This window comes from Chelmon rostratus, chromosome 11, assembly GCF_017976325.1.
Source record: "Chelmon rostratus isolate fCheRos1 chromosome 11, fCheRos1.pri, whole genome shotgun sequence".
Taxonomy (NCBI): Eukaryota; Metazoa; Chordata; class Actinopteri; order Chaetodontiformes; family Chaetodontidae; genus Chelmon; species Chelmon rostratus.
This window is the reverse complement of record NC_055668.1, coordinates 27,000,490-27,131,707: the sequence shown is the minus strand read 5'-3', so window position 1 is coordinate 27,131,707 and position 131,218 is coordinate 27,000,490. Positions and strand designations below refer to the sequence as shown.

Below are 131,218 nucleotides of genomic sequence, written 5' to 3'. Positions count from 1 at the left end.
CTGATGAATGATTTATCACCATAAATAAAGTAATTAATTACATCTGATGAACAACAAACTGACGCTGAATCAGCTTGAAGCTCCGTTAAATTCTAGATTCTGCAACGTCCCAACTTCACGTCATCATGTCGGGTACTTTTACACACAAATCACTGGAAAGTAATCAGCTACAATGAGTATTACTTCTGTTGAGTAGCAAGTATTCAGATCCTCTGTTCGAGTAAGTGTACTAATACCAGACTTTGAAAGACTCCACTACAAGCCAAAGTCCTCCCTTTGTGTAAGAAGTGAGCACCTAGTTAGCTCAGTTAGCCGTGCAGCTAGCGGCCCTGTTAGCGGCCTGCAGTCTGGCCCTCGGAGCAGCAGAGGTTTGTTTTAGGATGAGTTTACCTGGTGAATTCAGATCGTCTTGGTTCAGTTAAAGAGAGAAACTTGAATTCAGAAGGTGTTCGGTCGTATTGTTCAGGCTGTGACAGTGATAACTGCTCCACCTGTCTATGAACACGACTGCCGTGTTTAGGTCTGTACGAGCTTCAGACATTGTTGGAACGAGGAAGATTATTGTGATTCAACTGATCCAGTACAATCAGAACGACGGGTACGCTCCATGTCAGAAAGAAACAAACCACCAATTCTAGATGTGAGGAAACTCACTCATGAAGTCTCATATGATCAGCTGATCGCTAACACAACACAGAGGATCAAACCCAGACAAATATTTAGTCCAAAACACTGTCATAATCTACAGAAGGCTGTTTTATGAGGCGTGCTAACCTTCCGTGCTTTCTCTGTAATAACTCCTGTAAACGTCCACACAGGTAGGTGGTACGTCGGTTTAAAAATGGCCGCTGCACTCTGAGCTTTTGATTGACACTTCACTCGACCAATTATGGTCTTCCATGTCAGGTCCAAAGCCAACAATAGCCAATCGTGTTGAAAGGATGTGCCCATCTTTGTTATAACTGCGACCAGTTGTGCAGATGACTGGCGCTTCATATGGCCAATTAAAAACTTCCAACAAGCAGCTTCAGTGGTCGTTTACAGACAAATCAATGGATTCAGTGCAAACAGGGACAGAAATGATCACTAAAAGATATACATATGGCCTAAATATGATTACAGAGACCTCCACAAAGTCTCTGCTACGATATGAAGGGAAAGAGGGAGAGAACAAGAGGAAGAAGAGACTCAATGTCTCTGATGAAGGAGGACTTGTTCTGCTGCTGTTCAACAGTCAGTGTGGTTATTAGACGTAAACCTTCCATCAGTGTGTGTGGAGGAGAAACAGCAGCACTCTGATGGGATCTGCTGCAGCAGCAGGATCAGCCTATCACAGAGCAGGAAGCAGCGTCCCGACAGCTGTGCTGATGTTTGTGCTGCTGATGCATAAAGTTGGTGATTTGCAGGTGGGATCAGCTGCAGGTGTTGATTAACGTATATTTTTGTTGGTCGGGCAGGTGGGTGGGCTCCTGATGGGTCTGCTGACTGCAGTAAAATAATAAATCTAAGTGACTTCTTAACTCAGGAGCTCAAGGGCCCGTCATAGAAACCAGAACTGGGCTTTCACTGGACTCACTGGGCTGTGCTCAGAACCAGATTTGTAGTGTGAACACATACAAGGCATCTGACACCGGTTTGAGCTGCTGTCAGCTCAACACTGAACACAACATGCAACATACACACATACACACAACATACACACACACACAACATACACACACACACAACATACACACATACACAACACACACATACACAACATACACACATACACAACACACACATACACAACATACACAACACACAACATACACACACAACACACACATACACAACATACACAACATACACAACATACACAACATACATGCAACATACACACATTTGTGTGTGTATGTTGTGTGTGTGTGTATGTTCTGTATGTGTGTGTGTGCTGTGTGTGTGTGTTATGTGTGTGTGTGTGTTATGTGTGTGTGTGTGTGTTATGTGTGTGTGTTATGTGTGTGTGTTATGTGTGTGTTATGTGTGTGTGTTATGTGTGTGTGTGTGTGTGTGTTATGTTTGTGTGTTATGTGTGTGTGTGTGTGTGTGTGTGTGTGTGGGCTGTATATGATTAAATCTGCCTCTATAGGATCCATTAGTGTGCTGCAGTGGGAGCTTTTGTTTTCTGTCTCTTATAAGAGCTTATTGAGGAGAAAGCGTCAACATCTGGACTGATGCTAAACTCACGCGCACACGTGCATTAACACTGTGTCGCTGCGGTTCGCTGGTCAGGTCAGACTCAGCGAGGACGGTTCTGCACGTCAGCAAAGAGGGAGAACGTAAATGTTCTCGTTCTCAGCTCGAGGACAGAAAACGATGCTGGAACTCACTGAGACAAACTCATGTCTCTATTGTGTCCTCATCAGAGTCTAAATGGACACGAGACAAACACATGTGTGGTCGACCTGGAGCAGGCGCACGGTCTCGATGGATGATTGGTTGAACAGGAGATCTAGAAGTTCTGCATCCATCACAGATGTTGAGTGTTTGAACTCCTGATGCTGGTTCACATTAGAACAACTTGTCCCGACTGGACTCGAACACACTCGCTGCCCTCGAGTCAGCTGGGAACTTCGCGTTCAACAGTTATCTTGTTAGCCTGTTAGCTTATTAGCCTTGTTAGCCAGTCGTCCTGTTAGCCTGTCCTGCTGCTGCAGTTTGGTTAACAGACAACTTTTACTGTCTGTTAGTGCTGAAAATGATTTGTGTTGATTTAAATCCTTAAGTCGTCTCGTGATGCAACACTCACGTAAAAAATTATCTGCGTGTATCAATGACGCAATTATCGCAGCAATTAATAAAATCCTGCTTGATTGTATGAGGCATCGCCATTATGTGACCCACGATGACTTCCATTGATACACATCAGGGTACATACACACAAACTCAGAATATTCAACATGATTGGAGGTCCAGACCACCATGAGTGTCCCGAGTGTCCACATAGAGACAACAGAGCGGAGACAGTAACCTGCGGGGGCTTTTATTCCCAGTCCCTCTTCATCGCGAGCGTTCACTTGGAGGAAACCTGCCGCTCGTGTTCTTCGTGTCGTCTGTGAATAAACTGTGGGACGATTTAGAGGATAAAAACATGATTTCCTGCGTCCTCGTCCTCTCCGCAGTTTTTCATTTGGACGCGGCTGCATTATAACAGGCCAATCCAATTTTCATTCACTAGCATGGCTCCTTCCTAGATGAGGGCTGAGGGGGATAAGTGAGTAAAACCACTTTGTTTCATTATATAATGCTGGAGCAGAGCTCACTGCAGCAGCAAATATAATAATATTAATGGGATAATTTAATGCAATTTTCTTTATTTGATGCACTCTGACTCTGACGGCTAATCTGAAGCCATTGTTTAAAATAGATTGAAAAATGAAAGAAGTCCAAACAGCTAATCCTCGACTGAGGTCAGCCAGACTCATACTGACAAGTACATTTACGCAACTACTGGACCCGAGTACAAATACCCGAGTATTTTCTTTTCATGTGTTTCCTGCAGAGCTTCAAAAACTCACTGAATTCATTCATGATGTCATCCAGTCAGGTGATTATCAAATCTTTTTTCAATAAGGAGCCTCGGTCTTCACCTTCTTCTCCTGCTCTCCTGACAGTCAACTCTTCTTCACCTCCGTTTCTGCTGATCGTGGAAAGAGTTTCTGTCTCGTGTCTCTTTGACTCGGACTCGTCTCAGTCTGACTGACGAGCTGAAAGGTAGCTCACCTGTAGACCCTCAGCAGACACACTGTCGGGACGACAGGCCCACAGCCTCCTCAGCGTTCACACACATTCACTCAGCTCTGAGATCTACGTGGATCCGAGCGGAAACCTTTAGGGGTGGGGGGTCGGTGGTGGTGGTGGTGGGGGGGGGTCAGTTCTGTGTTCAGTCCACTGAATGGAATTCTTATTCTATGGTTCAATCAATGTGGTTCATAAGAACACGAGCATATAGGGGTTGTCACTAATTATGCAATTAGCAGTTCTGATTATTAATGTTTGAAATGTGAGGACAGTCGCTATTGTGTCATACAGGTAGACGGACATACCCAGTGACCAATCAGAGAGCTCGACTGAGCAGCTAAATTGTGACAAACTGTACAAAGGCTGGCTGCCGGTGCGTTGTGCGACACTATGCTACGACGCGCTAAAAACGCGACTGGTTCTGAGTACAGGTAAGTAGCTGCAGGCAGGTAGCTAACCAGCTAACACAGTGATGTAGCATCAGGTCAGACATACTGGAGCACACTTTGTATTTCTCTGACATTATCTGGTTAAAGTTTGTGCTTTGTTGTTTCACACAGTTAAATGTCCTGTTGCTTCACATTAAATGAGAGAAAAGCTCTGAAAGGTGGATGTTAACGAGACATTTTTCAGACCTGCTGATTGGCCCATCAGGAGCTTCACTTTGTTTCAGCCAGCTGAAACTGAAGAAGAAAATAACTGTGACTGTGAGTTTCTTTGGAGAGAGTCTGAATTCTAACACTGACTGTGATGATAACCCTCCTTCAGTCCTGAAAGTGTCCTGCAGGCTCGTCCCCTCAGATCGGAGCTTTCTGGGTCTAATGGCTTGTTTTCTGGACTAACCAGCAGAGTTAAGCCCTCAGAACAAGAACACGCTGAATAATCACGAAAATAATGGAGAGAAAACACTTTAATCTGCCTCTTAATGTACCCACAGTTGTCTAATCCAGATCTTATTTGTTCTCTGCGCTGCGTTTCCTGCAGGATGAGATGGTGTTTAATCGACTTTGAGAGAATTAGTTATTTCTTATTACCGTCGTGGTTTTTACGGGACTTTCCTGGAAAATCCCATTCGACACACATTTTAATTTCATTTCTGTGGCTCAATCATGTTGAGGGCAATGTAAATAATCCAATAACATTAATCATCATTTCTTTTCCTTTTTTTCTTTGCCCCCCCCACAAAAAAATAGACCAGCGGCGGGCGGATTGGACGGCCGGGACGCCGTCCTTCACTCTGCTTTATTGGTTTTTAGAAGCTCTGATGGTTTTATAAAATGTCATCATGACCCCAATTACTTATCAGGAGGAGAATATTTCTTCTGTTGATCTGAGAAACATCAACGCTTCAGCTTCAGCTTCAGCTTCAGCTTCAGCTTCTGCTTCACATGATCCGAGAAAGTTTTACCATCCAGAATCAGGACGGAGCTTCTTCTTTCTATATCTTCTTCTTTTCTCTTTATTCTCTCATCAGATTCTTGACATTGTCCTTTTTATTCGTCCTTACTTTAATTAAATCTTCATATCTGTTGTTTATTCAGGTCTGTTATTGATCATGTGGCCTCAGCAGATTTTCAGATGTTTTATTTTGAAGATATTTTCTACAGCGTTGATGATCAAACAGTAAAAGCTGTTAATCTTCTTAAAAATCATGAATAACAAAAGAAAAAGAATAAAAAAATGAATAGAATGAATCAGCCTCTCCTAAATAAAACTGTTAATCTCTCAGTCAGAAAAATGTTTTAAACCTGAAAATGAACTGCTGGTTATTAGAATATATTATGGAAAATAATAAAATTGCAATGATATGATAAAATCAATTATAATTAAGATTATGAGGCACAAAGTCAAAATTGCATTACAAAATTAAAAAATCCACTGACTAAATCAAGATCATAAACTGGATCTTGATCCTGGTTTAGAATATTTCTATTTTAATTAAATTTAATTGTAAAAATAAAAAAAACACTTTTACACCCCCCCTTCATCTCCTTCAAACATCATGTGTAACATTAAATATGAAGAAGTAAGCAGAGAGCAAGAAGTTTAAAATGTTTGTGACAGTAAATCACTTTCTCTTTCTCAAAGAGTATTTTATGATTCTTATCATCTTCTTTTTCATTCTGGGCAGAGGTGAGCTGCAGCTCCGAACATTAAAAACACGTCTGATCGCTTGTTAAACGCCTTCAAAGACACTGAAAGTGTTTTCATGTGGACTCTCTGAGCTCCATCGTGACACACATGAGCAGAAACCATCCGTGACAGTATGAACAGTGTGTCCTCGCTGCAGCTGCTGCAGATTGCACATGATAATCAGAGATGATAAGAAATAAATAAGATGCAGCCTAATAAGGCTCAGAAATAAGGCAGCTCAGTCCAGATGTCCCCGCAGTGTCTCCTAATCCACACTGAGGCTGCGTCTTATAAGATGAAAGTGGAATCTTCTATCAATTATTATCCTAACATACTGAATTATATCCTCAGAAATCCTTCAATTTATTCCCTAATAATCCTCCTGATGGGATCACATGACCCAGATAGAGCCGATACATCATCACAGTCACATGACCTGGACCTTCCTGCTGAGCTCAGGCCGGTCTGACACTCACTCAGCATTTACGCAGAGGACAACATAAACTTGAGCCGTCTCTCTGCCTGTGACCAATCAGGAGCTGAACCTGCAACAAGCCTATCCCAGCAAAGTGTAGCTTCATTCGCAGCTAACTAAGAGCTTCCTTCACATTCACGCTACTTTTATTTCTTCTTTAGTCATTTTAACGAGGCGTGGCGTCGTCAGCGGCCCTGCGAGCGTCTCTGCGCCTGCTGGAGTTTATAAAGGATCATGGTCAGAGTCCTCTTTGCTCCTTTATTGTTTTTTCTTTCTTGTGCAAATAAAGAAACTGAAGCTACACTGAATACACGTGCTACACCACTGAACTGCTTCTTCTTCCTGTCATTATTATTATTCTCATCAAGGAGACTCAGAACCAAAGGGCTGTAATTGTGGGAAAAGTTTATCTACATATTCTGGATTTTCTATAAAAATATTCTTGTGATTTATTGTTTTTGTGTCTTTGTGTGTCGATTAACAACTTAGTTGGATTAGTGTCTCAAACTGACGTAATTGTCTCTAAATGTCATTTGTATGTAAATCTGCAGGACGATTAGGATCCACTCAGCTCCGCTTTTGTTCTGTTGACCATCAGTGTGATGAAAATAAAAAGGCAGCAGAAAGATTACAGAACCATTAACGTCCCCGCTGCGACCCATTAACTGATAAAAAGCTATTAGAGGCTTATAGATTAAATCACATATATGGAGCAGAGTGATGATGAAGGCTCAGCAAGAAGAGGAGGAGGAGGAGGAGGAGGAGGAGGGTGGTGTAGTGTAAAGGTCACAGGTTTGATCCCCACAGAGAAGACTGAGTTTTAAAGAGTCATTTCAACCAGCAGACGAGCTGGAGAGAAGCAGTATCAATACATCTGATCGCTTTCTGATCGCTTTCCTCCACAGGTGTGTGTGTGTGTGTGTGTGTGTGTGTGTGTGTGTGTGTGTGTGTGTGTGTGTGTGTGTGGAGGAGCTGTGCAGTCCAGTGCTGTTAAGTGGAGCTGAAACTTGTTAAACATGAAAAGTCAAAGTTTAGTTAAACTGTTCACAGGGAGTCAGGAGGAGCAGGAGGTGGAGGAGGAGGAGGAGGAGGAGGAGGAGGAGGAGCAGGAGGAGGAGGAGCAGGAGGAGGAGGAGGTGGCTGCACTGGCTAGGATGATGGATTTTTAGTGGTTTCTAGGGTGTTTGAAGTAGTTGCTATGGTGTAATCTGGTTGCTAGTGTGTTGCTAGGCAGTGGTCCCTGAGACTTGCCAGGACAGGCGGTTGCTATGGTGATTCGGGGTGGTTGTAGGCAGAACTGAATCCTTGGAAGAAGAGTGGAGATGAGTTTGTCTTTTCTAATTTTTCTCAGCAGCTTAAGCAGCGGTGGAATGTAACTAAGTACATTTACTCAAGTACTGTACAATTTTGAAGTACTTAATGGAGTATTTCCGTTTTCTGCTACTTTCTACTTGTGCTCCACTACATTTGTCTGACGGCTTTGGTTACGTTGCAGATTTAGATTGAAAATACTAAATATAATCAACGAGTAGAAAATGGATTCAGATAAAACTTTATTGATCCAGGAGGAAATGAACAAAAGTCTATAAAGTCCTTAAAATGAGCTGCACATCACGCTGCAGCGTTAGCATGATGAACAGCAGCGAACAGGAATCCAGCAGTGTTATTATATCTGATCTGAAAAGGGCCATTCTGCAGTTCAGAGTACTTCTATTTTTGGTACTTTGAGTATATTTTAATACTTTAACACTAAAACTGTGGGCATTACTACATTTACTTCAGTGAAAGAGGTCAGAGACACTGAGGGATTGTTGTCGTGCAACAGTTTGTTCTTCTTCCAGCCTGTTAATCAATGATGACAGAGAAAGGCCTCCACACACACGCACCCGCACACATTAACCATATGGTGCGTTCACAGCCGCCTCTGCGGTGAATGAAGCCGTCTCCTCCCACTCGATTCCCCACAGACCCTCATCGCACACACCGGTGCGTCTGATTGGCTGCTGCAGGTTAATGAGGTAATGAATGGTGGCGGCTTCACACCAGCTGCTGCTGACAGACACACATAGAGGAGGGAAAATTTATTGTTCTTAATTTAATTAATGAGTCTTCAGTCCTGTCAGCGCCCCCTACATGCTGCAGCGCTCATCACACACTAAGCTTTGACTGCAGTTTGACTGTGAAGTAAAACTTTAATATTTGTCCTGACGGCGGCACCAGAGGAAACATGTTGTCATTTAGGTTCATCCCCTGGAGAGCAGGAATGAGATCAGCCACCCAACACATTAAGTTTGAACGCTCCCTTCATTCTGTCTTTTATATTTCATTTTCCAATTAAACCAATCAAGAAAAATAAAAACAGAAAATCATCAGCATCATTGTGAATATCCACATCAACCTTTTCTGGAAGCTTGAGACATTTTTGTCATCGTTATCCTGATCCACCTGTGAAGTAATAGCAATTAATGGTTAATGAAATTACTTGACCCAGTTATTGTATAATAATAATAATTCCAGGAATTTAGTTTAAATTTGATTAATTTAATTTTTTAGTGTTTTGTTTTTCTTAATTTTATAAGTATTAATTTTATAAATCTACACATACATATAATGCTACATACATACATACATAAATACATACAGTATAGATGAGTGAGAGAACCAAGGCATCCAGGGCATCATAATATAGAACATAAATGATTTTAATGAGCTTTACATATTAAATTGAATAAGACATGGAATACAAATGACAGTAAGAATAAAAAAACTAAAGGACTATTTTAAATGTGCTTGAAACATGAGACAGAAGCAGACTGAATATATGTCTGTATTTTTTATTGTCGCTAGACTTAGCACACAGTGTAGCCTAATTTCCAAATTCACCAATAAATCATTCAAACTTCACCAGAGACGGACAAAACCTGGACAGCCAGACTGGAAATGTCCTTATTTTATTTTTTTTAAAACTTAAAATAGTTTTTTGGTTTCACAGTGAATCATATGATTAGTCCAAATTGTATGTAGCGTTGTCTTTAATTATTTTCAGCGTTTAAATTTTATTTATTTATTTTCAGTTAAATAATTGTTTTATTGTGTTCTCGTGTTTTCAGCCACGTTACTACTTCCGCTTTGTGTGACGTCATCACACAGCGACGTGTTGCTGGCAGCAGAGAGTTAAACATTGGAGAAGAATGAAGGGAAAAGTGAGTAAACTGTTGTTTTAACGGAGTAGCTGCTGGCGGGTTCTTCTGGGTACGTAAACACACATTTTTCCGGACGGGACGTTGTTAGGATACTGCTAATTTTTCAACTTCATGTTATTGACGGGTACCTGCAGCTTGTTTTTCGGGTTTTTCGGGTTCGAGCTGGCTAACTGTTAGCATAAGCAGATATGTTACAAACAGCCAGTGTAATGCTTTTCCTTCTTTAACGATATCTAATGACAGTTTTAAACAACACGAGTGCCTTAATGTCCTGTTGAAGTAAAGTTAGCTGCTGTTCACTAAACAGTGCAACTAACATGATTCGGCGCTAAACTCCATTCAAATATCTGCCAATTTAAGGTGAGGGTGTTGACTATTGACGTATTTTCTAGAAATAATTCAGGTGATTATTTAAATGTCCTGTTGCTGTAGCTATTCACTGTAGCATCTAACGTGATTCCGCACCAAACTTCTTCCAATAGTTTTTAATTTATGTTCTACAAATCCAAAACATTTTAGGAAAAGAAAATGTTTTTATTTTCAGATAATGAAAATAAAAAGGGCCCGGCAGATCTTCTTTTAATCCACTGTTGTCACTTATAGACCCTCTCATCAAAAGATTGCACTTATGGAATTATGGCTAATCTGTTTTGCTGCTAAACAGTTCCTGTATTTCAGGTTTGCTAGCTGTAACTAGTCTTTTGAAATCTTCTTCATAGAAACAACCAAAATTATTCTTCCTTAACAACATTTAAATCACATTTGAATCACATTTTGTGAATATATTAATTGTACTGTATGTTGCTGTATGTTAGTGGCAGCGCCTTATAAATTGGAGCATCTGAAATGAATCCAGATCAAACTGCATACAGATCAGTTATCTAGTTTTTGCATATAGGCAAACCCATCCCTCAAACATTTTTTACAGATCCAGAGGTGCCGCTGATAGAATGGCATTAATTACGTACATTATATCTATGTTTGTTTCTCAGAAAGTGTATTCAGCAGACCAAAGGCCTTAAACGATGTGAAGTATTGTTAAGAAAACCTGTCTGGACAGTCACCTGTTAACTCCTCATTTCACTAATTCAGTTGTTATTCGTTTCCAGTCTAATTTGCTTTAAGATGTCGTTGGCATTCTTAAATGTGATGAATGAAACTCACCCTGTGTTGCCTGGAAATGAAACAGTAGGCTGTGACTCATTGTGAAATATGATGCATCGTGTTTTCTGACGTGTGCTTCCCCAGTTTACAGGATTCACAGCTGCTGCCACACTGATGAAGTCTGACCGAAGGCTGCAGCATGTGGACAGAAGAGTCCAGTTTGTTGTAGATATTGAAGCGTTTTCTCTGATTTTTCCACGATGCAGCTCTCGTAGCTCCACACAGAATGAGTCGTGATGAAGAGACCAAAGCTGGCCGGAGTTTTCCTCTTCGTGAGCTGCCTGCTCGCCTACCTGATGTTTGTGAAGCGTCACTACACCGCCACAAAGCCCGAAACCTACAGAATACCTCCCTACCACCTACCCGGCTCGAACAGACCTGGAGACAATAAGTTCGCCTCAGTCGCTGCTGCACATAACTTTGAGTATGGCATCATGTTTGATGCTGGGAGCACTGGGACCAGAATCCACATCTTCAAGTTCCAGATAGAGAACAAAGGTACAGTCGAGATGGAAGATGTGAATATGATCCCACACCAATCTCCATTTAAATATCCTGCAATTTAGTGTGTGTGTGTGTGTGTGTGTGTGTGTGTGTGTGTGTGTGTGTGTGTGTGTGTGTGTGTGTTATTGTGCCACCAGATAAAGTTTGGGGTTTTTTTTAGAGCTGTCAGTCTAGTTTGAACCAACAACCTTCTGATTGGTGCATGACTCGCTCCGCCTCCTGCCACTGCTAACAAAGCTAACATGACTTCTGTAAGGCTAACATTGCTTTTTAATGCTAGTGCTGCTTGTGTTAAGCGTCTGTGTTTTTAACTCATGTGCCAGTTGGTGTTTTTGGGACACTTTCTGTCTGTTTCTACCTGTAGAGCTAGCTTGTGTAGCCTGTGTTAGCTTCATAGCTGCTGCTAGCTGCTGTTTCTCACTGGAATGTGTACCCTGTTCGCTATAGCCAGAGCTCAGAGACGTCTGTCGAAGGTGGTCTGTGTTACAGAAAGTTTTATTTACAGGGAACTTGACTGGTTGCCAGAAAGCGTCTTTATATTTCCGAATATTGAAATTTCGGTCATGACAGGTAGCGCGTTGGTAGCCGAATTGTTCAGCATACGGTCTCAACAATTGGCAGTTTGATTCCAGCCCACGACCTCTGTTGCGTGTCATCTCTCTCTCTTCCTATTTCCTGTCCACCTCTTCAATCTCTGCCTCTCCAAAAACACAGATAACATGATGATAAAGTTATTATAACATAATGTTGATGAGTTTTCTACCTGTAGAAGGGACACCGCCTGTCCAGAGTGGCGTCCTGTCTATGGGACAAATAAAAGGCTCATATTTCAGATACTGAAGGCCGGAGCAGATATTTGGACCAGAGGCTGATATTTATTCCAGACATGAAGTTAAACCTCTCTAATCGATGCTAAATGGATTCGTATGGATCCTTTCAGATTACACGGTAAAGGTTTATGCAGCAGATTTCACTGAATTGCTTTTAGTGTATTTAAAATCCACACACGTTGGCCCCGAACATTAATTACCAGATGTGAGTCCCGGCAGACAAGAGGAGCTTTCAGGCCGTAAGTCGTGTTCTGCTGCTGCCAGAGTCAAAATGAACACAAACTCATTAGTGCGTTTTAGAGCTTTTTGGTTTATTAGGCTTAGAGAAAGTTTCCTGCAGAGCTCGGCCAAATGCCTTCGTTATCGCATTTAACCGCTAAGCTAAATCACACAGGCTGAGTGCTGTTTTGGCTCCTTTGTTAGCATCCGAGCTAACCGGACTAATGGCAGCACCTGTTAGTTATACAGGCTGGGATTGTCATTAAGAGCTTAATGACAGCTTAAACGTAGGCACAGGTCAGTCAGTTAGAAAGATAAAGTCAAATTAAATTAAATGTAGTTGTAAAACACTGAATCGTCAGGACTTATTGCCTTTCTTTTATCTTTTCAGACAGACACGGAGGCCTTTGTTGTCTTTTTACACGCTATTAAAGCTGAAGATGTAATAAATGTTTCATCTGTTCGTCATGTTTCCTGCAGAAGTTCCCACACTGACCCACGAGACATTCAAAGCCATCAAACCTGGACTGTCTGCGTACGCGGATGATCCGGAGAAGGTACGGCTGCTTTTACTACGACATTTAATCTACGGCTGAATAAATCCAGCTGTTATTTATGATCCCAGCAGGAGACTGAACGTCCTCTCGTTCCAGTTCTCCAGTGCAGTGGTTTCTGATTGAGGCTTTTTGCTGATGTTGTAAATCTTACATTAGCAGCCATGAGAATTCAGAGTTCGCTGCAAGTTTGGTCATTTATTTTTTCATTTTTCAATCAAAAATGGCAAAATGTGATGTGAACTTAAAGACAGTGAGCGTTTCCTTGTTTCCTTTCTCTTCAATAATAGTAAAAAGTTAACGGAGAGACAGTTTTACTGCAGGAGGTGAGTTAGAGTCACTGCGTTATAACTCCGTTAAATGTGGACACACAGACAGGAAACACATTGACATCTAGTGTGACATCACTTCCTGTGGAGATCATTATTACTGATGATCCGCTGAGAAACCAGAGGAAAAGATTCTGCTCATGACTGCAGAACTTCAGTATCACAGTGATCCAGTCTGTATGTCCACGGGTCCACTGCTAGCAGATCCTGTTAGCAGATCCTGCTGCTAACAGGATCTGCTAACAGGATCTGCTAACAGCTGATTCAGCAGACCATTTGACTGACAGTCTGTCAGGAGACTGCCTGTGACTGGCAGGTCTTCAGCTCACTTATCGAGCTCTTACGAGGTCTTCTGCTGCCGTCATGTTGGTGTTAGCATATTAGCATCTGTGGGGTTAGCCTTACTCTGTGTGTCCGCTCCTTTCCGCCTCCTCCTGTGTGTCCAGTGTACGGCAGGAATCGTGGAGCTTCTGGAGCTGGCGAAGTCCAGCGTCCCCCCCTCCATGTGGAACGTCACCCCCATGGTCCTGAAGGCCACAGCCGGCCTCCGCCTGCTGGATGGAGCGAAGGCCAAGCTCCTGCTGGACAGGGTGAGACACACTGACGGCATCCCAGGTACTGATGCTCTGTGTCACACAGGTCCTCCAGGGACGGAGGGCGGTCCTAGACCTGGTCCATCAGCACGGTGGGGTGTCCTTCATGGGACGGTTGTGTTGTCATGGTGCTGTTTTATTATGTTCTTTTTTTACTTTCAGTAATTAATAAATATCTGTAATAAAAACTGACAAATATCAGGACCAACAAGCTCACGAGAATCTGAATTAAATAAAAAGGAATAAATCCAGATTCATTAAATCACTTTCATTCATCAAGGCAACACTTTTTATTAAAGATTGAATCAGATGTCTCAATAATCAATAATCTGCCCGTGTGCTGACTTCCCGTAGCATGTAGCTAATATCCTCACAGGAAGCTAATGCCGTGTCCTCTTCATCACCGCCACCATGGTCATCGTCATCGTGTAGATCAGAGCAGAAGTCTATTAAAGCTCTTAAGTAATCAGTAATAACAGGACGAGAGCAGCGAGCCAAAATGTGATTTAATCTGAAGCTTTGCTCTTATTATCAAACTGTTCCTGGTTCAGCCAAACAGAGCTGATTACACACGAGGCATTACTTCAAATATCATGTTCAAATATTATTACAGCATTAAACTCAGTGGAATAAACTCTCTCCATTGTCACCTGGTGCATGTGGTTTTTATTATAGGTACGTATTATACTATTATATACACACATATATTATACATTACATACATATTATATATTATACTGTACTGCTGTACTGTGTCATATTTTATGTTCTGTTATACTGCTGTACTATATATTATGTTACACTGAGTCACTACATTTAGCTTGTGTTTGTCAGTTCTGTACTTAAGAGCAGCTTTGAGGTACTTGTACTCAAGTATTTCCTTTTTCTGCTGGTTGATCATCTCCGCTGTGTATTAATGATCCCTTTCTGAACTGGAGATATTTCACGTACTTAACATACATTTAAAATTAAGTTTCGATAGCGACGCCTTAGTTTGAGAACAACATGTTGTTCCAGTTGTTCCAGTTTGTTTTCCAGAGCGACTTCCTGTATGACGTCGTCTCACTGGAACCTGTCAATGTGACTCGTCATGTCTCTATAATTTTCTACGTCAGCTGTTTTTTCTTTTCTCACTATTTTCACAATGTTTCCAAACCAAACGATCGATCGATGAAGGAGAAAGTGATCAGCAGATTGATCCAGACTGAAGTGTGTGTGAACTTTAACACTGTGCTTTCCTTTGGGTGCAGGTGAGGGCGCTGTTTCTGGACTCTCCGTTTCTGTCCAGAGACGACAGCGTGTCCATCATGGACGGCACTGATGAAGGTAAGATGTGTCCCGGATGTTTTTATAGCCGCAGACAGAGACTCTGAATACGAGCTGCTGAGCGTAGAGCAGCATGTAGCTGCTAAAGAGCTAAAGGTAGTTCCCCCAGGAGCTGGAGGAGACCAAACACAGAGCTAAAAGAGAGAGAATACTGGACCGACGTTCATCAGGTGACACGAACACGACTCCCCATCAGTCATCGTGTTGTTCTGGAGCTGCTGGATGTGGAAACAAACGACGTCTCGTCTCTTTGCGTCGCTGCGTCTCCTCATCACGTCGTCTGTTTAGTCTGTGAAGCAGCTCAGATGTTTCTCCTCCTTGTTTTTCACTGAGCAGAAAAAAACAGATTTCCCCGATGAAACACGCAGATTAAACAATCGGGAGGATTAGAAACACGAGGAAACACGAGGAAACACGAGGAAACACGAGGAAACACGAAGAAACACGAGGAAACACGAGGCCGAGCTCTGACGTAGCAGCGTTCATGGATGTACCTCTGTGCTCCATCAGCGCCGCTGCTCCTCCCACGAAGACAGCGAAGAAGAGACGCGTCAATCTCACACACACTCATCACATCACTCAGTGTGTGTGTGTGTGTGTGTGTGTGTGTGTGTGTGTGTGTGTGTGTGTGTGTGTGTGTGTGGCGCTCCACTGGATTTCTAACACATGACAACATGAAGCATCGTTGTGTTCGTAAATGTTGGAAACGTAAAACCATAATTGAGAATAACGTTTTACGAGCCGCCCGCCCTCCCTGTGACCCCCCCAAAGGAGATAATATAGATATAGATAATATAGATATAGATAACATAGATATAGATAATATAGATCAGGCATCTCAAACTGACTCCATAAAGGGCCGCGTGGTTGCAAGTTTTCATTCCAACCAAGGAGGAGCACACCTGGCTAGAATCAATTAATCAGCTGATCTCAGTCTTCAGCTGATAACTAATGATCCCTTGATGTTGATTGGTTGGCCTGATGTGCTCCTCCTGGGTTGGAATGAAAACCTGCAGCCACACGGCCCTTTATGGAACCGGTTTGAGATGCCTGATATAGATAATATAGATATAGATAACATCGATCATATAGATATAGATAATATAGATATAGATAACATCGATAATATAGATATAGATAATATAGATGAAGGATGGAAGCATCCAGAGGTTTAGTCAGCACTAATATTAAAGGTAATTGTCTGTCAGTTGGGGTGGGTTTATTTATCTGTAGTGAGAAACTGAAAACTGAAAACATGTCTCACTTTGTGAGTTTGAAGCTAATTTATTGACTGAATATAAAAACAGGTGATCAGAGGCGTCTCTGCCCTCAGCAGGACTGTCAGGAGTCTGTGATCGCAGACAGGAAGACGTTTCACGTTTCTTTATGTTGCTTCATCCTGAAGTCCTGGAAGTCTCTGATCTCGTCCCTGCTGGATCCAGATGTGAACCCCTCAGCTCCATGATGTCCAGATGTTTGAGAACATCATCCAGCCCTCCTCCTCCCCCCCCCCCCCCCCCCCCACCCCCCCCCACCCCCGGCTGCAGGGCACAGTTTTGGCCCTGCTGTGAACTCTCTTCCTCTGTGTTTGGATCTATGGCGAGGAATCGCATGTCGCCGCAGCGTTTTAAACGCTCGCTCTGTATGGACACGACGCTCGCGCACATATAATCCAATCCTTTTAAAGTAGTTCATACAAGCAATTATGGCCATGTGGGATGATGTCCAACTTAATCTTGAAGGGGGAGGGAGGGAGGCCGATTATCTCCCCCCGTCAGTTTATTTCTGAGGCTGAAATGTTTTCTCCTTCCCTCTGAGTGGGATCAGCTCGTTACTCCGCTCGTCCATAAATGTCTTTTGGTGATTACTGAATTAACTTCTTACATTGGTCCACTTTTCCCGCCGTCAGCGAGCCGCTAATGGACAAATTCCTCCTCGCGGCCCTTTCAGGAGTCCAACCGGCGGATATTTTGCCATCCTTGGCCCGGATGCTCATCCCTCTCTGAGATTACCCTCCGAGCGTCCCGAATGGAGGCGACTTATTGTTAATGCAGATCTCTGAGTGGTTAGTGGGGGGGCGGCAGGGTGCTAAGTGCCGGTGTTTAGCTCTCCGACCTAAAGCGCAGTCGCTCTCCGCGCTTGTTTGTTTTGTTTGAAAATTGCTTCTTAGCGTCTCTGCGTAAGAGTTTTATCGTAAAGCTCCTATGATACAGTTTCTATCAGGGCCTTTAATCACCCACTTCTGCATGTGGACGGGGTCAGAGGTCGCTGGTAAAAGGCTCTAATGCACGCAGCTGAGTGCAAATATTCTGCCACGGACACTAATGTCGTCTTTGAGCTGACCTGAATGAGCCGTCCTCAGCGGCTCTCGGCTCATCTCACTTCATGTCTTTATTTGTGATCGTGTTTAAGTTGCGGCGTTAGCGTGACTTTGTCCTCATGTCCGGAGCCTCCACGCAGAGCGTCCCGTCAGAGCAGATCCATCGGCCCGCTCGCTCTGACCAGCGCACAGGAAGCAGACGCTGTCATGAAAAGAAAAAAATCAGTAACAAGAACATGGTTTGTGTCTCGCAGCTCATCACGCCGTGATGTGAAGACCAGCGTGAGCTTCATCGCGTCAAAATCACACAACCGAGGCGTCTGTACAACACAGAAAAACATCGCCATAGAAACCTTGCATACATATATATGACTATTAATCCAGCGTTTGACATTAAAGCCAACTTTTCACTTTCTTCCTCAACAAATAGACTTTTTATCTGAAGCTGTCAGTGGAGAAAAACCAGCACATGTTAAAACATGTTAAAAACATGTAAAAATCATGCTGTATTCAGTGGACACCACAGAAATGGCTTCAGATCTAAATCTCAAAGTTCCCGGTTTCCCTTTGAAGAAGCGCCTTCTTTGAGTCACATGACCTGACAGGAAGTGTGTTCACAGTAAACGTCTCTTCATCAGGAGCTGGTGTTTAACAGATGAAGAGACGGAGAGTGTGTGTGTGTTTACGACTAAATAGCTGATGTGAGTCGTTGATTCATCTGTGTTTTTTCCATTCAGGGATTTCTGCCTGGATCACCGTCAACTTCCTCACTGGTACGAATTCAACACACACACACACACACACACACACACACACACCAAGTGCAATACATGTCATCACATTAGTATGACAATGTGGTGTGTGTGTGTGTGTGTGTGTGTGTGTGTGTGTGTGTGTGAAACCAGATTAATGTGGACAAGAAATCGTGATTACCTGTTATTGGATTATATTGCAGCTCTCTCTCTGGTTTTCTTAATCTCCCTGTTTTTCCTCTGGTTCCTTCTCTCTCTCTCTCTCTCTCTTCTGTCTCTCTCTCTCTGTCTCTCTCTCTCTGTCTCTCTTTCTCTCTCTATCCCTCTCTCTTCTGTCTCTCTCTCCAGGTGGTCTTCACAGTGCTGACTCGTCCACAGTGGGCATGTTGGATTTGGGGGGGGGGGTCGACTCAGATCACCTTCAGTCCTCAAGATGAGGTGAGGACGAGCAACATAGACAATACTGACATTGAGATTGGTAGAGTGAGGAAGGCTCTCTCTCTCTCTCTCTGTCTCTCTCTCTCTCTCTGTCTCTCTCTCTCTGTCTGTCTCTCCCTCTCTCTCTCTGTCTCTCTCTCCCTCCCTCTCTCTCTCTTTCTCTCTCCCTCTCTCTCTCTCTCTCTCTCTCTGTCTCTCTCTCCCTCCCTCTCTCTCTCTTTCTCTCTCCCTCTCTCTCTCTCTCTCTGTCTCTCTCTCCCTCCCTCTCTCTCCCTCCCTCTCTCTCTCTTTCTCCCTCTCTCTCTCTCTCTCCTCAGTCATAATGAAGGCGACTCTGTCAAACTACCAGGATGGGTCCATCTTAGAGGCTTTAATCTGTAAATGCCACGCTAATCCCAAATAAACACCTCACATTGGGAGGGGAGGAGAGGGGAGGAGAAGAGAGGGGAGGGGAGGAGAGGGGAGGAGAAGAGAGGGGAGGAGAGGAGAGGAGAGGAGAGGAGGAGAGGAGAGGAGAGGAGAGGAGGAGAGGAGAGGAGAGGAGAGGAGAGGAGAGGGGGAGGACAGAGATGATGGTGGGGTGTTATTTCCTATGTAGGTCAGGCTGTGTACATGACGGAATTGAAGAGCAGTTCACCATGTGATCACTCCACTAGATCTCCAATCTGACTTCCTCCTCCTCCTCCTTCTTCTTCCTCCTCTTCTTCTTCTGCTCAGATTTCTTCTTCTTTTTTGCTGGTGAGTGATGCAGTGCCTCTTTAGCCTATAATAATGTGGGGGGGGGGGTAACAAGGGAGTAGGAGGTCGTTGTTGTTGTTGTTGTTGTTGTTGTTGTTGTTGTTGTTCCTCTTCTTCCTCTTCTCCTCCTCCTCCTCTGAGATCTTTGTGCAGATCTTCTTGTTGACTCGAGCTTTGCTGACTCACCTGAATCACCACGTTAGATTTGCTTTGTCACTGTGTATAAACCCAGCTACATCAGTTAGCCTCCAAGGCTAACTCTGAGTCACAACTCTGATGATTTTGTATTTTTCTGTGCAGAAAACCATACAGACCTCACCCATCGACTACATCAGGTCCTTCCAGATGTTCAACAACACACACACTGTCTACACGCACAGGTACACACACACACACACACACACACACTCTCTCTCTCTCTGCACTGACTGCTGAACAGCAACATTTACAGAATAATTTGACCCCAGAAACGGGAGACGTTTTACCAACTGAGATAAGTTCTAAAGACTAGATCTGATCAATTGATGAAGAATGAACATGAACACGTGACATGATGTGTGTGATGTTACATGATGTGTGTGTGATGTCACATGATGTGTGTGTGATGTTACATGATGTGTGTGAGGTGACATGATGTGTGTGAGGTGACATGATGTGTGTGTGTGATGTTACATGATGTGTGTGATGTTACATGAAGTGTGTGTGATGTTACATGATGTGTGTGTGATGTCACATGATGTGTGTGTGATGTCACATGATGTATGTGTGGTGTCACATGATGTGTGTTATGTCACATGATATGTGCGTGATGTCACATGATGTGTGTGTGATGTCACATGATGTGTGTGTGATGTCACATGATGTGTGTGTGATGTCACATGATGTGTGTGATGTCACATGATGTGTGTGATGTCACGTGTGTTTGATGTCACATGATGTGTGTGTGGTGATGTGTGTGTGTGATGTCACATGATGTGTGTGCGTGTGATGTCACATGATGTGTGTGCATGTGATGTCACATGATGTGTGTGTGTGATGTCACATGATGTGTGTGATGTCACATGATGCGTGTGTGTGATGTCACATGATGTGTGTGTGATGTCACATGATGTGTGTGTGTGATGTCACATGATGTGTGTGTGTGATGTCACATGATGTGTGTGTGTGATGTCACATGATGTGTGTGTGATGTCACATGTGTGTTTGATGTCACATGATGTGTGTGATGTCACATGATGTGTGTGTGATGTCACATGATGTGTGTTTGATGTCACATGTGTGTGTGTGATGTCACATGATGTGTGTGTGATGTCACGTGTGTGTGATGTCACATGATGTGTGTGATGTCACGTGTGTGTGATGTCACATGATGTGTGTGTGATGTCACATGTGTGTGTGATGTCACATGATGTGTGTGTGATGTCACATGATGTGTGTGTGATGTCACATGTGTGTGTGATGTCACATGATGTGTGTGATGTCACATGATGTGTGTGTGTGATGTCACATGATGTGTGTGTGATGTCACATGATGTGTGTGATGTCACATGTGTGTGTGATGTCACATGATGTGTGTGATGTGGCTGCAGCTCATCAATCATCTCTCTGCAGTTATTTGGGTCTGGGTCTGATGTCGGCTCGTCTCGCCATTTTAGGAGGCGTGGACGCTCCGCCCCGTACGTACCTCTGTTCTTGTTCTGTCTTCTTCTTCCCATCCCCTCTGATAAATAAGCCATTATCTAATCTTTTAATAACACACTGCAAGATTAATTCCTTTCCTGCCAGCTGCTGCTGAGATTTAGCTGCTGTTAGAAGCTGCAGCAGAGAGTCTGTCTGCCTGTCTGTCTGTCTGCCTGTCTGTCTGTCTGTCTCTCTGCCTCTCTGCCTCTCTGCCTCTCTGCCTGTCTGTCTGTCTGTCTGCCTGCCTGCCCGTCTGCCTGTCTGCCTGTCTGCCTGCCTGTCTGTCTGTCTGTCTGCCTGCCTGCCTGTCTGCCTGTCTGCCTGCCTGTCTGTCTGTCTGTCTGTCTGCCTGCCTGCCTGCCTGCCTGTCTGTCTGTCTCTCACATTTATCTGATTAAATATACAGTATAAGTATAAGTTTACATTTACTTGTACTTCATTGTTTCCATTTCATGTAACTTTCTGCTTCTTCTCCACTTCATCATCAATGTTTGTCTTTTTACTCCACTTTAAGTATCTAGTTTAAAGAACTTTTGAAATACTGTCAGTACTGACAATACTACTGTAGTTTCACTGCATGAAGCTTAGAATACTGTATCAGTAGTATAAGTAATTGTGTCATCACATGTTTTATTTCTGTCTGTTTGGAGTAAAATGTCACATTTGTGCTTATGCATTGTGTGTGTGTGTGTGTGTGTGTGTGTGTGTGTGTGTGTGTGTGTGTGTGTGAGAGTGTGCGTGTGTGTGTGTGTGCGCGCAGTAGGGGGCAGCACTGAGCTGGTCAGCCCCTGTCTTGCTCCAGAGTACTCGGGCAGGTGGGGGCACGGTGACACCGTCTACACTGTGAAGGGTCAGAAGGCAGGTGAGGGCCCTGCAGTGATTTGATTGGTCACGTTTGTCTTGTTGTTCTTTGGTTACCCATCATGCAGTGGGACTGTGTAGGAACCTGCGCCTGTGTGTTTGTTTCAGGGGAGCCTGTTTATGAGGCATGTCTGACCAAAGTGGAGAAGGTTCTGTACAGGAAGGTGACGAAGGTGTCCGAAGGAGCGGACATGGACTTCTACGCCTTCTCCTACTACTACGACCGAGCCGTCGACCTCGGAGTCATCGGTAGGAAGCTAACGCTAAAGATAATACGCTGCTCCTCAACTGCAGGCTGCTCTGTCCTGCAGCATCTGATGTTCCTCAAACTCTCCTGTCCAATCATCAGAGCCAAAGACAAACAGCTGTTTTATAAAACATCCTGTGGATTCACTGCCACCCACCCAGCCAGTCACAGAGCCCGTCCTGCATTGTTTTTAACACTGACAGCGAGCTGAAGCCAAAGATTATGATGTTGTGCATTAGTGTTGGGTGAATTCAGTAACCATGGCAACGTGTTAAAGATCTGATGCCCACCTCTGACTGTCTTCCAACAGCAGCTGAGGCTCATGGGTATTCAGTATTCAGAGACAGAAACGTAAATCAGGGTTTGTTTTTTAACGAACCTGAACTGAGATCAGCTGGCAGCCTGTTTCACCGCTGAGTCAGCACAGGTTTCATGAACCAAACGCTGAGTCAGTCAACTGTTGCCATCACATCATCATGTCACTCATTCTGATCTGGGATCTGTTGTCTGTGTTCAGAGGAGGAGAAGGGAGGAACCATCCGTGTGTCTGATTACATCGATGCAGCTAAAAGAGGTGAGAGGGCGCCATCATGCTGTGAGCACCTGAACTGCACTCAGCTGAGCTCACACACTTTGTGACAGGACGACTTTTTATCCAATCATAGTGTGACGATGTGATCTCATATTAATGACAGAGTGATAATCATGAGTAATAATTCCTGGTGAGCTGTAATCACATTTCATTTTAAATGTATTTATTTTACACATATGAAGGTTAACTTTATTATTGATTCATTTATTTAGAAAACAGTTTGATTCAGTTCAGCAGTACTGTCAGCTTCATGCAGTAAAAGTACAGCAGTACTGTCAGCTTCATGCAGTAAAAGTACAACAGTACTGTCAGCTTCATGCAGTAAAAGTACATCAGTACTGTCAGCTCCATGCAGTAATAGTACATCAGTAATGTCAGCTTTATGCAGTAAAAGTACAGCAGTACTGTCAGCTTCATGCAGTAATAGTACATCAGTACTGTCAGCTCCATGCAGTAATAGTACATCAGTACTGTCAGCTTCATGCAGTAATAGTACATCAGTACTGTCAGCTCCATGCAGTAATAGTACATCAGTAATGTCAGCTTTATGCAGTAAAAGTACAGCAGTACTGTCAGCTTCATGCAGTAATAGTACATCAGTACTGTCAGCTCCATGCAGTAATAGTACATCAGTACTGTCAGCTTCATGCAGTAATAGTACATCAGTACTGTCAGCTCCATGCAGTAATAGTACATCAGTAATCAAAGCTTTATGCAGTAAAAGTACAGCAGTACTGTCAGATCCATGCAGTAATAGTACATCAGTACTGTCAGCTTTATGCAGTAATAGTACAGCAGTACTGTCAGCTCCATGCAGTAATAGTACTGCAGTATTGTTGAAGGAAGGAGCTGAACACGGAGGACTTCCTGTTCATCACTTCCTGCTTGTCGATGTAATCATGTGATCTGATGTGTTGTTGCAGTTTGCAGCGGTCTGTCCCTCAGTCCTCCGCAGAGTCCGTTCCTCTGTCTGGACCTGGTCTACATCTCAGTCCTGCTACAGGAGCTTGGATTCCCCCCGCACAGACAGTTCAAGGTGAGGAACGCTAGAGTCTGGACCAGAGTCTGGACCAGAGTCTGGACCAGAGTCTGGACCAGGATCTGACCTGTCCTCTTTGTGTGTTGCAGCTGGCGAGGACAATCAACCGGGTGGAAACCAGTTGGGCTCTTGGAGCAACTTTTCATTACATTGAGTCCCTGAAGAGACACTGAAGCTTTTATTGTGAAAAGCTTTTACAACACAAAGATCCTGAATGTTCTGAGGAGATCCTGGACCTCCTGAAGACCCCCAGACTCATGGTGACCTCATACAGTACCCAGACCTCAACCTCCAGATCTCTGGAGCCGGAACCCTGCTGGTGAAAAGCAGCTTCTCATCTGCAGCTCCTATTGGCTGGTCCCAGGTGATGTCACTCAGGTCCCAATCCAAACCTGACGTGCTTGAATTAAGTTACCCCCCCCCCCCCCCCCCAGTGTAGAGGCGCCATTAAACTTTAAAATGTTCAGAAAAACAAACCTTTTAAAATTTACACGTCACCAACAGCTGCACCGTGATGGAAGGAGTACATTTACTCCATTTCTGTACTTCAGTTCAAATCCAAGGTACTTTTTACTCCACTACGTTTATCTGATGGCTTTAGTTACCAGTTACTTTTCAGATTCCTTCCTGTCCAGTGAAATTGCTGTGCATTAAACTAGCCATTCGTATATGAAGTAGTTCATAGGTTCGAAGTGGACGTCACCTCAGTCCAGAGACCAGCCAATAGCAGAGCAGTATGACTCACCGGCTGCAGACTGTGGTTTAAACTGCAGCCAATCGCAGGCCCTTCTGCCATCTGTGTGTTACGGTTTTCTAAATCCTCGTCGCTACAGGAAACAGCAACTTTTGATCTATGCTGAAAGTAGTTGCAGTGACCTGGTCGCTAATGGTACGATAAACAAGCTAACAGCTGTTTTCTTTTCGAGGGTTTTAGTCATTTTAACGCCGGACTCGCCTCCACACCTGCAAACTTTCCACCAAAACAAGTTTCAAAGGGACACTGTTGCTGCACTCTTAGCCCCACCCAGCACGAGTGTGACTGGTTTGAAGAAATACCCTCGTGCAGCGCTGCTAATAAACAGACACGTCAGTACCTGCTCTTCACCAGCAGGTGTCAGGCTTCACACACACCTGAACAGAGTGAGGGACGTCTGACGTACACTCCCGCCCGCTTCTCAGACTCTTCAGGGGCTTCGGCTGCACTTTGCTTCATGTTTAAGCTTTGAAGGACGAGTTGTGTCAAGTTTTTTGACAGAAACTCAGTTTCCTGTTTTTCTGAACAAGGTGACCTCGTGGAAACACTCCGAGCTGGAAACACTCAGAGGGAACTGACAGCTGCGACGTTCACACGTTAATCAGCAGCTGTGAAAACCTTCACTTTTAATCTTTAAATCCTCATTTATATGTTCGATTTCTTCTTCTATATCTTGTTTTATTGTAAAGGTTCTGGGTTTTTAACAGTTTGTTCTTGTATTGAATGTGTTGATAATTTGTACTGATGGTGAATGTTTGAAATGATGTTAAAGCCAAAAACAGTTTTTACTGATTTTTGTTGCCAAAATCCTCAAAAACAGAAAGAAAAATTCATTTTCATTTGAATCGCTGGGAAAAGTTCATTTGGTGTCTCTCAGTTCGACTTCGGTCGTTCGTTTACACCCCTGACCGAAAGCAGCAGACTGGAGACCTTCACAGGTCCAGATTCCTCCGGTTCACCTCGTCAGACGAACCTTCGTGGAGGTCGTGGTCTCAAGTCAAAGAAAGTGGTTTGATGTCAGTCGGTGTGTCGACAGACCAGCTCATTCAGGTTCTCCTGTTTACTGTCATGAAAGAAAACGTTCTCAGTTTGAGGAAGAATCTTTAAGGACCGAACTGTCCGGAGACTCTTTCTGTCTTTTCTGACGGCAGAATGTTTCAACACTTTGAGAATCGAATCGACAGTTTGACTCTCGCTCTGATGAAACCGCCGAGGTTCAGGCTGAAGAACCGTCAAACACATCAGATTTTACAGTTGATCAGACTGAAACCTCGTATCATGTTGTGTTTAAACTTTACATCATGTGACATCACAGGTCAACACTCAGCGGGTTTGAATCTGACCAGTCTGCTCCTCTGTCCCAGTTAAACCAGTACACAAAGACACTGGATTCATGTCTCTGACCTCACGATGTTAAACTTGATGTTTCCATCGACAGCGAGTCTGATTGTTTTCTACTCTGAAGGATCTCCGTTTCTACTCTTCTGGTTGTTATGTGTGTGTGTCGGGTACAAAATCTGCAATAAACAGACCTGAATGTGTTTCTGAACTCCTGCAGGTGTCGAACCGCTAAATAAAGACTCTGTAGCTGGTCTGAGGTCTGCAGTCGGTTCATTGAGTCTCTAAAGATCCTCAGAGTGAAGGTGGAGCTTTCAGACATCTCAAGTATGCAAGTAGAAAACAACTGGAACCATAAAATAACCCAGTAGAAGTGATTCCACAGTGTACGAATACTCTGATACAAGTACTGCATGTTGAGTTTTATTTAGTAGAAGTACAAAAGTATCGGCATCAGAATGTACCATGCAGTTAAAAGATTGAGCTCATTTTAATGACTTTATGTACTGCTGCGTACTTTAATCGACACTAACACATCATAACTTATTTGTCTGTTATATTTATTTATATATTTTATAGTAATGGGGAAAAATCAGCTAGAATTCGTTATAAGCTGAGTCATAAGTTATTAGCTGAAGCTAGCCGTGGCTAGCTCCCCAGCTAGCTTTCAGTTGCTGTAGCAGTAATTGTGACTGTAGCGTCTGATGCCCACAGTGGTGTTTCTCTAAATTTAAAAGTTGTTCACATTAATTCGACATTTTTCCATCATCAGAATTTTCTACATATTAAAACACGTTGAGAAGTCGGAGTCAGGTCGCAGCTACATTTTTAACCAGATTTGTAGTTACTGTGTTCTGCCTTCGTGGGGCAGTAAAGAGTCATTCTCCCCACTGGTGAAGAAAGTTGGTTTTAGCAGTTACTGAAGCTTGTGCTAATATTTCATCAATCGTGAACCCGAATGAAGGTTCATTATTGTTTCCTACAGCGGCCATCTTGATTCTGGACCGACTCACGTAACTTCAGGTTCTTACACTCGTGGAGTTTTCAGCGCCACCAACAGGTCAGGACTTCATGACAGGATACCTCCAAAGCTAATGACCAGTGTTTACATGCTAACGTTGTATGCTAACATGCTAAGGTTAGCATTTTGTACAGTTGCTCCTCCCAAAGTTTCTCCCGTTTTTTTTTACCAGGATAACTTTTTTTTTTTAACTTTTCCAAATGAAGGTTTGACAGAGTGAAAACATACAGAAACAAACTGAGCTCGTTATTTATATTCAGTTGTTTACATTCAGACGCTAACAGACAGTTTGGACATAAAGCTTTTATTCATGTAAACTTTCCCCAATGAAACAAGATTGTAAAACAGGTAAACAGACACCTGACAGATCGCTGTGACATCACAGCCGCCCGCAGGAAGAGGCTGAAGATTCCCCGAAAACATTTTACATCAGCAGCAGCAGAGACGCTTTAACAGGTCTGAAGAGGCAGGAAGTGAGCCAGCCAGGGAGGAACAGGAAGAGGCGGAGTCTAGTGTGAAGAGGTGGAGTCTCAGATGAAGGGGTGGAGTTTCCGGTGAAGAGGCGGAGTCTCAGAGGAAGGCCTCACACCACTCCTTCAGACACAGGGCGCAGGATTCGGCCTGATGGGACTTCGCTCCGCAGGCGTCTTTGAGCCACTCAGCGAACATCTCAGTGTCTTTCTTCAGCAGCAGGAACTGACCCAGAACCACGTAGGCCTGAAACACACGAAACACATGAAACACATGACACAAATACACACTGGACACACAGTGGATGTTTGACTGTTTTCTTTTTTAAAACAGCTGATTTAAACAATCTGAAAATCTGCAACTGATAATAAAAATAACTAGTAGAAGTCTGGATTCAGATCATATTTGATGAAACCAGATTTGTTGACACAGAGGACAGAGTGGATGACGAGCAGCAAAGGGCCACAGACTGGAATGGAACTGAGCCGCTGGGCCCGCCAGGTGAGCTACCTGGATGCCAGGTAGAATCCAGTAAACAGCAACAATGAGCTGCGCAGTGAGGTCTGTGGCTGGAGTCAAACAGTGACTGCAGCCTGTAGGGGGCGCTGCAGCGGCTCAAGCACTAAAGTGAAGTTAAAGTGTGTTTTCTCACCTTGTCGAAGCCCTGCTGCTGCAGCGCCCTCCCCAGAACCTCTCCGATCCCCGACAGAGCCGTCACCGGTTTGTCTCCCATCGGCTCGCCGACAAAGTGCCGGTGCTTCTGCGTCGTGGTCGACATCCTGCCGGAACACCTGAACCAGAACCAGAGTCACGACAGATCAGTTTTTCTAATGTGACAGTTTGATGCTTTTCTCTGTTTCTGTGAAAAGGTTGAGTTCATTTAAACGACAGCAACACATCATATTCTATAAGAAGTACTTGTAGATCACTTCATGCTTCAGTTCACCTGGAGATACGAGCTTTTCACCGGACAGGAAGTAATCTTAAAGTAACTGTAACTAAAGCTGTCAGACAAATGTAATGGAGTAAAAAGTACAATAATTGATCTGAGATGTCGTGGAGAAGTATGAAGTAGCATAAAATGCAAATACTCATGTTAAGTTCCCAGAGTTTATGCTAAACTACAGTACTTGAGTAAAAATACTTTGTTGCTGTTCAGATGTGACATCGATTAATGATGTCTGAGCAGTTTTCGACTGAATGGGGCTTTTATTTTGTAGTAAAATGGTCCTCCAGGTTTCTGATTTATTTGGTTAAAATAAAGAAACTGAAACAAACAAAGTGAAGCTCCGAGCAGCTGCTGGACTCCCAGTCAAACCAGCAGAACCAGTCAACCAGTAGAACCAGTCAAACCAGTAGAACCAATAGAACCAGCTGCTCGGCAGGGGACATCACTGTCAGATTCTGCTGGTCTAGAGGCAAATCGGTTCACAGAGGGTTTTTACCTGCTGGTCCACACCTGTTGAAGGTGGACTGGGTTCACGTGCGGGAGGATCAGGCTGGTTCAGGCAGACAGAGAGAAGACACGTTTTCAACTTCAACACAACTGTCTGAAACAGAACTGAAGCCGCAGGTTTGACCGCACAAAGAACACATTAAACAACACACGAAAGTCACCTGCAGCAACAGGAAGCGGCCTATAGCGGCTCGACTCACCTGAGCTCGAGAAACACCTTCTGGACGAGCCCGCAAGAAAAAGCTCCCTTCTGTTGGGTGGAAGCGTTTTATTCTGAAAGCCGGAAATGCGAGCCGAGTGGTTTACGCTCTGCCTGTGACGTCAGGACGCAGGCAGTCAAAGACAGTTTGTTGTGAAGATGAGTCACTCTCTCAAACATTAAACACCGTCTCTGTGCTGGATTCCAGCGGCAGTGTGTTCTTGCATTTCACCACACCTTTCTTGGGAACTTTCCCCGGAGACCGAGACCCTTCTGCTGGACTCAGGAGAGACTAATTATAGTTTCTGTTCTCTACTTCCAGCTGTCGAGAAAAGACTGATTTCTCCAGTGTGTACCCACAGGAAATTGTGCCTCCTGATTTCAGTGACTTGGCCGCGCTGCACTTTTCATTTCGAGATTGAAGCTTTTGAAGCAGACTGGACGAACAGGTTCACCTCTACTGTCTTTATGAGAGGGTGAGATTAACTGCACATCAATAACAGTACGTTTCTGTATTCACAGCTTAACGTTATCTATTTTTCACACTGTGACGCAAAGCCACACATTAAGGCATCATTCTGGTTGGAAGTGTAATATATTGGAGAGAAATATTTAATTCAATGTTGTTGTTGTGTTTGAGGAGGAACATTTGTCACTTCCGGCCGCCATCCTTGTTCCGAGCTGAAATACGATGCAGATAAATATCTTTGACTTACTGGACTAACTGTTGATCTGATCAGCTGGAGCTCAGAAGCTGCAGGATCATCCTCATCATCAGCCCCCCCCCGTTGCTTTTTGGCGGAAACAGATCGGTGTCCGGGGCTCGAAGTTGTGCTGGAGACCAAGCGGAGTTTTAACGGACCCCTCCACTTCAGGCTGGTGAAGGACCGGAACGTAGCAACTCTGGACTACTACTTCGCCCTGGCCCACACGGTCCGGGACCAGCTTGTGGCCCGCTGGATCCGCACCCAGCAGTACACTAACGAGAAAGACCCCAAGGTAGGAGCAGGCTGGTTTATGACAGGGACTCAACTACTGAACTCCATTGAGAAACGTGTCGTTTTTAAGTTTCAGTAATTATCCTGACACCTGTCGGTGAGACAGACGTGAGTTCGGCAAACATTGAACCTAAGAACGATTCTTAATCCACGAAGAAAGACAAGACTTTGTTCATGCAGTAGAAAGCTCCTGCAGCAAAGCCGACCAGTTATTAAACTGGTGATTTGATGCAAATACAGATATGTTTGGTTTATTATTCATATCACATCTCAAAAGTATCTAAACACTGTTTCCTCACTTCCTGCATGCACTTACTGATCATGAAGGCAACATTAAATCGTCATATTTTTGACTGGAGTTTGGTTTGTAGTTTGTCTGTCTTATTAGGACAGAGCTGTCTGTGTTCAGTCACCTCGCAGTTTAATATATGTTGAGGTTTAAATCAAGTTTAGTCTGACTTGACCTTCTCCATGCAGGATCAAGTATTTTGTATCGGAAGATGAGAGCGTGAACCAAACTTCATTCAAATATCTAACAGTTTAAATATTTCCGTGATTACAGATTAAAGCACATCATGTGGAACTTTGGATATTTGCTGCTTTATTGTTGTCCAGTGCAGCTGAGCAGCCACCATTATTTGATTTCTTGTAGAATCTGTTTGATTCTTTTTAAAGATCATTTCATGAATATTTATAGATCAGAGGAACATGCAAGAGTAAGTGTTTGTGGGTCGCCTGGCAGGTGCTCCTCCTCCTCCTCCTCCTCCTCCTCCTCATCATCATCTGTTGTCAGTGACTCTGATGTTCTGTTACCATGTGAATGTGCAGCTTTGGCGCCTCTCAGTGGTGGAGTGAGGAACAACCTGATGACTCTTAATGTGGTGATGCATTTAGGAGGAACTCCTCTCAGTGGTGCATTCAAAGACACGTTGATATTGTTTGTTCCTCCGTCTCCAGACTCTGTAGTTCAGAAACTTAACGATTCTGTCTTCATGGATCCATCTGATGATTATTTTCTGTTCAGTGAATTCTTTGATCCATAAAATGTCAGAAAAGGTGAAAAACGCCCGTCAGTTTCCCAAAGCTCCAGTAGAAAGATGTTCAGTTCATTATAATCAAAAATGTGAGTCAAAAAACGTATAAAGAATAACTATTACAGAACAGAAAGCGTCAGAAAGCTTCAAAATAATGGCCCATTATGACTTTATATCGTTTTAGTCAAGTTTTATTCAAAATGATGTTTTGGCTGCTTTTCTACCAGGATACAGGATACTCTCTTCACTGAAGTGTGACATCACTTCCTGTTTACCTGTGCTGTATCTGCTGCAGGTACAACGCCGCCAAGTTCTACGAGTGTCTGCAGAAACTGGCTGTGAATCAGATTCAGAGCGGGGGTGTGTGTGTTTACGTTCTGCGTGCCTGGTGGCACCATCGAGCTGTGTATTCACTACAGAAATAGCTGTTTAGCTTAGCACAAAGACTGGAAGCAGGCAGCGACCTCTAGTGGTGGCAGTAATGATAGAGGGAGCACAGGAGGAAGTCAGGTGACAGGTGGAGTCAGGAGGCTGCTGTTCATGTCAAACTCAAAGTTATTTTACGTTTCATGATGTTTTTAACTCAAACTTTCTGTTTCATCTCTGAGAGTCTCTGTGAGCTGAATAAGAAACGCGTCAGCTTGAGGTTTTGGATGCTACAGATCATGTGACCATCACAAGAAATATATTCCAACCACTTTGAATCATTTTTGTTTTTGAGAAATCAGTGTTTTAAGTTTGGTCAACAGTTCCATATCCTACATTACCCATGAGCCTCAGCTGCTCTTCACAGTGTTGGTGACACTCTCCACGGGAGTTCTTGTAGCTTTTTATCAAAGAAGCAGATGTTTTGTTAACCCGGGACACTTTCCTGAACAGTGTTTCCTGTTTCCTGACCAAGATGGTGATCCGCAACATCGCTGCCTCTGGAAAGTTCTCCAGCAACCGGACCATCTCCCTGTACGCTCAGAGTCAACCATCAGGCGTGAAGATCTCATCGTCCAATGAACCGCTGTTTGAGTCCTGATCCACCACAGAACACCCAAAAACTGGAACTTAGGTCAGTTCTTTGTCTCCCTCGGTCGTACCAGTCTGTCCTCTTTAACCGTCAGAAAGTTAGCCAGCAGCTACGTGCTAGCAATCAAAACAGCTACGGCTAACATGAAGGAAGTCTTCACAGTTTACTAAAAGCTCTGAGTTCAGCTTCATCAAGAAAATTAAGAAAAGAAAACGGAAAAACAACCTTGTGATGGTTTAAACACCTTTTAAGATTCTATCCGATCTTCACGTTCACATCTGATTTATACATCATTCTGTTTTTTGAACAACATTCAGGTGCTTTGTCAGTGCAGAAGTCTTTAAGCCCAGAGGATGCTAACATCCGAGCTAATTAACGAATTCTGCTTTCAGCATTTTGTGCACTTGACTTATTTGATGGCAGCTTAAGTATCTGACCAGTCAACAGACTCTTTGTACTTTTATATAATTTAAAGCCTAACCTGGACCTTTAATCACATTAGCCACAGCTAATGCTAACTGATGATCTGAACAGCTGCTAGCCTAGACTGCTAAAGCAGACTCCAATAATCTCATAGCTTTTATTGAAAATAAATTATTTCGCTTAGCAACAGATTGTCTTCAGCTACAAACATCATCTTAACCTCTGCGCAGGCGGATTCAGACGTTAGACGCCACAAAGCGTCGCTGTCGTGACAAATTATTTTTATACTTTCAAACAAACGAGAACAGTTAACCACGCAGTCAAACAGGTAACGTTTGTAGGACATTTTATGCTGTTACAGGCGACGGCTCAATTCCATTCACTTGGTAGAAGTCAATGGAAAACAGTGAAAGTGAAGAACTTTGACTTGTTGTACATTTACCGTTTATTTTATTCCCTTGACTTTCAGATGAAGACTTCTTTTTGTTGTGATTTGGGATTACTGTGCTCGTCTTTTTGATTTTGTTCTGCACTTTATAGCTTCATTCATGCAGCTGAAGGCGTAAATGCTGCGTTCATGTCATGTGGGATTAAAGGTGGCAGTTGAAAAATTCTCATTGTCCATAAAATTTGGGTTTAATTGACATTTAGCATCATAATCGGTGTAGCACACGTTTATCTTGCAAAGTGTCTGATAGACGTGGAAAACTTTTTGGAAAAGTCTGTTTCCTTTTCAGAATTATGACTTGGATGTTGACGTGAACGAAATTTACAAGTCGAAAACTGAAAGTGGTGGTAAATTCGACAGGACATGAACGTGACAAAAAGGCCTGAGTTTGATGTAACAGGTGAATTCTGGGTAACGTAGTCCGTTCAGAATCAATGTTTACGGAACATGAAAGTCAGCCTGGCTCGACTGAAACGCTTCATGAAGTTCTGTATCTACACTCGTGTCTGAAAAGAAGCTTTTGTTCCACTTGTTCGCCGATGATGTCATCTTTTATCTACATAACGCTTTAGACTCTTACTTGCTGTCTCAGACGCGGCGTTTGTGTTTGTAAAATGGGCAGTAAGACGGCAACACCACCAAAAACCAAAACCACAGCGACATAAAACAAGAAATATTTAATTCATAATTCAAGTCATAACAGGCCTTCAGATGGAGAAGACATTTTTTAAAACAAACTGGATCCCGAAACCCTCCGGGCAGAAGACGTGATCCACTGAGTAACCGCGGCAACAGAAACAAACACAAATCACACAGATCGTAAAGAATCGAAATATTAAAAAGTAAAAACAGATCGCTCGCTTCTGTCACATCCGTCTGTTCGTTCTCCAGTTTGGTTTGATCGTCGTCTTCCTCTTCGCTCTACTGTACCTACAAACACTTCGTCTGGGTGGCGGCGGTCTCCGTGGCGACGCAGTGACGCCAGTGTCAGTGTGGGAGGAATGCGGAAAGAAAAGGAATGATGTGTTTGTGTTCAGTTCATGCGAGAATGTTCATTCCAACCAGAGAGAGGGGTGTGTGTGTGTGTGTGTGTGCGTGTGTGTGTGTGTGTGTGTGTGAGTGTGTGTGTGTGTGTGTGTGTGCGTGTGTGTGTGTGTTCAGGCTGAATCATCCATCTGTTGGTGAGCTGAGCCAAAGAAATCACTGCAACAAAAATCACAACAAAGAGGAAAGTTAGTGTCATCTTCAGGAAACCAGACTGAAGGTCTCAGGTGGATTCATTCAGTCAGCAGGTGTGTGTGTGTGTGTGTGTGTGTGTGTGTGTGTGTGTGTGTGTGTGTGTGAGGGAGGAAATCTGCACCTTCAGTGTTTCCACTTTCTCCTGCTTTAAACTCATTTCTGCTGCACCACATTTATCTGATAATCCAATAATATAATCTAGATTATTCTGAAAGGGCCACTTCTTTCTGTCTTCTACGAGTTAATGAGTGTAAACGCAGCGATTGCTCGACGGTCGTTTCCTGTTCGGTAACGAGACGCAGTGAAAGTTACCTGATGAGACTTCAGTTCTGTACATCGGCAGCTCCAAACAATATAAACTTCTCACAAACAACACGAGCGTCAGGTGGGATCTGATGCTCAGCCATCAGTCCTGCACCGTCTTTGAATCTGCAGGATTTACATCGATCTTAACGGAGGGAAGCCCCTCGCCCACTTTCTGTTTTTTTACTTTATATCTGATTTATGTTGTTTTTTCCACCTGACAGGTCGCTCAGAGGACGACGCAACTCTGAGACAGCTCCTCTGAGCCGAGTGCTAGTTTCAATTTATCCCAAATGATGATGATGGTGGTGATGATGGTGGTGGTGATGATGGTGATGGTGATGATGATGGTGATGATGGTGGTGGTGATGATGGTGATGGTGATGGTGGTGATGATGGTGATGGTGATGGTGATGGTGATGATGGAGGTTTTGTTGCTGGTACCTGAGGATGTTTGGCAGCTCTGGGCTCCTGTAGATGAACTTGTGCTTGTAGGCCAGCGAGGAGGGGAAAGGAACAAACTGGACTTTGTGACCGCTGAGGCTCTTCGACTGGGAGGCCATGTGGTACAGCTGCAGGAGGAAGAGGAGGAGGAGGAGGAGGAGGAGGTTAGTCCTGATTTGTTTTTATCTCTGAACAGAGCAAACACACACTGATTCTTCCAGAAAAACGTCTTTATGTGTCCGTGTCTTTACCTTTTTGCCCAGGTGGAACGGAACCACGCTGTCGTCCTCAGCGTGGAGGATCAGCACGGGACAGCTGATGTGATTCACACTGAACACAGACAGGTTCACAGTTAATGCTGCATTCAGGGACTCATACGTATGAATGACTGCAGAGTCTTTATAAAGTAACAGCCTCAGACGCTGCCTCTGCACGTCTAAAAATAAATAATGATGATCAGAAAAGTTTCTGAAAAGGTTCCTGAAGACTTAAAAAAGTTCCAGTTTTAATATCTTTGTTGAGGTCAAAGGTCACTGCTGCTGCAAACAGGAAGCTGGAGGTCACGTACTTCTCATCACTGGCGAAGCGAATGTTGTTGGCCGTGATGGCGTCCAGGAAGAACCAATCAAAGCCCGGCAGGTATCTGTACACCTGAAATACACACACACTGAGAACCAAACACACACCTACACCTGCTGTTTGTGTGTGTGTGTGTGTGAGTGTGTGTGTGTTACCATGGAGAAGGGGTGGCTCTTGGCCTCCTCTCTGATGTTTGTGAAGGGAGACTCGAGGATCAGAGCGTCTGGAGGACTTCCTGAAAACACAATAATCAATATTAACGTCCACTGATGACAAGATTCATCACACCTGCTCTGTGTGTGTGTGTGTGTGTGTGTGTGTGTGTTACCTCTGTCACACAGCCGTCTGACCAGGTTGGTGGCAACTCTGAAAATCAAAATGATCAGATTTAATCATCATCATCATCATCATCATCATCATCATCTTCAATCATAACTTCACTGCTGCTGATCTGAGTGTGTGTATTTATTTGTGTGTGTGTGTGAGTGTGAGTGTGTTACCCTGTCCCCAGAGAGTGTCCCCAGATGTAAAGTGGCGTTTTGTTGTCCAGCCGCTGTTTCAGCCAATCGTAGATGAAGAGAGCGTCTGATGTCATCCCCCCCTCTGATGGAGAGCCGTCGGAGTCCCCCCAGCCTACACACACACACACACACACACACACACACACACACACAGAGTTGTACTGACAGTATTAAAGGTGACAGCTTTGCTGATTAAACTTGATTAATTTGTTGATTGCAATGATTGACTGATTGATTGATTGATTGATTGATTGACTGAGTCGTTCTCTCACCTCTGTAATCAAACGTGACCACATGGTAGCCTAATGAACTGAGGACCTGAAGGAAGACAGAGAAGAGTTCAGTCTTCTGCCCTCTGGTGGTAGCTACCATGAACTCCACCTTCACCAGCAGCAACAGTACCGGGACAAACATTTGAACGCATCACTAATTAGAATCCATTACCATCATATGTGAGTGTGAAAAGATCCACTCTGCAGAACGAGTACTTTTACTGTTGGTATGAGTACAAAATACAAGTTCAGTATTCACCTACACAAGTACTATATTTGTACAAATGTGAGGTACTTGTACAGTACTTGAGTAAATGTTCTTGGTTAGTACTTTGTGTTACCTTGTACAGCTGAACTCTGTGGTCTCCTCCTCTGCAGAGAGACAACATGTTTATCAAACAGGTCAAAGGTCAAACACATTCACACATGACACTGACAGAGCTGTGTGTGTGTGTGTGCGCGCGCGCGCATGTCACCTGGTCCCTGCGTTTCCATGGAGATAGAGGATGACAGAGTGGGAGGAGCGGATCATGGAGTTGTACCAGTCGCCTTGTTTCCCCTGAGCTTCCCTCCACATCTGAGCAGGAACTGTGTGCCTGAAACACACACACACACACACACACACACACACACAGCTGAGTCATGTGGGACACCCATGGTGCACCTGCTGCAGCCCACACAGGTGTCAGGTTCACAAGTCTCACTGACATTCGCTTGCTGTTTGAGGTACTTTGTACTTGATCATCTATTGATGATGTTTCAGTGTTTTCAGTCATAGTTTCCACTGTGTGTGTGTGTGTGTGTGTGTGTGTGTGTTACCAGACTCCAATCTTCAGTCCGGTCTCGGGCTCCAGGTAGAAGTTGTGTGTGTGGTTCAAGCCCTGGTCCAGAGGTCTCTTCAGGTCAATGAAGTAGGGCATCCTCACTGTGGGGGGAGGGGGTCACATGACAGGTCACATGACGACTGACTGACACACTTCTGTCACATCTCATCTCCTGTTACAGCAGCTGTCAATCACTGTGTCCCTGTCCAATCACACAGGCTTCAAGTTTCACTTGTCTTTATTAGTCCGTCTGACCTTTGACCCTGCTGACACACACACACACACACACACACACACACACACACACAGTAGGAAAAAGCAGGATTTTCCTGTCGGAGCTGGTCGAGGTTTCTCCATTGATCGATCGATCGATCGATTGATTGGTTTGTAAAATGTTTGTTTAGTCTTAGCAACAGTGCAAACCTCGATGCTAATGGTGTCAGAGCTTTAGATCAGGATGCAGATTTCAGGAGGAAAGTTTCGTTTGTGTGTTTGCTCAAACGCTCACCGAAGTTGAGGAAGACGAGTTTGGCCTGGATGGACGGACAGAGCTTGATGATGAAGGGGATGGAGACGTAGACGACCAGCAGCCACAACATGATCCTCTTCAGCTTCCCCACCAGACCCAACCTGAAGAGACACGAGATGCAGATCAGTGCCGGAGCCCGGCGAGGCCTCTGATCAATCATTCTGAGCGATCAATCGATCAGATTCTGGTTCATTTATGACGCAGAAATGATGATTTGATCCACACAAACATGAAGCTGTGACGCGCTGCAGCTTCAGCGCGCTCAGGTTTGATTGGTCACATTCTGGACGAGCTTCAGCCGTCTGTTTGGACAGAAGCCGTCTGAGCTCAGCGAGTGTGTGAGTGTAAGCTGAGCCGACGACCCCGCTGCCGCCGGATCCTCCATTATTCAACGCAGAGAGTCTGAAACCTGACGAGCAGCACAGAACAACACGGCTGCTGGTATCAGGACGCATGAAGGTGCAAAAAGTACTGTAGTACTGTCAGCTTCATGCAGTAAAAGTACTGTCTGTGCAGTAAAACGTCTCCTGTGACTGATCCAAGGTCAAGCCCCTCCAAAGGGTCACCAGATCAACCTGAGGGGTCGTCAGATGATTGACGGGAGAGAAAATCTGAACTTTAGAAGCTTCTTGTGTTTTTAAAGCTGAATCTCAGTTTGTAAAGTAACTGTAACTAAATCAAATGTAGCAAAGTAAAAAGTACTGTAGTTGAGAAGAAGCAGAAAGTACCATAACTTAGAAATACTCAAGTAAAATGTGGAGGCCAGTGTGGAGGATTAAGGAGGATCTAATTGCAGAAATGGAAAAATATCTTCTGTTTTTGTTGCTTTAAATGGAAAAGTTATTGTGAACCATCAGTTTTCAGCAGTTACTTGTTCATTTTCTGTTCATGTAGTTGGACTCACTACTCTACCTGAACAGACAAAGAGCCTGTACAACAGACAGGACACGTTAACATGTGGGACCTGCGGAGTCCCACCAGGATCAGTACTCGGCCCTCGTAAACTGAATCCATATGTGCACGAGTTCATAAAACGACGTCTGAATACATCAGTACTTCAATGAGTTGATGAACTCTGTAAAAACACCTGAAGGAAGTCACCTTGTGAGCACATGAACTCAGAGCTCAGTCCTCCGTGTACAGAATACCACTGTGACTGTTTACTCAGCGTATTCAGGTTGAGATCATCAGAAAATGCTGTTTACGTGACGGTTTGAGTCCCACTTTCCGTCAGTTTCTGCTGTAAACTGCAGATTTGTCTTCATTTATCTGAGCTCGGAGTAAAAGCTGACGGTGACGCAGTAAAACTGTCGGACTGATTTCTACGGTTGAGTCAACAAACAGTCACTTTCTCTGTCAGAACACTCGACACCAGCAAAACAAATCCATTAACATCTAAAGGGTTCCTGGTCTGGAGAGCTGATCTTGTGCTTTTTAGCAATAAGGAAGTCCTCTGGTCTCGCTGTTTTGTAATTTAACTTCCTGTCTAGACCAGAAGTGGGACTGTGTCACGTTGCATAGTGTGACGTCTGCTGCTTGTGATCAGCGTCGCCTACATTTGATCAAACATGTGATCAGTTTTATATTCTAACAACAGACAAACATCACAAATATCACAGTTATATTCAAAATGTTCAAAAGCTGCTGCTGACACTCTGAGAAGAGAACTTCTTAATCCGTCATTAGTGTTGATGCTGGTACAGGACGTGTAGAGGACAAGTAGAGGACGGGTACAGGACAGTACAGGCCTGTACAGGAATGGCAGCCTGTCTGAAAAGAGCAGCTGGTTTATGTTTATGTATCAGTGTGCATGTTGTTGTGTTAAATTACAGACTGGACGTTTACTTATGTTAATGTATTATTACTGTGAAATCCATGTGCATTTCTGCAAGGAAGGCCCTGTGAGTACTTTGTTTCTCTACAATTGCTTGAGGTCGTGCTGTTACCATGTCTGGTGACTTGCAACAAGGTGAGTGACAATCCCGAAGTCAGGTCCTGGTCCACTATGAACACTTGACAATTTTGAGCCGGTGGAACTCAGGCAGCAGTTTCAATGGGTCTAAATGAAGTGCTCTTAAGATTAGGAAAGGTGTCCCACAGGGGTCTATTCTTGATCCGTTTTTATTCACTATAATAATATTATCTCTGCTACTTTCAAGTCTAACGCACATTTTTACGCAGATGATACTACCTTTTATGCCACAGGTTTATCTCGTCATCTGGTCATCCTTAATATCATTTTTTTAAATACTTCAGAGCTCTCTTAGCAAAAAAAGCTTGTTTTACAATTTGGCGAAACAAAATGCATGCTATTCTAAGAGTCACTGTTGAGTATCCAGCCTACTGCCCTTAGCCGAACGGTTCAGAAATTGAAATCGTTGAATGTTTTAAACACTTTGGAATCTGCCTTCATTCAATCATAGCACTTAACATTAGCTAAATGGTAGCATCGGATTAGCGGTTAGCACTAGCATTAGCAATAGCTAAATGGTAGCATCGGTACTGTATTGTCGTCTTCTGTTCTTCTTAGCGGTTAGCATTAGCTAAATGGTAGCATCGGTACTGGCCACTACCTGGAGCATCTCTGGGTCAGTTGAACGTGGCAGTGCTGTTTGGATTGTGTTGGAGCAGTGTGAACTGGCACTAGGTGGGGTGACTCTGGGATGCCGGAGTTCACCGCCTAGCCTCCTGGAGGTGTAGTGGGACTAAGTAGGCGAAACAGTGTTGAAGGGAGGTTTCCACCTGATGACCCCCAGAGACGTGTTAGGAATCACTGCTCTTTGGCAGGTATAGAGGCAGATTAGAGCTCCAAGGTTCTTCACTGAGAATGAATCCTCTTTTTGAGCACAAGTATCTTGTGTTTAAATTAACTATAAGGCTCCACTACAAACGCTGGCTCACTGCCTCAGAGATATACCGTACCTCATGTGACATTAACTGACGGAGGAGGTCTGGTCCTGGTCCACCGGCAACACGACGCAGAGTTACACAAACTTTACACTTTAATAAACTTTGTGATTAAGCAGATCTGATCCTGACTGAACAGGAATTCAGTTTCCAGTTGAGAAACTTGGGAGGGAGATTAACTCCCCCACACACACACATTCAGTGCGTGTGTGTGTGTGTGCGTTACTATGGTCAGTCAGTGGTGTGTTCAGCTGCAGGAAGCTCAGCAGCAGCTGGCAGCGAGCCTGCAGTATTATTAGCTGATGTCACAGACTGTGCTGCAACCTCAAGGTCACACAGAGGTGAAGCCTCCGCAGAGAGGTGGAGGTGGTGGTGGTGGTGGGTGATAGTGATCGGACTGCAGGACACACTGAACCCCATCAGTCACATGGAAAGTAAAGGTGGAGACCAGAACTGACAGTCCCGCACAGAGGGGGTGCACAGGATACATGCATGTATTATATTAAACTGTATTTCTTTCTGTCCACCAGCTGCTCACCAAAACAACAAACAACAACATAAAAACCAGAGACCAGGTCACATGTCCCAGTCTTAAATCTCATCAGTCACTCAAGTTAAACACACTGATGACACCTGGGATGACGGACTCCTCAAACACATACGTACAGCGTACACAGGAAGTGTATAACTTCACTGACGCTCTGACAGGCTACCTGGAGTGGATCAGGCATGGTGGCCACTATGGGGGTCAACTGACTGTCCAGAACTCACTCCATGCACCTGGACTGATTACTGACAACTTTCTTTACTTTAACACCACGTGTGTCCAGGTGGAACCGTGACAACCTTTCAAGAACTTCTTTCAGTGGACAGTCCTTAAGGAGACAGGCTGTTGGACCATCTGGGCCTGTGGTCTGGTTCGGCTTCGGTTTAGAAAGACTTGCGGCAACATCGCCCTCACTGATACGTGTTGGAAGTCTGAACAGATGTTTGTATGTCTCAGACCCTTCAAGCCATCAGATCTACAGTAAATCTGTTGAGGTCATTAACAAATGTCTGACTGTAACAGACGATCACGTTTCTACCAATCGATCGATGTGTTTTGTGTGTTTTTAAGTCAGTTTCTGTCCCTGAACTGTGTCCTCCTTTCATCTGTTCTGATACCCGGGACTTATTGTTTGGGAACAGTTTCAGACACGATAGAGTCTGTGAGTCCGTCAGCGTCCTGGCAGGACTGACATGTCTCAGTGAGTCTCCTGGAAGAGACTGCAGACCACAGCGGTTCTTTATGGTTTCACTCTCTGCACCGCAGCCTTGTATCTGAGCTACTGTTAGATTTCCACGGTTATTCCCACAGCGGCGATCAACAGTCTGGTTCAGACGGGTGGGACAGTCCACGCTGCTGAAGGGTACTCAGGTGAGTCCATCGCTGCAGCGTCACCAGCGGTCAGAAGTACCACAGTGACGACCGAACTCCTGGTCCAGAAGAGAATAAATCATGAGTATACAGTCCTGCGTGGCCTCTGATTGGAGTATTTTGTAGTTTGTTGTAGTGTAGATCCTCCTAAAGGCTGCATGATGATGTCTGAGCCAAGTTTCTGTAAAACCAACAAGGTTCATGTCTGAATTCAGTTCTATTCAGCTCTCCGCCTGAGTTCTTCCAGTTTGTTGGGTCATGACGGCCATGGACATCCGTCCCCGGTGACGCCTCGCGGCTCGTCCGGACCTGCTTCTCCTCCTCTTCCAGTCACCTTTCAGGCTGCTGCGGACTGTTCAGGTTTCAGACCAGTCTGCAGGTAAGTTTACTGATGAGGACCCACCGAGACTCTGTGGGTGAGGGCGTCTCCTCGGCCCCCCCAGCAGCTGTTCCCAGACACCGACGGCATCGCGTCCGTATCCAGATGATCAAGAATCGATAATAATAACGAACCGCCCCCAACAGCTGACAGATGTAGAACATCTTCTACAACAGGTGGAACAGTGCCACCATCTAAAACGAGCCCACGACACCTGGACAGGTGCTGACGTAACCTGGTTACCCCCCCACAGAGTACAACATCAGGACCGAAAGGTGCTGAGTCACAGTCAGAGCTGAACCATTCAGGAAAACATATGAGTCATAAAAACAAGAACAAGACAAACTGATCTGGAAATACTCAGGCATGTTCCTGTTTCTGCTGGAGAGTAACTAAGTACATTTACTCAAGTACTCCACTACATTCATCTGACAGCTTTAGTTACCAGTTACTGTTACTCCTTCAGATTTTTATGCCACACACACACACACACACACACACACACACACACACACACACACACACACACACACACACACACACACACACACACACACACACACACACACACACACACGTCTTCTGTCGCTCCTGAACGGTAACGAAGTGACATCAGGAATCGAACCTGTGACCTGAACCACATCAGCAGTGAGGTCACTTCCTGTCTGGGCTCTGACGCCGAACACACACACAGACTCTGAAAACAACGTGTCACTTCCTGTCGGTTCCTCGTTCACATGACAGATATCTAAATCTGGACTCACGTCTGTTTAAAGGAGGTCGAGAGTTTCCAGCAGCAGACTCAGATCTGTCAATCAAACAGAATCTAAATACACAGAAAGTACCAGAAGTAAAAGTACTCAGAGGAACAGAAGTTATTAACTGGATGATAGTTACTGCTGCATTCAAGGTAAACATGAGCTCATTTTAGTGCTGAACATTTTATAACCACGTATAATTTATTACCTGCTTCTCCTCTGTGTCATCATTATTTATCATTATTATTAATAATAATTACTATAATTATAAAAAGAAGCAGGAAGTTCAGCATCAGTGGTATCAGCGAGGCGTCTGTTCACCCTGCTGCTCCACCCGGCCCCCACCACAAGGACTCTGCTGCTCTGACTGTCTGTGAAACGACCACAGACTGAAATCCTTTTCAGTGTCAGCTGTGATGTGACGGAGGCTGAAGACGCACTCTGAGTTAAACTTTCCTCCTTTGTTTCTTCTTCTTTGAGGTTTACGTGCGAACCATCGAATCGCTGCGTGTTCTGACGGTCTCTCTGGGTATTTGTACGTGTTATTTTATGTATACTCTCAGTATTTACACGTCTCATCTGCGTCTCACGGACAGAATCGGTGTATTGGACCTCAGACAGTATGAGTGGAGCTCAGATGTAGACATGTCTTCTTTCTGTCTCTGCGAGCGTGGACGTGTCGCTGTTGGACGTCCCTCTCAGCCGTCTGAGGACTGAGCAGCGTCCTCCGTCAGCAGGTTGATCTGGTTGTGCAGGTTGACCTTCTGTTGGTGTGTAATCTGCCACGCAACACTAATGAGGATTAAGACAGAAGAAGAGCGAAGCTGAGGGGACGCGCGGCAGCGGGACAGGCTGTCGGTCTGAAACTTAGCGTCCTGACGTCCATCACGTGTTTCACTGCGCTGAAACAACTGCTGACACACAAGTGAGTCAAAGCTGAAGCAGGAAGCGACGCTGCTGAGTCTGACGGATGAATCGGTTTAGTAAAGCGGATTAAACGGTTTGTTCACTTCCTGTCTGGTCGTCTGACCTCTGGTGCTGCCTTCATGGACTCCAGAGTCACCAGATATCAGCGTTAAAGTCTGTGAAGGACACGTCTGAACAGGAAGGAGGGACAGGACTGCCCAAATAAGAGCCAGGGAGCAAAGAAACAAAAGAAACTGGTTTTCTGTTGACGGTGTTTATCACATGACCTCTGTCTCAGAGCCAGACTACACTCGAACACACCGTACACACACATGTACTCTGTACTGCTGTCAGAGTATACAGTGAGTGTACAAAAATATCAACATACTAACCAGGAGTAATAAAACACAATGTGCAGTTATTTACAATTTGAATATGAGTGAAAGTGTTAAATGTGGAGGATTCAGCAGGATCAATGAGCAGAAAAGGACAAATAATCTTCATCAGTGTTTAATCACCTGACAGTAATCAGTGTTTCTGTTAGCTCAGAATGAGTCCGCCATGTTTCTACAGGAGCCCAGAGGGGACAACAAACACCGAGTCCACAGACACTTTCAGGTTTTTACTGTTGCTTCTCCTCCACGGTTGAAAAGGCAAGGCAAGGTGAGGCCCGGTCACTCGGCTGTAATCTGCAACTTCACCACTAGATGCCACTAAATCCTACACCTGCCCCTTTAAGTAAACTTTTACTGAAGTCAAAGTACTCGATGCAGAAAAATAGATGTTCAGATTGATTCCGCTCTCATGTCTGTATGCTAAATATGAAGCTAAAGCCAACAGCTAGTTAGCTTAGCTTAGCATGAAGACTGGAAACAGGGGGAAACAGCTAGCGTGGCTCTTTCGAAAGCTAACAAAATCCAGCTCTCAGCTCAGCCAAAGCTCACTGACTCAGAAATGCTCCAGTTTAAAGAGCTTTGAGTCGACCTTTTTCTCGGCTGACCAATAGATAAAATAGTTTAATGATATGTTGGCCGATAAAAACGTTTTTCCACGAATAGTCAGTTTTGATTTGAATGATTTGATTTGTTTTAAAGTGATCCACAGTGGTCAGGACACTTTATTCAAGTGTGCAGCTGAACCCGTCAGCGCTCTCTGGTGGACAAACTCTGCAACAGAAACTCTGTTTTTCATCATCTCAAAGACACTGATTCCCAAATATCTGTCATAAGCTTATATGTCATGTAACCTCAGGTCATGTCTAATTAAATTCCATCTGCAACACAAACACCTGCACAGGTAACATGCTGATGTCACTGTGTTGGTCTGAGGGTGATCAGCACGTTCCGGTCCGACCAGCACACCGGCCTCAGTGAAATCAGTCAGACGAGTCGGACTGATGTCGCCTTTAATGTGGGTCGATGCACATTGGTGAAATTTAAAGGTACAGGATGTGATTTCTGCCACCAGGGGTCTCTCAAACAGAACAATAAAAAAAAGCAGCACGGGATCATGGGAGCTGTTGTCCTCATTATAAACAACAGATAAGCATAGCAGATCATCACAGCAGAAAAGTTACAAACATATCTAACGATACATTTAGTCACGTTTTCACACTTCCTGTCTCAGACTCTGACGAATCATCTGCTGTTTCCTGTGACGCCACTGACAGGCGACCAGTGAAACGCAGCGTTAGCTTGAATAACATTACACATTTCTCTGGTTTGAACATTGATGCAAACTAAACATTTCTTACACAGGTTGATTTGTTTTTAGACATTTGAATGCAGAAATGTTCAATCATGATTCGGATTCAGAGACTCCTTCAACCTTCACAGGCGGAGCTGCAGGGAAAATACTTTGAAATTTTTGTCATTATAAAATTTTGTCTAATATTGTGGCAACGAATATTTGAGACATCTGAGAATGTCATTTTATTATTTCAATTATTTTAATAATGTCTTGAGATTTAAAATGTTCTAAATATTTGTACCTTTTAACACAGACTAGCATTTTTAGATTTGTTTAATCTTTTGCCAGAATTAGCTGTTTGCTAACCAAAAATATTTTTCAGACTTCATTCATTTTCAATTCGTAATTATTCAATTAATCAGTGTTTTCTAAAATATTTTTTGATCATATTCCAGCATCTTCTTTTTGAATTAACTTTATTTAGATATTAATTTTAATTAATTTGATTGTGCTGACACACCTGTCCCGGACCCGGTCTTACCTCCTGAACGGTTTCCCCATGCTCCCCTCCTCTCCCGGGCCCTGCCGGCCGCCCGCTGCAGGCCCCGCTGCTTCCCCGCCGGGACGCTGCTTCAGGTCCGGGTCGCTGTCCAGCAGAGTTCCGGTGGTCCCGCTGTCATGCTCCGCAGTCAGCGAGCTATTCCGCTTTCGCATCACTGGAAACGTTACAAAAACAAATATTAAACGGAGGAAAACCGACTGAATGACGAGCCGTTACAGCGGGCCTGTCAGCGGGGAGGAGGCCGTTAGCTGGCCGGGCGATGGAGCGCTGAGACCCGGTGAGGACGGAGTCGACTCCCCGCTGTGCCTCGAGCTCTCTGCCTGCACTGAGATCCGCAGAGAGCCGCTGATCAGCACCGAGCTCCCACAGCCAATCAGAGAACGGTAACACAACCACGTGGTCTCACTGTGCTGCGTCCAGGGCCCCAGGGGAGCGTCGGAGAAAAGACGACCAAAACAAAACCGGTTTATAGAAATTGGGAAAAACTGACCTAGTACATGGTGCCTTCATGTTCACCTCGTAAACGTAACTTCCAGACCCCCACCAATGAAAATCAAGTCTTTAGGCTGTTAACATGTTATTATGGTGTTTTTTAAATATACAAGACATATCACGAGTGAAATATGCAGTTAATATCACGACTGAGCATTTCCATCCTGGAAGTGCAGCGGACCAATGACAGCCTGACAAACAGATTCAGACAGCCAGCGTTTCATACATCACAAACAGGAAGAACCAATCACTTCACGCTGTTGGGCGGGGCTACGCTGAGACAAGGGGTATCAGAGGAGAAGCTGGGTGGAGCTACTTATTACTGTTTTACAAATTAAGCTTTGCAATTTTCAAAACGAAGGCAGAGACATGTTCCGAGTCTCCATGTTCTACAAGAGGATCTGAAACTGTGAGAGCCAGCCTGCAGCCTGTAGTCACCTTTCTACTTCCTGTCACATGACTTCTACTGAAGCTGAACGCCGTTTCATCTATTTATCCTGAGAACACATCGAGTACGAGCCGACACACTGCTCCGTTTATTCTCATTTCATTTCTGCTGACAGCGTCCAAACAAACCTGCCGTGTGTTAATGTTAGCCTACGTTAGCCTGAACGTTACAGGATGATTTATGTCATTTTCATGTGCTTAGATCTGACTTTCCACATGAGTTCCACCACAGACAGAGCAGAGGGAATCATTTATCATTACACTAAAGAACACACAACTCATCTAGCTAGCACAAAAATTAAACTGACAATTAATAGGACTGTAATAATCTTACTTTCTCTCCTGGTAACCTCAACTCAGAGTATCTCCTGATAACGAGTACTGGACCAACGCCAGCCTTCTGAGTATTCAGATCCTTTACTGTAGTACTAATACCACAGTGTGGAAATACTCCACTGCAGGTAAAAGTCCTGTATTCAACAACTTACTGAAGTCAAAGTATGCAAGTATCATCAGCAAAATGTACTCAGTCTGAACAGTAAAAGTACTCACGGTGCAGTAAAATTGGCAATATGTTTTTTTTTCGCTGTATGTAATGTACACAGCGTTTCTTTTTGTTGTATTTCTTTTCATTCTGCGGTGGTAAAGAGAATTTACCCGGCATAGGATCAATAAAGTTTTATCTTATCTTAAATGTTTCTGTCAGTGTTTTTCTTTTCTATCTGATGTTTGTGGTTTAATATTATTGCTGCATTAATGTGCATGCTGCATTTCATTCTTTATATTCTGCTGGGCTTAATCACAGAGATGCATCATATTCTATAAGATCATCATGTTTGTTATGTGGTACAGTACTTGAGTAAATGTACTTAAGTCGCTGCAGGAAACTGGGTGAATATCATTTACTGAGCTCGGAGAATTTGCATTATTTTATTTTGCATTCTCCTCGTTCAGTAAACTATATTTGAGCCTCCAGAATATCATCAGCTCACCTCTGCATTCAGCCAATCAGCTGCCTCTGTGACAGCCAAAATCAAAACACCTGATGGCTCTGGAGGAGCTGCAGCTCTGTCACCACGTTCAAAGACAACCAAAAAAGTCTGAAAACAGATGTTCTGGTCTTTGTGACTTGTTTTATATTACCAGCAGACTCTTGTGATGAGCTTTGTGTGGAGTTCTGTGTTTTCTGTCTCGTGTGTTCTTCTTTCATGTTGTTTTTACTGACTATTACTGTGCTGTCGTTTACTCTGACAAGCCATGACACCACAGAGTGAATTAGTTTGAAGCAGTAATCTGATAGGGGACGGCCCTGAACACAACATGTCCGCATTCTACTTCTTTCTAACAAACATTCGAACTTTACTTTAACTTAACTTTTTTAATCTTTCTGGCTTCAGTGCAGCATTTCGTGTGTTCGTCTTTTGCAATAATAATGATAAACATCCATTACAAAAACAACACAAAGTCCCACAAAAAATATTTACCATTTCAGAGACTCTTTCCTTTCCCACGTAACTTGAATGCAGCATTTGACCACACGGCGAAGTTAGCCGGGAAGCTAATCTGCTAACTCACACAGCGACACTAACGAACTACAATGTCCCACTTTTACTGTTTTAACAACACACACAGTGTGTTGATCTGGCTCGCATCGCCTCTGGTTTCACTGCCGTCAGTGGAAGCTGTCTGACGGGTTTATTTTTAACCGGCTGCTGTGGAGGCTGCGCTGTTCGCTAACCGGAAGTCAGACTAAAACCGTGGTGTAACAGCGATAAACTACGTTTTTCCACTGAAAACTGTCCAAATAAACTAAAATAAACACACTTACCCCTCAGTCTGGAGGCATAACGAACTCAAATAAAACGCTAAATTTGTTCGGCAGCCATAGCTCGCTGGGGTTCGCTGGTTTGATGTTTGTCCCAACGCGGCAGCCGGAGCGTCACGCCATCTTGTCACGTGATCATAATACGGAGCTCCAATTTTGCCGCGAAACTGAACTGAGCTGCACAGTGAGAGTCAGAAGCTTTAAAGTTTGAATAAACTTTTAATTTATAGTTTCGGTGTTGTCCTGTTTGTGTTGAACGGTGTCGGGATGTTCTGTGAAAAAGCCATCGAGTTAATCAGAGAACTTCACCGGATGAGCGACGGACAGTTGCCCGCTTTTAACGTAAGTGACCTCCGTAAACATTTGCGGTTGTCCCGAACTTCATTTAAAAATCCAACATTCTTAAGTTTTCCTGCTGATCAGAAGACACACAGACACATTAGAACTGTTTTAAATAGGTGTGGATCGAAAACCTGGGAACTCAAACATTTCGGCAGAAACCCAGTTCACCAAACCGCAGTTATTTTTACATTTCCGTAATAAACAAGGCGACACAAAGTTACCTGAAGCAGAGTTCATGTTGTTCATGTGCTGCTGCCTGGTGCTGATCAGTTAGTGCCGATTGATCAGCTGCTGTTCATGTCATGATAGATGTGTCGTCGCTCACTAACAGTAAGAATGAAGTCAAAGTAAAATTGGCAGATTTTTAAACGGAGTTCGGACTCAACAGGTTGCAGGTGCGGCTCAGACTGGACTCAGCAGCAGGACCTGATAGATCCGGTGTTGTGGACTCTGGTGGGTTGTGGTTCTGCACAGAGCTCATTTTCTGGTCTTGTTCCAGGAGGATGGACTCCGACAGGTTCTGCAGGAGATGGAAGCTCTTTATGAACAGAACCAGACGGATGTGTGAGTCCTGACAAACACTTTTTCTGTTTTTAATGGTGTTATAAAGAATGCAGGACGTTAGAAATGTGTCGATTTGTTTTTATCACAGATATAAAACGAACCGTTTCATTAAATCCATTTAATTTAAACAGAGAATAAAACTAAAGATGACCAATAGTTGATCAGTCTGTCTCTGTCTGTGTTTGTCTCTGTCTGTCTGTCTGTCTCTCTGTCTCTGTGTTTGTCTCTGTCTGTCTCTGTCATTAACTCTGTCTGTCTGTCTCTCTGTCATTGACTCTGTCTGTCTGTCTGTCTCTCTTTCTGTCTCTCTGTCTGTCTGTGTTTGTCTCTGTCTGTCTCTCTTTCTGTCTCTCTGTCTGTCTGTGTTTGTCTCTGTCTGTCTGTCTGTGTTTCAGTAACGAGGCGAAGGCTGAAGGTCGAGCTGACTTGATTCCCTCCATTAAACTGCGTCACTGCTGCCTGTTGAGGAACCAGCGCTGCCTCACCGCCTACCTGTAACCACCTGACAGCTGTTGATCATGTGACCCGTTCATGTTGTTGTATTTATTAAAGATGAAACGTCCCCCCCCCTCAGGTACGACCGCCTGCTGAGGATCAGAGCTCTGCGGTGGGAGTATGGCAGCGTGCTGCCCGCTAATGTCCGCTTCCACATGTGTGCAGAGGAGGTGAGTGACATCACTTCCTGTTGAATCGGTCCGACATGAACATGTGACACATTAGGCTGCTTTCACACGTGGACCTCGGTTCATTGGGTGCTGTTCACACTGACAGGCTGAAAGCAGCTCTCTGATTGGACAGATTTGATGATGTCATCCTGCATCATCACAGAGAGCCCATGAGGAAATAACTTATGAGTTTGATGACGACTGTCAACCGTCTGAGACAGAAGACGAACCACAGCTTTGACAGACAGTAACGTGTGTGTGTGTGTGTGTGTGTGTGTGTCTCTCTCTCTCAGGTGCAGTGGTTCGGTCAGTATAAAAAGTCTCTGGCCTCCTTCATGCGGTCTCTGGGTGGGGGGGAGGGTCTGGACATCACTCAGGACATGAAGCCTCCAAAGAGTCTTTACATCGAGGTGAGACGCGTCTTTTACTTCTTTATTCACTTCACCTTTCACCAGCTGATGCTGACATCACCTTTTCCAGGTGAGGTGTTTAAAGGATCACGGCGAGTTCGAGATCGATGATGGGACGGTGATCCTGCTGAAGAAGAACAGTCAGGTCAGAACAGGAAGCTGCTTCTTCTTCTACTGCTGTCACCTACACCACCATCATTAACTTTAACCTGTCGCACTGATCCATCACTGTCTGCGTCCTCAAGTCTGTAGTCCTGCGGGTCTGTAGTCCTGCAGGTCTGTAGCTCTGCAGGTCTGTAGTCCTGCGGGTCTGTAGTCCTGCAGGTCTGTAGCTCTGCAGGTCTGTAGTCCTGTGGGTCTGTAGTCCTGTGGGTCTGTAGCCCTGTAGGTCTGGGGTCTGTAGCCCTGCGGGTCTGTAGTCCTGTGGGTCTGCAGTCCTGTGGGTCTGTAGCCCTGTAGGTCTGGGGTCTGTAGCCCTGCGGGTCTGTAGAGGGGACATAATGATTCATCCTAACAGACAGCAGCTGCTTATCAGTCAAACAGGAAGTTGTCATCTTTATTCAAGATTCAAGAATCTTTATTGTCACTGAGCAAAACAGGTCAATGAAATTTACGCTGCACCCCCCCCCGTTAGAAACAAGATAATAAGAAAGATTATAAAATAAAATTAAAATACTAGAATAAAATAAACCAACATGCAGTAAAAATATTTGTAAATGCAATTAAAAATATACCAGAAATGAAAATATACTAAGACAATAAACAATAAATTATACCAGTGAAATGTGCCAATATACTCAAATGTATATAATTTAGTTAAGCGTGTGAGTAAATGTTAAGGACACAGAAGGTGAAGGTGAAGGTGAAGGTGGAGGTGGAGGTGGAGGTGGAGGTGGAGGTGTAAAGTGCGGTGTGCAGTGGCTCATAGTCCTCAGTCTCTCACTCCAGTGGGGGGCTGCTGGGGGTGATAGCTCTGACAGCTCTGGGGAGGAAGCTGTCCCTCAGTCTGTTGGTGGGGGTGCGGATGTTCCTGATGGAGGCGGTACAAATGTGTCTGTCTCTCTGTCCACAGCACTTCCTGCCACGGTGGAAATGTGAGCAGCTGATTCGTCAGGGCGTCCTGGAGCACGTCGTGTCCTGATGTCACAACATCTGAGAGGATTCATCCAATCACTGACCAGTCTGCAAACCGTCTGATTCTAAAGCTCGGCTGTTTTCTCTAAACCCGACAGTCTGAAACTTTATTCTGACGTTAAAATAAAAGATTTCTTTTTCTAAATGTTTTGTTCAGTTTTTTTCTGGTGGAGTTAGAGTAACATTAAAAACGTTTCCAGGAGGTCATTTCAGGTCAAGCTGTAATATATTCATGGAGCTCCAGTTATGTCATTTTTGATCAATTCTGTCAACTCAGGAGCTGAAAGTCCTGAAAAATCCCAGTGATGTTCAGAACAATCAGCCGACCATCAGTGAGGAAGAGGAATCAGTGTTTTATGAACCTTTTTATGAGAGCTGTCAGATAAACATAGCGATGTTCTTTCCACCGCTGCCTTCAGGTTCTGTCAGTCTGTCACAAAGTTCAGAGAACTAGAAACCTGAAGCCTTGAACTTTCTAACGAGCTTTTTGAAAAATGCTGCAGTGAAACGTGTTGACGAGAAGCTTCAGCTCAAAGTAACGAGTCACAGCCTGCAGATAGTGCTGAGTCAGCGTTCGGCTGCTGACGCCTGCAGCTTCATGACAAAGAATAAAACGACGTGAAATCACAGCAGTGATAAAAACTGATAATTTAATGTGGTTTTCATGTTACATTATCATACACGGTGGACAGAAGACAGCAATGACCTGTCTGTCCCACACTTTGGTCCACAGACAGGTGTGATTTGGTTCGTTGTACCTGAACAGACAGCTGATTGGAGGAGAAGTAGGTCTCACTCTGAGGGAAAAACTACAGACTGAAACAGAAACCAGAAAACTGAACATGTGATCAGGACAGCAGCTGTCTGCAGACATTAAAACTTCACAATAAAAGTCTCACTTTGACATTAAAAACAACATAAAAATACATAAAACAAAGTGAATACCCTCATGGCTGCAATACTCAGACTGTGTGTGTGTGTGTGTGCGTGTGCGTGTCCGTGTGCGTGTCCGTGTCCGTGTCCGTGTGTGTGTGTGGTCAGACTGGTTTTCCTTCATCCTTCCAGAACAAACAACAGTTCAGTTTCTGTAAAGCAGCTTTATGGAAACAGATTCACACCTGCTGAACACAGGTGAGGCTGGTGATGACTCAAAGGACCCGGACACACCTTTACCTGTGAACCTCCACAGTAACATCTCAACGCTTAATCATTCCGATGCTTTCAACAGAGCGACACCTGCTGGCAGTCAGCTGTGCTCAGGCTGCGACTTTAACTCCACTGTAAAATAAATTATGATAAACTACGGGGGCCCTGAAGGCTCAGGTGAGTGAACACGTATATTCTGTACAAAGGGATTAAACAGCGAGCCACGTTGAAACGAGTCAGCAGCAGACTGATGACTGAAGAACTGTGACGGGCTGTTTGATGGACAGGACTGTTTCATCTGCTGAACTGACTCCGAGCTCTGATTGGCTGATCAGGATGTCAGCGGTCACATGTTTTTTCTTTGATAAAATGAGGAATTCATTCTTCAGAAATGATTGTTATTGAGAATACTCTGCAGATTAACGGAGAATGAAAACGTTCTTTGCAGCATTTGTTGAGGGTCAAAGTTCATTCTTGAACAAGCTAATTTTTAAGCTTTCACCCACCTCTCATGGTCTTCCTCACCCAGCAGGTGTTTAAACCTTCCATCTGCTGCCTGAATCTCTGATCTGGTCTGAAATCTGTTTTCAATCCAGACTTCTTTCTCTACTGTGGATTTAGGCTAGCAGTTTCCCCCCGTCTCCAGTCATTGTGCTAAGCTAAGCTAAAGACACCCTGGACCTCTCTCTGTACTGATGTCTCCATGTTGAAGCTGCTTTAGTGGAACTGATCTCAGACCAGCCGCTGCTCTCGTTCGGCAGCTACGTGGCGAGCGAGGCGGGGACGATTTCTCTCAGCAGTTTGTTGAGCGCCTTCACTTTCTCCTCCAACAGGAAGTTCTTCTTCTCTGCGTTTTTCTGCCGCTGCTCGGTGACCTGCAGAGCCTTCATCAGCTGAGAGTTCTCCACGTACAGATCCTTCAGCAACACGCTGGACTTCGTGTTCTTCGCCAGCTGCGGACGAGACAAGGACAGAACACATCACACGATGGTGACAGTGTAGCCAAAAGTATGTGGACGGGGGTGTCCACTAAGAACCGGTTTGGAGACTGACCTGTTCCTTGAGCTGCTGGACTTTCTCCTGCAGGACTATGCGGACTCCCTTCAGTTTGGTCTCCAGCTCCTCCATCCTCTGCTGCAGGGCAGACATGGCCTTCTCGTGCTGATCCTGAACACAACACACACACTCAGACACCGACATGTACGAGCTGGCGTCAAAGTGTTGAGAGGAGCGACTCAGTGCGAAGACGAGCGGCTGGTTTTTATCAGTTCCCAATTCCTCCAAAGGTTCCTGGTCCAGAGACTTTCATACACACACACTGAGAGGTAACACACACCGGCGAGGTCACATTCACCGCCCAAATCACATGTTCTTATTATGGTAAAACATGCTAACATTAGCATGCTAACATGCTAATTTCACCTGTGAAATATCAGCATGTGCTCAGACAGACATGTGTTTTGTGTTGATAGCACAGAGAATGCTAAAGGTTAGAATGAAGCTGAGTCTGACACAGTTCAGCTCAGACTGATTCCAGTTTATCCAAGTCTGAATGTCCTAAAATGACCACAATAAAGAGGAAAGTCACAATGTGACTGTGGCGCCACCCTCAGGACACTTTTTACCCAGTAAGGAGCAAAAGATAATATCAAATAAGAAGCATCAGTAAAAAATAAATCAATATGATAAATAAGGAAACAATATAATAATAGAAAAAAACAGTTGTCACTTTCTGATCTATCTACAGTTCAGTTTTCTGGTGTCTAATGAACATTTCAGCCACACGGGGGCGCTAGTGTGGCTACAGAATTTAACCTTGTTAGAGAAGAGTGTGTGTTGTACCTGCTTCATGCTGATCTGGGAGCTGCTCTGCTGGGCCTGAAGCCTCAGAGTCTCCTCCAGCTGCTGACTCCTCCTCTGCTCCTCCACCAGCCGGGCCTGCAGCAGCTCCACCTGCTCCCTGCAGCCATCCCCCGCCCGCTCCTGCAGCTGCTGCAGCTGCCTCAGGTGCTGCGCCTGCGCCAGCCCGAGAGCTGCATCAGCCCGCTCCGCCTGCACACAGGAGGACGCGTTCTGAGTATGAACCTCTGATTTCAGCATTTGGTATCACATCGCTGTGTTAGCCGGAGTCCTGACCTGGTCCTGAGCCTGCGTTCGCTTCTGCTCCAGCTCATTCAGTTTGGTCTTCAGGTTCTGCTGCTCCTGGGTCAGTTTGTGGACCTCCAGACCCTGAACCTGCAGCTCCGACAGCTGAAAAACAACAGCGGCTTCATCTCTGACCTCTGTTTGTGTGAGCAGCATCATATTCAGACTTCAGCCGTTTGCCGGTTGGTGTCTGGTACCTTGTGTTGGAGCTCCTGGTTCTGGACTCTCAGTTTGTGGGACTCCTCCTGCAGAGTGATGGAGGTCTGCTCCTCCTGCTCCTCCAGAGCCCGATGGAGCTCCTCTTTCTCCCTCATCAGCTTCCTGACGCTGGTCTCCAACTCCTCCACCTGACAAGCACAACAGCAGCAGACAGGAAGCTGTGAATTTACCTGGGAGTCGGAGGAGGTCCAGTCGGATCTGTCCCAGTTTGACCCGTCATCGACATGACAACCAAGCTGATGCTCTCTTTTTAAAAACATGAAGAACTGAAACTAAGTTTTTCACAATAATAAACGCAGTCCTGTGTTTCTCAGTACCTTGCTCTGAGCGCTCTGCAGCTCCCTCTGCAGGTCGCTCACTTCCTGGGCGTGGCCCAGCTTCTCCTGATTGACGGCGTGGAGCTGAGTGCGAAGCAGCTCGGCCTCTGACTCCAGAGAGAGCAGCGACTGCTGTAGCTTCTCCACCTGATGGAGGCAAACATCAGTGAGATTACTGCTCACGTCTGAGCTGAGTCTGTAGTTTCGGGCTGTCACAGTCTGAGTTCAGGTGACCTTGTGATTTCTGTCGTCGGCTTCTCTCAGCAGTTTGCTTTTATCCTCCTCCAACCACTGCAGCTTCAGCGCCACGCCGCTGAGCTCCGCCTCCAGCTCTGGCAGACGGCTCAGCTGAAAGAAAACCGATAAATGAAAGCTACGTGCTTTAAGACTGTCTTTGAACAGGGAGACATGTCCACCCACTCAGTCATGTGATCACACCAGGTTAGTGCCACTAACAGAGACGTGAAATGCAGCTGCAAGCTCTGAACGCTGGAGCCATGTAGTTCCAGGAGCCCAGAGCCACAGGACCTAAACCAGGAGCTAAAAGTCGCCCACGCCTGCAGACCTGTGATCAGCTGCATGAGGCCGGTGATGGATTGAACAAAGATGGAGGTGTTGGAGTACCTTCTCCTTGTAGGAGCTGAGCTCTCGCTCCAGCAGCTGTTTCTCCTGCGTCCAGGCCGCCTGCTGCTGCGCCTTCTCTCTCTCCTGCTGCAACGCCGCATCCTGCAGCCGCCGCACCTGAAACCACGACAACCACATTCAGGCTGACGAACATCCAGACAAAAACGCCTGGATTTCACTTCAAAGATCCTTGTTACAACAGCAGCCACCTTCAAAATCTGGAAAATCACATTCTGAAACATTCAGACACCGAAGAGTACGAGAAACATGATGGAGGAGCGGGACAGCGTTCACAGCTTAGTGGGACTAAGAGCACGAACTGAAATGTTTTACCGAAGCTCCCTCCTTCTCCTGCTCCCTGGATACCGTCGCCAGCCGCTCCCGCAGCATCCGAACCGACTCCTGGTCTCCACGGAGACGGGCGCTCAGCTCGGCGTTGTCGTTACTGAGCTGCAGGTTCCTGCTGCTCAGATCCAGAACCTCCTCACGGTACCTGGAGTTCTGCAGACACACGGAGGAAGATCGGTCTTTGCTTTTGTCTTCCCCTCAGAGGTCAGAGGTCAAGGATTACATGACTCAGCGTTCTTCTAAAAGCAGACAGTTTCTCACCTCTTTGTGCAGCCTCTCCTCTTCTTCTCTGCTCCTCTCGTGTTCTCTCTCCATCTCCTCCAGTTTCCTCCTGACAGAAGAAGCAGCACAGCCCTGGTTTATTTGTTATTTTTGGGTTTGGGTTCGATCCCCGGCTCCTGCAGTCTACATATCAAAGTGATACCGAACTGAAACTGCACCTGATCAGCTGGTGACACCTTGCATGCCACCTTCTGTCACCAGCGTAGTGAAATGGTGAATGCTGGCTTGTGTTGTAAAGTGCTTGGAGCGGTAGTCGGGTAGAAAAGCTGCAGTAAATGCAGTTTATTGATAAAACCACTGTTCAGCCGTCAAATGAGGCGCCGCTCGCTGCGATCTGAGTGACTTCTGCAGTGATCATCCTGTTTGCAGCGCATGCAGCAGGAGATCGTAATGATCTCTCCAGACTTCAGATTATTGTTTGTTATCGTTCATCATTGATCATTGATCATTGGTTGGATTGGGACGGTCTGACAACAGAAATCATGATAGTCACAGTACTTGTCTTCAATCTTATAACTTTACTTACAGTCAAGAATCATATAAATGATTATCGGCCGACTGATCAGAGGGGTCAGAAGATCACAACATGCTCACAAATAAATGACCTGCACATGAGAACTCTTCTTATTATTATCTCACCTCCTCTTGGCGACATCGTCCTCCAGGTTCTGGACTTCCTGCTGCAGGACGCTGAGTCGCTCCTGGAGAGCTCCGTTCTCTGATCGAACCTCCTCCAGCTGAGTCCTGCAGCCATCAAACCAACACGAGTCGGAAACAAACTCAAACACGACAGCTTCAATCAGCTGAAATAAAAAAAACATTCTCTGCGAAATGTCCCTGGAATACGATGAAACAACAGGTTTGATTGTGAAGAAGTTACAGCGCTGCTTTAAATGTGCACATTTTAATAACACTGATGAAGAACGGGATGAATTTGGGAATCTAAAGATCAGGTGGTGGAAGGCCTCGGTCTGCTTCAAGCTAAATGTCTGCTGGTTCATCGAACAGCGTCTGAATCTGAGTAAACGTCTATTTCTATGCAGATGACACTCAGATTTATGTTCCTGTCGTGCAGGAGGTCTTCATTATCTACTAAAATTCAATCACTGCTCTTCATCATTGACCATTGGTCGGAGCTCGGCTGTCTGACATTCTACATTTAAACAAAAGTTAAACAGATTTATGATCATTAAGAAAATAAACTGACTTTTTTTAGTATTTTTACATGAACTGAAACTTCAGCTTCACTTTTCAACTATTTTACATGTTTCAAGTGTTCATTTTAGAAGCTCATGTTATGTGTGATGTTAAATTTCCTCTGAAATCTTTGTCTTTTCTAGTTTTTATGTGTCTCGTTAGTTATTTGAAGCAAACTGAAGACTTAAATCTGCAGTTTTTAATCTTCTTCATCTTGATAATGAAATCAAAAAATTTAAACAAACATTTGAGTCTAAAAAGAAAAGACAGCGATGACGTCAGGATGACACAGAAACAGGAGTTATGAATAGTCTGTCATGCGTTTGTCATTCGGTTAGAGATGAGGTGAAGAGTTAAAGCGTTTCAGACTGAAGCTTCGGTCTGCAGCAGTGCATTGTGGGGGACCGATCAGTTTCTACCTGTGGAAAAGAGTGAACGTCTCAGTCACATGATCGATGCTATTAGTCATTCAAATACTCAGAGTGTAAAGCTCGGCGGCAGATGGAGGTTAGTCATCGTTCGGGCCGGTTTTCGATCTCGGAGTCGGTCTCATGCTTTTCTCCACAAACCTGTGTGGACTGGCCGGGTCCATCACCTCCTCCAGGGCCAGGACCAGCTTCTCCAGCTCCATCAGCTGCTGCGTCATGCCCCTCTTCTTCCGGTCAAAGTCCTCCTCTGCTGTCCTCAGCTGGTTCTGGGAGTCCTGCAGCGCCTGCTGCAGCTGGAAGACCTGCTGCCTGACAGAGTCCATCTCTGCGTTCTTGGCTTCTAGCTGGTTGGACAGGTGCTGAATGTCGCGGTGATGCTTATCAACGGAGGCCTTGGACTCCTGTAGATGATCAGTGCCGTCTGCCACCTCAGCCCGGAGCCAATCCACCTCGCTGTTTTTGGTGTTGAGCTGCCTCCTGAGGTCCAGGACCAGGTCTGCGGTCCCGTTGAGCTGGGAACTGAGCTCTCTGAGATGGTCTCTGAGCGTGGAGATCTCCTCCTCCATCTCTACGATCTGGGTGGAGAGCTGGTCAGCCAGCCGGATGTAGCTCCCGTTCTCTTGGCTCAGACGACAGACCTCCTCCTTCTGCTCATCCAGACTGGACCGGAACTGGGAGGTCCTGGTCTGCTCTTGCTTCAGAGCCTCCTGCAGAGCTGCCTCGGTGCTCCTCCTCCTGTCTAACTCCTCAGAGACACCGTCCAGCTCCAACTGCAGGTTGTCCACAGCCATGGCTTGGTCCTTCAGGTCCTGGATCAGCCTATTGCGGTCCATCTTCAGCGAGTCCAGCTCAGCGGTCAGTTTGGAGAGGCAGTCAGTCTTGCTCCTCATGGCCTCCTGCAGACTCTCCAGCTCGGACCTCAGGGCGTTGACAGTCTGCTCTCTGGCTCGGAGCTGGGCCTGCTGCTGGACAAAAGCGTTGGAGAGGCGGCTGCAGTTGTCGGCCACCACCTCCCTGTCCTGCAGGATGCTGTCGGACGCAGCCTGGAGGTCTCCCAGCTCCTCTTTCAGCTGGGTCACCTGGACGAGTAGCTGCTCCTCCTTGGTCTTCACCAGTTGCAGCTCCTCCTCCACGGAGCTCTTCTCGGAGGCGAGGCGTTTGTTTAAAACCTCATGACTCTCCAGGAAGGCGATGCTCTCCTCCAGCTGAGTGCAGGCTTCCTCCAGTCTGGCTTCTAGCTCAGAACAACGGCCACGAGAAGCTTTAAGGTCATCCTCTAACTGACCACAGTGCTTTCTGAACTCCTCTAAACCGGCCTCTGATTGGCTGATCTGCAGCTGGGAGCTCTGTATGACCTCCTGTAAACTGGAGACCTGCTCCTTCAGCTGACAGACCTCCTCCTTGTGCTGCTCCTCCACCTTCATCTTCTCTGAAGAGAACCGACTCCAGATCCTGACCCGCTCCTCCTCGGCTCTCTCTTCGCAGCACAGCTTCTCCTGCTCTGATTGGGTGAGCCGGTTTTCCCAGAATCCTCTCTGCTCTTGCAGCCTCTGTCGCTCCTGGTGGAGCTGCTGAAGGAGGTGGCGCTGCCCCTCGTCGTGCTGCAGCTTCATCTGCGAGAGCTGCTGCTCTGCTTCCTCCCTGCTTGCACAGTGTTCAGATACTGACACAGTTAGAGTGAGTCCATACCGAGACAGTGAGGCTTCCTGCTAACTCATCCACCTGTGTTACTCATACCTGCATGTTTCTCACACTTCTTATGCAGTATTATATGTTTTTATATTAAACAATGGATCCAATGACTGTAATGCAAAGACAGAGTAGATACTGACACAATAAAGAGCCAGTTTAACACTTCACTGAATACATGCTGTATATAATCAGCACATTAAGCTTTCTGTAAATGAGCTTCAACCACAGATGATCTCCCTCGTGTAAAGACGTGAGCACACCTGGAGTTTACAGACAAATTGTGATGACCTGTCACATTATTATCTGCAGCACTAATCAGCCTAAATGACAATAGATTTTATCCATCTGGTGCTCGCTCTGAATCCGTTAATCAAAGGATGGATCATTTCTGCTGTAATATCAGCTTCACTGATCTCTGTGTTGTGCTATTTTAGCTTCCAAACATTCAGCAGAGAAGTATTTCAAACACTTTCTCAGACTCTAAACTCTAAACCTGCCAGCAGCTCCACTGATGACGATGCACAGCTAAACATAATCATCTGGACTTTGAAGGCCAGTGTACTGAGAGCTGCCACACACACACGCACGCACGCACGCACACACACACACACACACACACGCACGCACACACACACAAACACACACACACACACGCACGCACGCACGCACGCACGCACGCACGCACGCACGCACACACACACACACGCACGCACGCACGCACACACACACACACGCACGCACACACACACACACACGCACGCACACACACACAAACACACACACACACGCACGCACGCACACACACACACACGCACACACACACAAACACACACGCACACACACACACACGCACACACACACACACACATGCACGCACACACACACAAACACACACACACACGCACACACACGCACGCACACACGCACGCACACACACACACACACGCACACACACACAAACACACACGCACACACACACACACGCACACACACACATGCACACACACGCACGCACACACACACAAACACACACACGCACGCACACACACACACACGCACACACACACAAACACACACACACGCACACACATGCACGCACACACACGCGCGCACACACACACACACACACTTTCTGGGCTCGCACGTGGTGTCATCATTGACCTCCTACATTTGACTGACATTTTATTTACCTATTATTATTATTATTAATATTATAATCATTATTATTATTATTATTATTATTATTATTATCGTAATTACTATTATTAGTAATATTATTATTACTATTATTATTGTTACTATTATTATTTGCTTCTCTTTTATTCATTTATATCCTTTTTTACACGTTCTTACGTTCACATCGTGTTATACCACTTGGTTGAAAATATAACAGCTGAATTCGATGGTCTTAAATTAGAGGGAGAATAAAGACACTGAGATGATGAAGATAATGGTCCGCATTCTGTACGACTGTGACGAGGATGAAGAATTAAAGGGGAAAATTTATATCTGTGAGGTCACCACCCACCTGACCAGCATCACTTCCTGGTCCATGTTCAGATTCAGCTCGGCCTCGAGCTGATCCTTCTCAGCACTCAGCCTCTGGACCAGGTTACTGATCTCTCTGGCAAAGTTCTGCTCCAGCTCCGCCCGCTCCCGTTGCATCCTGGGAAAACAGGAACACGTTAATGTGCTCCAAAACCAGCTGCTGGGCTGGATCGGCAGGATGGACGAAATACCAGAAACACGTAAACCCCAGCTGAATCTGATGAAGACTACCAGAGCCAGAATGTGAACTGAGCCTCAGGTTTCTCTAGCAGAGCACAAACTCACCTCCTTCCATGGAGCATATATGGAGAAGGGGAGGGTCTTAAAGGGTCCACACTGTCTATCTAACTGTGCTGACAGGTCATGATTTTGAGCTTTGAGGAGTGTCTGCAGAGATTCTGTCTGGCTGCATTCAGCTCAACAAGCTCCACTATTTATAGGGAAGAGCCGCTTCTATCTCGCCTGAGAGGCAAAACCCAGGGCAAAGCTGACATATATCACACTGACACACTGTGTCGTCCTCCTCACCTGCGCTCCTGCTCGTTGCTCCACCCTCCTCCTCCTCCTGCATGCTGGATCTGAGTCTGCAGTTTGTCCAGCGTCTCCTTCAGCTGCTTCACCTGCTGCTCCGCCTGAGCTTTCTGCTCCTCCAGCTCACTGATCTCCAGCTGGCAGGCGGACGAGTCACAATGTGAGCGAACGCACGCAGGACGACGAAGATTTTATTTAGATTTACATCCCAGTTTATCTGCTTATATCTAGTTCAAATTTTACTACTGAAGTGTTATCAGAAATTATGGACGTCTTCATAAAATAGTCAAGTTAGACACAGGGACACCAAACCCCAACTCAGGGCTGGTTACCCAGCAACAAGTCTGAATCCACAGAGTGTCACTTTTATGTTCTGGATTCAGTCCTCCAGGTGCGACAGTCCGAAGATAAGCATCATTTGACGTGTTTTTACCTTGAAGGCCTGAGAGATGTCTTTACGTTCCACCTCCATGCTCTGTCTCATCAGCTCCAGACTGCGCTCGTAGTAGTTCACCTGGAGGAGGAGCAGCAGGAGCAGCAGGATTTTCATCAGTTTTTACTTTAAAATGTCGGCGAAACAGAGACCGGAGCTGCACGCTCTGTGTTACCTGTGTCTCCAGCTGGATGTGCAGCTGCTGCACCTCCTGGTTGTGGTTCTGCTTCAGCTGCTCCAGAGCCAGTTCAGTCTGAATACTGACAGAGGGACCAGAGACGCCGTCCAATGAACACAGAGCTGAGACGGGAAGAGAGACGGCGGGTTACCAAACAGACGGTCAGACAGAAGATCTGCACGCCGTACTGACGCTGCGGCGTCTCTCGTGTGGATCGAACACTTCGATCAGTCACGTGACCATCACAAAGCAGGACAGGTTTGTTCTGACACAGCAGCTGTAGGAGGGTTTGACGTTATTTATCACACTACATTCATCTACAGGAGGACAGGAAACACACCGACTGAAGCTCTGTAAACTCCACAGAGCACAGAGTGAGTTCAGGACATTAAAACTGATCCGTTCAGAATGATCGATGAATGATTGAACTGGCTCCCAGTGATCTGACTGATGTGTCTAAATCACTGCATGGACTGTTATCAGGTCCTCTCCTCCCCCTCCTGACCCCTCCAGCCTGCTGACCAATCACTGCTCTTCATCCCACTCTCCCCGTTAACATCTATTTCAGAGTGTTTCCATAGACCTGCTCTGTTTGTCTTCATCGTTTTATTCTCACTCTGTGACATGTTGCAGCCTGTAGAACCAGTGAAATGTCTCATTTTAAAGCTGCAGGCCCACAGTCACTGTTCGTCCTGACGTCCTGACTCAGCTTCTTTCAAAACAAAACACACACACACACTGTGTTTTAATTCACTACAATCAGTGTGTGTAGATGTGTGAGCTGCTTGTTTCTCACCAGTTTTATCCGCCGGCTGCAGTTTCTTCCTGACCGGAGGAGACGAGCTGCGCTTCATGTCCACCTCGTCTGAACAAAACACACAAATACTGTCACACACTGCAGTTTAACACGCTGCAACACAATTTAACATGCTGAAACATGCTGATACACACTGCAGTACACTTTAACACGTTATAACACGCTGCAACACGCTGAAACACACTGAAACATGCTAAGGCAGGCAGTCACACAGTCATAAAACAGAGGACGTCAGGACAGGATGTTAGATGAGATTTTCAAACTGAAAACTGAGACTCACTGTGAGACATGATGAGACTGAACTGACCTAAACTGACACTGACCCTGCACACTGACAGGAAGAGACAGAGACAGAGAGTGTGTGTGTGTGTGTGTGTGTGTGTGTGTGGTAGTGGGCGTGTCCACCTGACTACCTGAACAGATCAAACCTGTTCAGCAGATACTGAATTCCTGTTAAACTCTAGTTTCTAGTTTCTAGCTGCCAGTAACCGATGAATTCAGAGTACCCAGAGTTATCAACAGTGAAATCATTAGTTGTTAAACACCACTTTGTTTAGAGAGACTAACATCAGGCTGAGTCCAGTTTGTGTTTTCAGTTGTACTTTTACTTCAGTTGAAGAGGCGGGCACTCAGACGGTGGATGTTCAGTCGGAGTTTAATCATGTTTTGTGTTTGTGTTCTCCCTCTCAGTGTTTATTGTCCCGCCGAGGTGTGTGTTGTTGTGTGTGTTACCAGAGTCTGACTCGGTGTTGATGGACCGTTGTTCGGTCCAACTCAGAGCGGAGGCGTCTCCCGCCGATCGCCTGGACTTCCTGTCGCTCCTGTGACTCTTCAGCAGCTCCAGCTCTGAGCTCAGCTCATCATTTCTGTCCCGCAGCTCCTGAACGCAACACACACACACAAGAGCGAGAGAGTCATGTTTGCGTCTCCTCAGAGGACATTACATTGACCTATATTCATTTCACATTCAGTACATTGTTTTCATCGGTACACTGCTGCCTGTTTTTAACTGTGTCCTCGAAGGTGTCCTCGAGTCCTAACCACTAACTGGTTCTTCTAACTGAAGATCAGAGCAGAAGCTACAACAGAACAGCCGGAACAAAGCAGGACATTTATGAAAAGGTACGTTTATTTAACATGATCACGTTAACGTGACTGTCAGGCAGCGGTTCTGTGTGTTTGCCGGCTCTCAGAAGGATCTAAATCCTCCTGCTGTGTTCAGGGTCTGAACTCGACAGGGAACGTTAGAGATCAGCAGCCTTACACACACAGGACACATATCAGCAAACAGACTCGTGTTTTCAGGTGTCTCACCTTGATTTTCTGTTGAACCAACACGAGGCGTTCAGCACAAACAAAAACAGGAATTAACACCTCTAGGTCTCTTCACACCACTCAGCATGTGCTGCTTCACTTTGCCTTTACCTGATTTGATTTATACTGAAGACAAACAACTAAAACCAGCTAAACTTAAGCTCCACTGACAGAGAGATACGGTCGACAGCTGAAAGAGATTATTCTGATTATTCTGTCAAAAATAAAGCTTCAAGCTTCACATAAAGAACAGAAGCCCAAAATGACAAACAGAAATACAGACGTCTCTTACCCGACACTGCAGCTCGTACTCTTTGACGATTTCTGAGAATCGCTCCTCGAGACTCAGACCAGCACCTGCCGGGTCCAAGCTGCCAAACTGTCAATCAACCACACATGATCGGTTTAATGAACCTGTCAATCATCCCATCAGAACTCATCTTCATCAGTCGGAGCAAAGAGGACGAGACGAAGAATGAAATGAAGTCACAGAGGAAACCTTCATCAATAATTTACCAGCTACAAGGAGACGAGTTACCTTACACCGCTGAGTGTGTGTGTTCTGGTACATGTATGTTTGTGAGGACTGATGTTACACTGCGACGATGGCGGCGTGTTGGTCCAGATGCAAACCATCACATTGTTCGTACTGGTTTGCATCCCAGTTAAAGCAGTGTAACTGATACTGATTTGATTGGTTCAGCATCAATGATTTCTGCAGTCTTGGAGGCAGCAGAACAAACTGAAATTGGAAAATCTGACAAATCATAAGAAGAAGAAGAAGCTCCGGAAAAACGATTGATGAGGAGTCGTGTTTGAACGTCAGTCCAGGCTTCTCTCTCTTTTAGCTCTTTAGCTGCTAAATGCTGCTCTGTGTCCAGCAGCTGGTCTCTGAGTCTGTCTGCTGGTTGCTGCTCAGCAGGAAGTGATCAGAGACTTTACCAAACAGCTGCTGGACACACTGAACCAGGAAATGTGCAGCAAAACCAGAACTAGGAGCTAAAAGAGGCTAAAAATGAGCAGAGCTACAGAGATGGAGACAATCATCTCCTTTCACACGACGGAGACATTTCATCCAGTGTTACTATAAAACATGTTGATTAGTGCAGCTTTAAAGTCGTGTAGTGTCGTGCCGAGTCATGCCGAGTCGTGTCGTGCCGAGTCGTGCCGTGCTGAGTCGTGTCGTGCCGTCCCGTGTCGTGCCAAGTCGTGCTGAGTCGCGCCAAGTCGTGCCGTGCCGTGCCGTGCTGTGTCGTGCTGAGTCGTGCCGTGCCGTGCCGTGCCGAGTCGTGGTACCTTGTCGTGCAGCAGCTGGTCCAGGTCTCTCTGCAGTCTGTTCACTGAGCTTTCTGCTTCATTCAGCTTCAGCTTCACAACAGTCAGCTCCTCCTCCAGACGACTGTTCTCCTGAACACACACACACACACACACACACACACACACACACACACACACACACACACAGACTTTAATATTTGTTTACAGATTTACACTCAGTGACCACTTTATTAGGTACACCTGTACAATCAGCTGAAATCCAACACAACTGTGGACTGCTTGTAGGTTTTGTGGACACTGAGGTGATTTAGTTCTTTGCTTCGACCCCATTAGAGTCAGAGGTGTTCCTAATATTCTGCCTCATGTATGTAAATGAGAGGGGAAAAACCTTTACTAAGTAAAAGTAAGTCAGTATTACCAGCATTTACTTTAATTATGAAAAGCAAAAGTACTCACAGTGCAGTAAAACGGTGTTTTTCTATCATATCTGATGTCTGTGAGTTAATATTCCTGCTGCATTAATGTGAATGCTGCATTTTATCAGGATCAGTGGTTAAAACAAAAGTCAATATGAACAGAACATTAACTAATGACAGGTGTCACATTGACTCGACCTGCAGAACCTGTGCAGGTGAGGGACGTGTGCTCACCTGTGTGGCGCTGCAGACCTCCTCCTGCAGCTCCGCCTCCTGCGCTCGGAGCGTCTGCAGCTCGTCCTGCAGCGTGCTGCGTTCTCTCTCCGCCAGCTGCAGCAGAGCCTCGCTCTCCTGCTCCGACTGACTGCGCAGAGCCGTCAGCCTATCGCGGAAGTCCTGCTCCAGGTCCCTGCCAATCACAGAGCAGCTCATCAACACACACACACACACACACACACAATCTGATTGGCACACGTTTCTTTAGCCTTTAATTTGGGCAGTTTCATAACGACTCAGGATCAATATCTGCGTTTGTTTTGTTAGAAGTGACGTCTAAAGTCAGCCTGTGAAGCTAGCGTTAGCTCCAGCAGCTAAAGCATAGGCGTAAAAAGTATCCCAGTGGCCAGATGGGACAGTTTGTCCTTATTAAATGGACAAATATGCAGCAGTTATTCAGACATGACACCAATTTGAATATTAAACTATTTTTGAAAATGACTGAGTAACAAATACAGACAGTAATGTCTTGATGCTTGCATGCTTGAGACAAACTTATCTGATTTATATACAGACATCCAATAAATGCCTGCAGCTTAACTCAAAGTTAAAAAACTCACAATGTAAACCTCATTACTGGTCAAAACATAAACATTTTAACTCCTCTTCCATCTTTCAGGCCCGACTGGGAGGACAGTAATAAAGGCTGAGGCTCCAGCAGCTGCAGTCCAGTAGAAACCAGCAAATCTGACCTGATCCGGCTCTGGTTGAGGGTCTCCATGCTGGCGTGCCGGTCGTCCACCTCTCTGACCAGCTGCAGGTTCCTCTGATCAGCAAGATCCAGGTCTGCCTTCACCTTATCCCGCTCCCTGCAGGCCTGCTCCGTCACCGCCCTGGACACACACACACACAGAGACACACACACACACACACATACACACACACACGCAGAGACACACACACACGCACAGACACACACACGCAGAGACACACATACACACACACACACACACACAGAGACACACATACACACACACACACACGCAGAGACACACACACACACACAGACACACATACACACACACACGCAGAGACACACATACACACACACACACACACGCAGAGACACACACACACACACAGACACACATACACACACACACGCAGAGACACACATACACGCACACACACACACGCAGAGACACACACACACACAGAGACACACACACACACGCACACAGACACACACAGAGACACACACAAACACAGACACAACGCACACACACAGACACACACACACACACACACAGACACAGACACACACAGAGACACACACACACACAGACACACACACACACACACACACAGACACACACACACACACACACACACACACACACAGACACAGACACACACACAGACACACACACACACACACACAGACACAGACACACACACACACACTACTCTTTAGTAGATTCTAGCTGAATATGAATAAAAATCAACATTTATTTTTATTTTTAACCTATAAATAAGATATATGCTCCATATCTGAGGCTTAATTTCAGCTACATCTCCAGGATTTCAACATATTTGGTATCACTGAACTGATCTCCAGTAGAAGTTAATAAAAGCTCTGTGGGTTCGAATGAAGCTCGGACAAACAAGATAAATGTGTGAAGACAGAGAAACCAGAGAGTCTGTGCTGCTGAAAAGGTCATTTCTGCTTGTCTGAAGCACAGAAACACTGAAACATTTCTAACATCTGGACTCAACTTCAGATGAATCCTTCAGCACTGAATCGCAGACACAGCTGGCCTCCAGCAGGGGGAGCTCTTCTGATTGAAATAAAGTAAGAGGAAAGGGCCTGTCCACACACACGGAGTGGTGTACTGAAAGCAGTGGGAACCAGTCTCACACCAGTACAACCAGTCTGATATTGGTGACCACTGACCAGCTCTGGTCAGGGATGCCTGCCTCGCTCAGCGGCACCTCAACTGTGGTTGTAAAACAGCACTGTTTGTTTTAGGTGGTTTTTCAGTCACCACACAGAGAAGCTGATATGATGTGGGCTCGACCTTTGACCTCCAGGCTGCATCTGACCCAGCAGCAGCTCGCTGGTTTGTGTTGATGGTCGGTAGATGTGACAGGAAATCACTGCAGCGTCTGATGGCCTGAGTGGAAACCTGCAGCCTGAGCGTGCATCAGAGCAAAGTCTCTGCCGCACAGTTTGATTCCACTGTTTGTTTTATAGAACCGGCCAACATCTGTGTAAATGCTGCTTCACTCTGTCAGATGTTTCAGATATCACTTCTCTGTGTTTAGCCTAGCTTAGCATAACGGCTGGATGTAGGTGGAAACTGCTAGCCTAGCTCCCTCAAAACAGCAAAAAATACACCTTCAAAACCTGCCTGAAGGACATGTTGTCCTCTGTTAGCTAACAAGGCAGCTATCGACCCATCCAGTCATCAGTCGGGTTTAATGACGCCACAGTTTCATCAATATATTGTGTTCAATATTCAGACCAGATGCCGCTCCGCCTGTGAGGTGATGCAAACTAGACAACAGTGAGAGCAGAACACGAGCTGAGCTAATCAGCATCACAGATGACGACAGAGCTGTAGTTTACATCACAAAGCTTCAGAAGTGGTTTGTAGTTTAGGCCAAAGACGTTCCCGGGTCCCGGGTTCTCCTGAACAGCTCCATGGTCCACCCCCGTCTCCTCACAGCAGACTTCACCTCGACTCGGACTCTGCTGTGTGAGCACGTATCCAGCTGCTGCTTATCGACTGAAGCTGTGAGCTTCATCCTCACGCTTCCACACCTGACTGAGAAAAACTCCCCCTAACCAGTAAAACAGCTTCCTATCACATCTATCGGCTGAGTCAGATCCTGACACGTCTCACAGCTTTCTTCAGGTTCTCTGTGGAGTTTCTGACCAACTGAAAAACTCCAGAGCAGCGTTTCCACGTGTGGGTTCACATGTGCACAGGTGACACGACACACATTCCTGCAGGTGCTTTCATGGTATTTCACTGATGAAGACAGCAAAGTGCCAACAAAGGCAGAGAAGACGAAGAAGACTGGATCTTAGATACTTTAAATCTGGTTTTCAAATGTTTGTGAGAAACACTGAATGTAAAAGTTAGTTTGAGACAAACCTCCACAGGGAGCTGTGAGCTCGTTTAAAACCTCCTCACTCTTTAAATATGCAGCATTTGCTCGTTTTCTCTGAACCTTCGTATATTTCCGTAATCGTTTCTCCTGATGTTGGCGGAGTCGCTCTTTGTTTCAGGTGATGTTATAAACACGTCATCGGGCTGCAGGTGTGGAGCCGTGAGCTGACCAGAAGGGAAACCTGATGGAAACCTACTGCAGGTGTTGGATCTCGTTCTTGTAGGAGATGAGCGCCGCCTGGTGGATGCCGTTCCCGCTCACCAGCAGCTCGTTGTCCAGAGCCAGAGTGAGGTCCGCCAGACTGAGACGCTCCTCCAGAGGGAAGTCCAGAGTCTGCAGGGGAACAGAGGGAAGAATTTACCTGCCTCACCTGCTGCTAGAATCTCCCTGTTCTCAGCGGTCTCCCTCTGTCTCACGTGTTCCTGCCGGTCATTCAGTCACTATATGAACACCTGATCAGACACTTCTGACACGTTTAGGAACCAACCAAACATAAAGAAAACAGCGTTCTTATGACTGAACTACGTGAAGGAAAGTGTGAAACAGGTTAACAAACTCGATTCACTTCATAAAACAACTAAGATTTCATTAAACTGAACAATAAACTGCGCTAATATTGTGATATGAACTCAGAATACTGGATGTAGCTGATCTAATGTAGGATTGTTTGCCAACAGTCTGTTGGTTCACAGCGTGCTAACATGCTAATGTTTAGCAATCTGACAATCTAAAGGATTAGCATGTCACCACTCTAACTGTCCACATTTTATCAGACTACATGCTAACAGATAGCGCGCTGACATGCTAACATGTTCAAATCTAAACACGCTACCTGTAAGTGAATGTGTTTGATCGGAGGAGACCCACATGAAAAGAAAAGTTAACAGCTGACAGGGACCAGAAGGAGGTCCAGATAAAACAGATATCTCTGATATTTAATTTGAAAACCTCAAACTGCTCCTCACTTCCTCATCTACTGATCCACAGGTTTCATTCTCGGATCAAACTGTAAATTACTCCTGATGAACGTGGCTGAATGTTCCAACAGATCAACGTTTTGTTGAGGGTTCGTTACTTAAATCACTTCTGAAAACAACCAAACACAAAGTCTGAACTGACTGAGCTCTCACAGGCAGCAGAAGTCCAGATTCTGGATCAACTGGAACCAGATCTTCCTTCAGAGTCTCTGTCCTGATCTTACTGTTCTAATTAAAGCTTCTCCTCCGTAGTGAGGAATCATCTCCACTACAGAGACAGAACCTAATGTGATCACTATAAGACCCCCGTTCCTGGTCTGTGCTGACCTGCAGGATCTCCCGGCTGTTCCTGATGCCCTCCTCGGTCCAGAGGGCGATGACCCGCTCGGGGCTGCTGCATCCTGAGCCGTCGTCCAGCCGGCTGAGGACTCTCTGACCCACCGTGGCCGTCAGCAGGGACGGCGAGGTGGAGCGAGCCGAGCGCTCCTCTAACGCCGCCTGAGACTGCATGGACGAGAGGAGACCGGGGTCAGACGTTAGTCCACATTCAGGCCTGAGAGTTTCTGTTCTTGAACAGGTTTCTACTGAGTAATGAACAGCTTTCTCACAGTCCTGAAAAACGACTGTTGTTGTAGTGTGACGCTGGAAATTTTAATCTGGATTAGCCTCCTTTCACAGGGGGCCGTGTGGGCCTGGACACGCCCCTGACGCACCTCACAGCCGGGGAGTGTGGACAGAAATATGTTTGAACATTAATGTTACAAACAGGAGCGAAACATTTCAGCGTTAAACTGGTCTTTGCAGAACGGACGCCGTTCAGGTCACATGATGCTGCTGGCCTGAACGCTGAACGCTGCACATTTATGTCCAATAGTTATTAGCAGTATTTCACTGTCACACCGGCTGCCTCGCCCCTGCTTCATCCCTGTCTCATCCCTGCCTCATTCCTGTCTCATCCCTGCCTCGTCCCTGCCTCGCTCCTGCCTCATTCCTGCCTCGCTCCTGCCTTGTCCCTGCCTCACTCCTGCCTCATTCCTGCCTCGTCCCTGCCTCACTCCTGCCTCGTCCCTGCCTCATCCCTGCCTCATTCCTGCCTCGCTCCTGCCTCATTCCTGCCTCGTCCCTGCCTCACTCCTGCCTCATTCCTGCCTCGTCCCTGCCTCACTCCTGCCTCGTCCCTGCCTCATCCCTGCCTCATTCCTGTCTCATCCCTGCCTCATTCCTGCCTCATCCCTGCCTCACTCCTGCCTCATTCCTGCCTCGCTCCTGCCTCATTCCTGCCTCGCTCCTGCCTCATTCCTGCCTCGCTCCTGCCTTGTCCCTGCCTCACTCCTGCCTCATTCCTGCCTCGTCCCTGCCTCACTCCTGCCTCGTCCCTGCCTCATCCCTGCCTCATTCCTGCCTCGCTCCTGCCTCATTCCTGCCTCGTCCCTGCCTCACTCCTGCCTCATTCCTGCCTCGCTCCTGCCTCATTCCTGCCTCGTCCCTGCCTCCTCCCTGCCTCATTCCTGCCTCCTCCCTGCCTCACTCCTCCTGAATCCTGCAGCTCTGTGACCCTTCTCACACTGCCGGCCCAAAGCCAGACTGATTTTAGAAAGTCTGGACAGCAAAAAACAACATGAAACGTGATTTTTGCAAATCAGATGGAGAAAACATTTGGAGGTGATCTATTTTCGACAGATGTGTCTCAGCGTGGACGCTCCGGACGCTCAGGTCAGATTTCAGAATGACAACACGACACACGACGACACCGTCAAACTCAGAGTGATGGAAGTGCATCAGAGTCCAGGCTGTCTGAGCAGAGCAGTGTGGGGGACAACAGCTCATGGACAGACGCTGCTGTCAAACACAGTGTTCGTAATCCTCACCAACCATCTCCCTTCAGATTTAGTTGAACCTCCTACACTTATATTTAATGGTGTTTTAAGTTAACCATCTTCTCTTTTTTTTATTTGTACGCTGTGTTCATTGATTTAGTCACCAACATGTTTAACTCGAGTCATCTTCCCTCCTCATAAAGACGCTAATCTGTGTACAGTTAACCAGCTTTGCAGTGTTTCCATTATGAGACTTAATATCCACACAATTCTCTACACCGACTGACCGTGTGGACACATGCACCTTTCATCACATCACGTCAAATGTTAATGTTTGAATCTCTGAATCACCTTCGTGGAGCAGGAGGTCCTGGTGTCTGTCCTCACCCACGTTAACAAACCGCAGCCTGAGATGAGACCTGAGGTGCAGTACATAATGATTTCTACCTGTCTGTCTGAACTACCTGCTACCTGTCCTCCAGCACCTGGCTGAGTCCCTCCCACCTGATTGGACAGATGACTGACAGCTGCAGCAGAGCCTCCTGATTGGAGCTTCTGCCTCTGCTGGCGCTGCATTCAGGAGCTCCTCGTAAACTCAGAAACTCTCTCAGGTGGGAAACGCTGCTGTAGTTCAGTTTAAATGAGGAAGAAATTAACATCATGTCAGTGACTGATGGTATTAGTTATCTCTGAGCTTTGTACTGTCGCTCTAACTGTGGAATTTCATACAAGTCAAATATCTTTTGACTTATTTAAACTGACTGAATTTGATCTGAAATGCATGTTTGATATCAGAGGTTTGTGTTAACTGGAAATAATTCCTCCAAACAAGAGTCTGAACATCACATCTTATCAAAAACAATAAAACTTTTTTAACAGTTTTAAATGAGTCTGCATAGACATCACATCTAATATGATGTTTTAATCTATATATTAACATCTGGTTCACGTGGTTTTAAAGGGCTAGCATCAGTGTTAGCTCCTCCATCAGGCTCACATCAACATTAGCTTCTCCATCAGAGTATTTCTTTTACGGTTAACAGACAAGGAAGAATATTTAGCTTGTTTTTACCTGAAAAACAGCATCATGCTAACAGTCTTGAGCGGGGAGTTTAATGGAAGAGCAACACCTCAGACCTCGTAGATCTGTGCTGTACAGCCATGTTACCTCTGCCGGTGCTTTAAGTATGGTAGTACATTGTATAAGTGTGTGTGTGTGTGAGTGTCTGACCCTGTGTGGTGCCCTCTGCAGGTCAGCTGATCGTACAGGGGTGGAGCAGGACACAGGGGCGGAGCCGCAGAGAACCTTCTGGAAGTCCCTGATGCTGACTCTGCCGTCCATGTCGGCGTCCAACTTCCTGAGCAGCACGTCCAGCTCCTGTTGGAGTGCTGAAGCTGTTACTGGCCATAATAAGTCGTGTTAAACTTCCTCAGGTGGTTTCTGTGTGCCACCCGCAGGTGGGCAGGGTCTCACCTCAGTGTTGAGCTGCCGCAGGCCCGGGTGATCGCACGCTGCCGTCAGAACGCCTCCACCTCCTCCTATGACAACTCCCAGCTCCACCTCCCCCTGCTGAGGGCCTGCAGGACACACACGTGAAAAGATTGAAGTTAATACTGATCATCGAGGAGTCGACCAGCTGCTCCAGAGCTTGTTGTGAAGTTAAAGCCACGCTGATTGAAAGGTGAACGTAAAGTCACCTCATACACCACAAAACTCAAACCACTGGACTGAAAGAGCCCAAAAACCGACCGACAAGTCTTTAAATCCAGGAACTAACAACTAAACCCAAAGTTATGATCTGAGTCAGGGTTTAGTGAGTCCTGGGCGCCTCAGCTCAGCCATGACAGAACCATAATATCTACATTAGCCTACCATCAATTCAGCCAGAACCATGAAATCAAACAGATCGAACACATTGACAAGACTTCAGTAGATCATTTCAAGGGTCATAAACCTCCTCCCACATCAAAACTACTAAAGACACTGTCCAGGTGCATTATGGGTAATGTCGGATGTGGCGTTTCCCAGTTTGACCCACACTAGGGGGACTAAAGGTCACAATATCTCCACCTCTGCTGCACAGATTTGTTTTTAGTGGGACTCACAGGTATTTAAGTGAAACACGAGGCTGCTGGAGTTCTGTCTGTGTAAACTGGCTCAACTATGAGATGATAAGTCCAGACCAGTGTGAGAGTGTTCACAATAAAACTACTGTCAGAGGAGAAGAAATAAACAGCAGAGCAGAGGGTACCTGTGGACTGAAAGTCTGCCCGGACGTTCTCCTTCTGACTTCCTGCCTCCTCATCAGACTTCAGGCTCTGCAGAAAAAAAAACATGGAGGTCACTGACAGTCTGCAAGACATGGTGTGTGTGTGTGTGTGTGTGTGTGTGTGTGTGTGTGTGTGTGTGTGTGTGCTTGTGTGTGTGTTTGTGTGTGTGCTTGTGTGTGTGTGTGTGTGTGTGTGCGTGTATCTCCTCATGTTAGCCGGTGAACACACTGTGACACATGTAGGCTAACCGTGCTGCAGCTAACTCTCAAACACTGACAGGTTAATAATTGATCTGCTGCTGCTGAATTTTTCACAGCAGCTTTAACCTCCTTTTCTCACTAACAACACACAGCAACTACACACACACGACCACACACAGCAACTACACAGCAACTACACACAGACGACCACACACAGCAACCACTCAGCAACTACACACAGCAACCACTCAGCAACCACTCAGCAACTACACACAGTGACCACACACAGCAACTACACACACACGACCACACACAGCAACTACACACAGTGACCACACAGCAACCACATACAGCAACTACACAGTGACCACACAGCAACCACACGGTGACCACACAGCAACTACACAGAGTGACCACACAGCAACCACACGGTGACCACACACAGCAACTACACACAGCGACCACACACAGAAACCCCACAGCGACTACACACAGCGACCACACACAGCTACCACAGCAACCACACAGCGACCACACACAGCAACTACACACAAACGACCACACAGCAACCACACACAAACGACCACACCCAGCGACTACACACAGCAACTACACACAGAAACCCCACAGCGACTACACACAGCGACCACACACAGCGACCACAGCAACCACACAGCGACCACACAGCGACCACATAGCAACTACACACAGCTGAATGTAGAATAATATCTAGAACACACAGTTTAATACTGCGTGTGGAAACCGCTCTGTGTTCCAGAGTCAGTCAGTGAGAACAGTTATACAACACAATGTTCAATATTTAACACTAATGTTCATTCATGGAGGCTGTGTGTTTCCTCTGGGACACACACACACACACACACACACACACACACAGACACACACACACACTCACACACACACACACACACACTCACACACACACGCAGACACACACACACACTCACACACACACACACACACACACTGTACTCTCTCCTCTGCACACATGCTGCCAGCGTCAGAGAGGAACTTTAATTCATGAAGTCTGATTGGATGTAAAGACGCAGACACAGAGCTCATTAATGCAGATTCATCCAGAATTAAAAGAATCAAACAGAGTCAAATGAAGCTCAACCAGTAAAATCCTGCTTTGACATGAATGAGTCACAATAATCTGATGAGATCAGAGAGAACAGTGGAACAGGAGAACAGCAGAACAGTGGAACAGATAGAACAGTGGAACAGGAGAACAGTTCATGTTAATTCCACAAAGACAAACAGACTCAATCTGAATCGCCTGATGAATTCTGCTGTGAGAGAAAAGTCACAGGTTCAGTTTCTCACACATGTCCTGACACATGGCTGAGTTTACATGATAAGCTCTTTAGCGTGACAACTGGGGTCCATACACTGAACACACACGCGCGCACACACACACACACGCATACACAAACACACACACACACACACGCATACACAAACACACACACACACACAATATGTTCAGTCTAGCAGAAGTAACGACCGCTCAGGAATTTCTTCTGATCACTGTTTGGTTTGTTGGCATCACTGCACACACATACATGCACACACACACACACACACACACACACACACACACACACACACACTCTTTTCATAACATTTTCTCTGTTAGCTCAGATAATTTTAACAGGCTGGTGAGCACACACACACACACACATACAGTCGAGTAGGGCTGTCCAAAATGCTTCCTTACAAAAACTGATGTAAGTTTGAATCAATATCTGTTTTTGTACATTATGTTGATAACAGGGCAAACTAGAAGTATATTCATCAGAATATAAACACGTCTTTTAAAACATCTGCATGTTTATACATTACAAAACAAACTAAATGATGTCCTCTGTCAAGTTGTTCAATTATTTGCTCGTTTTGGTTTTTGAAACTGGTCCGGTAATTAACGAGGAGGAAGCCGCTGCAGTGCTGCTTTTATTTCCACAAATACCTGTTTTTAACAATTCACTGAGTCATCACAGCTACAAACAGCTGAACTGCACCAAACCTCCCCCAACCTGCAGGCAGGTTTGTGCTGAGCGAGCTAACAGAAGCTAAGACCTCCTTCAGAAGGAGGATCACTGAAGGAGCCTTGTTGCTGCTGTGGAGACAAAGTCAAACTGTTCCAGAGTCAGTTTGTCTGGAATAATTCATAGAGATGAAGGAGAAGCGGACGTGGAAACTCACACAACTTCTCAGGGAGAATCAACAGCTTTTATTTTCAAATCAAAGACTAAACTGGATTTTACTGACGATGAAGGCACAGAAAACAGTCATGGTTAAAATCTTTGTTGAATGTTTAACGCTGATGTTCATTCATGGAGGCTGTGTGACCCTACTGAATTTTAAATGTCACACCTTTTCAGCATGAAGCCCTATTGGTCAGACACTCATTGAAGGTGGTCACACCTGAGGCTGACTGAGGACAGGAGGAGGAGGAGGAGGAGGGGATCAAACCACCACCCGACCTACAGCCGGCCTCTGTGGTAAACCTGTCAAAAATAAAGTCCCCAGAACTGGATTCAGAGCCTGGTCCCTGCAGAGGAAGCGCACTGAGTTCCTCCTCTGTCAGGACTGGTAACAGGCTCGTATCACGGAGTCCGAACACAACATAACACTGGGCATGACCGCGGACCCTTTATGTCTCGATCATCCCTAAAATCCCACCCACCCTCTCATCCAGCAGCAGGAATGGAATCAGGAAATGTCGAGGAAATCCGGCCAATAGCTGTTGAGATATTTGACTGTGGACCAAAACGTTTGCTGCCATGGAAATGATCACTACAGTACCAACAGAAACTCTCCGTGTGTCTCTTTAAGCCTTTTATGTAACTGACTAAATACTGCAAAACATGAAGTATTTACAGAGATTTCAGCAGCTGAAGCCGAATGAAATCCACGATGACAACTGGGCGAGAGACACCCACATGCAGCAGACACAGAGAGAGAGAGAGCTAACAGTATTTAATCTCCAGGCTTCACAGAGCCGAGTTACATAAAAACTCTTTCATTAATATTTTAAACACACAGAGTCGCTCTGATGTAACAGCAGACTGAGACAGAAACACTCTCAGCTGTGTTTCCATCATGGAGGAACAGTGAAGAACGGACTGTCAGACGGTCTCTGCAGGACGTTCAAACCTTACAATCACAGATTAATGCAAATTTAACTTGGAGCAACAATATCTGCAAACCTCAAACTGAGAGAATGACTGATTAGAAATAATTAATCCATCATTTAAAATCAAACCCTCTTTATAATGTTGGTGACGATGACTATTTTTCCCTACACTTGTCTTCTCAGGCAGTGCTGACCCTCAGGCTGCGGATCAGTTTCATCATCTGAGCATTTTTCAAGCTACAATAACTGAATCGTCCTTGATGCCACACAGAAACTGATCATTTGATTTATGAAGTTTGATAACAGGCACTAAAGGTGCTTTCAGACAGAAAGTCAATCCTGAGCCTCACCTGAATGTGTGTAAACATAAGCAGATGATGAGCTCGCTCAAGCTGAATGTTTTGCTCTTTTACTTTGCAATATGAAATCTTAATAATGTTGAATATTGGCAGGTCCGTTCAGTAATCAATCCAAACCTGAGGTGCACAAGTGAAAGTCGTCTTCAGGCTGAATGTCGTCATTATAACATGACCTCTACCAACCAGCTGCAGAAACACGGAGCAGGAGCACAGAGGTGCTACACAATGATGCTGAGACAACAATCAATAATCAATCAATTAAATCTAGAGTAGAGTTTTCAATCAGGACTTTAGTGTTTGGATCAAGTAGCTCACAAAGAAGCAGTTTTGTCACATTTAATATCTACAGCTGTCATTTCAGTCAGATCCATATTGAATCAACACTGAGGCAACATAAACATCTGATCGATAACAAGGATCGGACATCTCTGCTGTTTCTGGGGAAGGAACCGCTGACGAAGAAGAAGAAGAAGAGGTGGAGTCAGGATAAAACACCAGAGAAAAGCAGGCAGTGTGTCTGACTTGTGTTGGTTTTAAAGAAGCTGCAGCTGCTGCAGAGAAAACTGTTTGGAAATGAGCACAAGAAGCAGCTGAGAAGCTTCTCAACAGAGCCTGCATCTTTGACCCGCAGCCAAACCAGCACAGAGCGTCTGCCAGCAGCCACATTCCTCGCAATCCCACTTCCTGAAAAACCTCCAACGCCCCCAAAACCACCAAACCTCCCCCAGCCGGCTCCTCCCTCCCTCCCACCTCCTCCCCCCTCAGGTATTCACATCATCGACAGCAGAAACTGCAGCAGAGCGGCAGAATCTCAGCATGTCTGGATATCTGAGACGAACCAAACCCAGCCGGTACAAAGACACACACCGAGCTCCACAACGACACAACGAGCTCCACAACGACACAACGAGCTCCACAACGACACAGCGAGCTCCACAAGGACACAGCGAGCTCCACAACGACACACCGAGCTCCACAACGACACAACGAGCTCCACAACGACACAGCGAGCTCCACAACGATACACAACGAGCTCCACAACGACACACCGAGCTCCACAACGACACACCGAGCTCCACAACGACACACCGAGCTCCACAACGACACAACGAGCTCCACAACAACACAACGAGCTCCACAACGACACAACGAGCTCCACAACAACACACCGAGCTCCACAACGACACAACGAGCTCCACAACAACACACCGAGCTCCACAAAGACACACCGAGCTCCACAACAACACACCGAGCTCCACAACAACACACCGAGCTCCACAAAGACACACCGAGCTCCACAACAACACAACGAGCTCCACAAAGACACACCGAGCTCCACAACAACACACCGAGCTCCACAACAACACAACGAGCTCCACAAAGACACAACAAGCTCCACAAAGACACAACGAGCTCCACAAACACACACCGAGCTCCACAACAACACAACGAGCTCCACAAAGACACACCGAGCTCCACAACAACACAACGAGCTCCACAAAGACACCAAAGACACAACGAGCTCCACAAAGACACACCGAGCTCCACAAAGACACAACGAGCTCCACAAAGACACACACCGAGCTCCACAACAACACAACGAGCTCCACAAAGACACAACAAGCTCCACAAAGACACAACGAGCTCCACAAAGACACACCGAGCTCCACAACAACACAACGAGCTCCACAAAGACACACCGAGCTCCACAAAGACACAACGAGCTCCACAAAGACACAACGAGCTCCACAACAACACACCGAGCTCCACAACAACACACCGAGCTCCACAAAGACACACCGAGCTCCACAACAACACAACGAGCTCCACAAAGACACACCGAGCTCCACAACAACACACCGAGCTCCACAACAACACAACGAGCTCCACAAAGACACAACAAGCTCCACAAAGACACAACGAGCTCCACAAACACACACCGAGCTCCACAACAACACAACGAGCTCCACAAAGACACACCGAGCTCCACAACAACACAACGAGCTCCACAAAGACACCAAAGACACAACGAGCTCCACAAAGACACACCGAGCTCCACAAAGACACAACGAGCTCCACAAAGACACACACCGAGCTCCACAACAACACAACGAGCTCCACAAAGACACAACAAGCTCCACAAAGACACAACGAGCTCCACAAAGACACACCGAGCTCCACAACAACACAACGAGCTCCACAAAGACACACCGAGCTCCACAAAGACACAACGAGCTCCACAAAGACACAACGAGCTCCACAAAGACACACCGAGCTCCACAACGACACAACGAGCTCCACAACGACACAACGAGCTCCACAACGATACACACACCGAGCTCCACAACGATACACAACGAGCTCCACAACAACACAACGAGCTCCACAACGACACAACGAGCTCCACAACAACACAACGAGCTCCACAACGACACACCGAGCTCCGTGTGTGTCCGTGTGTGTGTGTGTGTGTGTGTGTGTGTGTGTGTGTGTGTGGGTGTGTGTGTGTGTGTGTGTGTCTGTGAGTGTGTGTGTGTGAGTGTGTGTGTGTGTGTGTGTGTGTGTGTGTGAAAGTGTGTGTGAGTGCGTGTGTGTGTGTGTCTGTGAAAGTGTGTGTGTCCTTGGTGAGTGTATAAACACCCAGCTGGAGTTTCCTGCGTTCTCTCATATTATGATCATCCATCAGAGAAGCACCGTCTCAGCAGAGGTCAACAAGCTGTGACTGTTCTATCACAAGCAGCAGTGATGAGGAGGTCAAAGGTCAGAGGTCAAGTTTTAGTTGAAGCCAGGCTGAGTGAGTATATTGTGTAATTTTGCGCCTGACATCATTATCAAACAGAATTTATCAGGTGTCAGGTTACGGTGGATCACCTCTTTTACTCTTCGTTCTAAAGTGCTCAGCTATTAGTATGCTAGCAGTAGCTAGCTCAGTTAGCAACAAAAACAACAGCCAGTAACGACTCATCTCTACGTTAGAAGCAGTTTATGAGCTGCAGCCTGTTTTAATTTAGTGCTGATAGAAATAAACTCAGTCAACACTGACATTAGCATGAAGCTAAGTTTGAACTGTGGCAGCTTCTTCTTCTTTCACGGGAGTGGCGGGAAGAATGTTCCAGGAAACCACAAAAGATGTGAGGAGGACCTGAACCGACTCACCTCGACACTCTCCAGAGACGTGGATCGTCTGAGTTTGGCCCTGCGGACGCCGGCTGGTGACGAGTCTGTGGCTTCGGTTCTGGACGGCGGCGAGTCCTCTGAGTCGCAGGTCAGAGCGGCATCGGGTTTGCTGTCAGGACGGGAGCGGCGGCCATAACGTTTCGCTCCCTTCACAAACTTTGGCTTCACCTCCTCTGGAACAACTGAGAGACAAAGAAGAAGACGTAAAGACAGACAAATGGACAAATGCATGGACGGACAGACAGACAGACAGAGACAGACAGACAGAGAGACAGATGGACAGACAGACAAAGGGACAGACAGACAGACAGACGGATGGACAGAGGGACAGACAGACAGAGGGACAGACAGAGGGACAGACGGACGGACAGACAGACAGACAGACAGACAGAGGGACAGACAGAGGGACAGATGGACAGAGGGACAGACGGACATAGGGACAGACAGATGGACAGACGGATAGACAGAGGGACAGACAGACAGACGGATGGACAGAGGGACAGACAGACAGATGGACAGACAGACAGAGGGACAGACAGACAGACGGACGGACAGAGGGACAGACAGACAGACAGACAGACAGAGGGACAGGCGGACAGACAGACAGAGGGACAGACAGACAGACAGACAGAGGGACAGGCGGACAGACAGACAGAGGGACAGACGGACGGACAGACAGACAGACAGACAGAGGGACAGACAGACAGACAGACGGATAGACAGACAGATGGACAGAGGGACAGACAGAGGGACAGACAGACAGACAGATGGACAGAGGGACAGACGGACATAGGGACAGACAGATGGACAGACGGATAGACAGAGGGACAGACAGACAGATGGACAGAGGGACAGACAGACATAGCGCAGACACACAGACAGACAGATGGACAGACAGACAGAGGGACAGACAGACAGACGGACAGACACACAGACAGACAGATGGACAGACAGACAGAGGGACAGACAGACAGACGGACAGACACACAGACAGACAGAGGGACAGAGGGACAGACAGACAGACGGATGGGCAGACAGACAGACAGAGGGACAGACAGACAGAGGGACGGACAGACAGACGGACAGACAGACAGACAGACAGACAGACAGACAGACAGAGGGACAGAGGGACAGAGGGTGAGTCCAGCAGTCAGGTTGAATGTAGGTCAGAGCAGCTGCAGAGTCACTGTGGAGACTCACAGACAGAAACAAGAAGCAAATTAAAGGCTGGAGCCAAAATCTGTCACACAGGATTCCTCTGCAGCAGAACCAGGACTTTAAACAGACCCAGAGCAGCACCAAGCCCAGGATCCAGCACACATTAACAAACTGAGACATTCTGGACCTGCGGGGACCAAAGAGGGCAGGAAACAAAACTCAAATCCATCAGTTTAAAGACTGGTTTCCTTCCTTCTGGGCAGCCACTGGTTCCAGTTCATGTCTATGAAAATCAGCGTGCAGACAGATGACCCCCCCACTTTAATGAAAAACACTAAACAGGGATGAAGTTAGTGTGCGTTTAATCATTTATTAAGAGTCATCTGCTCACTTAATGTTGAATTCTTCAGGCTTCGTGTCGGAGACGCTGGACGTTCAGACTGTGTTCAGTATTCTGGTTTTGACTGTGACTCATCTGCTTTCACTGTGCTTCAGTTTCTCAACATTCATCTGATTCACGTTTATCTTTCAGCTTTAAAAAGGTTTCTGTTCAGCAGCTCACTCTGAAAACAGTCAGCAACAATCAGAGTATCACACACACAACTTTTACCACTGATTCACCCAGTGACACCTGACCGATCAATACAGATCCACCAGCACTGATCAGTCACACGGGGATCATCCGATCAGACGTCTGTCGTCAGCCACAACTCCTCTGATGTTTAACTGTGGCTGTGTTGTGAAGGTGGAGTAAACAGCACTCACACAGATACATAAATAGCTTCAGCACAACAGTGTAATAAGTACTCCACCTCCACCATCTGCCACCACAACCCCCGTCAACCACAGTCCCAGACTCTGATCCTGCTCACACACTCCAGCCATTACTCACAACACACAGCAGTTTCTGTCCGACCCAAAACCACCAGCGTGTTAGTCCGTCTCTCAATACCGTCTGACTTCCTGTCTGTGGCTCTCAGCTCCAAGCTCATTGGTTCCTACTGAAGACGTAAATCGGCCGCTGCAGCTGCTCACTGCTGTTTATCGAACAATCAGGAGGGAGTGGTGCATTTGTTTGGGACTATTTTCTGCAGTGGATGAATCCACGTTTGGCACTTTATGTATTGGGTCACACTTTATATTAAGGTCCACATATTCACCATTCACTCGGTGCTTATTAGCATAGCATGTTGGCTCTGATTGGTCATTATAAAGCACTCGTTAAAGCCTTATTCTGGGGTCGGGATTAGGTTATTAACATCGTAATTCATGTACAACATATTCCTTTCACACTGAAAATAAGCAGTAATTAGGAGATTATTGAGGGAACTGTTCACATGAACATGAGATTAAATAGAGAACATCACCAGACTTTAACAGATGAGGGTTATCTCAGCAGCCTCTAGGACACCTCCACCCCCCCCCCTCCAGTCTTACCTGGCTCCAGGTAGCTGCTGTCATCCTCTGATGTGCTGAAGTCCAGCGAGCGAGACAGCACGGCCACAAAACCTTCTTTAAACTCCTCAAAGTTCACCTGGAGGTTCAAGACAATTCAGTTATTGTTACGTCCAGAAAAACAAGCAAAGGATTCAGCTCAGACACGTTTTCATCTCAGGAAGTGTTTGTGTCAACGTCAGACGACACGATCGTTCGCGTCGGAGTCGTGTTTGTGTCACCTGATGAACGTCGGTCCAGTGTTCTCTCTCTTTTAGCTCTGTGTTTGGTCTCCTCCACCTCCTGAGGGAACTATCTTTAGCTCTTCAGCTGCTAAATGCTGCTCTGTGTCCCCCAGCTGGTCTCTGACTGAGTCTGTCTGCTGGTTGCTGCTCAGCAGGAAGTGATCAGAGACTTTACCAAACAGCTGCTGGACACACTGAACCAGGAAATGTGCAGCAAAACCAGAACTAGGAGCTAAAAGAGGCCAATACTAGTAAATAGTAAATACTGCGAGTACTTTTACCCTGGCGTAGGTGCGTTCTCCCAGCAGCGTGTCCAGCAGCAGCGGCAGGTGAGCGTCCAGCTGCAGTTTTCGGCAGAGCGCCGTCAGCTCCTCTCGATCCAGGAAGCCGGTGGCCGTTGTGTCGCAGCTGTCGAACTCGGCCTTCAGCTGGGCGACGTAGTGGCTGTGCGCCACCTCCTCCATCACTACACATTACGCTGCTACACCACCACACCTGGAGAGGAAGGATCACGGGACATACTGACATGACATGACTTAATCTACCGAGGGCGCCACTCAGACGTGAGATTAACGGCACTGGTTTGTCAGATTTACAGCACAAAGTGGCAATTATGCTATCATGAAGGCTACTTCATGACTGTGGGATTCTTGAGGACTGCGTGTTGATGATTCGACTGTTAAATATTACAGTAAGCAGTAAACACGGAGCGCCAGGCAGCCAGCAGGGAGAGATTCCAGCCACAGCCTCCATCTAATGATGCTCCTGCGGGAACACAAACCCGTCCTGTGTCTTCTTCTATGGTGCATTTCTTCCTCACCAAAAACCTAACCAGCATTTAAGATGGCTGAAATATTTCCTGTTATCACACAGAGACAGTGAAGCTGTGCGACTGACGGTGTCCGGCCTGCAGCTGTCTGTCGTTAAAGCAGGATTGTTATTAACAACAAGTCACAGTTAGATGTTCTGCCCGATCAGAAGCTGAAGACATCTGCCTCTTCCTCTCTGTCTGTTATATAACCGGTAATCTGCGCTCCTCTTATCTGCCTGCCTGCTGTTTCACCGTCATCTTCATCATCGAGCAGACAGGAAACAAACCCCGACTGTTAGCAAACACGTCCTCCATTCCTTTAACGTTTTCCACATCAACTCTGTTTGGTTTGCAGAATAAGAACAATTTCTCAAAGACACCTGCACAAGAAAAGTTTGAATTAAAACAGGAGAGCTGACATTAATCGTTAAACATCGATCAGTATTGATCCGTTTAAAGCAACACAGTTCCCTGATGGTTGGAACGAGCAGATTCAGTCCGAACATCGATGCCTGCTGTGTTTCTGCAGGAACAAACTGGATCTCTTTGGGTTTGATCAGATATCTGAAGACGTGTCGCTGCAACCTGAAACTGTGATGAACATTTTCTGAACAGATGATAAATGAGTGGAGAAACTAACGAGCAGATTTATACAGGAAACCTGCGACGAGATCATAAAAACAGCACGTTTCTTTAGGGTGAATCTATATCTGTACCATCACGACTCTACAATATACAAATAAAAGTACTTTAATATGTAGATGATGATATAATCCAATACACGAAAACAGCTATTTTACTGTATAATGAGTACTTTTACTTATTATACTGTAAATATTATAGCTAATACTTATGTATCTTTAGTTAAGTTAGCGTACGTATTTGTAATGGAGTAACACTATGTTTACACAGTGGTGGAAAGAAACTGAGTACATTTACTCAAGTACTAAAGGACAATATCAAGGTATTTGTAGTTTACTTGAGTATTTCTATATAATTCTACTTTATGCTTCTACTCCAAAACAATTCAGAGGGACATACTGGACTTTATACTCCACTACATTTATCAGATACCTTTAGTTATAAGTTACTTATTCTATTCAGATCAATAATACAAAATGTTATCAATAAATAAATAATTATAGATTAAGATAAAACTTTATTGATAGGGGAGAATTTACAAGCTACACAGCCAAGTCTTCTCCCATCTTGAAATACTTCTACTTCAACCCGACAGTACTTAGAACAGCTGATGTTACAGTGAAAACACACCGTTAACGGCGGGTAACGTCTCCGCTCAGTCTCGCGAGCTGATGAAGCTTCACCATGGGAACGGAGCCGCGAGCCGCCAGCCGCCGAACAAAAGGCTCGCGGCGGAATGACCACACACACACACACACACACACACGCACGCAGTAAAAAGTCCGTTTCCGTACTTTTCTACCGGGTCTGCTACTAACGGAAACTTCAGTCTGTCCGTTAACTCCAACACGTTAACGGTAACTCTGGCTGGATGTTAGTTGTAACGTTAGCTAACGGCAGGTTTCTTACCGCGGGAAAAGTTCACCTCCTCTTCCTCCTCCTCCGGTCCGCTCCGACAAAACTCAACGTTTCCTCCATTCATGTGACCGCGGAGCTCCCGACAGGCTGCCGTTAAACCACCGACACGAACGAGAGTAACGGAGCAGGCTGCCACCGACCGACAAGCGCCGCTTGAAACCGCCGCGAACATGAGAGAGAGACTTCCGGTCCATCTTTCACAATAAAAGGTTTGGAACGCAAGTCATCATTCCGGGTGTAAATCACAGTTTTTTATTAATGACACCAACACTGAAGTCTGTCTGACTCTTGGCTCAAGCTCTGATTGTTTTATATGTCCAAAAGTTTATAATAATTCCCTGCAGTTTTTGGACAGAAGTTGTTATTAAGAGCAGTTAAAATAAAAGACATACCTGAGGCTGTTATTTTAGTTATTTAGGTTAAATTAAAAGCAGCTGAAAGAATTACTCCATTCGTTGACTGTTTATTTGTTTCTTTCCTTTGAAAACTTTATTTGTGTATGTACACACACCAAAGTAAAGCACACACACACACACACACAGTGTTATAGAGTGTGCTGGGGAGATTAAAAGAAATAAAACAATGACAACTAAAATCAGATTTGCTCAATTAAGAGAAACAAAACCACCAGAAACACATCATCAAAGAATAGAGAAGCAAACTGAAAAAATAAGGAATAATAAATCTGATCAGTTATCGGCCTACTGACAATAAAATAAACTTGAGACACATGAATAAATCCATGTGAATTGCTTCAACATAACAAGCTTCTCATAGAAATGTCAGAGGACTTTCTCTGTATATGCTGCCAATAGATACATTCACATTTCTGACCCACTGAGAAGAGTTTTGAAGCGACTCAAGTTTTATTTTCAAGACGATTAACTCATTAGTTCCGGTTTCCACTGTCTCACTGCAGCGTCTTGACCATTGAGCCTGCTGCATTGTGGAGTTCAGTCGCTGGAGGGCGCTGCCGCTGCTCGTTAATACACCCATGATAGTTATTCTACATGAAGAGAACCTGCACAGAGTGTGTTCTGTGCTGTTCTGTGGTGCTTGTTTTACAGGTTCCACAGTCTCATGCAGTTCTGCAAAGGAACAGATGTGTAACTTTAATTCACTGGAAGTTACCTGAAATACTTTTTCTGTCTACATCTCAAACATTTTCCACACCAACTTTCTGATTATTTAACAAAATAAACCACATTTCTCAGACGTATCAGTATTTCCTGCCATCAAACCAACAACAAATCTACAAGAAATTTAATTAAATTAAACTAATTCAACTAATCAACAGACAATTCATTAGCATCATCATTTTTCAAAACAAAATTACAAAAATTCATTTTTGTGTTTGTTTTTTTTTTGGCTCCAACAACAATAACCTGAATCTGAAGACGTCACTTTGCAACATGAGAAAGTGTAAAGAACATTTCCACTGTTTTAGGTCGAATTAAGATTATTAGATTTCGTGGTTTAAAATAATAAAGTTGGCAGATTAACTGACAACCAAAACGTTTGTTAGTTACAGTCATAGTAACAAAGTTATGGTTTAAATCAGAAAATATGTGATGGAAGCAGTGAAGAAGACTTTTCCTCCACCACATCTCAGAGGTTTTTACTCCCCCCACATTTATCTGACAGCATTCGGTCCTTTCAGATTCCTTCCTGCCCAGTGAAAAGCTCGTATCTCCTCGTATTTTCCTTCATGTAGGAGCAACATTTAAGTTTATTTTGCTTGCACTCATATTTTGTTGTTTTCTGCATTGTGTGAGGTTAATGGTGGCACCACCACCAGGTAAATGGAGGCCACTTGCACATGACTGGAGGGCAGGATACAGTCATTGACCTCGCCCGCCTACGACGCACGCTGCTCACCTGAGCTGAACAGTGTCTTTCAGTTGTGCTATTTACTAGACTTTATCTTTTGCATACCATTGCATCCTTTTTGTTTGTGTTTTCTTTTATTTGTAATAAAACTGGCAACAATTCCAGCCACGACCAGCTCGTTGGATTATTAAGGGTGTGAGTCTGACACTGTGAAATCTGCCTTCCTGTCTAATGGGACAACGGATAGGACTGGGGCTAAAGGAAAAGCCAAAACCTGTTTTTGCCATTACACTTCATTTCTTGAGAAACTTCTCGTCCTTCTTCAGCTAAATAAAGTGTTTAAAAAGCCTCTTGGATCAGCTGAAAATGCATCGTCACAAAGCTGAAAACAGGCTGTTTTTCTGAGATACGAGGTTCTCACAGGACAAACATGATGATCTTATAGAATATGATGCATCGCTGTAGATTAAACCAGCCGACAGGATATAAAGTAGTTCAAACATCCACATTAATGCAGCAGGAATATTAATCCACAAACATCAGAGATGATGAGAAACACTGACAGGAACATTTACTGATACACCAACACTCTGAGTACTTTAACTACATTCAGCTGATAATACACACATACCTTGACTTCAGGTTCAAGGTTTTGAATGCAGGACTTTGACTTGCCGTGGAGTATTTTCCCAGAGTAGTATTAGTACTTTTACTGAATACTTCTATACAGTTCAGTCTTCCAGTAGTATTTACTTCATGTACCTGTACCTGCACTTCTCGTGTTCTTTTGTTCAGAACAACATGAACTGACTGCTGAGACACCGACAATTACTTAAGTATTACTACTTAATTATGAATTAATAATATCTATTACTTCACTAAAAATATTACTAGTACAAAATACTGCATTACATGTGAAAGTCCTACATTAAATATTAGATTAAAGGAAAAGCACAACGCACATTGAAATTAAAATATACTTAAAGTAGTGAAAATAGCTTTTTAGCCTCTTTTAGCTCCTAGTTCTGGTTTTGCTGCACATTTCCTGGTTCAGTGTTTCCAGCAGCTGTTTGGTAAAGTTTCTGACCAGCAGACAGACTCAGTCAGAGACCAGCTGCTGGACACAGAGCAGCATTTAGCAGCTAAAGAGCTAAAGATATTTCCCTCAGGAGGTGGAGGAGACCAAACACAGAGCTAAAAGAGAGAGAACACTGGACCGACGTTCATCAGGTGACACAAACACGACTCCGACATGAACAACAAACACCTCATGAGATGAACCATGTGAGATGTTGATGTGTCTGTCAGTCTGTCCTGGAGTTCATCTTTAAAGAACATTTGTGGGCTCAGAGCTCAATAATTGAATAGAGTCACTGAGGTGTTACATTTGGTGATTTCAGACCCTGACGTAGTTCACCTGACGGGGGTCTGCGTGCAGATCAACAGTCATGATTCAGACTTCAGCTCGGCTGCCACAGACAGAGACAGAAACTTCAGTGTGAATCTTTGCTTTGGTTTTGTAACGGAGTCACTGATGATGATCAGCAGCTCCAGGCAGCCGTGACACATTCATGGTCAGTTTCATAACAGTGATGTAACATGAAAAAGTGCTGAGTCAGCTGGTGATCAGAGGACTGATGAGGGTCTGAGTGGAGACGATTCACTCATCAACTCGTCTTCTTCCTCACTGTCTCTAACAGTCTGTCCCTGATGTTATTATTCATGAAAACACTGAAAGAAGCTGAGAAGAATCACTCACTGACACGTTATTCAGCACGTTTCATAAAACAGCTCCGTGCTGTTAAAGTAAAAAAAGATTAAAAATGACTCAAGAACTTAAAACACAATAAAACAGTTCAGAGCAGCGACACCGTGCATGGCTGCCAGCCAACAGTAACTTCACGAGAGAAAAATGAATGAATGAATCAGTAAGAATAATACATCCATCCATTATCTATACACCGCTTAATCCTCTGCAGGGTCACGGGGGGGCTGGAGCCTTCCCAGAGTAAGAATAATACCTACGTGAAATATGATATTTAACTGTGAAATGCCCCAAACATGTATGTAAATTCATCACATCTGAAGTAATAATACGACATATAGATTATAATGCTAAAATAATAATCATTAATAAAACAATAAAATGTATAAACTTCTATCCTATTGAAGTGTATTTGCTTCTTTTCATCTCATGTAACTTGTTTTTAAAGACATTTTTGATTGTTTTGTTTTATATTTGATGTGTTTTGTGAACTTATTCAGTTTTTTGTTTCTTTGTGTTTCATTTTGTTTCAAACGTGTCGCACTTTAATGTCTTTGATTTGTGATTTGTTGTAAGTTAACTGTATGCTAGAGTCGTCATTTCCTACAGCTCCTGAAGGCATCAGAGGCCCATGTCCCGCCCCCCTCCTTCAGGCACACAGAGCGGAGCTGTTATTGGTGGAGAGCTCGTGTCGTCACAGCGGCGTCCAGAGGAGGAGATTTCAGCAGACAGAAGAGCTGAGAGTCCGAAGAGTTTAAAGACGATCGACGCGTTCAGTCGATCCAACGTTTCTACCTGCGGCAGGTGAGTTCACTTCCTGTCTGTGCTGTTAGACACGTGCTTCAGACTGAGACCAACTGAAGACCGTTACTGTCGTCATGGAGCATCAGGACACGCAGACGAGACGCCTGATGTTCAGCGAGGGAGGAGGTATTCCAATCCGTTACTTCAGTAGTCGAGTAGAAGTACTACAGTGTAAAAGTACTCCAGTAGAAGTAGAAGTTCTGCATTCAGAGTTACTGTCAGCCACAGTTCCAGCCTGTCTTCATATATATACCGTGTGTATTTTACTGCGGTGCACAGTAACCAGGTACATCATGCAGCCCAGTAACGTAAATGATGACGTAATCGAAGAAGTAATCAGAGTTCCTTGATGTTCTGAAACAAACGGCCTGTTTCAGATCATCCAGATTCATTTAACTGAAGAACTTTCTTCAGTTTATCACAAACATTCAGCATCAACACACCTGGAGATACGAGCTTTTCACTGGACAGGAAGGAATCTGAAGAGTAACTAAATTCAGAGAGATGTAATGGAGTAAAAATATGAAGTAACATTGTTTTGGTTTTACTCGTTTCAAATGAATCATTAAGAGCAAAAAGTGAACAAACAAATTCATTTAGATGAGTTCTCAAAGCTTCTCTCACATCTGATCGTTATATTTGATTGATTGATCGATTGATTGATTGATTGATTGATGTATGACTATATTGTGATTAGTACTGATCCTGGAAAACGTCCTCAGTAGTACTAGAATCAATCTGTGGCTCTGAGGCCTCAGGTGGCTTTGGGGCCTCAGGTGGCTCTGGGGCCTCAGGTGGCTTTGGGGCCTCAGGTGGCTCTGGGGCCTCAGGTGGCTTTGGGGCCTCAGGTGGCTCTGGGGCCTCAGGTGGTTCTGAGGCCTCAGGTGGCTCTGGGGCCTCAGGTAGCTCTGGGGCTCCGGTGGAGAACCCGACGCCGGAGAACACCTGCTGTTCAGGTCATGAATCCGGGTGCGGGGACATAAACCTGATCCCACTCTGGCATAACGGGGACTCGCGTCCTGATCCTGAATGTTTGCGTGAGTCTTCGCTGATCGGAGTCCTCGTGTTTGTTTGTGGGTCTGGCAGCGATGGGGGCTCAGGCCTCGTCAGCGGAGGCGGTCCACGTCGTCGTCGTCGGCGGTGGATTCGGGGGCGTCGCGGCGGCTCAGCAGCTGAAATCCAGAGGACTCAGTTTCACTCTGATCGACATGAGGGACGCTTTCCATCACAACGTGGCGGCGCTCCGAGCGTCCGTTCTGCCCGGTAACAAGCGAACGCCGTCAGTTAGTCAGCGTCTGTTTGAATGATTTGTTCTTTATTTTCTTTAGTCTGGATTTCTCTCATCATCTTCTCTGATCTTCATCGATCTACATAAATGCAGAGCAGCAATTTCAACTACAAATTAAACATTGAAATACATTCAAACAGATAAAGATAATAAAATATTACTCTTCTAACTGTTTGTTATTATTAGAAATGATTAAATCATAATGTGTCATAGTTTTTATGTGACAGATGAACTTTACCACACAGGAATCAGCTGTGTGTGTGTGTGTGTGAGTGCGTGTGCGTGCGTGCATGCGTGTGTGTGTGTGTGAGTGTGCGTGCGTGCATGTGCATGTGCATGTGTGTGTGTGTGTGTGTGTGTGTGATGGTGTCCCAGCGCAGCGTGACCTCTGACCTCTGACCTCTGTCGTCCTGCAGGCTTCGCTCGGAGGACCTTCATCCCGTACGCTGAGACGTTTGGAGACAGTTTTGTTCAGGGCCGCGTGGAGCGAGTGGACAGCGAGCGACAGACGGTCGTCCTGCAGGGGGGGCGGGTGAGGAGGGGCCTTCAGCTGTCTGACGCACAGACAGGAAGCTGCTTCAGCTGCAGAATGAACCTTTGGACTGTGATAAGTCTGTGACTTTGGCCTTTAAAGATCCTTTACAGTCCCGTTTGTTCCTCTGTGCTGCAGGAGATCCAGTACTCCCACCTCATCCTGTGTACTGGGACTGATGGAGCGTTCCCCGGGAAGTTCAACGCCGTGGCGTCGTATCAGACCGCCGTCCAAACGTACGAGGACTTCGTCAAGCAGGTACGAGACCGGGACGAAGACTGAGAGGCAGAGGGCCAGTTCATCACATCCCATCCAACCTGTGTGTGTGTGTGCGTGTGCGTGTGTGTGTGTGTGTGTGTGTGCGCGTTCAGGTCCAGGCTGCAGACTCGGTGTTGGTGGTCGGAGGGGGGTCGACCGGTGTGGAGATGGCTGCTGAGATCAAGACCGAGTATCCAGACAAAAAGGTGACGACAGACTGACCTCTGATCAGATCTGAGCATCGCTGTCACTCATGGGGTGCGTCCCAGTTCTCTTAAACTGCATCCACGTTTCCTACACTTGTGTCTTAGTCCCTCCCACTGGGGACGCATGGAGGGACACAAGGACTGGCGAGATGGTCCTGAAGCACTTCCGGTTCGAGCGAGGAGAGAGGAAATGTCAGTTAAGAGAATTGAGATGCACCCCTGGTGACCTCTGACCTCTGACCTTTGACCTCTGTTGGTTGTGTTTGGTGATGAAGGAGCTGAAGTTTGAGATGATGAGTCACCAGCAGTGGAAGAAATATTCACATCTTTACTGAAGTAGAAGTACAAATACTGCACTGTGAGAATACTTCACTATTTAACACAGTTCATACTGAAATATATATACCACTACTACTGCAATACTATGTTAGAATATTTGATCCATACCGCCTACTCCAGTACTGCTTATCACAACTCATGCTACCACAAGTACTATACTGCCACTGCTACTACATTACTGCTATTGTTACTGCTAACTTATGCTACGTGGCTATGGCTGTTACTGCTAAACCTCCCCACCACAGGTACGACATGTACCATTTTTCTTGTTGCTCACTGACATGTACCTTTACTGCTGTTGCTAACAGTACTAGTGATCGAAGTATTTGTGTCTTGCTGTCTCCGCCGTGCGTTCTCGTGTTTCTGCGCAGGTGGTTCTGATCCACTCCAGAATCGGGCTGGCCGACCCGGAGCTGCTGCCCAGCGTCAGACAGCAGGCCAAACAGGTTCTGCTGGACAAAGGGGTGGAGCTGCTGCTGGGTACGAACGCCTCACGTCTACCTGCAGACAGGTGTCTGGTTCGGGCGGGTTCCGTCGGACTGTTACCAAGCTGCTGTGTGTTGCAGGTCAGAAAGTGTCCAACCTGTCGGAGCTGCGGCTGAACGTGACCAATAAGAACACAGTGGTCACCACAGACAGAGGAGACACACTGACCACAGACCTGATCATCAACTGCACCGGACTGAGGGTCAACTCTGCAGCCTACACCTCCAGCTTCTGTGAGAGCGCGCACGCACGCACGCACACACACACACACGCACACACACACGCACGCACGCACACGCACACACAGGTACATACACAGGTACGCACGCACGCACGCACACACGCACACACAGGTATACACACAGGTACACACACACAGGTACACACACACAAAGGTACACACACAGGTACACACACACACAGGTACACACACAGGTACACACCCACACTGGTACACATGCACACAGGTACACACACACACACGCACACACACAGGTACACACGCACACAGGTACACACACACACAGGTACACACACACACACACACAGGTACACGCACACACACGCAGGTACACACACACACAGGTACACACACACACAGGTACGCACACACACACAGGTACATGCACACTCACACACAGGTACACACACACACACACACACACATGCAGGACCTGAATCTTATGTCACTGCACTGCAGGTGTTCAGCCACTGGAGGTCAGCAGAGACGAGCTTTGTAGGTTTACTGACTGTTTCCTCTGTATGTGAAGAAATACCTGCAACACCTCCTCACCTGTGAGAGCAGGTAACACCTGCAGCTCTTTATTTCTTCACTTCATGTGACAGTTCAGGTTCAAGTCTCTCAAACTGTGGCGTGTTTTTCCACTGTCTGTCATGTTTATGACTCTCTCACCTGACCTTCCTCTAGCGCCACCACCAGGACAAACATTAACATCATTTCTCTTTTAACATGTTCTGATGGTCACAAACTGTGAGTGTTTCAGTTGAGTTCTTGTCATTCTGTTTGATCGATGTTTCGCGCAGCGTCACAGCTGATTTGGAATCAGGTCGTCATTGATCTTGAAATGACTCGATCAATAAGTGATCGGTGATGTGTTTGTGCTGACAGCCGGCTGTATGGCTGATAACGGAGCTCTGAAGGTGAACGATCACCTGCAGGTCGAAGGTTTCTCCAACGTCTTTGCGGTGGGCGACTGCGCCAACGTCAACGAGCCCAAGATGGCGTACCACGCTGGACTGCACGCCGCCGTCGCCGTTAGCAACATCGCCAACAGTCTGAGCGGGAAGGAGCTGACCTCATATCATACAGGTAGACACACACCTGTCTGTGCTGTTGGCTGACTGATGGTGTTACCGTTTGACTGACTGTGTTGCTGGTTGCTAGGTAACGTCACCATGTTGCTGGCGATGGGACGGGATGACGGCGTGGGTCAGTTTAACGGGCTGAAGTTGCCCCGTTGCCTCGTCACTCTGGCGAAGAGTCGAGATCTGCTGCTGTGGAAGAGCTGGAGGGAGATGGAGCAGAAGCAACCCTGAGCGTCTACGGTTCAGGAGGGTCTGCGGCTCACCTGTCGCTCAGGTGTCAGGAAATCCGTCTTCCACTTCTCAAAAAGGGTCTTGATGAACTTTAGAAGTGAAACACATGAAGACACCCTGAACGCCTCATTACCTTCACCTCTGAAGGAGGAGCATCATCACCGTGTTTACCTGCTTTAACGAAGCCTGACTCACCTGTTTGAGTCACCTGAAGCTCCGAAACACTTGAAATGAAGCACAAACATGTAAACAGCTTCTTTATTGTATTTTTTCAACAAATAAAAAGATTTGACTTGAAGATCTTCACGTGTTCTCATTCATTCATCAGCAGCAGAATCATAAAGTTCACAAAGTTTCTGCTGTTTCCTTTAAAACTCAAACTTTCACACTTCAATAGAATAAAAAAATAATAATAATAATAATAATAATGATGGATGAACAGCTGCAGAGGAAACAGGTTTGTGAGGACAAACGGTCAAAATTCACAACAAACAATAAATCATAAATATTCACCGTGTGATTGACAGGACGTCATTTCAATTTGAAAGTCAAACATTTAGTGGACGTGAAACGACGAGTGTTTGGAGACTCTTCCAGCCGCCGATCGGCCGCCATCATACGTCAAATAAATACTAATAAATACAAAGATACTGCTTCTCTGCATCTAATTTAAATGTTTTCATGTGTGGAAACACTGAGGTGTGTTACTGTGTCTGGGTAGAAACTGGTCTCAGATCTGCGTTTTCTTCAGCAGGAACTTCTCATGTGACTGCAGGAGAACAATCAGAGATTTTAACGGTTCATCAGAGATTAATGTCATCAAGTTAAACACTTTCAGGTTCTCTCTGTTCTCCATCACAGAACTGAAGCTGAACCAAACGAGACGTTCAAAGACGTCTGAGAACTCAGACATTTGGACGTTTTAGAAGCTGAACGATCAATCGATAAAATCTGATAAAATGTCGTCATGATGTCGTCATCTGACATCTGAAGCACCAGAGGAGGAAGCGTCGGGACGTCTGGACGCCGACAGAAGCAGAGCTTTGATTTTATTGAAACACCTGATGGCTCGTTCAGTCTACCAGGAGGAAAAAGTGAAGCTTTGAGTCATTTCATGTAAAAACGGACCATCGGTGTTTGTGCCTCCTGATTGGCTCACAGACTGTTGAGGCGTCTCGAGGTGAAACCAGTTAAACCAGTGCGAGCAGGATGGGAGCGTTCTGCTGGAATGTGACGGGTGTGTCAGAAACTTCCAGACTGACGAGGTGACACCTGAACGCAGCACTCTGTCTGTTCTGTCAGTTACATTTGAGTTGAATTAATGACGTGGGGAGAAAATCATTGAAAGGCACGTTTTCAGGAACACTGATTCACAGCTCTGGAGCGTCTGCAGTCTTTTACCGATCATCTCATTTCCAACAGAGCACGTTGACCTTAAACTGCTCAGCTTGAGTTCTGCTGCATCCAAACCTGAACTCAAAACTCAAAAAGTCTCTACTCCATCTTGGCGGTCTTGCCGTCGTTGCAGCGGCGCAGGTACGTCTGGTAGAAGAAGTTGGAGAAGAGCAGCAGGTAGCTGAGGTACATGAGCGCCGCCCAGGTGATGTTGTCGAGGCGGGAGGGGCAGTCTCCGTGCTGCATCCAGCGGTACACCAGCCCGCTCACCGTCAGCCCCATGGCCATCTGACTGATCTGAGCGGTGGTGATGACCACGGCGAAGGGCCGCGGCACGCGCAGGCCGGCCGCACGCGCGGCGTAGTAGCTGTACATGAGCGCGTGCACGGCGTAGTTCATGGTCATGAACCAGCCGCCGCCGGCCACCATGTCCTTGTAGGAGTACCAGGAGTAGAGCAGCACGGTGATGTGGTGGTACCAGTGCAGGAAGAGCAGCTTCTGCTTCCTCAGCACGATGAACGCCGTGTCGCCTGTGAGACACAAACCAGGGTTTAATCACTCGAGACAGACAGACAGGTAGACAGGCTGATTGGTGACAGGTGTGATTCACCACCGACCGAGCTCTGGAGCTTTGCTCAGGACGAAGGCGTACGCCCAGAACTTGCTGACGGGTCCGTTGTAGAAGCTCTGGTCACAGATGGACTGTCTGAAGCCGCTGCTGCTCAGGATGTGAAACATGTAGCAGCCGGTTCGAATCGCACCGATGATACTACAAACAATAACGCAACAGAAGAAGAAGAAAAGGCATCAGACAACAGAAAGGCAGTGAAATAATAAGTGTGTCCTTTAGTTTCCCGGTCACATGTCCCACAGGACCTGAATGCAGCACTAGTGTGACAGTTTCTTCTTGTCAAAACCTGGTGCCTACATTACCCACAATGCAAAGTTTCTATTGAAAGAATTATCAGCCATGTTTCTGTCCACAACAGGAAGTGGATCAAGGATCAGTATTTTCTAAACAAGTTTGCAGTTTGAATTTTGTTTCATATTTATTCTCGTCATTGATCTGAGATCTTTGTCAGATCTTTAAGATCTTATCAAAAAGATAAAAATGAGCCAAAGGCGACATTTTCACCTGGACGCAGCGTCATCATGTCAAGTCAAGTGTTTTTTCCTGAGATCAGCTGTTAGCAGGTCGTCCACGCTGGCTGACACCTCTGCATTGTTCTCAGAGCGACAGGTGAACTGACACCTCATCAAACACACCTGAGCTCTAATTCTCTTCATGATGGACAGCTCGTCACCATGGAGACGGCTTGTGTAAGTAGCGTCTCCATGTTGCTATTGGATCAAAGCTCTCTTCAGACAGCTTCCACACGACATGCCGCTGGTTACCATAGAGACGGAGGCGGTTAAAGGTTGCAGCTTACTCCAAGAAAACAACTTGAGTTGGAAACAAACTCGAGTTTTGACTTTTGTTTGATTTTAAATTGTTGGCTGACACGTTTTCACTGACTGCACAGGTTGGACAAAATAACAGAAACACCAACACAAACACTTTGGTTTTGTGAGGTCTCACGTCGCCATAATGACCAGCAACCACAAGCCAGAGTAGCTTCCAGACCGTACAAGACACTGTGCGACAGTTCTACGTCTTAAAGGTGTGCCGTTACCTGAAGACAGCGAGGCTGAGGGACCAGAGGACGAGCGGCCGCCGCAGGTTCATTTTGGGCCGAGGCTTCATGTAGTGCTGACCTCCGAACACCAGGGCGGCGTAAAGAGCGCTGAACACAAAAGACTTACTCCTGCAGGAGAAAACACGCTCAGGTCAAGACGTGAAGTAACATCAATACAATGTTTTCCTCAGGTAAAAAACATTTTCTATTCGACTAACATCAATTTTAGCCTGTTGGAGAAGCTAACATTGATGTTAGCATGTTGAGGACGTTATCCTCGCATGCTGGAGACGGTAACACTGATGTTTCACACCTCGCTGTTCAAATGCTAATGATAAAGTGTTTATGCTGACAGCTAAATGTTAAAATGCTAATGTTGAAATCACAGACATATAAACGGAGACGCCTCATTAAGCGGGTCGGCCCGTTGCTGCGATACGTCAGCGTGTCCGCCATATTGGATGAGGCAGATCTGCCCGTAAACTAAAGCAAGGAAACAGAGCGAACTTTATAAAGAGCCTTTCTACAAACTGATTGAAGTTAATACATTTCATCCACCCATTCACACACACTAATATATTCTGGAGACAAATATTCATCAAAAACAACATCTGTAACTTTTAATGTCATGGTTAGAAATGTTTTCTCCTTATATGTTTAGGACGTAGGTAAGTACCAAACCAACGTCTGTATTTTCTAATGATTTTATGAGATTTACTGCTACAAATGTAGGAAACACTGTTATAGTGATAAATACTGAAATATTTATATCAAACCTCTGTGTTTATAATAACCACATCCTGAAACGTAGATGTGACAGGGGGGGTTTCAGAATAAAGAGCACGAACGTTTACATCTAACTGATTTTCATTAATCATTTTCATATTCAGTGATTGATGAACATAATATACATATATCTATACGGTGTTGCCACTCTCCGGCAAACACACATCCAATATGGCGACATGGACGTATGATTCAGCTCGATGTGACGTTGGCTGAAATGTTATTTACTCTAATGTTAACAGGCTAACTGCTAACTGCTAACATTAAAAATTCTCATTTGTCTTCTGGCATTTTCATTGAACAAACGATTAACCGAGAAAATAATTTGTAGATTAATCAAAAATGTAAATAATCATTAGTTCAAGTCCGTTTTTTTCTGAAATTCAAATATGAGATGAATCGAGTGAAAACCTGACCACACCACTGAATTAAGTTCAACTGGATGTTGGAATTTTTACATCATGTTTTCATTTTTTTAAATCAGAAACACCTGAGTACAGACTCTCACTGTTGCTTAGCAACAACAAACAAAACACTCCATTTGCTCTGTGTAGCAGGTGGACCTAACAGGTAAACACCTGAGTGACTGAGCTCTGCTGTCTCTGCCTGGATTTGGTTGTGGTTTCACACTCAAAGTTGGCCCCTCCCACCTGGTTCACCTGTGGGAGGCTCACCTGTTCAGTTTACCAGAGTCCTGCCCTAACACCCTGCCCTTATTGGCTGGAGGCCACACACCCACTGCTCTCAGGCCTCCACCCAGAAACTTCCAGAAAGCAGACTAAGAAAATCCCGGTGGGTCAACCGGCTGGATTCACACACACACACACACACACACACACACACACACACACACACACACACACACACACACACACACCTTTAACATCATTTCCTTCAGCTTAATATTTCTGATTGTTACTGTTAAACTGGCCTGCAGTCATTAACTGACTGAGTTTCCGGCACATATTTAAATGTTTCATCATCTCTGCGGGTGGAGGCTTACCTGGAATAACCGGATCTAAATTAACTGCAGCAACATGCCGCACAGCAGAGTGACATCATGTTCCGGTGACTCACCTGTAAAACACCTGTAGTGTCCATTGAGCGGATTTACATAAGGCTCTAACAGTTTGTCAGATTCCTTTCACATCGTTGAAATGCCAACAATACCTAACGTTCATGTGTTTGATGGAAACCTTCCCATCGAGGCTTCACCAAATCCCCTTCACAAAGTACTTCATTAAGATTCTCCAATTTATCTCTAAATCACGGCTACATCGAACAAGAGAAGTTTATTTTCTGAATAAATATGACCAGTTTCTCTGTTCGGCATCAACAATTGTTTAATCCCACAAACCCAGAGGACACGGAGCAGCATGAGTCCTCCGCCTTCCTTCACTCTGACGCTTCGCTGTTCGCGTCCAGCAAACCGGCTGAGGTGACTGTATGTTGAAATAAGCGCCGTTTGATGGACTGGATGTAAGCCGAAACAAAAACTGGACCATAATCAGCCAGAAACCGCCGTCATACGTGTTTTTAACCGACAGCTGCTTTTAGCTGTAATACAGCGACTTAAAAACTGGATCTTTTAACGGAGTCCGGAACGCAGCGTCTCCCTCGCCTCACAGGAGCAGCAGTCACAGAAACTTCACGTCTCAAACAAAACACGCAGCGACAGAGAAACAGTTTGTTAGCTCACCAGTTAGCCTGCATCCACTCCATCGCTCCTCTCTCATCAAACCGCCGCTCGAAGCTGTACTCCGACAGGTGGAGGTGGAGCTGCGACTCATTCCCCTGCAACATGCTGCTCATTCTGCTTCTATGTGGTCAAATATCTGAACTCAGAGGACACCAGGCCGGTCAGTGTCTCTCTGTCTCTCCCCCTGCAGTCTGTCTGCCCACCTGGCTCAGCCCCAATTAAAGCCTATTAGCAGGGGGCGGGGCTTCACGGAGACACCTGTTGGTTGCTCTTTGTCTTTTGTTTGATCGAGGTGGTGACTGAGTCTGTCCTCATTCCGGTTTCTTTACCGTCCTTTTATGAGAAATGTTTCTGATCAATGAGACCAGCTGACAGGCAGGTGCAGATTATTCACAGTGTCTCCGTGGTCCTGAAGGGCCCCAGAGAAATCTGAAAGAAAAGTAAAATTCAAATAAAATCCAGATCTGCAGATAAATTTGTCTGAATTCAAATAAAATGTGTTTTTTTTATTTAAGTGAACGTTTGAAAGCAGGATTCTTCATCCATCTTCTACTTTCAAATAGTCCAAATATAACAGATATTATATTAATAAAACAATAATGAAAAACAAAGCATTCAAATGTGACACTTAACAATAATAAATCAAATAATAAAATCAAAATAAAATATGTATCGATAAGAATAATCAAAAAATAGGTAAGAAACAGGGAAACAGATATAACTTAAGTTATAAAGTTATAACTTTATAAAGTTATAACTTTATAAAGTTATAATTTAATAAAGTTATGTCTAAAATGTTGTTTTGGATTTTTCCACTTGAGTTTTCGTTCATTCGTTCAACACCGTCAACGCAGCACGACTCAGAGTTTAAATCTTTATTAACGAGTTATTCATAGAATTAAGTCTCAGTACAAACATGTGAAATAACTTCAGGTGAAACATCGAGTTCAAACAACATTTCATCTAAAACGAAAACTAAACTGGACTTTTCAGACAAGAGACTCGATGTTCATGTTTTACTGCTGAGTCTGAAGACACGCATTAGAAAGTAACTAAGTACATTTACTCAGGTACTGTACTGAAGTACACATTCAAAGTACTTGTACTTGAGTATTTCCATTTTTTGCGATTTGATACATTTACTCCACTAAATTTCTCTGTCAGCTTTAGTTACAGTTACTTTCAGATTCCTCCCTGTCCAGTGAAAAACTCGTATCTCCACATGTGTTGAATGTTTGTGATAAACTGAAGGATGAAGTTTTCCTTCATGTCTTCTTCAGCTAAATAAAGTGTTTAAAAAGCCTCTTGGATCAGCTGAAAATGCTTCGTCACAGAGCTGAAAACAGGCTGTTTTTCTGAGATACGAGGTTCTCACAGGACAAACATGTGATGATCTTATAGAATATGATGCATCGCTGCAGATTAAACCAGCCAACAGGATATAAAGTAGTTCAGATGAGCTCAAGCTGAAACATCTGCAGCAGTAAAATGAAGCATCTGATGATTCTTCTGGCGACTTTCTGGGATTCAAACCTTCGACCTTTGACCTTCCGGCCTCCACTTTGACCCACAGCCGCTTTGTTTTAATCAGTTTGTGCAGCATTAATCTGACAGATACAGGCTGGACACGAGGACGATGAGCAGTGATGAAGTCTTCAGTAAAAGTACAAACACCACACTGTAAAAATACTCTGTTACAAGTAAAAGTCCTGCGTTGAAAATGTTTCTCCAGTAAAAATATAATCAATACATGTACTTGAAGTATTAAAGTAAAAGTACTTAGTGCAGTAAAATGTCCCTGTGACTGTTCTGCTGTTCTCCTGTTCTATCTGTTCTCCTGTTCCGCTGTTCTATCTGTTCTCCTGTTCCGCTGTTCTATCTGTTCTCCTGTTCTATCTGTTCTCCTGTTCCGCTGTTCTATCTGTTCTCCTGTTCTCCTGTTCTCTCTGATCTCATCAGATTACTGTGACTCAGTCGTTCATGTCAAAGCAGGATTTTACTGTTGGAGCTGGTTGAGCTTCATTTGAACTAATGATTCTTTTCATTCTGGATCAATCAGCTGATTATTTCCTCCATTAATCGATCGATCGAGGCTGCAGAGGACGGACAGAGACGCAGTTTCAGCTGTGTTTCTATAAACTGACGGTTAACCAGCAAAACATTTGATAAACTCTTCATGTGTTTGTGTGTATAAATCTGAACTTGTCACTAAAGCTGTCAGATAAATGTAATGGAGTAAAAGTACAATATTTTCCTCTGAGATGTGGAGGAGAGGTAGACTGTGATATGAGCAAAGTACAAATACCTCACATTTGTCCTGAAGTGCAGTACTTGAGTAACTGTACTTAAATCCATTCGACCACTGAAAGTGAAGTAACTGAAGGTCTTTGGGTGGAGCTCCACCGTTTGAAAGCGAAGCCGCAGGACGCCCAGTTTCATGTCTGTCTTTGTGTCTTTGTGTTCGTCCTCACTGAGAGGAGACGAGCTGCGAACGGTCCGGATGTTTGATCTGAGTCCTTCGTTCAGGTTCTGCTGCTTTACTGAACTGTCGTTCAGTAGTTTCCCTCCGCAGTTCAGAGGGAAACTCAACTTTTATTATTCCTCCACATTTAGCTCACAGCTGGACTTCCTGTGTAGATCAGACTTCAGTAAAAGTGTATAAATACTGCATTCAAAATGAGTATAAAAACTACAAAAGTATTCACATCAAAATATACTTAAACTTTATACTTACTTATTACATATTTCCTTTTGTATAGTCATTTGTATAAATGTACATACATTTAGTCAGCTTTTATTTTTCTCTGTTGCTATATTTCTATTTTTCTATTTTATATATATATGTACATATATGTATATATATACATACATATATACATATATACGTATATACATGTACATATATATATATATATATATATATATATATATATATATATATACGTATATACGTATATATGCATACATATATACATATATATGTACATATATATATATATGGTTGGTTGAGGTGGAGCTCATGTTCATGCTCATGACTTTATATTGTAAGCCTTCAGGGTGAAGTCAGAGGTTTGCTGCCACCTGCTGTTTATGACCTGAAACTGCACAGACACACAGTAACAGATGTTAACACTTTGTAACATCAACATCCACAATAAAATGTGATGATAAGAAATAAGTTTAAGGAGAACAAAACCTGAGATTCAGAGAATAAAGTCAAAGTATTTGGAGAAATGAATCATAATATTGTGAGAATGAAGATTTGATGTTGAGAATAACATTAAATTTGACAAGAAGAAAGTTTGACATTGTGAGACAAAGAGATGAATAAAAGTATTTCAAGATGCTGCCATCATGTTTTGTGAAAATACTTATATTTCAAGAATTAAGTCTTAAGATAAGATAAAATAAGATAAGATAAGATAAGATTAGATAGAACTTTATTTATCCCCAGTCGGGGAAATTTGGGCATTACAGCAGGGAGGGAAGAAAAATAGCCGCAGAGATAGAAAACATAAAAAAAACAAAATACAAAATCAAAAGTAAACGATATATATATGTACATGTTATACAAGCAAATGAAATGTTGTATATAAAAGAAAAAGATATGTAGAAAGCGTGCATTGCCCCAGTAGCTGTGGAAAAAAGAACAATATAAACTGCCTTCAGATTAAAAATAATAATAAATAGTGTTACTGCTGTGGCAACTCAAGGTTGACTTACTGTTTTTACTGGAACTGTCAACCAGAGGAAAAGTTCAAACGTTATGAGGACAAAGTTATAATTAAGAGTAAGTAGGAATATTTCGAGATAAAGTCTCAAAGAGCTAATAGCTGTAATCCAGCTGGATTTAGTATTTCTGGACCTTCATCCAGCTCTCAGCCTGGAAACAGGACCTGCAGAGACGATCAAGGATAAAGACTTGAAGTTGTTCTGTGACGTTTGTTTTGTGAAATTACGACTTTATTCTTGAAATATTCCAACGTTTCTTTTGTAAATGAAGTTTCTTATCATCACAACAATCAAGAAGAATATCTCCTATTTTATGTGATATGTTAAAAAATGAAGGAATAATTTTATTTCAGTGCTGATTTGTTTTATTGAACGACATCATGGTTGAAATCTCAGATTCGGCCCATCTGTTGTTTTTGTGTGTCGTCTGGTGGCTCCTGTCTTACGTCGCGTCACGTCACTGTACGTCACCTAAACGATGCGGAAGTTGAAGTCACCGTGGAGAACGTAAACTAATGTCAACCAGCCGCCGAAAGATTTAAGAAAAAAAGCAGAAGAAGAGAGAGAAACAGGAGAAGAAGAAACGGAGCGAACGTGAACACGGCGGAAAGTTCACCTCCAGCTGCGCGCACACCGCCGCCGGCATGTAACGTAACTTAGCTAGCCGTTACTCTGCCAGTTAACGTTAACCGTAACATCTGCCGTGTCTGTGGCCGTCGGTCCGCTCGTCACCGACACCGTTACCGTTAAATGGACCCGCCGGTGACTCAGAGACCACATCGGTGTTGCTGTGGTGTTGCATGTTCGCCGGAGAGCTGCGAGCCCCGCTGCATCCTCTGCTCTGCTGAAGGCAAGTGAACCATATACGAGTCTCATTTGAAAAAACTCTAATTTTTAAATATCTTTGGATATTATCGAAATTGTACAAATAAGTGAATATAAGTGAAGGTCCTTTTCAATTCACTAGCATCTCCTCATTATTTCGGCACACATTTTATTCCGGCAAACAGCCGTTCCTTGTAGTAAAATGTCTACTTTTACAACCCTTCATCTGGCAGCGATTGTCTGTTAACACCACGGTCCTCCCTGCTGAGCGGTGACCAGCAGCAACACGAGTCTCTTGGAAAAGTCGAGATTTCAGCGATGGCAGTGCTGCTTGGTGGATTGTATAGATGCCGTACTGAAAGCCATTGTCCGGTGGTTTATAAAAGGCTTTGAGTTACAGATAGCACGGTGTTAACTGTGGAGAAAAACGAAGGGAAGCGTTAAATTGAACATTTTTTGAAAGGAGTTCAGGCGTGCTGGCAGTTCCCGACATCAGCGGGTACCAGAGCTTGAAAAAGCAGCGGGTCTTAATCTTTTCATCAATCATACGAGGTTTCCTGCTCTCAAAGTGCGTATGAGCATGCTTTACATCCCTGTTTTTGTTTAATGGGTCAAACTGCAAAGATAATTGATCCAGTGGGGGTAAAGTGAACCGTAACCATCAGTCAGGATCGGGATCAGGGATGTGGAAGGTCGAGCCCCGTTAAAACGACAGGACGCAGTTTTCGGCCGGAGAAGGGTCACATCCCTGCGGAGGGTGTGAAAGAAGCTCCTAGAACAAGAAAACAAAGAGGTCAATGAATTTTGGCTAAAAGTCCTTTTATTTGTGTCTTTTGTTCTCAGAGCTGCAAGAGCTGACGCCTGTTTTCTGTATTGATCAATTTATTGATATTTTTTCAACTCAGTGTCGCCAACTATGAGGAATTATCACAGTCATGTCCTCAAATTGCTATTTTTAAAATGTATTTTGTGTTAATGTTGTAATAATGTTTAATATTCGAATTGATTGGCAACAATATTGATGATCAATTATACACGTGAATAATTGATGAGACATTCTGCTTCCGGTTCTCCAGCTGCAGCGCACTGTAGGCTAACTGTTAGCATCAGAAATGTTGAAAGAGGAAACACGGAAACAAGGTTTCTGACATTAAAACTTGTTTTATTTTGGTGTTTTTTGGTTTTGATTTGTTTTTCTTCAGATTTTTTCTTCTTTTTTTTTACGTTGTCAGTTTTTTTTTGGTTTGGTTATTTTTCAGCGTCACTGTTTTTTTTGGTTTCAGCTTCCTGTCACCATTTTGGCGTGGAGAGGCGGGGTTTAAGGGGAGGGCCAAGGAGCTTGTGATTGACATATCTGCACACTAATGAGAAAAGTCTTCTGGATCAGAGGACTGCTCCGAAGCCTGTGACATCACTACGCACCTAGCATACCGCGCTAGCTTCCATGAGTTCACCTGGAACTGCCAAACCACAGTGACAGTTAGCTTTGAACTCATGCTATGCTGGCAGTGCTAACCCTAGCTAATGTCAACTATCAGAGCTAATGCTAGTTAGCAGTGTTCGGCCACAGTGCCAACATTTAAAGTCGCTGTTGTGCCCCCATATTTTTCTCTTTTTAAACTGAGCTCTGGTTTTTGGACGACAGGAAGCAGCTGGACGGAGTTTCACTAAACTCATGTTTGTTGTATTCAACTTTAGGAAATGTTGAAACCAGGAGTACAGAGTTGTTGAGGGATCAGTCTGCAGTTATTCTGTGTACTCCGACTCTGACTTCTCTGTAAATACACACTGAAAGTACAAGATGGAGGGGAGTGATGAAGATGAGAGCGAAGATTGTGAACAAAGTGGAGATGAAATTCATTTTATTCTCTTTTGTCCTTCAGACACTTTATGTTGCTTTAAGTCATCTGACAGACTTCCTGTTGGCTGCCGTCCTGTGTGACTCCGCCCCCAGTCACTGAGGTACTGCAACACACACACACACACACACACAGACACAGAGACAGAGACAGAGACACACACACACACACACACACACACAGACACAGAGACGTACACACACACACAGAGACACACACACACACACACAGAGACACACACACACACACACAGAGACACACACACACACACACACACACACACAGTCCGTATGGATTTGAGGTGCTTGGTGCAGCCTGATTGGTGTTTGTTGTTCAGGGTTCAGCTGTAGCTGTTCCTGCACAGTCCTGGACTGGTTGGGGGGGCAGTGAGTATGGGGGCTGGTTTTAGACCAGCACAGGGACCTGTTAGGAGTTTATTATCCATCAGAACTCTCTGGTCTGTCTGCTGTGTGTGCTACAGGCCTCGAGACCTGGTCCAGGACTCGATCTGGTGGTTTTCACATACGAGCAGTTTGTCTTGGTGTGTTGGTGAATGACGATAATCATAATGCGATAAAAAACAATCCAGAAATCTTTCTCAGTGAGTCTGACGAGCAGGCAGAGAAAATCAATCAAACATCATCATCAAAATCATCAAATGTTTCACAAAAAGAAAAGCTACTGTGACTTTTTATTAAGCTGGAACTGGATCCAAAATGAAACAAGAGATCAACACAACCCTAACAACACTGCGAGGACGTCTTCATCAGTTCATCTGTGTCTGACTTTCACCAATCAAAGGAACCAACGCAGCACCGAACTCATCGAGAAGAACCCGGCTTCACCAACAAACAGCCGTTTCTGAAGAACACACCACAGACCTCGTCTGCCCTGCTGTCATTACAGACAGTGAACTCACCACAGACCTCGTCTGTCCTGCTGTCAGTACAGACAGTGAACTCACCACCGACATCTGATGTATGACTGTACTGTCGTGCATTGTGACATCACTTTTGGGGGTGTGATGTGTGATTTATTGTTTAATCAGCCTGTGTCCCAACTGTAATACCTCTTATAGTCCTTCAAAGCATTTCCAGAGTCCTGATACTGGACAGGTTTGACCGGGTCAGCTGACCCTCTGACACCCCCCCCCCCCCCCCCCCCCCCCCACAGTAATAAGCTGGGTGCAGCCATCTGTCAGCGCTGCTCTTCATTGGCTGAAGGAGCCAGGTCTGCAGGCAGAGGAGGACAGGATTGGCTGGCAGACTGCCTGGAAGAAGGGGCGGGGACGTCAGCTGATTGATAGACATCGAAGTGGAGGAGGAGGAGAGGGAGGAGGGATGAGGAGGAGGAGGAGAGGGAGGAGGGATGAGGAGCAGGAAGAGGAGGAGCCTGAGGAGGAGAAGCTGAGTCGAGTCTGTAAATCCACGATGAGCCGGCTCTGCTGCAGACAACAAGTGTTCAGAGGGAGGAGGGCGAGCGAGGATAAAACGAGGCTACTCTGTAACAGAGAGAGAGAGTGACTGGTCGAGAGAGAGGGAAAGGAGGTTACCACGGCAACTCAGGGGACGTCACTGCAGTGGCGAGGACACCAGGACACACAGGTAAGGTTACAGCTGCTGTGTGTGTGAGTGTGTGTGTGTGTGTTGGCACATGTGTGTGCATACGTGTTGTTTTGTAAGTGTGTGTGTGTCTGTGTGCGTGTGCGAGTGTTGGTGGATTGAGCAGTGCATGCTGGGAAGGGTGATGAGGAGGAGGAGGAGGAGGGGGGGGTGCTGGAGGAATCCTATTAGCAGAGTCCAGGAAAAGTAGGGCTAACTGTGTGCTTATCAGTCTGAGACACACACACACACACACACACGCACACGCACGCTCCACCTGCAGAGTGACAGTATTTCAGGTGTGTTTATCAGTGTCGAGCTGTCGTTTCATGTTTTCATATCTGCAGACCTGAGCACAGTTTGTTCACAGTTTGAAGACTTCAGCTGTAAACTGAGAGCAGAGTTCAGGTCAGATAAAACTTCACTCTGTCTGCGTTTCAGACCGTTTGATCGTGTCTCCAATGGTGGGATTCAGTTTTTAGTTTATGTAGCTGCTCAAACACAGCAGTAAAGGTGTAACAAAGATTGTGGTGATGAGATTTAAGAAAAACACAAAAGGGACATTCAGCAAAAAAAAAGAACAAACTATGACAAAAACATCAAAATGAGTCAGACAGAACAGAGAGAAAAACCCCAAAATATATATTAAGATCAACTTTATTAAACTGTTATTAACAAAAAATGATTTGTGCCAAATATAATATATAGTTTGAAGTATATATGGAATGCTCGTATGTCCATAAATGTTGCATATTAAACAGTTGGAATTTGGACGTTGGACAAAAGATGCAGGAGGGAGACGTCGCGCCGGACTCGTTCATCTTGAAGGACGTTTTTCACTATTTACTGATGTTTTATAGTCTGAACAGTGACTTGATTCATTGATAAAACGATGAACAGGTGAATCTACAGTGAAAATAGTTGTTACTTGCAGCCTCAGTCCAGACAAACCTGTTCACAGGTTAAAATCGCTGCTTTTGTTAATGGAGTCTGGTGTCCCACAATGCAACAGTCAGCAGAAACGGAGGCGAGTTGGTGTAACAGATTCCGATACATCTCGTTCTGCGATCGATCGGATGAACAGATGAAGGCCTGAACAACGGCTTCACTGATTAATTATTTCACTTTGGTTCAGTTAATTGTTGACTTGTTTTATTTGAATGTTTTTTAGAAGTTAAATACTGAATAACTCACGAGCCAAATGATGACACAATGAAAGGAAAGCAGAACCTTTTGTAACGAAAACATCTTTTTTCTGCCTCCCTGTAGTCACATCCTGACCCCTCAGATTTATCTCGTGACCCCTTGTGGGGGTCCAGACCCCCCCGCTCAGAAACATGGCAGAATGAAGTCATGTAAAAAAGCGAGGCGGTGTGTCCTCTCTGTGGACGGTCAGAGCCTGCGAACCTGACAGGACGTGAAATCCTGCATCAGAAATCAGATCCAGACAGGAAGTGACTGATCCAGAGTCAGATCCTGGTTCAGAGCAGATCCAGATCGTTTCAGCTCCGTCTTCACTGTCCTGGTGTCAGTCCGGCTTTACATGAATAAACTGAAGAATGTAGTTTTCTCCTGCTTTGTTTTTGGTTTCGTTTATTCCAGATGTGAGCTGATGTTTTCAGGATCTGTGTGTGCGTGCATGTGCGTGTGTGTTCATGTGACTTCAGCCTCTCCTCATGATCTGAACAGCTGACCACCAGCTGAGGGAGGCGGCTTCAGATGTGCTGTAGCATCATGACGACAGTGAGACACACATGGAAACACAGCAAAGAGGAAAAATAGAGCGATGCAACCACAAATGAAAAGAATCAGGTAGAACACAGTGAATGGAGAGAGTGGACATGAATTAAAAGTCAAACTTCACTCTCCTCACAGACCAAAAAAAACTACTTAGATAAAACATAAAATGAGGAAAAGGCGTCTGACTGTCAGATGTGAAATGATTTGTTGGTATAGTCTGCAGGTCGAGGACGATGGCGGTTCTCACCTGAACACCTGAACTCCAAGCTGCTTTTCCTCGGCTATTAATAGAAGAATGAAACTCTGGCCCACATGTTCACGCTGCGTTGTTGGCGGATGGCCAGAGACGTGAACGGACGTGTAATTACCAAAGTATTTGACATTTCAGAGGATGAACGCACCCGAAGGACTAAAGGCTGAGACCGCAGCAGGTGTTTCATTTACAGATTCATTAACATACAGGTGACAAACAATTATAAAAGCCAACCAAAGTGTGTTAGTAAGGTGTCGTTCACCAATAGAACAGCTTCAGTGCTCCCTGTGTGCCGTAGATTTACCAAACCTGCAGAACTCTGAATGAACACACATATTCACTCACTTGATGTTCTGATGATGGTGGAGGTGAGGACCATCTAACATGTGTCCCACAGGTGTTCAGCCACTGAGATTACTCTTAAAGTCCCCTGAAAGACCACTAAAACCTCTGTAAGGACCCCTAGAACCTCCCCAAGGGCCATCAGAACCTCCTGGGGTACCACAGATCAGCAACAACTAAAACCTCTTCAAAGACTCATAAAACCTCCTGAAGAGAGACTAGAAAATCCTCAATGAGCATCAGAACATCTCAATGGACTGTAGAGCAACGTAATGGAAGGGTTATCATAGTTCACTAAAACTAGATGTGAAAAAAGTCTTTTTAGTTAACAGAAATAAAAATACAAATCTTAAAAAAACACTTTTGTCAAACACGTTGGGACAGGAGCAGCTAAAGACTGGGAAAGATGTGGAACGCTCCAAAAACACCTGTTTGGATCATTCCACAGGTAAACAGGTTGATTGGTAACAGGTGATAGCATCATGATTGAAAGGCTCAGTGGTTCACAGAGAGGATGGAGCGAGGGTCAACACTTTGTCAACACGTGATTGGATAAAGAGATTAATACCTGGACTCAGGGACACTTCAGGAAACTGATGTCAGGAAACAGTTTGATTGATTCTGGTTTTATTCATGTTTCACTCAGAATCCAGACTTTTTGGAATCAGAAGCTGATTTAATGATCATTTTTGTCCATATTTACCTGCTTTAGCACCACAGATGTAGCAGCCTGTAGTGTTTGACTTGCTTTCTGCCCCTGATGGATAAAACATCGGAGGTCTTTGGTTTCTGATTGTAGCAGTGAACCAGATCGTCTTAGGACGCTAGCTGACCTACATAGAAGATTCACAGTAGACTGAAGTGTTGAGGTTCAAATCTGATCATTAGCAACACGTTCTATGGCTAGTAGGGTGGAAAAACCCCCTTTAATTAAACCAAGAACATCAGAATGACATTTATTGTTCTCACTGTGCTGAGGAGATGTGTTTGAGTTTTAGAATCAGTGACCACGGGTAATAACTGGAGCAGCTCTAGTAGAAGAGGAACTGCTCTCCTTTTCTACTACTAACTAGCTGAAAAGATGAACTCGGCTCAAGGACATGGCTCATGTGTACATGGTTGAACTGTATTTTGTGAGACCTTTACCATCAACCAGTAACAGCAGTATGTTTATTCTTGATGCAGAAGCCCTGCATGTGTGTGAATGTGTGTTGGAATGTGTGTGAGAGTATTTAGATTTCTTTTTGAGGAGGAGAAGACTGTGTGATGGAAAGGAGGTCGTGACCTCAAAGAAAGTTAAGTTTAGAACATGAAAGTCTGCAGTGGGGGGTTGCTTATACATGTCTGAACTGTGTAGTATTAACTTTGTCCCTGTCTCTGCTTTCTGATACAGGATGAAGACACGATGAGCAGATGGAGGACAGATCTGTTAGTTGAATTCCACCTCTGACCCTCATCAAACCGTTTGGCACTTTACTGGGTAGAAGGAGGTCAAGGGATCCTTGGCACACAAGTCCATAGAAAAAGGACATTTAGTTGACCAAGGTGCCAACATGTCTCAGGCAGGTAAAGTCCTCCACCTGTATGTTGAGGTGAGGTCTGTCGCTGAGGAGGAAGGGAAGGTGCCGGGAAGAAGAGATGATGGGACTGGTCACCTGATGCTTCAGTGCCCAGACGTCCTCCCTCACTCCCAGAGAAGCTCCACACGTTCCAGCCCTAGCCGCAGTCCAGATCTTTCCCCAGTCTCTCAGCACCAAACTAGCGTTGGAAGCCACAACTTATTCCCCTCAAAGTCCTCCTCTAGGCACTCTGTCAGCTTTCAACTCCAAAACCCTGATGCTACAGGGTCTCCTACCCAGGTCCAACGGCAGGATATGCTGTATGACAGTTTCGGTCAACTACTCCAGGTCCTTGCACCTGGAATGGCCAGTTCAGGGCAACATGACTCATTGGAACAAACGTGTACCTCTGACAGGGATCCATACAGGGAAAGAGTGCTTTTCTACCCGTCTTCCACATCCTCTGGGAGGCTGACTGTACCCTCCACACCCACCAGCAACCGCAGGTCCTATGAGGTCCCAGAGGTGGGAGGTGGGGAGGGGAAGACATCTGTGGTGACCTTCGGCTACATAGAGAAAGCTAACGTTCACAGAATGGGGGGCCGCCGTACCTCTGTGTGCCAAAGTGAGTTGGACAATCCTCATAACAGAATGGAGGGGCAGCTGCCCGCCCATCTCCGGAAGAGGCTGAGCGACCCAGTGTGGTACAACGGTCAGCCAGGGCAGGGCGATCCTTGCCCCAGTCACCCCTACCCGTCTCAGAATCACTCCCCACGGGGCTCGCCTTATATGCAGAGGACAACCCTGGACGCAGTTGCCAGAGATGCCACCTGCAGGGCCTTGGAGGAGTTTGGATCTCCAGAACTCAGGCACAGATTTGCTGGTCACAGTCCAGAGTATTGTAGTCCGACCCTGCCACGGCACTATCAGTCCCCTCGCTGCCGGTCCTGGTCAGGTTCGCCTGTCCTGCCCCGCAGTACTCTCACCCTGCCATCTAAGGCCCAGTTCCTGGAGCTGGACAGGGGAGTCTGCCGTAGTTCAGTGAATGGACTACCCAGAAGTCCTGCCTCTGATCACCTGTGTGCCCACACTGGGTACTCCTCCCACTCAACCTCAACTCTTAGCTCTCGTGGCCTGCCCCAGAGCCAACAGAGGCCATGGATGGGGGATGAGAGCCCCAGATTGTTGAGCAAATTTCACCCACCTTTACCTGCAGGGAGACCCACAGACATTCAGCATGAGATCCCCACTAACATATTCCCCACCAGCAACCATTCCAGGACTGGCTACCAAGCTAGTGCGAACCCCCAACACAGTGTTAATAGTAATTCTAGTGCTAATTTCACAAACACCAGTCATAACGCTAGAGACAGTTTACACCCTAGTGCTAATGATGACTCCAACTTATCCAGAAAGACTCACCACAAGTCTTCACTCTGCAGTAGCAGAGCCAGTGATGCAGTCAGCCCTACCAATTGCAGGAGAAGCATCTCCCCATCCTCAAACGCTGAAGTGGCTTGTAAGTTAGCTGTGGAGGCTGCCAAACTGTCCACCGTTTTTGCAGACAGACGGACTCCCTCTCCAACACCTTCTCAAGCTGAGTCTCAGAGGCCAGAGAGTCCCAAGATACGAGGGTCATTCCTAAGAGAATCCCAACCTTACGCCACTCTGCACGGGCAAAACTCCCCTGAGTTTGACAAGAAGATCCACAAATGGAAAACAGACAAAACGATACCTCAGAACAGACCAGAACGCGTCTCATTTCTCTTATCCCAGAAAGACTCGTCTTCACCAGCATCACCAGCCTTGCCAACTCGGTTGCATCATGCAGCCACCTCTCAGTCACTGGTCTTGGACCCGCGACAGCAAAGGGGTTCATCACCCACTAAGGACATGTCTACCCTGCACCGCTATCAGCCGCCACAGTACACTGGAGACCGCAAATCGCCTGGCATGGAACTAAGGCAGTATGATCACCTTTTTGATAGATCACCTCGGGACAGCCCTGAACTCTCCAAGAGACTTCTCTCTAACCAAAACACAGAAGCATCGCCTGTGAGCTGGACCTCCAGGCATCAGGAATGGAGGGAGGCTGGACCAGTCCAGCATGGGGGCGAACTCGCTAAAGAAAAATACAAACAGTCAACCTCTGGAATTTACACTCCAAGCACAGAGGAGTATCATATGAAGGTCGGCGGAGACACAGGAGTAAAGATGTCAGCGCGGGGGTACGAGACACCAGTTCTGGGTGTGTCCAAGGATCAGGGGGAAGAAGTTCAGGATCACAGCGGGGCTGCTGGGACGTCCTCTCAAAGCTCCAGTGGGGTAACGGGCAGCATGGGAGACAGTTCCCAGCTGGACAGAAATGACCGTCTGTCCCCCGAAACCTCGAGCCAGTCCAGCCACGATACAGCAGACACCGGCTCAGGGATGCAGGTCGGCCGGGTGGGAGGGTGATGAGGGTTTGGTTGAATGAAAGGGGATCGGTCTGTGAGGCAGAAATCACGTAGATCATGTATGTATGTGCAGAGGTGAATGATGAGTCTTCATCATGTCGTTACATACACAATAGATATACAGCAGACATCCAAAGTTCTCCTAACTCAGTGAGTTTTGGTTCGTCAGTGTGTTTTCTTCTGGTTTCTGTTGAACTGGATGAAGAAATGTGAACAAAAATGAGCATCTTGTTAGCATTCAGCAGCTACAGCTTGCACGAAGCTTTAGCACTTCTGGAATATGTTTAATATGAACAACGGATAGTTTTCTGTTGATCTGAACACGGCAGTAATGTAAACTAGCTCACTGTTCCTCTTCAGCTTCCAGACCGTTGGATGCATCATGTGTTAAGTCTCCTCAAAGTGATTTAGCTTGTATAGTTTTTTATGTGATGCTGTCTCGAAGGGTCAGTCCTGGTTTACACTCTTGTCACCTTTCATTCCTGCTATTCTGTGGGACTGAGGACTTTAAAAGTTCAATCACATCAGATTTTAATTCTGTGTAAAATGAAGGTGACGGTGCATCACAACCCCCCCCCAACATTCAGTCTGCTACAAGTTTTAGTTTTGGTTGTTTTTGTTACAGCAGGTCAGAGGAAGTTGAACACAAAAACATGTGAGCTAATTGTTTTCCAGTCATTTCTATGACTGCGTAACCAAACAGTCAAGTCAAAGAATAAAATCTACCAACGCTTTCACTCTTTCTGGTGTTTAGATGATTTCACACATCGTTTCTTTCCTCCTCGTGCAGTCGGACGGCGGCTCGGCGACGACTCCGTCCTCGAGGTCGCAGAAGATCGCTCAGGCCAAGTGGGAGTTCCTGTTTGGAGGGCGGGCGGAGGGGAGTCGCTGCAGTAAAGGTACTGACTGTTTCAGATGCTGTTCATGTATGTTTAGAAGAACTGAACCACAGCAGCAACACAGTCCTGATCATAGATGTTCAGTCTGACTCTGACTGATGCTGATGGCTCACCTCGTTAATTAATGCTGTTGTCCCTAAACTGTTTCATCTGACATGCTGAACAGGAAATTAGCTCAAACACGCCTCCATCATGTTCCAGGTGTGTTCACGTGCACTGAAACTACACGGCCTCTGCCACCACTATTTATACAAAAGGGGTGTTGTTCTGCATTTTTTAATACAAATCAGTGATATAGGAGTTATTGATGCTTTAGCTTGGTCTGTTTTTATTCTCTTTTCCAGTTTGTCATCAGTTTACAGAGATTTTCAATGTCAGCAGGTGTTCAGGTGTTACAGCTGGCTGGTTAAGTCTGTTATAAGCCTTCACATCCTGGACAGGATTAGATCCATCAGTGTTTTATTTCAGTTTGTCACCTTCACACAGCGGCAGTAGTGACTGTGTTATTTACAGGCGGAGTCTATATTTACCTGAGCTCTACCTGGACAGGTTAAAGGGCCATTCTGCCTTTTCTCTGATATTGTTTCCTCACTCAGCGAAGTAAACAAGCAGCTTCAGGAGCTTTGTTTAAGCCAATTAGTTGAAGCTTAACGCCAGCTTGAACGGGTCTCACAGTGTCCGACTCTGCTCACAGGTATTACTACACACTACCATTCACTTCCTCTCTTTATTTAGCATCTTCTTTCCATGTGTCTTTAAATGAAGAGACTTTTTTTATTAATTAATCTAATGTTATCTAATGGATAATGTGACCTGCTCCTTGTGGAGACTGTTCACTGCCAAAGACTGATGTCAGTATTTGATTATTTAAAAAAATCAGATATGACAACTAATTAGTCTGGAGCTCTGATTGTAAAGGCAACCAGACAAGTCCAAAATATCTCTGAATACATCAGTAAGTAACACTGGAGGTAAAATATTTAACTGGAGTGTAAAAAAAATATGAAGTGTAGTACTTTTCCTTTAACCTCCCATCAGCTGGTTAAAAAAGCAAAATCATTTGTTTTCCATCATCTCCAGTTAGTTGCCTCAAATAAATAGTTGCTGTTTCAGTTTACAGCGTAGAAATAAGCTGCAGTGAAGGCACCGTGACCTCGAACACACCTTTGACTCATGTTTGCTGGAACTTATCGAGCACACCGGCGCTGATTCAGATATTGTTTCTGCTCATTAAGGTCATTTTGTAGTAGTTTGGTCCATGTTGACATGGTAGCGTCACGCAGTTGCTGCAGATTTGTCAGCTGCTCATCCATGATGCGAATCTCCCGTTCCACCACGTCCCAAAGGTGCTCGATTGGACTGATGTCTGGTGACTGTGGGGGCCGTTTGAGTACAGTGAACTCATTGTCATGTTCAAGAAACCGATCTGAGATGATTCGAGCTTTATGACGTGGTGCGTTATCCTGCTGGAAGCAGCCGTCAGAAGATGGTACACTGTGGTCATAAAGGGATGGACATGGTCAGCAACAACAGTCAGGTGGGCTGTGGCATTGAAACGATGCTCAGTTGGTACTAAGGGGCGCAAAGTGTGCCAAGAAAATATCCCCCACACCATTGCACCACCACCGCCAGCCTGAACCATTGATATAAGGCAGGATGGATCCATGCTTTCATGTTGTTGACCCTACCATCTGACTGTCGCAGCAGAAATCGAGACTCATCAGACCAGGCAACGTTTTTCAGTCTTCTGTTGTCCAGTTTTGATGAGCCTGTGCTAATTGTAGCCTCAGTTTCCTGTTCTTAGCTGACAGGAGTGTTAGCGGTGTGGTCTTCTGCTGCTGGAGCCTGTTTGTCTCAAGGTTCGACGTGTTGTGTGTTCAGAGATGCTCTTCTGCTCACCTCGGTTGTAACGAGTGGTTGTTTGAGTTACTGTTGCCTTTCTATCAGCTCGAACCAGTCTGGCCCTTCTCCTCTGACCTCTGGCATCAACAAGGCATTCTCACCCACAGAACTGCCGCTCACTAGATATTTCCTCTTTTTCGGACCGTTCTCTGTAAACCTGGAGATGGTTGTGTGTGAAAATCCCAGATCAGCAGTTTCTGAAATACTCAGACCAGCCCGTCTGGCGCCACGTTCACAGTCACTTAAATCACCTTTCTTCCACATTCTGATGCTCGGTTTGAACTGCAGCAGATCGTCTGAACCATGTCCACATGCCTAAATGCATTGAGCTGCTGCCACGTGATTGGCTGATTAGAAATTTTAGTTAATGAGCAGTTGGACAGGTGTGTATATGACTGTATCATCTGCATAGAAATGTGTCTTCACTCGTCTTGGCTGTTCTTGATGTTCCTTCTGATGTTGTTGTTGAAAATGAAACACGTTCCACTTCAGAACCTCAAGGTTCCCAACGTTTAGGACGTCTGACCAACACGCCTCTTTTCACCTGCAGACACTCCGCCCACAACGCCGCCAATCAGCAGCTCGCCCAGCCCCACCCCTCCCTCCTCCCGCCATCTAAAACCAGCCTATAAGAGGAGGGGGAGGGACAGCGAGGGTCCGAGGTTGTCGCATCACAAGGTGCGGCAGATTGAAGTGGAACTGGTGACCCCTGACCCCCGAGGCCCCACCTCCAAGACAGGCATCATCCGCCAAACCATCAAATACTCTGAGACGGACCTGGACGCCGTGCCGCTGCGGTGCTACAGGGAGACCGACCTGGACGAGGTGATCCGGTTTCATCTGATCTTGTCTGGTTTTGTCAATCATGAACTGTCTTAATATTCACGTGTGATTAATGTTGGTTATCGTGGCGCAGGTGATGCGGGCGGAGGCTGAGGCGGCCGAGGAGGCGGAGGAGGACTCGGCCTTTGGGAGCAACCGCAGCGTCCTGGGAAACAGCTTCAGCCCCGCCGAAGCCTCCCTGAAGCCTCGGACAGGTGGAGGGGAGGAGGAGGAGGAGGAGGAGGAGGAGGAGGAAGAGGACGAGGAGGAAGGAGTGGTGAGCTGGGCCAGTGTGCGGATGCTGGGAGACCGACAGAGACAGAGAGCCACCAAGGAGGAGGACGAGGTGTTCAGTCTGCTGCTGAAGGGGTGAGTGCTCACACAGGTTTGAGTGAAGCAGGAGTTTGTCTGATGCTGTGAGCTGCAGACTGTTAACCTCTTAACTCCAGTGTCAAAAACCACGGCGGGCCTCACGCAGCCGGGCTAGCTCCGTGCTAACGGTCAGGTAGCGAATACAGGAAGAACGTTGTTTTCCAGAGTGAAGCCGCGTCACTGACTTGGCTTCAGAAGCATGTTTTTGGTGACTGGATCAGGAGGATAACCAGAGGCTGTGATTAGTGGAGATGTGAGGTCACATGAGCCCTCCGTCCAATAAAACTGTCCCACATGTAGCCCAGAGAAGAGGTGAGGAGAGGAGGAGGTTTCCATGTTGATAACCTCTTTGACCTCTTTAAAAACCCCGAAAGTCCCAGAACCCTTCTTTTAATGATGAGACTGGAAGCTTCTACTGACACACACACACACACACACACACATGCACGCACGCACGCGCACACACACACACACACACACACACACACACACACACACACACACACACAGAGACACACACACACACACACATGCACGCACGCACACGTGCGTGTGTGTGTGTGTCTGTCTGCGTGCGTGCGTGTGCGTGTGTGCGTGTGTGTGTGTGTCTCTGTGTGTGTGTGTGTGTGTGTGTGTCTCTGTGTGTGTGTGTGTGTGTGTGTGCGTATGCGTGTGCGTGCGTGTGTGTGTGTGTGTGATAAACATGTTGGAAAGCTTGTTGAAATAGTTCTTGATCTGATTGGTCTTTGTTTGCCCTTCAGGCCGCTGGAGGCGTCGTCCAACACACACGGCGGCCTCAAGTCTCCCATCTCCATCGGCAGCCCCCGCCGACCCTCCGACAGCAACCTCGACTCCTTCAGCCGCCATTTTGAAAGCATCATGGAGTCTCACCGGGCCAAAGGCACGTCGTACAGCAGCCTGGACAGCGTGGACCTTCTGACCTCCGGATCCACATCGGTGTTCACCTTCGACCTGCCCACCCTCACCCCTGAGATCCAGGTAGGAGAGCGGAGCTGAAAATGAATCGTGTTGATGTTTCCTGTCGGACGGCAGGAAGTGACGCCGGTGTGTGTGTTCAGAGTCAGATCTGCGAGAGCGCCAAACAGATCATCGAGCTGAGCTTCGCCCCGCTGGCCCACCCGGACCCGTCCGCCCCCTCGGAGACGTCGCGCTCCGAAATCACCCTCAGTGCCTCGGGGGCGGGGCTCCGAGGCGGCTCCAAAGACGACTCCGGCCCTCCGGTTCGATCCAGGTCGGAGAAAGAGTCGTGGCGTCGCTCCATCCTCAAAGATGGCTTCCGCAAGGCTAGCTCTGCCCCGTCACTCCACAGCAGCCCCAGGTGAGTGACAGCTGACGGTACTGGTCCAGACTGAGGACAGGAAGTGTTTGTTCTGGGTTCTGTTGCTCAGTTTGTGGTTGAGCCTTTGAGGGGGGGGCCCTTCTCATGCAGCCTGGAAGAAGCTGACGTTGTTCCCTCAGCATCATTGTTGTCATGGTACCCAGTGGAGTCAGTGTGGACCCACCGGGCTGGCTTCTTCTGTCCCCTTTATTCGACAGCTGAAAAGATTTTAGTTTAAGTTTGCATTCGCTCATGATTTTAAGGTGAGAGGAGGAGCGCCAGCCGGGGAACACGGGGGGAGCAATACTTCATTACTTCTAAAAAGCATCTTTCATGAGGACGGAAAGCTGTCAGAGCACAAACAGACACAGACGGAGTTCTCTGCAGAACGCCCTTAAAATGGAAAATAGAAAATAAATGATTCTGCTTAACAATAAGTATTTATGACTAGAAGGCAGCAGTTTGGGGGGGTTATTAGTATTATTTGAAAAACTTGAGTTTTTATATTTTCAAACTTCAGTGTCCAACATTTAACATTGGCCTCTCGCTGTCGTCGTCATGGAATCAGGATGATGAAGGAGCGATTTGTTCAGATCTGTGTGAATGTGATGAAAGAGCCTTCGTCGGCTGTGGTCTTCGTCTCCTCTGGCTGTGCAGGGATCCTGATCACAGCCAGACTTCATTTAGGGTGTTACCATCAATAAATAACAAGAGTGCAGTCACAGCCGTCAGCCACACGGGGGCAGCAGAGCAGCACGACAGACTGTGTGTGTGTGTGTGTGTGTGTGTGTGTGTGTGTGAGTGTGTGAGGATTTAACTGAACTGTACGCCCAGGCTGTGAGACAACACATGAGTTTAATTATAGAGTGTCTGATGTGTAGCTGAGCTGAATACACACACAGACACACAGACACACACACACACACACACACAGACACAGACACACACACACACACACACACAGACACACACAGACACACACAGACACACAGACACACACAGACGCACAGACACACACACACACACAGACACAGACACAGACACAGACACACACACACACACACAGACACGCACAGACGCACAGACACACACACACACAGACACGCACACACACACACACACAAACTGCAGCTCATTTCACTCTTTCAGGTGAAATGAGCTGCAGGTTTAACAGATTCCTGTTAAACCTGCTGAAAACACGGCGTGTTGATGACGAGAGACGGTTTCTTCATCGTCACCTGAAACTCTTTTAATCTGACGTCGGTGCTGAGAAATGTTCCTCAGATATTTTTAACTATAATTGGTCGTTTCGTCGGCTGCTGGCATGTTTATGTGTGGGGTGAATTTCACGAGCTCGGCCCATCCAGGCCGCTCAAACAGCACAGTGTGTTGCTCGGCAGCCTCCAGTCAGAAGGGTGTGGCTGTTCTGTCCAACATGAAGCAGTTAGTCAGTCGCTCTCATCTGCTGTGAGATCAGATCTGATCTGAAAGCTGTTCACAGGTCAGATCTTCATGCTGTTCTTCGTCTTCCATCTTTAATATGAAACTAAAGCTTCAAAGGTTTTTAGCTGCCGATCAGACAAAGTGAGAAAAGTGAACACAAACCTTTTTTTATGAGATTCAGTCCACACACACACACACACACACACACACACACACGTATTATAACCTGATACATACATCAACATTTACTTCACAACTTGATTCTGAACTCTCGTCTGTTCAGTCTGTTGTTGTCATACCTGGCCCTTCCTGTCAGGCAGCCAATCAAACCTGGCACCTGGCCAGTCTGTGGCTGCGGTAACCACGGCAACGGCAGATTAACTTCCTGGAGCGTGAGATGTCAGAGTTTAAAATAGACAAAGGGGGATGTTTTGTTGCGGCTCAGCACCTGGATCTGACACGGACAGGAAGAGGGGTCACATGACCATTTGGAGGTCTGTGCAGAGGGTTCTCCAGGCTGGTACCACAGGAGAACCCTTTATGGTTCTATCAAGCAGAGAACATCCCTGCCTTTTCACATACATGTCGACAATCAGAGTCTTTTTAACTGATGAGTAAAATATATATGTGTCGTGTTGCCACGACAACCAACAGCCAAACCATAGTGTCAGCAGTCCTGGTCGCAGCGTGGCTTCATGTGTAGCTCTCCGTTGTTCATGTTTCATGTTTATTTCTTGTGTTTGGTCAGTTGTTGAATGTGGTTAAACTTTATTAAACACGAACAACAACGACGTCCTGCTGGAAATTAACAGAGGTTAGCTTCAGCGTAGCATTAGCTCCGAGCTAGCTTTAGCCCAGGGTTAGCTTGATCATCAGGTTAGCTTCATACCACCGTTAGCTTCCTGTTTCACAGAGCCTCAGATAAAGTTGGGATCTGTGGTATAATAACGTGAGCGACACATGATTTACTAACTGAAACACGTGGATTTGGTTTTCAGTCAGTCTTTCAGATCCTGGTCTCGGTCTCAGACATGTTTCCTGTCACCATGCTGATCTTCTTGATCCGCTCATGTGACGCTTGTGACATTTGGCGATCAGTTTTGGTTCCACATCCTCTCGGTCCCGGCTTCCTGCTCCACATGGTTTCTGTTAACCAAACCGCAGCACATGTCGTGAGTCTCAGTCTGCTGACGCACCGGGACTCCAGCAGCCGACTCCAGCCGGTGTGATGGAGGGTTTGGTTCAGCCCGACTCTGCCGCTCTGCTATTACAGACGCTGTAAAGTCTGTATTTAACAATGAGTCGCTCCTCGCCTTTCTGTCAGTTCACCTCGTTTAAAGCTGGAGAGCGGCAGCGTCCTCTGGACTGTCCCTGTTTCAGCTTCAAGCACTGCATCATCAGTAAAGATTACAGGTGCATGTGGAAACACCTGTGGAAACATCAGAACCGAACATCATAGAAATACTTCCAGAGTGTCCTGCTGTCTGCAGACACGGACACCTGCAGTCAGTTCATTAGCGTCCTCAGAGGTCAACAGGATTCATCCCTTCTCAGATTTTCTTCAGCTTTAAAGTTTTAATCCTTCAAATCCCCGCCGTCTTGTTTCGTAGACCAATTTTTCTGTTTCCTGTGGTTGCTTCACAATAAAAGTCCAGTTGATGTGTTTTAATGTGAAGCAGCAGCTGTAGGAAATGTTGCGTTAGCATTAGCATTGATCCAGCTGTGACGTGACTGGAGGGTAGTAAACAGTGCGGCTGCATCGTTTCCTGTCAGTCCCTCGTGTGTGGGGGTGGCAGACTCCGCCACTGCTAAAAAAAACGCTGTGTAGAGAGATAATTACTGAATGGCTGAATGCATTCAGTGGCTGGCACTGAAAAGACGGAAGAACATAAAAAATGATAAAAAACAGGGTTTTAACGATTAGCCCACAACTTTTTTGTTAGCTTTAGCCCTGAGTAAGCTTTATTCATGGCTTTAGCTCATGATCAGCTTTATCTCCAGTTTAGCGGTCAGTCATAGTTGAGTCCATCTGTTACATCCCAGCGTTAGCTGGAGTTAGTGTTAGCTGGAGTTAGCGTTAGCTGGAGTTAGCGTTAGCTGGAGTTAGCGTTAGCTGCAGCTCCTGTCTGGAAGCTGAATGTTTCAGATGAATGTCTCATTTTTCAGGGACTAAAAAAACGTTCTTGTTGTTTGTATTTTCTTCTTTGTTCTTGTTGTTTGTATTTTCTTCTTTGTTCTTGTTGTTTGTATTTTCTTCTTTGTTCTTGTTCTTAAACTCTCAGAGTTTCGAGCAGAAACTCCTTCAGAGCTCGAACAGATTCACAAATTCAAGGAATGAAATGAAAACACAAGCTGAGCTGGGAGGTTTGTGCCTTTCAGTCTGGAGGAGTTCGCTGGTTTCCTTTGGCCTCCGTCCACCCCCTCCACTGGGTGTGGACGCAGAGAATTCAAATTCAAACACAAACTTTATTGTTTCCAGTTGAAAACAAATCAAACCACAGTGAGAGTTTCCTGAAAGCAAAGCAGAGAAAAACAAGATCACACTCTAACAGCTTCTTCTTCACTATCACACACACACACACACACACACACACACACACACACACACACACACACACACACACACACACACACACACACACTCTCACACACACACACACACACACTCACTCACTCACTCACACACACACACACACACACACACACACACACACACACACATATTTTTATCAGCCTATAGAGGGAAATTCCAGATGGATTCATTCAGCCAGCGTTTCAGAGACGGGATGGAAAGAAAGACCTCCCACTCCTGTCAGACAACTAGAGACACTCCCTGAACACAAACTCTGAAATCTCCTCCTCCTCCTCCTCCTCCTCCTCCTCCTCCTCCTCCTCCTCCTCCTTGTCCTTTCTGTGTGGATCTTTTCCATCTGCTGTTTGGGGGCTCTGACCTCTGACCTGCTGGTGCTGCTGGTGATGCTGCTGCTTTACGGATTGTTGAAGTGTGCGTTCCTACGGTGCCTGAACGCCATCAGCCTGTTGTTATTACTGCTGCTGTTAACTGTTCTATATGTGAGAGGCTGCGCATTCCTATAGCAGCAAACAGCAAGTCTCACCTGTGTGTGTGTGTGTGTGTGTGTGCGTGCGTGCGTGCGTGCGTGTGCGTGCGTGTGTGTGTTGTAATCTTCTCTGTTCTTTGCTTTGGTAGCTGGTTCGGCTAACGTGCACATGAGCGTGCATGTCAGTGTGTGCTAGTGCACGTGAGCGTGCATGTGATCCTGTGAAGCTGTTGGCCGTCCTCACAGCTTTTAGAAACGTGAGCGCCGTTCAGACTTTAACCACCTGGAACACATTTTACTTGCTGTGTTATGTAGCTAGAGTTAGCGTGAGAGCTAGCAAGCTAATAATCGTGTTCCATGGGTTGATGCATCAGTCTGAATCTGTTCACACATCCCTGTTCACCCAGCTGTTGGTCCTCTCGCCTGCTGAGTGTCCGGCTGCGTCACTCGACGTTGTCGTTCTCGTCATCTTGGTGTTTCTTGTTTGTTCTGGTGGGAGATTCTCTTGCAGAGCGACATCTTGTGGCTGAAAGTACCACATATAGAACTGCTGATAATACTCAAACATTAAATTCCACTGTAGTTTTGGTGCTCTGTGGTCTTTATTAAATTTAAAGTTTCTCATTTGCATGCATTCGTCTTTATAATGAACTTATGAACGACTTATTGTGATAGGATGACGTTATTAAGATCATAATTCATATAGAACAACCTCCTTATTATCAGTGAACAGTCATGTTAGGCATTAATAAATGAACAGACAACAACGAACACTGTGAAATAAAGTAACAAATGAAAAGTGGGGGGGGGGTTTCTCTCTGCGAACAGAAGAAACTCACAGCGAATCAAACTTCATGTTTGTTACAAGAGATCTGAGAAAAGAGTTCCAGGAAGGTAAGAGGAGACAAAGAGAGGAAGACGGGAAGGAGAGGACAGAGGGAGGAGGAGGAGGAGGAGGAGGAGGAGGAGGAGGGGCATCCCGGGTCAGACAGGGCAGGAAGCACATACCTCCTCCTCCCCCCTCAGTGGAGGAAAAAAAGCCAGCTGATGGACGAGCGGGGAGGGAGGAGAAGATTTGACTGTGACGAGGAGGAGAGAGAAAGTTGTGCAGTGAAGTTGTTGAGAGAAAAGCTGTCGTTGAGATTTTTAGTGTTGAAGAAACGGAGGGGAGGAGGAGGAGGAGGAGGAGGAGGAGGAGGAAGGAGCTGACAGAGCGGCGAGGAGGGAAAGCAGCCGGAGGAGGAGGACTGAAACAGGCGGATTAGAGAGGAGGAGACGCTGCCGCCGCCGGAGGAAAACGCTCTGAATGAAACAGACGCACTGAAGCAGAGCTGGAAACGGGCGTCTTCCTATGATGTCATCACATTAACGCCTGGATGATGTCACTCCGTTTCCCTCGGTGACGCCGATGAGGATGAGTTTTGATTGGCGGCTGATCGGCCGCTGACATCGCAGGCTGGGTGCGGGAGTGGGCGGGGCCACGTCAACATGGCCAGCTACCTGCTGTGCTGGGGGGGGCGGGGCTCTGGAGGACAGGTACCTGTACGCCCCGCCCTACCCGGCCGTGTACAGGTGAGTGTGCTGTTCAGGGTCTTCAGGGTTACAGCAGATATTATATTATTATCATAATGTGACAGAAATGAGCCCCCAGAGTACAAGCAGTGAGAAACCTGTCAGCGCCCTCTGCTGGACAAAGTCCCACAGTGGTGCAAAGTAACACAGTACAATTACTTTATATTGTACTTCATTACATTTATCTGACAGCTTCGTTACTTCACTCATTTAGGTTTTGTTTTGAGTTTTTACACACAAACATGAAGAGTTTCTAAAATCTAACAAAGTTTTGTTAGAAATGAAACAACAGTTGATACAAGAACAGCTGAAATGATCAGATTCATTGATTGACAGAAAATGACTGATCATCTATTGATGAGGTTTCAGTGATTGTTGATGTTTGATCTGCTGCTTTTCCTCTGAATGATCTGAATGATCTGAATGATCTGAATGTGTTTGTAATAATGTGGAGCTTTGGACTAAACAAACACTGTGAAGGCGTCACTTTGGCCTCATCGTCACCACATTTCTCACTATTTTCACAATGTTTCCAAACCGATCGATCGATCGATTAATGGAGGAAATAATCAGCTGATTGATCCAGAATGAAAAGAATCATTAGTTCAAATGAAGCTCAACCAGCTCCAACAGTAAAATCCTGCTTTGACATGAACGACTGAGTCACAGTAATCTGATGAGATCAGAGAGAACAGGAGAACAGAAGAACAGAAGAACAGGAGAACAGGAGAACAGTGGAACAGGAGAACAGTGGAACAGGAGAACAGTGGAACAGGAGAACAGGAGAACAGGAGAACAGAGAGAACAGGAGGACAGGAGAACAGGAGAACAGAACAGGGATGTTTTACTGCACTCAGTACTTTTACTTTAATACTTGAAGTACATTTACTGATTACACTGACATACTTTTACTGAACTTTGACCTGTAACAGAGTATTTTATGGTGTGGTGTTAGTGCTCCTCCTTGGTTGGGATGAAAACCTGCAGCCACACGACCCTTTGTGGAACAGTTTGGCCTGTATTAGTACTTTAACTGAAGTAAAGGATCTGAGTACTTCACGTCTGGAAACCCATGTATTAGTGATCAGATGATGCTGAGTTTGATTTATTGTGTCTGTTTTGGGTTATTACAAATCAAAGCTGGTCCAGTCTGTCTGTCTGTCTGTCTGTCTGTCTGCCTGCCTGCCTGTCTGTCTGTCTGATGCTTCAAGCTGCATGAACTAGATTTCACAGACGAACAGTGTGAAGTGTTGCAGACAGGGGGCGCTGCAGCAGCCAACAGACACAGCACTCTGCAGCTCTGTTGGAGCAGCAGACGCTGAGGCTCATGGGTAATGTAGTACTTCGAGCCTTCCACAAACCAAACAGAGGAGAACCTGATTCACCAGGAAGGTGACAGACCTCGACCTTGGTTTGGTCCCTGAGGATCTGATCGAACTCTTTACTGCGATGTTTCCGTGGCAACGGTGCAGTACTCACCAGAACTGGTGGCTCATCACAGGAAGAGACTTGATGGTCCTTGATGAAACATGAGGTCCCGCTGATGCTTCATCTGATTCTTTAAACCCTCTGAACTAAATGTCTGCGTCTGTTTGTCTGTCCTTCAGTCCAAACCTCAGTTTCTGTTTCACACTTTTAGAAACCAACAACAGAAATGTTGTTTCTGTTGATCTACTGATGAGATGTGTTCAGTCCTGGAGCTTTTTCTCTGACCTCAGGCCTGCAGAGGAACCTGCAGATCCATCAGCAGCTTGTTTTATATCGTGTCCGGTTGATTTACTTACAGCAGGAAGCAGAGGACGCTGTGCTACGAGGACACGAGCTTGAACCGTGTTAGATGATTCTGTTGTCGTGAGATAAATAATGATGATAATAATCACGCAGCATTAGCAGCGATCACTTTTATTCCCTTTCATGTTTTCTTGTTCGCTTGTTTGTGACTGACGTGAGACAGCATGATGACTGACAGTCAGGTATTCTGTCTTTGAGCTCTGTGTTTGGTCTCCTCCAGCTCTTCAGCTGCTAAATGCTGCTCTACGTCCACCTGCTGGTCTCTGCCTGAGCGCGTCGGCTGGTTGCTGCTCGGCAGCTCGTCATCAGAGACTGAACCAGGCTGAACAAATAGAAATACTGGTGCATGACTCGGAAGTCTAGAACATTTTCTCTTCCACCTTTTGTCCCATGATCCTCTTTGATCCCATGATCCTCTGCTGCTCTGATTACAAAACGATTCTGGTGTCAAACTCTGCTGGATACTTTAGCATGAAAACCTCCATGAAATCCTTGATATTGGCCTTCAAACCGCAACCAGAATCTGTTCTGTCCTCTGGTTTAAACCTCCAGGGGGGAAATGACCCCCCACCACTGCTCTGCAGAGAGGTCAAAGGTCAGATGGTCTGACTCAGAGAAGCTTCATATTAGTCCTAAAATGTTCATGTTTGTGTCTCTCAGCAGCCTCAACCAGTGGTGGAAAGTAACTAAGTACATTTACTCAACTATTTAACTTAGGTACAAATTTGAGGTACTTGTACTTTACTTGAGTCTTTTTACAGTGTAGTATTAATACTTCAGAGAAAACACAAGCAGTAGTTTCCATAATCCCTCAGTGTGCATGTTTGACCTGTTTAGGCGCCTGATGGCGCTCAGTTTTAGCTTCCTGTCGGTCGCCATCTTTAGATGAAATGAAGGGAGGATTTAAGGAGAGCTGGAACAAAGCAAAGATGTGTTGAGGGAGGGATCTGCATCACCTCAGAGGAGGACGGCGCTGACTTGAACAGACCTTTACTATATGACCCTCCCGTGACCCCCGGGTGGTCTGCGGATCCTTCTGGACGAGCTTCTTCCGGGTTTGGTTCAGTTTTCTCGTTAAACTGCTGGAAGTCGTCGGTTCGACTCGGCAGTAAGGGGCCTCTGCTTCGCTCTGCATCACTTCAAACAGAATCCGTCATGAGCCTCGCTGTGTTTCAGAGTCCAGACCTTCTGCTGGATCACAGTCCCTGCAGGCAGAGGATCTCCTCTGCAGTCTGGAGGAAGTTTGCTGCTTTAAGTTTTCTACCGAGCATCTATTATAGATCAAGCTCTTGTTTCACAGAGGAGCCTGAGTGGAACATGTGAACTCTGTTTACCCCCCCCCCCCCCCCGTCTTATTAAACACAGCCTGGATATCACAGAGTGGCAGCGGAGTCGTATTGATGGATCT

The 131,218-nt window shown here is 45.6% G+C and overlaps 9 protein-coding genes across 16 annotated transcripts in view; 5 read left to right on the top strand and 4 right to left on the bottom strand.

Moving 5' to 3' along the window:
* The first annotated feature begins 9,528 nt into the window (after positions 1-9,528).
* entpd6 (ectonucleoside triphosphate diphosphohydrolase 6) lies at positions 9,529-26,120 on the top strand. Its single transcript, XM_041946948.1, is given in 15 exon segments — positions 9,529-9,594; positions 10,965-11,256; positions 12,792-12,868; positions 13,641-13,784; positions 15,038-15,113; positions 18,171-18,206; positions 18,534-18,580; positions 18,582-18,623; positions 19,662-19,741; positions 20,973-21,037; positions 21,802-21,903; positions 22,011-22,151; positions 22,667-22,723; positions 23,665-23,777; positions 23,870-26,120. Coding segments are annotated over 14 exon segments (1,326 nt in total). The 5' UTR covers positions 9,529-9,594; positions 10,965-10,994; the 3' UTR covers positions 23,954-26,120.
* A 1,061-nt stretch (positions 26,121-27,181) lies between these two features.
* On the bottom strand, positions 27,182-29,125 carry LOC121613538 (barrier-to-autointegration factor-like protein). Its single transcript, XM_041946973.1, has 4 exons — positions 29,021-29,125; positions 28,810-28,863; positions 28,017-28,155; positions 27,182-27,610 (listed from the first exon to the last, which is right to left on the bottom strand). The coding sequence occupies exons 3-4, from the start codon at positions 28,140-28,142 to the stop codon at positions 27,464-27,466; spliced, it is 273 nt and encodes a 90-aa protein (XP_041802907.1). The 5' UTR covers positions 28,143-28,155; positions 28,810-28,863; positions 29,021-29,125; the 3' UTR covers positions 27,182-27,463.
* On the top strand, positions 28,893-35,074 carry LOC121613535 (glycogen phosphorylase, liver form-like). Of its 4 annotated transcripts, none has more exons than XR_006007200.1 (4): positions 28,893-29,495; positions 29,760-30,018; positions 31,931-32,111; positions 34,707-35,074. XR_006007200.1 is itself a non-coding variant. In XM_041946970.1 (4 exons), exons 1-3 carry the CDS (start codon positions 29,488-29,490, stop codon positions 32,076-32,078), a joined length of 393 nt encoding a protein of 130 aa, XP_041802904.1. In that variant the 5' UTR covers positions 28,893-29,487; the 3' UTR covers positions 32,079-32,111; positions 34,707-35,074. The 4 variants fall into 4 exon arrangements, 1 of the variants encoding a protein (XP_041802904.1); XR_006007201.1 differs by having other exon boundaries at positions 29,660-30,018; positions 31,953-32,111; XR_006007202.1 differs by having other exon boundaries at positions 28,893-29,521; positions 31,953-32,111.
* abhd12 (abhydrolase domain containing 12, lysophospholipase) lies at positions 33,603-49,173 on the bottom strand. Of its 3 annotated transcripts, XM_041946951.1 has the most exons (14): positions 49,037-49,172; positions 46,249-46,423; positions 37,631-37,752; positions 37,118-37,223; positions 36,775-36,894; positions 36,640-36,670; positions 36,299-36,344; positions 36,006-36,138; positions 35,834-35,871; positions 35,661-35,740; positions 35,495-35,577; positions 35,178-35,256; positions 34,927-35,054; positions 33,603-34,143 (listed from the first exon to the last, which is right to left on the bottom strand). In XM_041946951.1, exons 2-14 carry the CDS (start codon positions 46,419-46,421, stop codon positions 34,098-34,100), a joined length of 1,185 nt encoding a protein of 394 aa, XP_041802885.1. In that variant the 5' UTR covers positions 46,422-46,423; positions 49,037-49,172; the 3' UTR covers positions 33,603-34,097. The 3 variants fall into 3 exon arrangements, with proteins under 3 accessions (XP_041802885.1, XP_041802884.1, XP_041802883.1); XM_041946950.1 differs by lacking the exons at positions 33,603-34,143; positions 49,037-49,172 and adding an exon at positions 48,693-48,878 and having other exon boundaries at positions 34,347-35,054; XM_041946949.1 differs by lacking the exon at positions 33,603-34,143 and having other exon boundaries at positions 34,348-35,054; positions 49,037-49,173.
* A 14-nt stretch (positions 49,174-49,187) lies between these two features.
* Positions 49,188-52,266, top strand: gins1 (GINS complex subunit 1 (Psf1 homolog)). The gene is made up of 7 exons (XM_041946966.1): positions 49,188-49,375; positions 49,875-49,939; positions 50,335-50,433; positions 50,514-50,604; positions 50,898-51,014; positions 51,085-51,159; positions 52,087-52,266. Exons 1-7 carry the CDS (start codon positions 49,301-49,303, stop codon positions 52,153-52,155), a joined length of 591 nt encoding a protein of 196 aa, XP_041802900.1. The 5' UTR covers positions 49,188-49,300; the 3' UTR covers positions 52,156-52,266.
* Positions 52,267-52,691: 425 nt separating this feature from the next.
* Positions 52,692-87,722, bottom strand: ninl (ninein-like). 2 transcript variants are annotated; one of them, XM_041946907.1, is made up of 31 exons: positions 87,615-87,722; positions 85,534-85,747; positions 85,011-85,107; positions 82,395-82,597; positions 75,501-75,567; positions 74,723-74,826; positions 74,480-74,626; positions 71,759-71,935; positions 70,651-70,787; positions 68,030-68,170; positions 67,296-67,470; positions 66,664-66,774; positions 65,660-65,746; positions 64,786-64,933; positions 64,033-64,101; positions 63,234-63,358; positions 63,059-63,139; positions 62,623-62,762; positions 62,075-62,212; positions 58,996-60,495; positions 57,869-57,973; positions 57,209-57,278; positions 56,933-57,100; positions 56,600-56,716; positions 56,210-56,323; positions 55,976-56,122; positions 55,637-55,786; positions 55,431-55,544; positions 55,137-55,346; positions 54,348-54,461; positions 52,692-54,247 (listed from the first exon to the last, which is right to left on the bottom strand). In XM_041946907.1, exons 2-31 carry the CDS (start codon positions 85,714-85,716, stop codon positions 54,056-54,058), a joined length of 5,331 nt encoding a protein of 1,776 aa, XP_041802841.1. In that variant the 5' UTR covers positions 85,717-85,747; positions 87,615-87,722; the 3' UTR covers positions 52,692-54,055. The 2 variants fall into 2 exon arrangements, with proteins under 2 accessions (XP_041802841.1, XP_041802842.1); XM_041946908.1 differs by lacking the exon at positions 58,996-60,495 and having other exon boundaries at positions 52,703-54,247.
* Positions 87,723-91,925: 4,203 nt separating this feature from the next.
* Positions 91,926-96,980, top strand: aifm2 (apoptosis inducing factor mitochondria associated 2). Of its 2 annotated transcripts, none has more exons than XM_041946957.1 (9): positions 91,926-92,022; positions 93,109-93,285; positions 93,727-93,842; positions 93,981-94,100; positions 94,214-94,306; positions 95,017-95,125; positions 95,212-95,364; positions 96,261-96,461; positions 96,537-96,980. In XM_041946957.1, exons 2-9 carry the CDS (start codon positions 93,111-93,113, stop codon positions 96,686-96,688), a joined length of 1,119 nt encoding a protein of 372 aa, XP_041802891.1. In that variant the 5' UTR covers positions 91,926-92,022; positions 93,109-93,110; the 3' UTR covers positions 96,689-96,980. The 2 variants fall into 2 exon arrangements, with proteins under 2 accessions (XP_041802891.1, XP_041802890.1); XM_041946956.1 differs by having other exon boundaries at positions 91,973-92,148.
* Positions 96,935-102,425, bottom strand: elovl6l (ELOVL family member 6, elongation of long chain fatty acids like). The gene is made up of 4 exons (XM_041946963.1): positions 102,245-102,425; positions 99,757-99,888; positions 98,701-98,852; positions 96,935-98,613 (listed from the first exon to the last, which is right to left on the bottom strand). Exons 1-4 carry the CDS (start codon positions 102,355-102,357, stop codon positions 98,183-98,185), a joined length of 828 nt encoding a protein of 275 aa, XP_041802897.1. The 5' UTR covers positions 102,358-102,425; the 3' UTR covers positions 96,935-98,182.
* Positions 102,426-120,505: 18,080 nt separating this feature from the next.
* Positions 120,506-131,218, top strand: part of psda (pleckstrin and Sec7 domain containing a) — a 38,499-nt gene continuing 27,786 nt past the window's right edge. The window contains exons 1-3 of the mRNA XM_041946929.1: positions 120,506-120,603; positions 121,368-121,605; positions 121,686-121,945. Coding sequence (XP_041802863.1) covers positions 120,533-120,603; positions 121,368-121,605; positions 121,686-121,945 — 569 coding nt within the window. The 5' untranslated portion in view covers positions 120,506-120,532. The remainder of the gene's footprint in view (positions 120,604-121,367; positions 121,606-121,685; positions 121,946-131,218) is intronic.

Excerpts from the sequence above, each read along its gene's own strand:
- abhd12 (XM_041946949.1), bottom strand. The coding sequence starts at position 46,421 with ATGCGAAAGCGGAATAGCTCGCTGACTGCGGAGCATGACAGCGGGACC. Across the intron at positions 36,345-36,639 it reads ACAGAGTTCAGCTGTACAAG|GTCCTCAGTTCATTAGGCTA; the intron begins GTAACACAAAGT and ends GTCTTCCTTCAG. Across the intron at positions 36,139-36,298 it reads GGTCACGTTTGATTACAGAG|GCTGGGGGGACTCCGACGGC; the intron begins GTGAGAGAACGA and ends GTGTGTGTGTAG.
- aifm2 (XM_041946956.1), top strand. The coding sequence starts at position 92,097 with ATGGAGCATCAGGACACGCAGACGAGACGCCTGATGTTCAGCGAGGGA. Across the intron at positions 95,126-95,211 it reads AGGGGTGGAGCTGCTGCTGG|GTCAGAAAGTGTCCAACCTG; the intron begins GTACGAACGCCT and ends TGTGTGTTGCAG. Across the intron at positions 95,365-96,260 it reads AGCCTACACCTCCAGCTTCT|CCGGCTGTATGGCTGATAAC; the intron begins GTGAGAGCGCGC and ends TTGTGCTGACAG.
- LOC121613535 (XM_041946970.1), top strand. Across the intron at positions 30,019-31,952 it reads CTAACGAGAAAGACCCCAAG|ATGGTGATCCGCAACATCGC; the intron begins GTAGGAGCAGGC and ends TTCCTGACCAAG.
- gins1 (XM_041946966.1), top strand. The coding sequence starts at position 49,301 with ATGTTCTGTGAAAAAGCCATCGAGTTAATCAGAGAACTTCACCGGATG. Across the intron at positions 50,605-50,897 it reads TCCACATGTGTGCAGAGGAG|GTGCAGTGGTTCGGTCAGTA; the intron begins GTGAGTGACATC and ends TCTCTCTCTCAG. Across the intron at positions 51,015-51,084 it reads CAAAGAGTCTTTACATCGAG|GTGAGGTGTTTAAAGGATCA; the intron begins GTGAGACGCGTC and ends CACCTTTTCCAG.
- LOC121613538 (XM_041946973.1), bottom strand. The coding sequence starts at position 28,142 with ATGTCGACCACGACGCAGAAGCACCGGCACTTTGTCGGCGAGCCGATG. Across the intron at positions 27,611-28,016 it reads AGCAGCAGGGCTTCGACAAG|GCCTACGTGGTTCTGGGTCA; the intron begins GTGAGAAAACAC and ends CGTGTGTTTCAG.
- ninl (XM_041946907.1), bottom strand. The coding sequence starts at position 85,716 with ATGGAGGAGGTGGCGCACAGCCACTACGTCGCCCAGCTGAAGGCCGAG. Across the intron at positions 70,788-71,758 it reads ACAGCCGGGAGATCCTGCAG|ACTCTGGACTTCCCTCTGGA; the intron begins GTCAGCACAGAC and ends GTTCCCCTGCAG. Across the intron at positions 55,347-55,430 it reads GAACGCAGGCTCAGGACCAG|GCGGAGCGGGCTGATGCAGC; the intron begins GTCAGGACTCCG and ends TCCTGTGTGCAG.
- elovl6l (XM_041946963.1), bottom strand. The coding sequence starts at position 102,357 with ATGAGCAGCATGTTGCAGGGGAATGAGTCGCAGCTCCACCTCCACCTG. Across the intron at positions 99,889-102,244 it reads GAGTGGATGCAGGCTAACTG|GAGTAAGTCTTTTGTGTTCA; the intron begins GTGAGCTAACAA and ends TTTCTCCTGCAG. Across the intron at positions 98,614-98,700 it reads GAGCAAAGCTCCAGAGCTCG|GCGACACGGCGTTCATCGTG; the intron begins GTCGGTGGTGAA and ends TGTGTCTCACAG.